Source organism: Sciurus vulgaris (assembly GCF_902686455.1).
Source record: "Sciurus vulgaris genome assembly, chromosome: 11".
In the NCBI taxonomy this organism is placed as follows: Eukaryota; Metazoa; Chordata; class Mammalia; order Rodentia; family Sciuridae; genus Sciurus; species Sciurus vulgaris.
This window is the reverse complement of record NC_136472.1, coordinates 20,955,267-21,099,445: the sequence shown is the minus strand read 5'-3', so window position 1 is coordinate 21,099,445 and position 144,179 is coordinate 20,955,267. Positions and strand designations below refer to the sequence as shown.

The 144,179-nt window shown below is 34.5% G+C and overlaps 6 protein-coding genes and 6 pseudogenes across 12 annotated transcripts; 11 read left to right on the top strand and 1 right to left on the bottom strand.

The window, feature by feature from the left end:
- Positions 1-1,348: 1,348 nt before the first annotated feature.
- On the top strand, positions 1,349-9,146 carry LOC306639757 (uncharacterized protein; the record flags this gene model as incomplete). The annotated part of the gene is given in 3 exon segments (XM_079103511.1): positions 1,349-2,281; positions 8,176-8,668; positions 8,671-9,146. Coding segments are annotated over 3 exon segments (1,902 nt in total).
- A 3,666-nt stretch (positions 9,147-12,812) lies between these two features.
- On the top strand, positions 12,813-13,743 carry LOC306639042 (olfactory receptor 8J3-like; annotated as a pseudogene). The gene has a single exon. The product of its transcript is annotated as an olfactory receptor 8J3-like (transcript).
- A 17,560-nt stretch (positions 13,744-31,303) lies between these two features.
- Positions 31,304-109,853, top strand: LOC306639755 (olfactory receptor 8K3; the record flags this gene model as incomplete). The annotated part of the gene is made up of 2 exons (XM_079103509.1): positions 31,304-31,375; positions 108,966-109,853. 2 exons carry the CDS (start codon positions 31,304-31,306, stop codon positions 109,851-109,853), a joined length of 960 nt encoding a protein of 319 aa, XP_078959635.1.
- On the top strand, positions 36,893-37,827 carry LOC306639002 (olfactory receptor 8K3-like; annotated as a pseudogene). Its single transcript has one exon. The product of its transcript is annotated as an olfactory receptor 8K3-like (transcript).
- LOC306638942 (olfactory receptor 8K5-like) lies at positions 46,238-47,183 on the top strand (annotated as a pseudogene). Its single transcript has one exon. The product of its transcript is annotated as an olfactory receptor 8K5-like (transcript).
- LOC306638982 (olfactory receptor 5J3-like) lies at positions 55,258-56,196 on the bottom strand (the record flags this gene model as incomplete). Its single annotated transcript, XM_079102431.1, has 1 exon — positions 55,258-56,196. The coding sequence occupies one exon, from the start codon at positions 56,194-56,196 to the stop codon at positions 55,258-55,260; it is 939 nt and encodes a 312-aa protein (XP_078958557.1).
- Positions 68,824-82,742, top strand: LOC306638444 (olfactory receptor 8K5-like; annotated as a pseudogene). Its single transcript has 2 exons — positions 68,824-68,999; positions 81,796-82,742. The product of its transcript is annotated as an olfactory receptor 8K5-like (transcript).
- On the top strand, positions 91,216-93,211 carry LOC306638443 (olfactory receptor 8K5-like; annotated as a pseudogene). The gene is made up of 2 exons: positions 91,216-92,105; positions 93,171-93,211. The product of its transcript is annotated as an olfactory receptor 8K5-like (transcript).
- LOC306639220 (olfactory receptor 8J3-like) lies at positions 93,341-94,301 on the top strand (annotated as a pseudogene). Its single transcript has one exon. The product of its transcript is annotated as an olfactory receptor 8J3-like (transcript).
- Positions 109,854-121,262: 11,409 nt separating the features above from the next.
- LOC306638917 (olfactory receptor 8K1-like) lies at positions 121,263-122,219 on the top strand (the record flags this gene model as incomplete). The annotated part of the gene is made up of 1 exon (XM_079102372.1): positions 121,263-122,219. One exon carries the CDS (start codon positions 121,263-121,265, stop codon positions 122,217-122,219), a length of 957 nt encoding a protein of 318 aa, XP_078958498.1.
- An 8,584-nt stretch (positions 122,220-130,803) lies between these two features.
- LOC306639754 (olfactory receptor 8J1-like) lies at positions 130,804-131,766 on the top strand (the record flags this gene model as incomplete). The annotated part of the gene is made up of 1 exon (XM_079103508.1): positions 130,804-131,766. One exon carries the CDS (start codon positions 130,804-130,806, stop codon positions 131,764-131,766), a length of 963 nt encoding a protein of 320 aa, XP_078959634.1.
- A 6,342-nt stretch (positions 131,767-138,108) lies between these two features.
- LOC306639753 (olfactory receptor 8J1-like) lies at positions 138,109-139,065 on the top strand (the record flags this gene model as incomplete). Its single annotated transcript, XM_079103507.1, has 1 exon — positions 138,109-139,065. The coding sequence occupies one exon, from the start codon at positions 138,109-138,111 to the stop codon at positions 139,063-139,065; it is 957 nt and encodes a 318-aa protein (XP_078959633.1).
- Positions 139,066-144,179: the final 5,114 nt, after the last annotated feature.

Here is a 144,179-nt window from a genome sequence, read left to right as displayed (position 1 = left end):
TTAATTCCCTGAGAAGCAGGGGTGCAGCTGTATAAGGGAGCCACAGTGTAATGGGATCCAGTTGAACATACTGGAAAGAGCATGCACTCCTGAAGGAGAGCTGGGATTGCCTTTTAACTCTGGAAAACATTACCTAGAAAATTTGCTATTAGTAAAACAATGTAATGTTCATGAAAGTTCATGCAGCAAATGGCTTTTATGATTTATCCCCTTTATTGCAAATATAGTGCTTCTTCATGGAGCTCAAGATATGTGGGCTTTACCTTCAATTTAAATTGGATTTATGAACACTAATTTTATAACTTGATCATAGTTATCTTCTCTTTAGCTCTCTTAAGTCTTTGAATATGTGTCATTATTGACTTATGTGTGCAGAATAACTTTCTTTTAACATCTAATAGGAATGCCTGTCCCAAGAAGAATTTATCTGAAACATCTTATATATTCAAAGCAAAAGTAAGCCCATATAATGTAGAAAAGGGAACTGTAATAATTTTCACATGTCTTGCTTTTGCCAAATCACTCAATTCACAGAATTTACTACTCTCTAAAGAGTAATTGAGAAATATAAAATGTATTCATTTGAAAAATTCATATATCAAAATGTGTTTCATTGAATTTAATCCTAATAAATTACCCTGTGAATGAACTAATTTAGCACATTCTATAATTAAAGCCATTCAGAAGATTTAAATATAACATAATGTCACTGAGTATTAACTGTAATGTTGAAATTAAATATTAAATTTAACATTGTACAGGTAAGTAGATTATAGCAAATCATTCTTCATAGTTGATGACCAATATAAAATTCTGATTCTATTCTAATACTATGTCCCTGACATAAAAGCTAATTTTAAAAATATTTTTAGTTGTAGATGGATACAATGAATAAATTTATTTATTTCTGTTTCTATGTGGTGTTGAGAATCCAACCCAGTGCCTCACACCTGCTAGGCAAGCACTCTACCACTGAGCCAAACCCCAGCCAAAAGCCAAAAGCTCATGTTTTTAGACATCAGGAGGAATTTTTTCTCCCACTTACCTTGTGTTTCAATTTGAATAATTTTGAAATAAGCTAATAGAATCTAATGGTATATTAATCAGTTTACCTGATGACTTAAGAAATGACATGGGTATAGTCACTGTGTAAACAGCCTTGTGTTCTACGTGACTCTCCAGGGAATGCTGGGAGCTGGCCATTCACCATCATGGCTGTCTTCTGATCTACTGCTTGGAAATTATGCAGACAAATAAGCACACATACACACACACACGTGCATGTCCATGCTCCTTAGGTTCACTGTGCTTGCTGTTCATTCTTTCCCAGTTATGTCGGTGTGATTTTATGATCATCTTTAAGTGTGCTCCATGGGATTTCAGCATGAAGAATGTCACTGAAGTAACTGTGTTTGTGCTGAAGGGCTTCACTGATAATCCTGAACTGCAGATCTTCTTCTTCTTCCTGTTTCTAGCACTTTACCTGTTTACTCTCATGGGAAATTTAGGACTGATTGTCTTAGTCATTGAGGATTCCCGGCTGCACAACCCGATGTACTATTTTCTGGGTGTATTGTCTTCAATAGATGCCTGCTATTCCTCTGCTATCACTCCAAATATGTTGGTGGACTTTCTGTCAAGGGAGAAAGCCATTTCATTTGGTGCATGTGCAGCCCAGATGTTCCTTGCTGTCACCTGTGGAACCACAGAGTGCTTTCTCTTGGCAGCCATGGCTTATGATTGCTATGTGGCCATCTACAACCCACTTCTCTATTCAGTGAGCATGCCACCCAGGGTCTGTGTGCCACTCATAGTGGCTTCCTGTGTTGGTGGTATTCTGCATGCTATAACACACACAACTGCCACTTTCAGCCTGTCTTTCTGTGGATCCAATGTAATCAAACACGTCTTCTGTGACATCCCTCCTCTCCTTGCCATTTCTTGTTCTGATACCCACCCCAACCAGCTTCTGCTCTTCTACTTTGCTGGCTCCATTGAGATATGCACTATCCTAATTGTCCTGATCTCCTATGGTTTCATTCTGTTGGCAATTCTGAGGATCCGCTCTGTTGAAGGGAAGAGGAAAGTCTTTTCCACCTGTGGCTCTCATCTAACTGCAGTTTCTCATGGTACTGCTGTATTCATGTATGTGAGACCAACATCCAACTATGCTTTGGAGCACAACATGGTAGTGTCGATATTTTACACCATTGTTATTCCCATGCTGAATCCTCTCATCTACAGTTTGAGGAACAAGGATGTAAAAGAAGCAATGCAGAGCGTTTGGGCAAAATTAGTTTATCATTAAAGTATATCTTTCACTTTAAAATTATATTGAAATATTTTGTGTGATAGGTATGTCAGTGTCAAGGGGATGTAATGAAAGTGTGTATTTTAATGTGTTAGTGTATTTCTTGTTTGAGGACATTTGAAAATAAAGTTCATTGATGATCTCTACTATGTTGTTTTACATGCAGAAAAAATTTTAACATCCTTTTGCTTTTAACAATGTTCATACTGATATATGAATATGCATACATACCTATGAGCATCTACGCTGGTACTAAGTGAAATGCTAAAAGATCTACACATGCTGGTGAATACTTACATAATATTTGTTTTAAAATTCTGGGTATGTTACTTTAACTTCTATCTAGATCATATTTTAGGTTCTTATAGTTGGAATTACAAATTATTGTTTAGTAATATCTGTCTGCCTTGACCCAACACCATTTAATACAAGGAAAATAATTTTGTGTTCATAATCCTAGGGTGTTTTGCATAGTCATTTGTAACTGATTCTAGTTCAAAGTAATCTGCTACATCTTTATGTCTATGCAGCACACTACTCAGCTTGTGGTTCAGACACCACAAGCAATTGGATCAAATTCCAGAGTGTCATCACTGGGCCCAGTTTTGAGTGTGATTTTTTTTTCTCTCTATTGTTATCTTCGACAACACTGTTTTAAGACTATTCTCTTAAAACACCTCACCAACTGCAGTTAATTATACATCTGCATTTTTCAAATTTACACTTTCATAAGAATAACTGAAGGAAAACAATTCAGAGTCCTCTGGCTAACAGATTTTGCTTTACCTAGGACTAAGCCCACATCCACCATTAGGAGACTCCCCACAGGTCTGGCCTCTGCTCAGTTTTGACGTGTTTTCTTTTGACGACTAATACTCTGTGAGACTGTTGCAAATTCAACTCTTCCTTATTGTCATGTTCCTGGAAGAAAAGAACAGAAAAGAACTCTGGTAAATTCATATTTAACCCTGCTTCCAATACACCTCATTTTACTTGAAAATATAGGCCTCAAATTTCAGTTTATATGATAGTGTTTCCTTCCAATATCACTACTTCTAATTATTTTGTGAATTAATTTCTCTCTCAAGACCACATTTATTCATTAATTTTAGCAGAACAAAATCTTTATTATAATAGATTATATATTATAATCTAATATAATAGATTATATATTATAATCTTTATAATAAGAATGATATTTTCTAACTATGCAAGTAATAAATTTAAATGATAACACAATGGTAAAACTACAGAGCATCTCATGTACAATGTATTCCTACTTAATGCATTTGAATTTGTTTTCATCTCTTAGAGGGTTCTCCTTTGTTATACCACATAACTTATTCCTTCAAATGTCAAATCCAAATTATGGATATTGATATCTATTATCTCCACATATCTAAATCATACAATTTTTATTGAACCTGCATATACATGTTTTAAAATTAAGTATGGGAGAGTTCCTTAAACACAATTCAAAATTCAAAAGATAAATATTATGCTTTAAAGATTTCATCTGGAATATAGTAATCAATTACAAATATACTAAAAGAACAAACCACTATTTAAGAAAATAAATACATCTGTTGATTAAATACATAACTGACCAAGGAAATAACAAACAAGCATCCATATAGACAACTCACAGAAGAAGAAATTTTTTGTGTACAGTGTATGCATTTTAATAATGATTTGGAATTGTTAATGTAAAATCAAATTAGATACTCTTATATGTGCTTAAAATTTACAGTAATTAGAAAGGTGAAAACTTCAAAGTAATTACAAAAAGTTGAACTAAAGGAACATTTCCTCTCTGCTTATGGAATATAAGAGTAAGTTGTTTTGAAAACAGTCTATTAATTTCTAGTATTTATATATTCTGGAATGGCAGAGAATATGATCCTGCGAGAAGGATTAAGATAGATGAATCCAAAATCAAATGACCAAGTTTAAAAAAAATAAATTTATAGAATAAGAATTTCAGTAGCCTATTATACAACTTCACTTAAAATATCTATAATGTTAAAGTATGTTTTATAAATACACTAATTTATGGCTCAACGATGGTAAATGCACGAGAATGACAAATGGTAGACAGTGCTCACCTCAGACCACAGAAAGAAATTGATAGGTTAAAAATTATGATTAATAGGAAGAGGAAATATGTCCAACAGTTTCAATTTTGAAAACAATGTGATTTTTATGGTAAAAACGAAGACTGATTAAGGTAAGCCAGGTATGGTGGCCCATGCATATTATCCCAGGAATGTAGGAGGCTGAGGCAAGATTGAGTTTAATGTCAGCCTAGGCAACTTAGGGAGATCCTGCCTCCAAAGAAATGAAATAAAATAAGATAAAAATCAGTCATGGATATAGCTCAGTTGGATTCAATCATATATACTGGTGAAAGAAGAAAAAGGAAGGAAGGAAGGAAGAGGGAGTGGGGAAGGGGAAGGGATGATGAAAAAGGGAGGGAGAAGGAGGAAGAAAGGAAGAAAAAAGACAAAGATGAATATATAAGGTAGGTTTTGTTCTGCTGTAATATCATTAAGAAATCATGTTTCGACTTAAGAAAAATGTATACTAATATTGTTAATATTTGTCAGTAATTTAAGGTTCCTATGATCCTGGTAGTTAATTATGTACATTTTTAAGTTATGAAATTTGCAAATACAAACACTTTTTGGTACTCCAAATTGAAATCTTCAGTAAAGCAAAATCTATGGCAAACTGAAAAGACATTCATTGTATTGATAAAATATACACAATTTATTATTGAGAATGCATACAGGGCTGGGGTTGTGGCTCAGTGGTAGAGCACTTGCCTAGCATGTGTGAGGCACTGGGTTTGATTCTCAGCACCGCATATAAATAGATGAATAAAATAAAGGTGTAAAAAATAAGCATTTAAAACATATTAAAAGAAAAAAAGAATGCATACAAATATATGGGCAAAATACAAAATTAGGCATGTTACTAAATAAGATACAAATAACAAAAGTGTAAAATTATATGCAATTAATAAAGATCTAATCATGATAAATTTCACAGGCCACGAAATTAGTTATTTTAAAGAACCAGTTTACTGGCAATTCTTACATTTACAGTGCTGTGCAACCACCACCTCTATCTAGTGCACCAAGGATTCCATCACTACAACATTCCCACTAAGCAATTGCCTCATCCTCACTTCTTTCCACCCCACTAATATTTTTTCCATCTCACTGAATCATACATTTCATGTGAAGGATTCACAGTAAAGATGATCATCGTTGCCCACATACTTTGAATTGTACATGATCATCAAGATTCTTATCTTTAGTAGTATGTATTGACACTTAATGACTTTTATAAAAAAAGTTTGGTGTGCTTAACATGAGTGACACCCTCTCAATATTTTCAACTCTGTCATACAATACTGTTAATTACAGCAATGATGTTTTTCATCAGATCTCTAGAACCCTTCTATTATACGTAATTGACTTTGAAGTCTACCTATTAGCAACCGTTCATTTTTCCCAGGCTTTCATTCTTTGCAACCAATTATAGATTGTCTGATTTAGTAAGGTTGACTATTTTAGACATCTCATGTAAGCCGGATCATGCAGTGTTTCAGTGAGTGACTTATTTAATTTATATAATGTTCTCCAGGCTCACCCCTGTTGTCATAGATTACAAAGTGTAATTCTTAAGGTTGAAATAATATTACCTCTTTTCTATATACTATACTCAATTTATTCATTTAACAATGAAAGGATATTTAAGTTGCTTGCATATATTGGTTATTTAGAAAAATGGTGCAATGAAAATGAGAAACTAAAGTTTCTTTGAGATCTTATTACCAACACTTTTGATAAAACCTATGAGACTGAAGTGTAAAATAAATATGTAAGTAAATAATTAAAAGAATACAGAAGTAAGGTCATAGTTGATTATAAATTGTTTCTGATGATTAGTAAATAACCTCCAGGCATTTCATTAAGCTCTCAAATGCCCTAAATATAACGAGCAAATTACTTTGGCATATCCTCAGGGAGAGTATAAGAAATTAAAAATAAAATAAAATAAAAAAGCACAAATTGCTCTCAAAACCCCATGTTCAGAAACACATTTGAACATCAAGAGAGAGGTTTCATTACAGGTAATAAAGACAGAGGTATAGGTGGCACCATGTGTCACCAGAACCTACAGGAATTGTCATATTTTGCTATGGATTTGCCATGTAATATAAGTGACCATTTTTGATTCTGTGCTTTCTACAACTGCTTAACAGCTGCAGAGATAGGACCTGTCTTTTTCCTTCATATTAATTTGTGAATATTTTATCTATACCCTCATAAGCATTTTTGAAATACACATAATGTGCATTTTCTCAAAAAAATTGACTTCATATAAATATAATTTTATATTTAGTGGAGATCAAAACTCAGAGGAGATACAGATTAAATAAAGGGGCATAACCTCTTTCTTTGCAAAAGTTGAGACTCAGTGGTGTCTTTGCAAATAGTAAGCCTAGACTCCTTTGGTGACACCACAGAAAATAGTTTAACATTTAGTGATTGTGCAGATAAATGTATAAATGTGATCCATTCCGGATGTCCTGATGAGGAAATGAAGTGTCCTCCTCACACTGAGGTGTGCACAGCATTATTTAAGTATCAGTATGCTTTATGTATCTGCTGTTAAAGTGATGATAAAATGTTATTTGTTTTGCAGTGGGATCTGACTAAATTTTTCTCAAAACTATAGTGTCAAAAATGAAAATTCAAATACACAGCAAAGATAATAAACTAGGATAAAGCAATTTGTTACTTTAAAAAAGTTCCTACACTATTGAAAAGAAACATTTTATCTTTCTACAGTTATAAAAATTTATAATTCCCATAACCTATGTAATTCATTTTTAAATTTTCTATTGAAATATTTAATCCTTCTTTATTCTTCCCCAAAAGCCTGCAAGGACACCTGGGTTTGTTTATGCAAATGACGAGTTTTAGATAAATTATTTGCCAAAACCTACTTTGTTATATACACTAAGTTCAAGTGTAACTGAGACTGTATGTACATACATATATTCTGTTTTTATTTCTTGGCATAAAGATAATTTGCAATGTGATTCATTATGATTTTCTTATTCTGACATCTATGTAATATCTATCAAGGTTTTATCACATTCTGTTCTAATACCTGTAGGTACAAGGATTGAAAAACCAATATTTGAATTAGAGTTGTATGCATATTTATCATTAAAAATTCTTATTATAGAATTGGTATTTTTTTGTACCATATTACCGAACATAACTAATAAATGTTAATATTTGATTAAAATTACATAAGTGGTAAATACAAAACTTAAAGAAGTGCTATAATTTCTGATATACCTATCATGCAAAGTTACTCTGTGTTTATTCTGTTATAATATTCACATCTGCTATCTATCATCTCCAAATTATTCTCTCTCTCTCTCTCTCTTTCTCTCTTTCTCTCTCTCAAATCTTTACATTTGGAGCTATTGATATTGGGGGTGGATATTGAATATAGTGGGATGTTTGGCGGCTTAAGTGGCCTCTGATTAGATGCCAAAAGCCTGTCACCTCCCAGCTGGCGCAAATTATCTCCAGCAGTGAATAGTACTGTGAGTAAACAACCCTAAATAGCACCACTGATCCACCTCTGTCTCTAACACTATTTATATTTATCTTTCTCTTTTAAGGAAGGTGAGTTTATTTTCAAAGATTTTAAATGGAAAAATTTCCAGCTATCTTATTTACATCAACCTTGCTTAATAGAAGTGCCAGGTGATAATATTTGAAATCTATTGATTCTGATGATGTCTCTGTCCAGAACAGGTTTTGTGATAAACTTGGATGAAGAAACCCAACCTCACAGTGGTATGTGAGTTCATTCTGAAGGGCATCACATCATGCCCTGAGCAGCAGGCTGCACTGTTTGGGCTCTTCCTCATCATCTACATGAGCACACTGGTGGGAAACTTGGGCATGATCGTCCTCACCAAGGTGGACCACAGCCTGCAAACACCCATGTACTTTTTCTTGAGGCACCTGGCTATTACAGATCTTGGTTATTCTACAGCTGTGGGCCCCAAAATGTTAGCAAATTTTGTGGTGGATCAAAATACAATCTCCTATTATTTTTGTGCTGCACAGCTAGCTTGCTTTCTTGTGTTCATTGCTTGTGAGCTATTTATTCTCTCTGCAATGGCCTATGACCGCTATGTGGCCATCTGTAACCCTCTCCTCTACACTGTCATCATGTCACAGAAGGTATGTTGGGTTCTCGTGGCAATGCCCTATCTCTACTGCACAATTGTGTCACTTCTAATCACAATAAAGATTTTTCTTTGCCCTTCTGTGTCTACAATGTCATCAATCATTTCTACTGTGACAGTCTCCCCTTGTCTTTGCTCTGCTCAAACACACATGAGATTGAAGTGATGAATCTGTTTTTAGCAGCTTTTAATTTGATTTCCTCTCTTCTGGTCATTGTTGTGTCCTACCTGCTCAACCTCAAAGCCATTCTCAGGATGAAGTCAGGTGAGGGCAGGCACAAGGCTTTCTCCACCTATGGATCCCACCTGACAGTGGTCACTGTGTTCTATGGGACTTTGATATTTATGTATGTGCAGCACAAGTCCAGTCACTCCTTGGACACTGATAAAGTGGCTTCCATATTTTACACTATGGTCATCCCCATGTTGAATCCCTTGATCTACAGCCTGAGAAACAAAGATGTGAAGTATGCCCTTCAGAGGACATGGAAAAAAATACGTAATTTTTTTACTAAAGTTCATAAACCATATAACCCATACAAATAAGATTTGAATGTTAACATGTTGTTTCCTCTAGAATCTGTAGCAAGTACAAATTTGAAAGGTTGTTTTCTTTAGGGACAAAAACTGAATCTTTTTTTTTTTACCAGTTGGAAGTTTTTTTAAATTTTCTTTTTCTTGTAGTACCCATATTTTTATTCTAGTTTTATCATAGAATTACATGCTGCTACATTTTATGCCTTATATTTTTAATTATTTTATTTATTTATTTATTCATTTTTTTACAGACAGGCATTTTGATTCATTGTACACAAATGTGGTACATCATTTCATTTCTATGGTTCTACACGATGTAGATTCATACCATTCGCATAGTCATACATGTACATAGGGTTGAATGTGAAGTTTGAACAAAGGTACCATAGTATGGTCTTCAAATTTAAAGACAAAAAGGGCATTTACAGAGTTGTTTGCTGAATGGGAGTGAGGAAGAAGAGTAGGCACTGCTGGGCAGCTCAGTGGTTTCTGCAACATTCTCAACTATTACAGTAAAATTTGCAGAGTCTCCATGTGTATTTGGCTTTTATTTTTTGGGTAAGCACATTCCATGTGTTTTATGCTTCATACATTTCTATGGATTATGTTAAAATCAGGGTTGGTTGCAGAACTGGGAGGTCCAACATAACATGATTATTTGTTGAAATCAGTCATATGAATGTGCTCAAATGTCCATAATTCACAGGAGCATCTTAGGGTCTTACTCTTTTCTCTTCAGTTTCTTTACTTTCGTCTAAATCCAACACAGCCTTTTTAATGCTATGTATTTGGATATCAATAACTCATGACTTCAGTACAGCATCTGATTCTGTCTATTCCAGTGCAAGTGTATATGTGAGTGAATACTCACATTGAGAGAGATTTCTTGAATTCTGACGAAGAAGTTTCCAGACTTTTGCCCTTTGACTTTCCTTGCTGAGTTGATACTGGTTTCTGATGGCAAATAATTTCTAATGCCTAGTTGCTCTTCCTTACCTCTGTAAAGTGAAATAAAAATTCTTGTTGAAAAGTCACACTTGTATTTTTCTTTCATTATATGCTTACTCTTATGACAAACTAAGACTGCTGCTGTTTCTTGTGACTGACATTCCTCACATTTGATCCATGTCACTTAGGATCCATCCTTTGAGTTGATTTGATTTTCTGCCTGGGAAAAATCAAACAGGTAATCCTACAATTTGCCCTATGCTTTATTGCTTTTCTTTTCTTTTTTTCTTTTGTCCTATTTAGTTATACATAACAGTAGAATGCATTTTGACAGTTCAAAAATAAATGGAGTATACCTTCTCATTCTTCTGATGGTACATGATGTAGAATCACACAGGTCATGTAATCATATATGTGCACTGGGTAATAATATTTGGTTCATTCTACTATCCTTTCTAACCCCATGCCCCCTCACCTCCCTTCACTACCCCAGCCTAATCCAAAGTACCTCTATTTTCCCTAACCCACCAATTACTTTTAATAAGAGTGTATTATGCTCTGTATTAATAGTAGTACTGGTCATTTTCAGTACATACTTCATTGCAAACCTCTCTAAAATCTGGCACACTTTTTCATTATTTTCATTGATTTGTTTTCATGGCACTTTATGCTATGTATGGACTGATTGTTTCCTCAAATTAATGTTCACTGTATTTTAAATTATTTTATATTTCAAAAATTAATTCAGTGAAAAAAATGTATGAGAATGATTAATATTTCTAATAGCTATGCTTGTAAAAACACTCCAAATTAATTTAAAACAATATTTCACTTGTATTACAAACCTTTGTTGACTTTGTTTTTTGTTTTTTGTTTTCTGTACTGGGGGTCAAACCCAGGTCTTCTTGAATGTTTGGCAAGCACTCTATCACTGAGTTGAATCCCCAGACCTTAGTGTAACTTTTCTTAATCCCTCAAATGATAAATCAAAAACAGAACAAAATGTATTGAGGTTTAAATTTTGGTAAAATGTCTTATTCATTCTGAAAGTTACTCTGCTTTTCATGGTAAGTAGATGTATAAGATATATCAGTTACATATTTTTCCATAAAATATAGTTTTAAAAACCAGGAATTTTAATCTGGTAAAACCTTTACTAAGGTAGTTTGTGTCAACAATATTCAATCATTTGTACAATAATGATTCAGGAGCTCAATGCAATTTAGAATAAGAAGTATACAAAAATTGTCATGATATTTAGAATGTCTTTATAAAAGCAATCTGTACTTGAAGTTAAAATAATAAAAATCAGTGTATTGTATTTTTCATTTATATGGATACCAAAAGATAAATGAGAAAAAAAATTAATTAAGACTCTCAAAATGGAAATTTATACTGAAAATAACTCTACCACCACCAGTTGGCCTGAATGGTGAGCTCTACCAATTACTAAGGGGGAAAGGAATAACTAATAACTAATTCTACAGATTCTTCCAGAATCCTGAAGAAATGTCTTATTTTCAAACTTTTGGAGACATATTCCTTGGCTATTAAAGATGAATGAAGAAATAATACGTGTGAAAATTTTAAATAAAATGTTAGCTGATAACTCTAGTAATGTATAAAAACAGTAAAAAAAAATAAGCAAATAATTTATATTGCTTTAACATTCAAATATCATAATGTCATTCACCTTAATAAGAGACTAAAAAAGAATGCCTGTCTATCACATTTCAATAGATGTGGAAGTTTTTTAAGTTCCAGTATACATAAACTTTGACCAAACTAATGCTGAAATGAAAGTTTCTAAGACTGTTAGTATCTCCCTTCTTTCCTTCTTTTTTATTTATTATTTTAATTTTTTTAAGTTCTATTTTCTTCCTGAAGAGGAAACATTATTCTTTAATTTGAACAGGAAAATCCCCCTATGAAACAGTTTTATCAAGAATATTCATAAAATATTATTATGTTCAAATAACACACAAAAAAAAATACGTAAGCAGAACATTGCTTCTTATCATGGATTCCTTCCACAGTATCTCTGCTTTTGTTTGGCCAGTTCCTATTCAGAACATCTCACACAGTTCCCTCTTCAAATGTCAGAATTAAATCATGGTTACTGATACATGTTATCCATGCTTATCCAGGACATGCAAACAAGGACAAACAAATTGTGCTTCTCTCTCTCTCACTCTTTTCTCTCTGTCGTGTGTGTGTGTGTGTGTGTGTGTGTGTGTGTGTGTGTATGATTCAGAGCATGGAAAAGATCCTTAAATGCAAATGAAAATCACAAAGATTGATACATTTTAAAATTTAAAGTTTCTGAAGTTGGGACTTCATTACGTGTGCAATTTCAGTTAACAGTGCTCTGTGCATAGTGGAGCAGTTCTCATGTGGAACACCTTCCACATATATATATGTATTTTGGTGCTTAAGCATCCCTGGGCTCAATCCATGGTGTGTGTATATATATATATACACACACACAATGAACAAATACATTTATTATCCAAACACATCTAAAAACTCAATTTTCTCTGGTGGGTTTCTGTTTCCATGATTTGTGAAAAGAAGAGGAGAAAAGCAATTAAGTATTGAAACATTTAAAGGTTTGTCAATCAAAATAAACTGATTTTAAATGATGCACTTAAAAACCTAGCATGTAACAGAGAAAGTGACTTTGATATCTTTCCATTTTCCTCATTAAAGACAAACCCAACAATATAAATGGTTTCTGGGAATCTCACCCACGTGAGTGAGTTTGTTCTCATGGGAGTCTCAGACCGCCCAGAGCTGCAGATCCCCCTATTCCTGCTCTTCCTGCTCATCTATGGGCTGACTGTGACAGGGAACCTGGGCATCATCACCCTCACCAGTGTCAACTCTAGGCTTCAGACCCCATGTGCTTTTCCTTGGACACCTGGCTGTCATCAATCTTGGCAACTCGACTGTCATTGCCCCTAAAATGCTGGTCAACTTCTTAGTAAGTAAGAAAACCACCTCCTACTATGAATGCGCCACGCAACTGGGAGGATTCCTGGTTTTCATTGTGGCTGAGATCTTCATGCTGGCGGTGATGGCCTATGACCGCTATGTGGCCATTTGCAACACCCTGCTCTACATGGTGGTGGTATCTCGGAGTATCTGCCTTCTGCTGGTGTCCCTCACCTACCTCGATGGCTTTTGTACAGCTACTGTGGTTACACCTTGTGTGTTCTCTGTGTCTTACTGCTCGTCCAACAAAATCAACCATTTTTACTGTGACAACGTCCCTTTGTTAGCCCTGTCCTGCTCTGATACCTACATACTAGAAACAGTGGTGTTTATCTTCTCAGGGACAAATTTGTTTTTCTCCATGATTATCTTTCTCATATCCTACTTCAACATTGTCCTTGCCATTTTGAGATTACGTTCCTCCGAGGGACGACAAAAAGCCTTTTCCACCTGTGCTTCCCATATGGTGGCTGTCACTGTGTTCTATGGGATGCTCCTTTTCATGTATTTGCAACCAAGGACCAACCACTCATTAAGCATGGACAAAACGGCTTCTGTGTTCTACACCCTAGTGGTACCCATGCTAAACCCTGTAATTTATAGTCTAAGGAATAAAGATGTAAAAGACATTTTGAAGGGATTCCTGCATAGTCCATGCAAATAGTTCAAACCAATGTAAATTTAAAACTACAACTATCTTACTGGTTTTTGTTTCCTCCTTAAATCTCTTCTCTTTTCCAAAATGGCAGTAAGTGATTAGAAACTCCATTTATTTCAGTAGGACAAATTTAAATTGTCCTCATTCCAACTTTAATTACTGAAACCAGAGAAAATCCTATGCATGTAATAGATAATAATTATAAGAGAATCACAGTCTCTGGAACAAAAGTCTGCCGTGCTTCTCCTTTGCTAGCAAAGCAATAAAACTTCTTTTCCCTTTTCTTCAAAAAAAAAAAAAAAAAAAAAACAAAAAAACAAAACAACAAAAAAAAAACTAGATAATAATCATAAAAGGACATATTAAATTAAAATGTGAGATATCAAAGAGTTCTTAAGATTTCTAAGTAAGTAAGAGATGGCTTATAACAGGGGACTAGAAGGTCTGTGACAATAATTTCTTGGAAAAGGGTCCAATCTGAGATTACCCTCTTTGCCACTGACATCTTTGTTCAATTACTAAAGATGATATATTTTATTTTTGCAGCAGTTTCTTCATCAAGTTCTCAACTTTTGAGGTATCATTTTATCTTGTTTTTAGTAATAAATGTGTATCAAAGAAAAAGTAAATTTTTAGCAAAAGATATATACTAAACAAAATGTATTTAGTACACATAGGAAAGAACACATAGAAAAATAAACCAAAACAAGTCAACATGAGCATTTTCTTCTTTCATCTCTCTCATTGGGTGCATGTACAAAAAACAAAATTCTGTCATTCACCCAAAAAAAAGTATGACCAATTTTTCTACCTCATGCTAACATTATTGTTTAAAGTTGATTTTCTTTTTGTTGAAGCCATAACACTCAATATCAATTCTTTTAGTACTTTCATTTAATGTAATTGAGAGTGAAATAAAATTATACCCTCCCTCCTATAGACATTGTCCTATTGTTCTGCAAGTGTCACATATTCTGAAGAGCTCCCCTGAACAACAACAAAAGAGGTGAATATGGCCATAGGCCAAATCTCTGTATGAGTAAAATGTTACCAATATACAATGGAGTAAAGGAGAAAGAACCAGAAACCTGATGTAAATGTAGTATCTGGAAAGAAACTGCATTTATGAGAATTTAGGGTAATTAGAAATAAACAAAATCTAGGAGCTCTGAGACTCAGATCAATGAGTCATCATCTACATCTAATCTTAAAGGAAAAGAAGTGAAAGAAAAAAATATACACAACTAATGACTATTTCTGGTCTCAAGGGACAACAGTAGAAATAGCTTAATGGTTTTAGCTGTGGACATTTTTGTTTATTTATTTTGCATATGTGTTTCTAGTTTACAGAAGTCTCTTCCTGCAGAAAATTCAAGGGGATTGTTTCCATGGTTTTTCGGCTTCTTGAGGTTTCCCTTTGACATGTGCTCTACTTCCAACCAGCTATTTTGTTGCCGTTTCTGTGGTCACAGGTCCTCTGACCCTCATGTCTTTTTATGATTGACCCAGGTAGGTGATCCATGAGAACCCTCCCAGTCTCAAGATCCTTAGTATAATCACATCATCAAATTTCTTTTTCCATTCAAGGTTACATGTTCAAAGGTTCGGGAAATCAGAACATGGACTTTTTGGAAGGGAGTATTATTCTCCCAAGAACATCTCTTTTGGCATGTTTTATGAAATTAGACATCCTAAAATTTTATAGCTATCTTATCAACCAGTGTTCAATATTTTAGCTCACAAATGTTTACATACAGCTACACTTTCTGTATTGTTTAGCTATAAAACTTTTGCCAAAAAAAAAAAAACCATACACAGAACCTTGCTTAAATAAAAATAAACAAAAAATCATTTAATTCAAAGGTCCTGCTTGCATACACAAGCATAGGTACACACTCACATATTTGTGAAACTTTTCATTCAGATATGATGAATTCAACTCCATCGACCCAAGCAGGTACACTTGCCAATCACAAATATTTAATGAAGCAAGATAAGAAAGTAGTTGGTCAGCTCTGATTTCCCTATTGGTCAAGGGGAGATTATACCCTTAACTCCCCTGATCTTTGAGGTTGTGCCTGGTGCCCAGAAGGTTCTATGGCATATCCTGTGTGGGCTCTAGTGTTTTGGGGGACTAGAGGAGATAGGAGATATAACATACTTTCGTGAAGTGAGGTACTTTCTGAGCATACTTGTGATAGTTCCGGAAGACTTGAAAAGGAATTCATAGAGGTTCTTCACAGTATATCTGTAGCAGAGTAGTAGCTCTGACTTAATACCATTATATGAGGATGCTCTGTACATAAAGCATCACAAGCATAAAAATCTCAGGTGGAGCAAACATCAAAGCCTCTCAGGAACTTAAGTATAACACAAGCCATCAAATGTCTCCAAATTCAGAAGTCCAGTAAATTCCATTTTACAAATTTAAACCTAAACATTGGCTAGAGGGACACAATATTTTTTTAAGGAATTTATTTTGTTTTGAAGGTCTATGAACATATATCTCAATACTTTAATGCTTAAATACCAAGACTCTCTAGGTTTAATAGCTTCTCCACTATACTAATAATCCTGCAAATATGATTTTAATTGACATACATCAGAATTTTCACAATTCAAAAAAGTTGAGGAATTTGAACATTTCCAATAAGATTTTCTTGCCTTTTACGTTTGATTCCTCTTTCCCTGGAAATCCTCAGGCTTTCCCTCATGTTGTCTACATTTGGTAAGCCACACCATTATCAGAAAAATGCATAGGGGAGATACTTCAGGACACTGTAATGGGTAAAGGTGTTTTGGACATGACTTCAAAGGAACAGACAATAAAACTACACCTGACAAATGAGACTACGTCGAACTGAAAAGCTCTGTGGAGCAAAGGAAACAATACATAGAGAAAGAAAACAACCTATAGAATGGGAAAAATATTTGCAAGATATTCTTCTGCAAGGGTTAATACCCTGAATATATAGGAACTCAACCAATTAAAAGCAGAAACATGAATAACCCAATGAAAAAGTTGGCTAAAGATCTGCACAGACATTTCTCAGAAGAAATACAAGTGACCAATAGATACATGAAAAGATGCTCAATGCCATTAATTATTAGGAAAATCCAAATCCAAATCACAATGAGATACCACCACATCTTAGTGGGAATGGTTATTATCAAAAGGACAAACATATTTATCAACTGCTGGTGAACCTGTTGAGAAAGACTGTTGCCATACAGTGTTGATGGTAATGCAAATTAGTTCAGTCTTTGTGGAAAACAGTGTTGAAACTGCTCATGAAATTAAAAACAAACTATCATGCAATCCAAAAATCCTACTACCCGTTGCATATAGAGGGGAAAGTAAACCAAACTGTTGAAAAGACAGCTGTACTCCTTTGTTTATTGAAGTCCAAGTCATAATTACCTAGATATGGAATCTACTGAAATGTTCATCAATAATTGAATGGATAGAGAAAATGTAGTTACATGAGGAAATACTATTTAGCCATAACAAAGCTTGAAATCCTATCATTTGTGGCAATGTGATCAGTCCTGGGACATTATATTAGGTGAAAGAAGTCAGGCACCAATAATAAACAGTGTATGCTAACACTCATAAGAGGAGTCTAAAAATATGATTTCACAGGGGTTTTGTGTCGGAGTACTGACTGAATTATGACCCTTGAGCTGTCCGGCTACAGAAGAGATGCCTCTTCTGGAAACTTTCAGTACCAAGCTGCTGATAAGAATGCCCAGTTGCTATGGTGGAGCCCTGTTCAAAAGGAGGTTCCATGCCTGCCATGGAATTATCAGTTCTGGAACTCAAGTTCAGACGCCAGATGCTGAGGGTGTAGAGAATTATGGGTGCAAGCAGATAATTATATTTGGGCTGCACAGAAATTTGTCCTTCACTCTGAGTGCTTTGAAGAAATTTCCTCACAATTCCTTTTAATAATGAAACCTGTATAATAAAGTGCTGAGCTGCTCTTGGTCACTATCTCCTACCAGGGTTTAGTGATCCACCAAGACAGCTTTTTTACTCTTGGTGTGTCTGTTTGTCTTTACTTCATCCCTTTACTACCTCTCCTCTGGTTAACTGGATTAATGGCCTTGCAGGTCATGGCAGTTGGCTCCTGAACAGAGACTGGACCCAGGGAAACTTCTTCAAATTGTCAGATAATTGGAATGCTCCTGAAGATGAGTGTTGGATAAAAGAAGATGAGGGGTGACTTTATAGCTTGGTGTAAAACATGGGACAGCTAGGATCTGAAGAAAGAGACCTGCACGTTGCTTTGCTGAGATTATACTTCAAAGAGGACACAGTTGTCATGATTTTTAGAATTTGTCACCAAAACTTGCCCCTGGTACCCAAGTTTCTGGGAGAACTTGGTAAACAACACCATGCTAAGTATGCATCTGAGGGTCCTGACAAAATCCCTGTGAGGACTTTCGCTTTGTTGTCATTAGTATGTGATTGTCTGCACTCATCTCATGAAGGTGTCAAATGGTGGACTTCTGACAAGATTTCTGACCTTAAAAACACCATTAAAGTTGTAAACAGTTAACAACAAGTTCTCCATCAACAACACTCTTCCTCCCTCACCAGAGGCCTCCTGACAGTAAACAGAAATTGGAGGTGGAGAGGTCTAATGGGGGCAAAATTAGAATTATGAGTACCCGGGTTAGTAATGTTATCACTGCTGAACAGGGTCTCCAGAAGAAACACGCACTATCACAACACATCTTAAGAAAATAATTTTACAGAAGAAAAAAATTGTTATAAAACAACAGACCTCTTTGCTTTTTAGTTTCAATAGATCTCTGGCTCTTCTACATTTGCATTAAAATGTAAATTATGAAGGCCTACAAAACCTACAAGAAACAAAAGTCTTCAGAGAATTGGTCAAGTCAAAAGGAAAAAGTGTCACATTAAATCCAAGTCACTTCTGGCCTGGCTGGCTATCTTTTCCACTCCATTTTATTAACAGGCTCCTCTCTAATGCTACAGCACTGGAAGGAAAAGTGCATAGATCCCAAATGTACAAGATACGATGGTGTTGGGGACAAATCTGTTAGTCCTCAGCACAGGTGGCCACCTGAAACAATGCTTTCAATGTTCTTCCTGGATGTTAGGTTTTACACCTGGCATTTCCAACTGTAGGCCTGCTTTATATTTAAATCATAATGTAAAAATCTGACGGATTTTTCTATTTTAATTTCTAACAGATAAATCTAATAGAGACTTTAATAAACATCTGTAACATTGCTTCCTAACTGAGGAGCACCACTTACAAAAAGTCACAAAATTTTGTTTCTTGTCTGTTTTGTGTATGTGTGTACACCGATTTATTTTTTATCATTTTTTTACAGATTGCATTTTGATTCATTTTACACGAATGAGGTACGACTTTTTGTTTCTATGGTTCTACACGACATAGATTCACACCATTTGTGTAATCATACATGTACATAGGGTAATGATGTCTGTCTCTTTCCACCACCTTTCATGTCCCTCTATGTAATCCAAAGTTCCTGCATTCTTACCGCCCATGCAATCCCACTTATGTATCATCATTCACTTATCAGGGAAAGCATTCAGCCTCTGGTTTTTGGGGATTGACTTCTTTCCCTTAGCATGATAGTCTACAATTCCATCCACTTACCTGCAAAAGCCATAATTTTATTCTTCTTTATGGCTGAATAATATTTAATTGTTATATATACCACAGTTTCTTTATCCATTCATCTGTTGAAGGGCATCTAGGTTCCACAATCTGGCTATTGTGAATAGAGCTGCTATACACATTGATGTGACTATATCCCTGTAGTATGGTGATTTAAAGTCCTTTGTGTACAGGCCATGGAGTGGGAGAGCTGAGTCAAATGGTGGTTCCATTCCAAATTTTCTAAGGAATCTCCATACTGTTTTCCAGATTGGTTGCACCAATTTAATCCCACCAGCAATGTATGAGTGTACCTTTTTCCCAACATCCTCACCAACACCTATTGTTCCTGGTATTCTTGATAATAGTCATTCTAATTGGGATGAGGTGAAATCTTAGGATAGTTTTGATTTGAATTTCTCTTATTACAATAGAGATATTGAACATTTTTTTTTTCATATATCTGTTGATTGCTTGTAAAATCTTCTGTGAAATGTCTGCTCATTTCCTTAACCCATTTATTGCCTGGGTTTTCTGTAATCTTGCTGTAAAGCTTTTTGAGTTCTTCATAAATTCTGGAGATTAGTGCTCTATCTGAAGTGGATGTGGTAAAGATTTTCCCCCCACTTTGTAGGCTCTCTCTTCACATTATTAATTGTTTTGTTCCTTTGCTGAGAAAAAGCTTTTTAGTTTTCATCTATACCATTTATTGATTCCTGTGTTGATTTCTTGTTCTTTGGGAATCGTCTTAAGGAAGTCTGGTCCTAGATGCAAAAATTCTTAACAGAATTCTGGCAAGTTGTATACAAAAACATATTAAAAAGATAGTGCACCATGATCAAGTGGGTTTCATCTGAGGGATGCATGGTTGGTTCAACATCTGGAAATCAATAAATCTAATACACCACATCAACACACTTAAAGAATCATGTCATTTCAATAGATGCAGAAAAAGCATTTGATAAAATACAGCACCTCTTCATACTGAAAACACTAGAAAAAATAGGGATAGTAGGAACATATCTCAATGTAATTCTAAATGGACAAAAACTGAAAACATTCCTTCTAAAAACTGGAACAAAATAGAGATGCCCTCTTTCATCACTTCTATTCTACATTGTCCTTGAAACTGTAGCCAGAGCAATTAGACAGATGAAAGAAATTGAAGGGTTACAAATAGGAAAAGAAGAACACGAACTGTCACTACTTGCTGAGAACATACTCTAAATTTAGAAGATCCAAAAAATTCCACCAGAAAACTTCTAGAACTAGTAAATGAATACAGCAAAGTAGCAGGATATAAAATAAATGCTCATAAATCTAATGCATTTGTATTCATATGTGATGAATCCTCTGAAAAAGAAATTAGAAAAACTACCCCATTCACAATAGCCCCAAGAAAATAAAATATTTGTGAATCAACAAATATTTGTGAATAAATCTAACAAAAGAGGTGAGAAAGATCTACAATGAAACTACAGAACACTAAAGAAAGAAATTAAAGAAAACCTTAGAAGATCAAAAGTTCTCCCATGTTCTTGGGTTGGCAGAATTAATATTGTCAAAATGGCTGTACTACCAAAATTGCTATACAGATTCAATGCAATTCCAATTAAAATCCCAATGATGTAACCTCATAGAAACAGAGAAAGAAATCATGAAATTCACTCAGAAGTATAAGGGACAAAGAGTAGCAAAAACAATCCTTAGCAGGAAGAGTGAAGCAGGAGGTATCACAACACCAGACCATCAACTATACTTCAGAGAAATAGTTAAAAAAAGGTATGGTATTGGTACCAAAATAAACAGGTAAACCTAGGGTACAGAATAGAAGACACAGAGACAAACCCACATAAATACAGTTATCTCATACTACACAATGGTACCAAAAATACACAATGGAGAAATGATAGCCTTTTCAACAAATGGTGCTGGGAAAACTGGAAATCCATATGCAGCAAAATAAATTAAACCCCCATCTCTCACCCTGTACAAAACTCAATTCAAAAATGCATCAAGGACTTAAGAATTAGACCAAAGACCATGCACCTATAGAAGAAAGGTAGAACCAAATCTTTGCAATAATCATTTTAATAATAAAATCTGTATAATAAACCCGTTGAGCTGCTCTTGGTCACTATCTGCTACCAGGATTTCTTGATCCACCAGGCCCAAACTTTTTCTCTGCTTATATGTCTGTTAATCTTTTCTTTATCCCTTCCTCACCCCTCATCTCGTTACCTGAATTAACAGCCATGCAGGCTGCAGCAGTTGGGAGTATGATAGTGATTACCAGTCTGGGGAGATTATGAGAAGGAAGGAGGTGCAGAAGTCCATCAATGCATAAATGACATTGCTTCATAGGATGATTGATTCTGGTATTCTATGGCACGTAAAGGTGAATATAATTAATATAATTTTATACTATTTTAATATCATGTATTAAATATCTCAAAATTGTTATGAGAGAGAAATTGGAATGTCACTACCAAAAACAAGTGATGAAATATAGGTGATATATATGCTAATTGCCATGAGTTGATTATGACCTGATGTGTACCTGAATTGAAACACCACATCATACTTGATTCACGTGTATTACATGATAATCTGAATGAGTAAATACTATTTAATGTCGTACCTATAATCTGTACTTTCCAAAGGCCTATTTACACAACACACCTTCAAAGACAAGAAAACATTCTTTCAACTGAATCATTTAGAATAGGAACGTACTTTGAAGAAAATCATAGCTATTGATGGTAAGAGAAAAATAAGGTTTGTATTGTAACCTCAAGCCTTCTTATTCCTGGAGTGACTGAGCAAAATTCCCACTACCCTTCTTGCACCTTCTTCCAGTTTAAGTCATTATACAGGCTCCTTTCTTGCTCTTCCTCTCCACTTCCTTTCTTTTCCTTCTGCATCTGAAATTTTCCAATCATTTATTCCACAAAGAGATTCCATTATGAAGCTCAAGGTCCTTTCTCGAGTTATTCCTCCAGGTATCACCTTTCGCTCCATGTTACCATCCAGCATTGGTGGTGACACACTAATATTTATTTATTTATTTTTGTACCATGGACTGAACTAAGAGGGAATCAACTACTGAACCACTTCCCCAGCCCTACTTTTAATTTTTATATTTTATAGCCAGGTTCTTGCTGAGTTGCTTAAGGCCTCACCAAGTTGCTGAGACTGACTTTGAACTTGATATCCTCCTGCCTCATCTTCCTAAGCCCCTGAGGTTACAGGAGTGCACCTCCACACCCTACTGCTGACTGTAATTCTTAAGATACTTTTTAAAACAACAACCAAGTGACTGAATTGGAATAGTTTTACTGCTGTGGTAGTTGTGTTAGAAAATTCTTTACTTCCTCTCAAAAATGTAGATGAACTTGGGTTAACTATGGAAATTTCAAAAATCTACTTATTTAAAAGAAATTCTAGCCACAAAAGCATTTTGATCTATAGTAATCTGAATAGGTTACTGATGATTAAAAATAATTTAGACCATATTGCTTAAAGATGTGATAGATTATAATACTAAATGATAAGGTTATTGATGTTTGCACAACCATAAGAACAATTGATTCAAGGTATGGACTCACAAGTTTGTATAGTGTTAAGTAAAATGTTTTTCAGGTAATAGAAGTACTTCATATAGAGCACTTATCTCCAAAATTTATAAAGAACTTACACAACTTTACACCAAAAATACAAAGAACACAACCAATAAATGGGCCAAGGAACTGAACAGACACTTTACAGAAGAAGACATACAGGCAATTAATAAATACATGAAAAAGTATTCAACATCTCTAGTAATTAGAGAAATGCAAATTTAAAACAACTCTAAGATTTCATTTTACTCCAATTAGAATGGCTATTATCAAGAACACAAACAATAATAGATGTTGGAGAGGATGTGGGGAAAAGACACACTTTTACATTGCTGGTGGAATTGTAAATTGGTGCAGCCACTCTGGAAAGTAGTATGGAGATTCTTCAGAAAACTTGGAATGGACCCACCTTTTGACCCAGTTATCCCACTCCTAGGTTTATAGCCAAAGGACTTAAAATTAGCATACTACAGTAACTCAGCCACATCAATGATTATAGCAGCTCAGTTCACGATAGCTACATTATGGAACTAACCTACATGTCCTTCAACAGATGAATGGATAAAGGAATGGTGGTAAATATACACAATGGAATATTACTCAGATTTTGTGGCAGGCGAGATCCGGGGCCTAGGGTTACGCCACATGCATCTAAAGATGGCGACTGGCAGAGAGCAAATGGCGTCCTGATTATGCCTGGAAAAAGGCAGGAAGCATTTACAATTGGCTGTATGATAATCAGTTCAGCTGCCTAGCACGTGGACAGATATACTTTACATGTATGCTTGAGCGAGTGATCGCTTGATCTTTAACAGGATTGGGTGGACATATCTGGTTACGATTGCTTATGCATGAGACTGCTTATATATTGAGGGTGTTATCTGAATAAACGGGAAGCTGCTTCATGAACTTCTGAAGAGTACGTGTCTTTTGTCCCACTGGTTGGGCCTTAAGAGCAAGAAGTGGCGCAAGCCACTTGGAGCAACCCGGGCTGGAAGCAGCGGTTATCCATAAGTTGTGGCCCATACGGGGATCAGACAAGGATCGGACTGGGAATGAGTGAGCGCTCAGGTAAATAAAAGACAGTTTTGCTAGCATAATTAATGAGAAGGTTTCCCTATTTGAGGAAACAGTTAGCTTAAGGTTTTTACGGACGATTCTCCTAGAGAGGGAATATTAACAGAAGATTCTTCTAGAGAGAGAATATATTGAAAGGCTGTCACAAGAGACAGTGAAGGATGTCCCATAACAAATATGTGTAAGTTGTTAGTTGTGTTACCTTTTCTTGTTTGGTTTCTGTTTGTTGTTGTTGTAGCGATGTGTACATTAGTTCATTTCTGTCTGACTTCCAAAAAACCAAAATTTCAAAAATAGTTAAGAGAAGGGGAAAGGATATTAGAAAATGCAATAGAAGAACAATCAAGTCAAGCTTCTGAAAGAGAAAGTAGATGTTCAGACCTCTGTGCCTCCGCCAGAGCAGTATTAACTCCACAGATGGGAGTACAACCAATACCTACTTCAGCTGTCAGCCCATTACCTAAAGGAACAGTGGTACTAGTTCTGGGGAAGAGTTCTTCTGCTTTAAAAGGATTAAATATTGTCCCTGGAGTTATAGACCCTGATTTTACAGGAGAAATAAAAATCCTTGCTTCTTCACCAAGAGGTGTAGCAATAATAGCTCAGGGTGATCACATAGCACAATTGTTGGTCTTACCCAGTTGCTATGATAAATATCCATCAAAAAATATTGTTAGGGGAAATAAAGGATTAGGTTCTACTGGCCAAAATACAGTCATGTTAACATGGGGTTTCAAAGATAGGCCTATGACAAAGTTAGTGATAGAAGGCAAAAGTTTTGAAGGCTTATTAGATATTGGGGCTGACAAAAGTATTATCAAAATTACAGAATGGCCCAAAGCCTGGCCACTTCAATAGGCAGATCACACTTTAAGGGGATTGGGTATGGCTTCCAATCCTAACAAAAGCTCAGACATATGAAAATGGAAGGTGGCTAACCAGGAGTTATGTTCTGATTCTGCCCGATGTAATGCAGTTGAGGGCAATCCTCAATGGAATCTAAACATGCTGACAGGCCAAGGACCATATGAAGGGCAAGGTAATCAGATTAATTTCCACCCTGGTGTGTATCAACAAAAACTTAACCCTCAACTTTTAATCTATCATTATGTGGATGATATTTTGCTAGCTCATAAGGAAAAACCTGTCTTAGAGCAATGTTATAATTCCTTCCTAAAGTCACTGGAAAGATGGGGCTTACACATTGCCATTAATAAAGTACAAATCACAGACACCAAAAACTTCCTGGGGTCTATCATAAATGCAACTATGGTTAAACCTGTAAAAATTGCCGTTTGGGTGGACAAACTAAGAACTTTAAATGATTTTCAAAAACTTTTGGGTGATATTAATTGGATTAGACCTTACCTTCATTTACCTACCTCAAGTTTGGGTCCCCTGTTTGATAACCTTAAAGGTGATTCTGACCCTCTTTCTAAGCGAGTGCTTACCCCTAAGGTTCGAACAGCTCTCAAGCTTGTTGAAACAACTATGGAAAAGGCTCATCTTGATAGTATTGACCTAACTAAGCCTTTATCATTCATTGTCTTGGCCACAAATAAGTTACCCACAGGAGTGTTTTGGCAAAAGGGTCCTATTCTATGGGTATAAATTTCTCCTGCATTGATGGTAGAATGTATATTAATTAATGTAATCTTAAAACAAATCCATCCTTATCTAAGTTAATTGCATTTGTATTGCCTGAATGAAGGATCCATTCAAGGAGGTGTCTGTTCATGGGTCAGTGTGAAGACCTACAAAATTGTTAAATATGATAACATATAGAGACATCAAGAATCATTAACAAACTAATTCCTTTACTACAAAAACACATGTATATAAAAGAGAGGTAGACAGATTATAGTAATTTTACTCCAGGGAATTCATCAAAGTTCTAATGCCATGCATATTAAAATGGATATAGTTCTAAAACATAGAGTAAAAACCTTAGGTATTAAAAAGAAATATAAATACAAAGCAACATGGGTGCATATTGAATGTACACTATACTTACCTTAATTTTTAGGGACACATAGCAACACTTGCAGAGGAGAACTGAAGTGGGAATGGGAAGTGAGGACTGATACCGAATTAAAGTCACATTATTTTTATTTACTAAAGTTTAAAAAGTTGAGTGATACACATAGTATGAAGACTTTCTGAGTTTTTAAGAATTACTTTAGGAGCTGATCAAAGAGTTATCAGTCCACAGACATAAAACCTGGTGTAAACCACTTTGGGAAATGTCAAATGGTGACATTATGGGTGAGTAAATCATGCATCCAATAAATAGCCTACTTAAATCAGATATGTGAGTAGTGGCCAACAAAATTAATAATGAAGGAAAGAAGCTGAATCATGGCAACAGAATTCCTCAATAGGGAGTTCAGTGGAACTCGGGATAATTAACATGCACCCAAGTGGCATTGGTGTCATTCCCATAGACTTTGGGAATAACCAAGAACTTTATTTCAAGTCCCCAGAAAGTTACAAAAGCAGAGTTACTTATCAGTTTTTCTTACTGCAGTTAAGTTAGCAATCAAACAGGAGAATTAGAACCTGTTTCTTATTTTAGGTGAGTAGTTGGAACTGGTCATCATGGTTATCAGATTAGCTCCAGTGATTGACACTGGTCTTCAATTTCAACTACAGTCACAATTATGGTCAGCAATGTGAGACAGTATACTTTGTCATACTCAATAATCTACTTGCCATGACTATGTTTTCTGGAATAATGAGGTGGTTTTATCACTATGGTTGTGTTTTTTGAAAGTGATAAGGGAATCTGTTTCTATTTGTTATTATGTCTTCACTATACTATTCTAATCAATGAGCATTGTAAAGAAGAATGTAGGGTGTGGATGCTGAGTGTAAGTGGCTCAATTACAAACAGCTTTCTGATAGGGCTTCCAGCTATTCAGTAAACTAATATTATTATTTTCTCTTTCTCTTATGCATCAATAGAGTTGAATATGTGCCACAGCTAAATGTGGTCTACTTTCAGTAACATCATGTAAAACTGGATTGGTCACAGTGTAAATTCTCCCAAGAGCAGCTTCTTAAGAAAATATCTAAGTATACAATTTAATTTGTTAGTTCATTCTACTGCACCAGCACTACATGTTCATAAAACATTTTAAAGGTATAAGGAAATATCAATGCTGACTACCCTTTATTGACCATTATTAATTGTAAACATGCATCAAATTTTCATGCTGAATAATACAAAAAAATTTTAAAAGTATTGTTTAAATAGATGAACATATTGATGTTAAAATCAGAAAAACAATTGTATATTTTTGTGTATGAGGGTGTGGTAGTAGTTCATTTTGGAAAGGAAAATAAAGTATTCTTCTGGATCTGAAAATGTTTTATTATTATTATTTTTGTTGCTGCTGTCTTATATGGATTCTTTTTAACTAAATGTGCTAAGCTTGTAAAAATTTATTTCTGAAATTTGCATTTGTTTACATGTACATTCTATTGAATAATAAATTTAGAACACCGGAAAACAAATGAAAACAGCTAATCATGCATGTTCCTTATGATTATTTAAGACACTATGATTATCTGTGTTTAAACATTTCTCCATTGTGTCCTCAGTCACTAAATTACAAAAACAAAATATTTAAAAAGAACTATCAAGATGTCCTTCAGGCACAACGTTTTCACTTTGGAACTCCAGGTTGCAGTAGAGACAACCTAGAGGAGGTGCGGAGAGGGCTCTAACATGACCTCAGTGACATGGGAACCCCACGTGCACTCTGCAATCAGCTGATATCCCACTGGTTTTGTGTGAACTTTCCGGTGCTCAGGAATCATTAACAAATTGCATAGCCTCTCCTCAGGGAGACTCTCAAAGGAACAAAGATGCTCCATAAATTAGCAGGTTATGTTAGGATCACATGGAGAGCCTGGAAACAATCCTCCTTGGAGGTGAGTAGCTGACCTATTTCTGTGACTTCCCGAGTCCCAGTGACTCTTCATTGACGCAGCCACAGCTTTCGCAGTGTGCTTTGATAACCACAGTTTCTGGGCTAGTCCAGTATTTCTGACACCTGTGTTATACTTCTTGGTAAATGTTAGGTGTTTATACGCAAATGGTTATTTGATATGTTGTAAACAGTAAAAAGAGAAACCAAAAATGAACTTCTGATAGTATTTAACAAATTAGGCAGATAGTATTTAAGAAATTTCAACCTCAGGTTTCTAAGATTTTTATTTTCTTTCATTCAGATGCTCAATCAAGATGTCAAATATGATTTTATCATTTGTAATTAATCATATTTTTCCATAAAGTTTTCCAGTTGCCTCTTAATTAAAAGAACTATAACAATATTTTTATTATACTTGCATTTTCTGTTTCAAACAGGCCATGCATATCACAGACTCACTGATGTCATGAAACCATCAATGTCATTCACAAGGTGCCACTTTTAGTTGTAGTGAAGCCAAAGCAAGATAATGAAGCACCTATGTTTCTACAGAGAATCTCCATCACACCATAACATCTGATTTTTTGAAATAACATCAAATCAATCATGGAATGAAGAAATGCCTGTCTAATGAATCAGTCCTTTCAAAAATGCAAAGCAGGAAAATATATTTTGCTTACTATCAAGGTGTCTTTTCCACTTATTTATTTGGGGGCTTCTTATACCAATATGTCCCACTCCTTTTTGAGGAACACATGAATGTGTATAAATGCACATTTTCATCTCTCATTTTACAATAATTGTCAATTATTTTTGAGTTGAAACCTATATTTGCTAGCCTGTAGGAGGCCAACATGGTTCACAAATGATTGGACCTCTTTAACTCTTTACACTGCCTAATTTTATAAAACAGGTGCTTGGGGAAGAAAAAAAAAAAAAAAAAAAAACACTTTACAACATCAGAACAAGCCATTAAATAAAATAATTTAAATGTAAATAAAATTAAATAAAAAGTAACCCTGTGAAAACTCTCAACATTTTTAGAGAAACAACTAATATATTTTTTTCCTTAAAAATAGGAACACTAGCATTTATTAGCATGGATTTAAAAAAGCAACCCTGTCTTTAAACGCTCAATTTTTAGTTGGAAATGGTTGATACTGATTTTCATAGTCACTAAAGTATGTGTCTGAAGGCATTGTCACTGGAAAATTAATTCAGAGTTCCTCTATAGGCCAAGATGTGACCCTAGTGAACAGGAAAGGACATCAGAGAGCCACTGTTTCGTAAGCCTTAATTGATGTGACATAATGAGAGCTGGCTGTTTACTTTCATAAATTTCTCACTGAATTAGAACAAGATGTATTCCATACTTGTATAATTGTGTCAAAATACATTCTTCTGTTATGTATAACTATAAAGAACTCATAAAATTTTCTATAAAAATATATATAAAAATATTTCAGTGTAATCAATCCAAGGATGCCCTGGCTTTTGTAATGCAACAGCATTAAGTCACATTTTATTAGATGGAATGAATAAATTAATGAGGCAAAGTAAATTTATTTTATTTTAAATTAGTCAAAGACATATTTGAATAGTAATGATAACCAGTAATTTTTAAATGCTGAAATCCAATATACGCAAATTATATTTACAATGAACTGATCATAAAGTGTGCTACCAAGTTTGATAGCATGAAAGTAAATGTAAGCAGTAGCCTCAATTTGAATGGATATTTTAAATTTTAGTAAAATATGCATTAGCTCTAGGTCAATATTTTAACCATTTTAAAGTTTACGGTTCATTGCCAAAGCATTGCGCTGTTGGGTTTGATTTTCTGTTACTCAACTGAGGACTTTTCAATGATATTAATAAGGGATAAGCATTTGTAACTCTCCTGCTTTACGATGGCTCTGTCAGTCATTGTTCAATATCAAGGTGGTGAAGTCTTCAGAGATGAGGAAAGCTGTGTGCAATTCTTTTTTATGATCTGGAAGCATTGTAGAAAAATGGGTTTTAGTTATCTTCTAAATGTTTTACCGAATTCATTCCAGTTACATTTTTCATGTTTCTATATAACTTGTGTTGTCCATAAACTGGAAGTCATATCTAAAGTGCTGATTATATTCAGGATAAACACATTTACTAAGACTACTTCACAAGGTTCAGTGCAATTCACACCTCACCCCATCCGGTTGTTCATTGTTAGTGATGCTAAATTAATTCTCAGATGACATGCTAGGAATAGATCTCCTTACAGATATGGTGACTGTTTTCTAATTAATAGGTCACAGATACACACACACACACACACACACACACACACACACACACTCACACAATAAGTTTCAGCAGGCACAGAAAGACAAATATAACTTTCATTTGTGGATCTCATATAAGCAGAGAACAGTTGTCACGAGAAGCTAGGAAGATAGGAGGAACTGGTTCTGGCATTCTGTAGCATTGTAGGGTAACTGTAGTAGACAACAACTTAATGTGTATTTCAAAATAACTAGAGAGTCTGAAGATTCCCACACATGAGAAAGGAAAAATGTTTGAACAGAGGAAAATGCTGATTACTATGAATCGATCACTACACATTTTGTACATTTCTCAAAATATCATATTGTGCCACATAAATATGTTAAAATATGTATCAACTCGAGGCACTTGCCTAACACGTGTGAGGTACTGGGTTTGATTCTCAGCACCATGTATAAAGAAATGAATAAAATAAAAGTCTATCAACATCTAAAAATACATTTAAAATATGCACCAATCAAAACACCAAAAATAAATAATAGGAGAAATAGGAGGTAGGCAGAGTATGAATATCATTTTCTAAATAAAATGTCCCCCTTGATAATAAAATTAATTCAGTGAATTTTATGCTATTTTCCCAGTTATGTTTTGACCTTAGTTTATATTATACTAACGATGAACAATGCTGTGGTATTTTAGGGAATGGTGTGCAATTGTTTTCTCTGGATGGCCATGTTCTCAATTAACTTTTTTTTTCCATTTTCTCAATGTTCAAGATTGTGTAAAAGTCCGTAAGTAGGGAATATGGAATGATCGTATGATTTTTGTGTGTATATGTGTGTGTGTATGTTTGTATACACATATGCAGAGTACCTATGCATAAGGCATAAACATGTATATAATACAGCTGTCATATGTAAATACATAAAGTACATGTAAACATCATCATATCTCATGGGAATCAATTATTTTATATTTGTCCCCAGTATAGGTGCCCAGAGTGGCCTCAATGGACAAACACAACCTAATATTGCTGAATGAATTCATCCTAATGGGAATCACAGACCTCCCTGAACTGCAGGTGCCGTTATTGGTGCTTTTCCTCATTATATACATGATCTCAGTGGTTGGTAACTTGGGCTTGATTTTCCTCACCAAAATAGATGCCCAGCTGCACACACCCATGCACTTCTTCCTCAGACACTTGTCTTTCACAGATTTTGGTTATTCAACAGCCGTGGGACCCAAAATGTTAGTAAATCTTGTTGCCGAGCGACCCACCATCTCCTACTCTTGGTGTGCTACCCAACTCACCTTCTTCAGCGTGTTCATCAGTAGTGAAGTTTTTATCCTGTCAGCAATGGCCTGTGACCGCTACGTGGCCATCTGTGAGCCCTTGCTCTACACAGTTATCATGTCACAGGCATTGTGTCATGTGCTGGTGGCAATACCTTATCTCTACAGTGTCTTTTTATCTTTGCTGACTGTCATAAAAATTTTTGTTTCTTCATTTTGTGGACATAAAGTCATCAAGCATTTTTACTGTGATAGTCTGCCTTTGATATCATTGCTGTGCTCAGACACACATGAAATTAGACTAATAATTCTAATATTTTCAACTTTCAATTTGGTTTCATCTCTCCTGATAGTCCTTGTCTCCTACGTTCTGATCCTTGCCACCATCCTCAGGATGAACTCTGCAGAAGGCAGGTACAAGGCCTTCTTCACGTGTGGGTCTCACCTGACAGTGATAGTGGTGTTCTATGGGACTCTCTTCTTTATGTATGTGCAGCCTAAGTCTGGCCATTCCTTTGACACTGATAAAATGGCTTCTGTATTTTACACTCTTGTGATACCCATGCTGAATCCCATGATCTACAGCTTCAGGAATAAAGAAGTAAAAAATGCCCTAGATAGAACCTGGAAAATGTGTGCACATATTCTCTTTAAAACTTAATATTATAGGATATGGTGACAATAAATTATATAATAGCCAATGTACACTGTAACTTGCATTGCTTTAACCTTGTACTGCTGCCTCTATGGGACAGTAAGAATCAATGTGCAGTTGTCACAGAACAAAGAAGCATTAATAATAATTTTCAAACCAAAAGTTTTCTGTAGTAAATGACTAATTGTGGCTTATACTTCAGCTATTAATTTGTATTTATTTTAAAATCTAACTTAGATGCCGTTCCCAGAAATTCTCAAGATAGCCTAAATTCTCCTCCTCTCTTTGGGTACATTTTATTTTAAAGTCAAAGACTTTCTTTGTTCACTATTTGTAGGTTGATCTACTACAAACCAAATACCTTATACACAAAGATTGATGTGTTCAGGAAGCATGCATTACTAACTCGCTTTATAAAGCTTAGAGGTAATTTAATGGGAAGTGACTGATACAGTGTTTTAGATGGTGCTGAACAAAATGAAAATAGAATTGAGAACTAGCAGGATGACACTGTTTGTTAGGGAAGCCGGTTGATCAGTTGACTTTCAAAGGCAGAGTTGAGTGAGTGGGATGTATTCATAGCCAAGGGCAGACTGCTGCAGGGTGAGAGCTCTATTAAGGCAGAATTCTTAACACTGAGATGATTGTTTCATTCAGGAACATCAGCAAAAAGGTGGCTGGAGTATATAATATGATTAAGAAAAGGGAAACAATGATAGATATATGATGTAGAACTGACCAAGTGATACCATCTAGGCTATTGTAAAATTCGTCCTTTATTCTGGTGGATGCAATCTACCTTTGGATAATGGATAGCTGGACTACTGTTAAATAACAGACCAGGGAATACTGAGGACGGAAAATAGAAAATCCTGTTGGAATTTATTTATAACAGTTTCAGAAGTGGATACAGTCTTAGGCCAAGTTTGGAACAGGAATGAAAAGGGATGAGAATCTTGACCTTAAAAAAAAACAAAAAACAAAAAAAAAACTCAGTAACATTTGCACACCTTGATGTGGGTGTGAGAGTATTGGCAAAGAAGACTATTTTTAAAAGAATATTTTTATGGTGCACCTTGATATATGTTGAGTATTTCTTTCTGCTACCAATCAATACTGAGAAATGGAAACTTAGTTTAGCCTCCCAACAAAACAAGAAAAACAAAGACAAAGCAGAACGAAACAAATGAACAACATATATCGTACATTTATTTTTAAAAGCTGACACCAGTCAATTAAAGGCAGTTTCTTCAAATGGTAAAAAACAAATGAAATGAGTACTGTTATTTCTTGGCTTAAGAATGTCTGAGGGATGCCTAGAAAAATATTGAGCTGAAGATACAAAGTGGAGAGCCTGTTAAGAACAAGCCAGTTATAGTTCACAAAATAATAATAATAATAATAATAATAATACATAATGCATCAGAGAGAGAGGGAAAGGGCATGCCATTTTGGGATAATCATCTTCAATTACTCATCAGGTGACTGATTATCACATGCATATGGCAACCACCCAAGATTGAAGAGAACTAATCTAAACATTGAAGAGAGCAGTGTCCACCTCATAGGCAATATGAAAGGGGGAGTTACATATAGCACTCAAAAAGATTTACTCCGTTAGAGCAGTGTACTTTGCCCTAGACCCTAGAATAATCACTGCTCTAGACTCATTTAAGAAATCATGAAAGCAATATCCAAAAGGATTAACTTGTTTCCAACTGACTGTATCCCTGAACAAAGCTCAATTATATTTATAAAATATAGAATTATTCAACATACACAATTAATAACCACAAAGTGTTGGACATATTTTATTATTTTCAAGCATATGAAGAAACTGGAAAATATAAAGCATGCTGAGCCAAATAATGAAACAGAACTGACCAAGGGAGCTTGGGATGCAGCTCAATATACAGCACTTCCCTAGCTTGTATGAAGACCTCACCTAACACACACACACACACACACACACACACACACACACACACACACACATTTTCTCACTAGACCATGTGAGAAACATTTGATAGAGCCAAGATAGAGATTTCATTAGAGGTAAAACACAAAATGTTTCACCTGATGCCATGTTTTGGAGATATTCACAAGTTTTCAATAACATTTGCAAATTTTAACTTTAATTTGATGTCAAAACCATAGCAAAATACTATTGTTCATTTTAAACTCTGTGATTTCCACCATTGAGTAGTGCCTTAGTAGAAATAAGTCCTTTCCTTTTCTATTATATTAATATGTTCATGTTATCATGAAGGTGATGAGCTAAATGCTCATAAGCAAACTTGAAAAATCATCATGGTACTACTTAAAACTGTTTAAGTTTCATTTGAATAATTTTATCTCTAACTGAGAGATAATGAAACATAGAGTCCAAACTGAGACCAAATGAAACATAACTAGGGTGTTTTATTTTACTTTATTTTTTTAAGGTCAGGTTTATAAACCTGAAGGGATTCATTTGGATATCCTTCCCAATAGTTATCAATTACTCTAGGATTTTTTTTGTGAGACTTTTAAAATATTATCGCATTTAACGATTATTTAAGTAGATATGTGGATCTGCTTCTATCTTCACATCTTGAATAGTATAGAGGGAGTGTCTATCTCTCATTCAGCTGTGAAACACAACTGGGAGGAGTCTTTTAAGTATTCAATTATATTTTAATGGGAAATACTCAGAATATTCTGAAATTTGCATAGTGATGTGACAAAAAGGAAATAGAATATTTTAGAGTGTAATTTTAAAAATAGCAGTGATCAGTAATCATAGGAGATAATAATATATGGAAAAGTAGTTTCTTTCATTTCATTGAAGTCCACAATCAGTAAGAAATAGCACTTTGTGCAATCTACTATTTTTTTTTTTTTTTACTTTTCTTGCTTGCAAAACAAAAACAAAGAAAAGCAAGCAAAACTTAGATTTATATGTTATTTGGTTGTACATACTGCAGATATTTCTCTAATAATATAATCTGACACAAATTCCCAATTTATTTATTTATTTATTTGTTTATTTATTTATTTATTTTTCACAGGGGGAGGTGTTGTTGCTGGTGATCAAATCAGGGCCACATGCAGGCTAGGCACTCTCCCACTGGGCCTTGTCCCCAGCCCCCCTGATTTCTGATATAGGAAAGGTGTATTCATTAAGGATGGATAGGATAGCAAGAGGTCTTGGGCAATATTTTAATTGATTTAGTTCAAGTAACATTTAATGAGCTCTATATTTAAGGTGATAAATTTGTGAATTATTTTTGCTTATAGTTAACTACAAGATTTCTGTTACTGCAACTTTCATTATGTAAGTATAATTTCTATTTCTTTCTCTACCTTCTTTTGTCTCTTTGGAATTCTTTATACATTGACTCATTTTATTTCCATTTCTTCCTCTCAAAAATTATATATATATGTGTGTGTGTGTGTGTGTGTGTGTGTGTGTGTGTGTATGCATACCTATATACATACATATATACATATAAGCACATACATATGTATATGGACAAGTATTTACACATGTATTTGTATAGATATATTTATATGTGCCTATTGATATGTGTGAATGAATAATAAGTTCTAGGTAACTTATGTTACTTGCCCAATTATTAATCGGTATATAAATAAAATATAGCATCAATGCTATCTGCATACTCATATATATTCTGACATGTTTTTCCATATAAAGTCAAATAATCCACACTGTGATGTCTTCTTATTAAGACACCTATGTGATATCTATCAAGCATATTGAAGCTAAAAAACTTGTGGGCCTAAAGGTTTTCACAGGCCTGTCTTGGAGGAGAGGTTTCTATACATTTTTGCAATACATGTTTGATAATATTTTATATCATCAAATTGAATATCTCATATTATCATAGATAATGCATAAATGTCACTGAGATAGAAATTATATAATTGACAAATACAGAACAATAAATAGTTTACCTTTACGCATATCCATAATGAACTAATTTGAAAAGCAATTAACAAGCCAAAAAAGAATTACTAATTGCACTTTAAATTATTTGAAGAAATTTAATCAAATTTATAGTCAATAACTAAATTGCCACAGATTGTTTTTGTCCCAATATTTATTGAAATATGTGTATTTGATGTATTAAGCATGGAGTAAAAGGAATCATTACACCAAAAAAATAGTGAGATGATAATATAATAAACTCAAAATCTAATTTTGTGTCAACTTTTAAAATATATACATATATCTCCATTTCATCTAACTATTCTTCTACCTATCTGTATAAGTGGGGTTTCTCAACAGTAGTCCTAATGATGTTTTGGGCTACATATTGGATATATTAAAATGTTTAACAGTTCAACTGCCCTCTAACCTTTGGGTACCAATTGCAGACCACTACAGAGGTGGAACAAGGAATATGCCTAGAATATATTCCTAGATATTGGAAATAAAATCAGAAACAGAACCACCAATCTGTCTGTGTGTATCTATAGTACCATGTAGATACATTTTTAATTATTTTCAAATATCATAAATTGGGGAGTTAGGGTGTGAATTATTTACACAAGCTTACATACCAAAAATCTCCCAAGTCATAATTCAGAGAAGTTATTGACTGTGCTGATGTCTGTATCCAAATAGGTTCTGGATAATCTTTGATGGAAAAGGAAAATCTCGCGGTGGTGAGTGAATTCATTCTGAAGGGTATAACATTGCTCTCTGAGCTGCAGGCTCCACTGTTTGGGCTCTTCCTCATCATCTTTGTGGTCACTGTGCTGGGCAACTTGGGCATGATCATCCTCATCAAGGTGGACCACGGCCTACAAACACCCATGTACTTTTTTCTTAGACACTTGTCTGTTACAGATCTTGGTTATTCTACAGTTGTGGGCCCCAAAATGTTAGTAAATTTTGATGTGGATAAGAATACAACATCCTATTTTTTGTGTGCCATGCAGCTAACTTTCTTTCTTGTGTTCATTTGTAAACTTTTTATTCTGTCTGCGTTGGCCTATGATCGCTACGTGGCCACCTGCAACCCTCTGCTCTACACAGTCATCATGTCTCAAAGACTATGTCAAGTGTTGGTTGCAATTCCTTACCTCTACAGTATATTTGTTTCTCTTCTAATCACCATAAAAATTTTTAATTTACCCTTTTGTGGCAACAAGATTATAAGTCATTTCTGTGACAGTCTCCCTTGTTATCTTTGCTGTGCTCAAATACACATGAAATTGAGTTAATCATTTTGATTTCAGCAGGGTTTAATCTGGTTTCATGTCTTGTGATACTCCTGTTCTCTTACCTACTCATCATTGTAGCCATTTTCAGGATGAACTCTGCTGAAGGATGGCACAAAGCTTTCTCCACCTGTGGATCCCACCTGACTGTGGTCACTGTGTTCTATGGGACTTTGATATTTATGTATGTGCAGCCCAAGTCCAGTCACTCCTTGGACACTGATAAAGTGGCTTCCATATTTTACACTCTGATCATCCGCATGTTGAATCCCTTAATCTACAGCTTGAGGAACAAAGATGTAAAGTGTGCCCTAGAAAGGATGTGGAAAAATTTATGTAATATTGTTTCTTAATATTCTCAATATGATTCTTATCAATTTGATTATGGACATAAAATTTTAGTCTGTGTGCATCCAGAGTCATTGGCAAGAACAAATGCATTCAACCATGTATCCATGTGTGGTCATATATTCTAGATTCTTTTACCTACTCTAAAATGATTGCTTTTAAAAAACAGCAGTAAAAGGACTGAGGATATACCTCAGTGGTAGAGCATTCTCCTATCATGCATGAAGTCCTGATTCAATCCCCAGTACTTCAAAAATGAATGAATGAATGAATGAATGGATGAATGAATAAAATGGTAACATATATTTACCTTCCCTGAAAGAGGTCAATGAATGCATAATATATATAATATGTCAGTATGTAAGTCAACATTATAGCACAATGGAATGTTCCTTGTGAAGAAAGCAAGCAAGGGAAGTGAGCAGGCTGAGTGGGCATACTGGACAGTAGGAGGTGCAGAGAGAAGTGGCAAGAGTTTCTGTGCATTTCTTACCCATCTTAATAAAATCCAGGGTTGCAATTCTACCTGTGTTGTATGTGTTGGTATACATATAACTCCTTTCTCTTTGTTTCAGTCTTTGCCAGTTTTACTGGGGTATTTTGGAATTGCACTTGATGCAAGATGTTTACCTGTTGTGAAGAGTTCAAGTATTCATAGGAATTTGCTCAAATGCAACTATTCTGGATGTTGCAATTCCATTCTGTAATTGAAGTTCTCATTTCCACATATAAATCTATTCACTGGATACATTTTGTTTACCAGTAATCTGTGTGTCCTCATAGGCACCTGAATTTGTTTCAATCAGTCCACTTGGTTGGCATCAGTGGATGTACCATTAAGGAAATATTTTTCAGCCATTCATAGAAGCCCTTGGGTTGTCACTTTTTTCTAAAGTGATTGTTTCTCATTGATTTATGACTGTTTGTTTCATGGATTGTAATAATTTCTTATTTTTGTAAAGCAAAAGTAATTATCATTGTTTTAATGTAAAGTTCCAGTTTTTATCAGATTTTGAATTGAAAAGATGATTACATGATATTGTATTGTTTCCCTTTCATTGGGTTGCTATTTCTCTATGGGGAGCAGTATCCTTCATGCACTACATTTTCATGCGCATTCACAATTTTTCTGCATCATTTGATCATTTCACTTGTAAGAAGCTCAAGAAAATAATCCCATACATAGATGGCACTGGAGGATATTTCCAATAAAAGTAAGGTTATGTACATAAGAGAGGATAAAGATTTTTCCATCCAGAGTTGCTCCATACCATTGTCCATGTTTCCCCAGAGACGTTTCTCCTGATTTCATTTTGTGTAATAGTTCTAGGACTTTATTGAATTTATCAGTTTGAATATTTGTTTACATCTCCATAATGAAATAAAAGTTTTGTGTAGCCAATAAAATTCAATAAAATATTCCTTTGGAATAACATTTACAGGTGTGTAGTACCTGGTTATGTGAGCATAATATTTTGAAATGGTTGATGCAGTTAAAATTAATTTCCAAAGTGGAGGTCAATACAATCATGTAATAGTAATGAATCATGTCTTAATTAATTTAGCCTTCACATTAGCTTCACATTAGTAGATATGTCCTAATAAAAGTTCTATTTTTCATGAGGTTAAAATAGAGACTGAGAGTAGGGTGAGAAAATTGCCAGAGTTCACCAAGCTATTAGGGATTAAAACCAGCTTTCAAGGTCATTTTATCTCTCTCCACCTTATATTCTCTTAACCATCACTCGGCACTGTCTCTTAATTTGCTTCACTGTTGTCACTTGGAGATAACAGAAACTAAGATCTGACTTTTTCGGTGTCAGGTCAGGAGGAGAAAAGGCAAAAGGGTGAGTAATGAGTACCACTGGTGACTACAGTATATCATATAATCATTCCCATTTAGTTCAAAGTCTATGATTTAGCCAAATATGAAACAAACAATAAAAATAACAGCACAATAATAAAAACCACACCAATAGAAAAAGATACAGTACAACATACATACAATTATTGGTGCGATATGTACATTGTATTAGGCATTGCAAGTAATCCAGGATGATTTAAATATACAAGAGGATATGCAAAGCTTATACAATCATATAGGTTGGTGACAAGTTATCAATATTTTTTGTTTACTTGAATTAAAAGTTTGTGTCCTTACCATATGCACACATACTCAAAAAAATTAAAATAGTACACATAGTCACAATCATTAGAAGTCACTCATTCTATTCTATACAGAAAATAATGATATTCAAAAACTTTCAATAAAAGATTTATTATCTGTGTAAGCAATATAGGACAAAACAGTAGACCATTAGTCACTCTGGGTATTGATTGACCATTGGTGTAGTTAATTTGATATTCCTTGAGTTGGATGTAAGAAAGTGGAGCCCACTATTACATATTATTTTTATAAATATAAATAAATAAAAATAAATTTTAGAAAGTTGGACAAAGGAACTGAACAAGCATAAATCATATTGGCATAAATGGTCAATAATATGTGAAAAATACTCAGCATCAGTAATTACTATGAAATGCAATGAGAGAGTACCTCATACCTATCAGAATGGCTATTCCCAAGAAATGAAAGGTAACAAATGTTATAAGGACTTGGACAATACAAAATTCATATATTGTTGGTAGAAATGTAAATTATTACAACCATTATCAAAATGGTGAGGAGGTTCCTCCAAAAATCAGTGATAGAAATATCATATGACCCAGTAACCCACTTCATATATATCCAAAGAACTGGAATCAATATGTGAAAGTGACATTCTACTCCTGTGGTGACTGCTGCTTTATTCACGATAGTCAAACAATGGAAACCACTGTGTTTATCAGTACACAAATGAATAAAGAAAATGTGGTATATAAACATGAGGGAATACTACATAGCTCTAAAAGCAGGAATTCCTGTCATTTGGGGCAATATGAATACATCTGAAGGATAATATGCTAACTGAAATAAGCCAGGCACAAGAAGACAAATAACACATGATCTTACTTAAACTTGTCATCTAAAGAAGTTGAACTTGAACTCACAGAAGTACAGAGTAGAAGAATGGTCATCGTTTTTATCACATTGTTTCACCTTTCTGTACCCCATAAATATGCAATTATAATTTTTCAATAAAATAATAGTAATAAACATTTCATTAAAACACATGAAAATGAAGATTCATTTTAACAATACTGGAGAATGAATAAACACTTATATCAAAATATCCAGACATTAATTATAAAAATAAGAAATATGTTTTAAAATGTACATTATAAATCACTGGAAACACGTATTATCACACAGGAAAAAATGAGAAGGATACTCAAAATTATACTGAAATTTTGAAATCAGTGGTATGTATTTCCTAAGAAATTTTGTCAATGTCAGTAACTAGATTCTTGGGTTTTCCCCAATTACTTTGGAAAATAACAGGAAACTGGAAAAAAAGATATAACATTTGTTCACAGATACCTGACACTTTGTGCATGGGACAATGATCTGTGAGAGAAAGGGTACTTAACTGGTTCCTGACATGGGTTAGTGACAGGACATAAAGAGACATCGACGATTGTATTTGGATGAGGACACAAAGTCAGAACCAGCCAGACTGAAGTGCCTGGAGCTGAGAATGGAGTGGGGTCAGAAAAGGGAGTAGGAAATCAGTACTGAGTCTCTTTGAGATTTTGGATGACCACTAAAATACACATTATAGTGTAATTTCATAAAGCAAATTTTGGAAGAATTATCAGGAAGAGAGAAATTTCCAGAATCTTTGTGATGAAAATTACCAGGTCACATAGGATTAGAATGTATTAACATTCTGGCAACTGGTAGTGATGCAGTTTAATAGTAACTTAGGACATTCCCGAGACTGCTGCAGACTGAGGAATTCACCCAGAGGAAAGCAGTCACTAAACCCTATGTTAACAGAGTTTAGCATTAATCCTCGAAGTATGTATAAACTGACATGCTAATAAATAAACTGCCTGCCAAAAGAAAACTCTACATCTTCTAAAGTAAGATTTGACACTAAGGTAATGAATGACTTCCGTTTTACAATTTATATTTTGAGGGAACGTATCGCTCAAGACCATTAGATAGAAATTTCACACGGCACCCATATCTTGTAAAGAACCAAAAGGCAAAGTGTGTGACAATCACAGCCACAGGAAAATTAAGAATGAATTCCAGACAGGATACAGAAAGAAAAAAGTAATATATATTATTATATAAGTTCTGTCCAATTCCATGCCCCTGAACCATGTATCACATAGGAGGAAAGTACTAGAAGCCTAGAATAGAAGAAAATATCAAGTGATATTTGCATTTACAATCATAGTTATTATTTATTTATCTTGCAGTACTGGGGACTAAACAGTTCTTTGTGCATGTAAGGCAACTTCTCTGCCACTGAGCTACTTAAGGAGAGTTTGCAATCTCAGGCACACCATGTTAATTTCCTTCTCAAATAAAAATTATAAAATGATCAAATAAAATTGACACTCTTAAAGAGGATAATTAAAAATACCCAACGTTGGGAGAAGTTCTAGTTCTTGGCTGGCAGCAGTGAACATCTCAAGTGTGTAAACTTGCAGGGAGGAGCCTTTTGCTTCTCCTACCTAGGAAAGTAAACAACTGCCCCAAGTTGACTCAGTGTTACCAAGGGAACCTGTATAGGAACCTGGTGGTCTGATTCCGCGTGGCACACCATGATTGGGTAAGAAACCTACAATATGTATAGCTGTTCCTGCAATAAAGGAGTTTGCAGGCTGCTCACCACAAGCCTGCTTCCACCCAACTCCCAGAGTCCGGGTCGTGACTCGGCACCCTTACCAGCATCTGAGCTAGCCTGGCACAGTAGACAAACTACAACCCACATCTCAATAGCATATCGTATGTCCAGTATAACATTAAAAAATTTTTGATATATAAACATACAGGAAAATTAGAACAAGGTTTTCTGTGCAAACAAAAGCTGGCTCTACATTCTCTTCCTCCTTTCTAGCAGTGTTCAGTGACCCTAGACCCTTAGCTGAGGCTATGTGAGCTTTCTGGGCCCTGTAGTCCATTTATGCCCTGCATCAAAATCTATTTTGCACATGTGAAAGTTTGGGGTGGTGGAGAACTTTCTGCCACCTCTAGTGGAAACAAACTTCTCTTTTACATCCCTGAGAGATCTGTGTCAAAGAAACAAAAATGAAAGTTGAAACAAAAATGAAAGTCAATACAATACGACTTCTAGAAGAAAATCTGAAAAAAAAAAAACTAGTTTTAATTACAGTGCATGTAAAAATTTAAAGAGAAAAAAAATAACAACATTCAATGGGCAAAAGTTCAGTAATTTCATAAAAGACCACAAATTAATGAACAAGTATCTGGAAGACTATCACCATTGTTTGTTGTTAGTTATAAGACAAATAAAAATTCAAATCACAGTGAGATATTCCCTTGCATTATATCCCATTTCAAGTTTAAAATCCAAGAATACACTTCCTCTATCAAATATTTGCAAGAACACTGAGAAAATCAGAACTTGATACTTCATATTTGTTGGTAATGCAAAACTGAACTTTTTGAAACTGAGGGTTTCTTCTAAAATTGACTTTAACATAATCTAAATTCAGTGATCCTACTTTTAGACTCATAAACATAAACATTATTACACATATCAACAAATATACTTGTGTAGGAGAGTTCCCTAATAACCCAAAACTCAAACACTCATCAATAAGAGAACAGTTACAGAAATATGGTACATTAGTGCAATGGAAAAATCACGTAGCAAAACAAACTTGTGGATGAATTTCAAAAGCAATATACTGAATTAAAGATGCCAAATCAGTAGTAAGTTTTGTGAGATTTTACATGTATGAATTTGAGAAGAGTTAAAAACTATTTTGGGGGAAGGATCAAAATGTTTGGAGGGATTAAGATATTAGGAAACTGTCCTTAGGTTGGAGGCAGTGTTGGGCATGGAGGGCATAAAATATGAGGGAACTTTTTCCTTGGTGTTAAAAATTGTCTTTCTCTTGATTTAGGTGTCAGGCAGTAGGCACAAATGAAGTGCATTTTTAAAGACTTCGACTCGTGCAATTTAGATTCATTTCCAATTGCATGGAAAATTCCTCTCAGTTCTTCTACAAATGAAAATCATAGCAGATTTTATGTTTGATAAATTGGTACTGGACATTATCCAAAAGAAGTGAAACCTTTTCTCTGGCAATATGCCATTATGGTATCATGATCATTACGGGTTTGCCTTCTGACAGAAAAGTCATATATGTTATTCATGAAGTATGAGGCTCTAATTCCAAATAGTCTAGTCATCATCATTTCTCATTGAGGAATGGGTAGAGTGTCCCAGACCATCAGTGGGAAAATCAAGGCAATGTTCTGAATCTCTCAGATGATTTAGGCACAGGAATCTGCAAAGTGTATAATTTGTGGGAGAGGAATGTAATAGAAAAGGAGAACTTTAATGAATGTAGAAGCATTGGGTGGTTTCATTTGGTTAAAAAGGATGGAATTGGCTCATCAATCATCAATTTTGCTCTTTCCTTTGCCCCCTGCTCTGTATCAGAAAGGCAGAACTGGCATACAGAGAACTTAGATTCCTAGAACTGTCACTCACTGGCACGAAGTACCTCCAGGATCCATAGGCTCCAAATTGTGGGACTGTCTCTTGTGGTGGTCTTCCAGGAGTTTCTACCTGGTAGTCCTTCACACTAACACTGATAATAATTCAGGCTATAATATGATGTTAATTCTATCCCAAATGTTTTTTGACTGAGTATTTTAGATTCTGAACAGTATTCTAATTAAAAATCATGCTTATGCAATACAGGTGTTCATTGAGGAGAAGGTGAGTGTGAAGGTACCTTAGGCAAAGCAACCTCCCCACCCTTGATTAGTGCAGGTCCACTTTGTTGTTCTGACTGCCTGCATAGATTTGTAAATGACAAGGGAGTAGGTATCACAGAAATAAAGTGACAGTAAGATGTAATAAAATAAATGCTCAAATAAATCTTGTGTAAATTCATACATATCCAATCATCTCTACCTTATTGTACTTTAGTGGAAATTTTATAAAAAGTACATAAATTTAAATAATCAAAATGTCTGATTATTTGAAATATTGGCATGTTTTGGCAGAATTTGTTCCAGATCTTTATGTCTAGAGCTTATATAATGGAGGGGTATTTTAACAAAGGAAAAACAAAATTATATATGTAAATTGAGACAAGAATGAATATAAGAGATGAAAAAAAGAATTTTTAAAATTTCAAGTAATTTTATAAGTGTTATAAACTTTTAATACAAAATACATTTTATTTATGATATTTCAGACAAACTTTAGCCTATAGTGTAGGAGTGTTCTTAGGGGACATATTTATGCCAGAAGAGAAATTCAATGATAAATTCCATTGATTTTGAACTAAATCTAATATGTGTATATTATTATTTATTATATATAATATGTAATTATTATTATACATTATATATTGTATATGCAATAAACATCAAAATGTATTATCAATTAGGTATTCTTACATGAACCGCACAAATGCTTGTTGACCCAACCATTTGATCCTATATTAGTTGAGGGTGATGGAGTGGAAATTGGCAAACAAAAGAAGGTGGACTTCACCAATCATGACCAACATACATTATATTTGCCTCTTTTACAAAGATATGGGAATTAGTGAGTGCATTTTTAAGCACTCAGTCATGAACTACGAGTGTAAATAAGGGACTCTAAAACTTGAGATTCATTAACATCTGGTATCTTTGCCTGCCTCTGTGACAGCATCAAAATCCCAGTCAGGTGGCACAACTGTAATCTCAGTGGACAACTATAATCTCAGTGACTCAAGCTGGATGTAGTAATAGGATTGAAAATATTAGAGAAAGTTTCAGAAAATTGGTAAGACCCTACCTCAAAATAAAATTGAAAAAGAGGGGAGCACAACTGAATTCCATCCCCAATACTAATAATAAATAAATAAATATTGCACAAGAAATCTCTGACAAAGATAGAAGTACACAAAAGAAAACCTGGACTTTTTGTGTAATTGAAGTAATCTACTATTTCTATATTAATATCTACATGGATTTGTTATCAATGCATATTGTTCAAAATAATGTTGGTATTATTTAGACTTTATAATATATCAGTGTATGTCTTTCATAAAAATCCCTGATAGGTTAAAATTGAAGCCGTAGAATCTTCCACCCTTTATTTTAGTTTCAAAATGAGATGCAACAATAATTTTTCAATAAACTATTACGAAGAAAATTTACCACTGATCACAAATATTATATAAGTTTTTCAGCAACATGATATAAAACCTTATGACAACATCCCCCCCGCCCTTTTTTTTTTCCAGAAAACGGGACTGGAATTAATGGCAAAACAGAACCTTACAGTGCCAATGGAATTCATTCTGATGCGAGTCTCAAGGTGGCCTGAGCTGCAGCTTCCCCTCTTTGGGGTCTTCCTCATCATCTACACAGTCACAGTGGTGGGCAACTGGGCATGATCATTCTGGCCAAGGTGGGCTCCGCCTGCACACACCTATGTATTATTTTTTTTTTTTTTCATCAGTCATCTGGCTTTCATTGACCCTGGAGATTCCACTGTCATTTGTCCTAAGATGATGGTAAATTTTGTTGTGGAACAAAATACCATTTCCTTTTATGCATGTGCCACCCAGTTGGCTTGCTTTATTATGTTCATCATCAGTGAACTTTCCATTTTGTCTGTCATGGCCTATGACTGCTATGTGGCCATCTGCAACCCTCTGCTCTACAATGTCATCATGTCTCAGAGACTCTGCCATGTGCTGGTGGGCATTCCATACCTCTACAGCACCTTTCAGGCTCTCTTGTTCCCTATTAAGTATTTCACATCAAACTTCTGTGGCTCTAAGGTCATCAGTCATTTCGACTGTGATGTTGTTCTCTTGTTACCTATGCTTTGCTCAGATGCACAGGAAATACAGTTGTTGATCATACTATTTTTGGCATTTAATTTGATTTCCTCCCTCCTGGTAATCCTGGTATCCTATATTCTGATTCTGCTAGCCATATGTCAAATGCATTCTACAGAAGTCAGGAAAAAGGCTTTCTCCACATGTGGGTCTCATCTGGCAGGGGTGGTGTTATTCTATGGGTCTCTATTGTTTATGTATGTGCAGCCTAAATCCACTCACATCTATGAACCTGATAAACTGGCTTCTGTATTTTACACTTTTGCAATCCCCATGCTTAACCCCTTGATGCATTAGGAACAAAGATGTAAAAAATGCCTTCCACAGGGTCTTTAAAAATCAATACAAGCATTATGTTTAGTGTTCATTATGGACTCGTGTCAAAATAAAATATGATGAAGGAAATGTGATTTATAATATTCCTTTAATGTATCAAGGATACATAACATGATTTTTGTAACTATACATAATGAAGTGATTAATATATTCATGGCCATTAAGATGATCATCATCTCATGTAGTCATAGTATCTCCACTTCAACTAATTTGAATCATTTTTTTTTCTTAGCCTACTTAAGTGTTTGTCAATTTTGTTTATTTCCTTAAAAATTCAACTCCTAATTCTATTGATTTAATTTAAACACACTAAGAGATTTTTGTGTCCTATCAGCTGATCTAATCTTGAATCTGTTCTCTGCACTAGGAAAGAATATGCATTGTGCTTCTCACAGATGGAAAGTTCTATATATGTCTGTTAGAGCTGTCTGATCTGAAGTACAGGTTCAGGGAACTCAGAAGTCTCCAACTAAATTCAATACAAGAAGAAGTTCTAAAAGACCAATTAAAATCAATCAGACATAGAAGATGAAGAATTCTGAAAGCATCAGGAAAAATAACTGTTAAAAATATCCCGGGAGGTCAATAAGTCTATTGTCCCATTTCTAATCAAAAATATGCCAGTCAAGAAGATAGTGGAATAATATATTTGAAGTGTTGAAGGGAAAGGAATAGCCAAAAAATACCTTTTCTGGTAATGCTGCCCTTCATTAATTAGGGAAAACCCATAGCTAACATCATACTCTTGGAAAAGATTTGAAAGCTTTTCCTCTCAGGTCAGAAATAAGAAACCTTAGCCAAAGGAATTATGTAATAAAAAGGAATGTATAGTACCTAAAAAGGAAGGAAAAAAGGGAATGAAGGGAAGGAAGGAGTAAAAGTTTCTCTCTTTGCAGATCTTATAACTAAGATCTTATAACTAAAAATCTACAAATATTTCTATTACATACACAAAGAAATTATTAGAGCTGATAAACAAATTTATGAAGTTGAAAGTCAAGAATTTCACATATATAATTAACAATAATGTGATATATATTTCATCAAGCTTGGAGGAAAGGGTTTGAATGTTTTCTCCATAAAGAAATAATAAATGAGAAGACAGAATTGTTGAATCTAATTTAAATACTATGCAATGTGTATGTGTACACAAACTTCAAATGACACCTCCTTAATATCCACATTCTCTGTTTTTGTGCATCAGGTAAAAATTTTGCCTTAATAAATTCACAAATAAAAATAAAAAATGCTTGTACAAACTATCAATTAACTAATTGAACATGATTTTCTTTAAAAGTCCTATATACAATGCATAATAACTATTTATGAGTAAACTCAACCAAGGAAGTGAAATATATGTACACTGAAAAATATAAAACATTGGTGAAAGAAATTGAAAACAACATGAACAAATGGAAATATATCCTATGTTCATGGACTTGAAGAACTAAATATCATTAAAACGTCCATTACTTTTTATTTTATAAATGAATGTTATTATTCCAACTACCTAATTAATTAATTATAAATGAGGAAGAAATAAAACTTCCCCATCAAACAATTCTGAGGAAATTCATCACTGCTAGAACTGATATACAGAAAATTATAACGGGAAATATTCAAGCTGAAATGAAATGCTCCAAATCTATAACATGAGAACATATAAATGTGTAAAAATTACTGGTTAAGTCAGACATATAATTAAACTTGGAAAGTTTTTACACAGTAATGGTGATGTACATGTTATATAACCTACATCATTACATTATTCAAAACTGAGGCCTAAGGTTAAAAGAGAAAACTTAAAAATAAGTATAACTACATTAAACTTTGCTGGATGTATAATATGAAAAGATGTTAACTGTGACATCAAAAACATAAAATGAGTGCATTGGAAGACGAGTGAAAATGCAGAACTTTTTATATGTGAGAAAACTTAGGTTGTTGTCAACTAAATAGAGACTAGTATAACATGTTTAATGTAAGTCCTATGGTAACCACAAAGCAAAAACTTCTAGTAGACACATAAGGAATCAAGTGATAGAAATCAGAACACCACTACACAATGCCATCAAACAACAAAGGAAAAGAGCAAGAGAGAAAGAAAGGAACAAAGTTTCCACAAAATAACCAGAAAACAATGAATACAACTGATTATTAAACACTTATCCATTAAAAAGCAAGAGTGATTAAAAGATCAAGAACCTCACTTCATTTTCAAGGATGCACACAGACTGGAAGTGGAGGGAGAGAGAAAAAGTATTCTCTGCAAATAAAAAAAAAATAAATAAATAAAAATAAAAAAGAGCAGAAGTAGAAATGCTTATGTTATCGGAGTTCTTAGCCAGAGGCATGATTCTGAGGCCTGACTGGAGATTCCAACAGACTAGCTTTGATAGCTTTGGACTCCTGCCACCTGGAGAGTCCAAAAAGGGACTAATAGTGGTAAGACAGGAAAGGAATTCATTATTCAGTGTGACCACACGGGGAAGTAACACGACCCCAGTGTCCTAAGCTCTGTCTTCAGGATAGTGACGAGTACTACCAGGTTATATATGGAATAGTCGGAAATTAGGGGCAAGGACTGTGCATAGTCAGTCTGTTTTGGTCAAAAATAATAATTTTTTCAACTGTGGTTCTTCCAGATCCAACGGGCTCTGAGGAAATAGTTATTGCTTGAGTGGGTTCATCTGGTCTTGAAATGATTACTCCAACTTAGGTGGGCAGCCTCAGTTTCTAGATCTTGAAAATAATAATAATAATAATCTTAGTTCTCTTATCTTGGTGTCTTTAGTCTTGAAAAGGAATGGGAGTCATTCGGTAAATTTAGGCCCAGTTTTGACATTCCTTATATTATTAGCATGCCTATGTTAAGAACTGAGTAGAAATTTGACTCAAAATTTAAGGTAGCTAAGAGAAAATTGAATGCCTAAGTGAGAGTCAGTGTTTTGATCCTTTAAGTCCTTTTCCCACTTATAGATTAGGCATTGCTTAAAGATAAAACAATAAACTGAGAAATGTGTCATTGGGAGATTCCATCATCATGTGAACATGGCATATTTACACACACCTAGATGGTAAAGTATACTACATACCCAGCCATATACATGGCCCATTGCTCCTAGGTTACAAAACTCCTGAACAAGTAATGGTACTGCATATTTTATGGAATTATCACACAAAGGTAAACATTGTACATCTGAACTTAACTAAATGGCTTCGTTTACACCAACTTTTCCAGAGAGATGTGAGTAAGGTGTTGTGCAATGACATTATGAAGGGTCTGACTTCACTAAATAAAGCCTTCACATGTTTATAATCCTATGGGACCACCATATGTGTATATGTGACTGAAATGTTATGCAGTGCTTGGCTTATCTGACAAAACAGACTATAAGCCAAAAATAGTCAGAAGCAACAACAAAATGTTATTACATACTGAGGGAGGAATAATATAATCAAGAAGGTATAACTATTTTGAATATGTATACATTAAGCATTGGGAACCTAAATATATAAAGCAAATATTAGCAGAATGAAAAGAGTAATGGGAGAGCAATATAATAATAGTATGAAATTAAAATATCTCACGTTCATGGATGGAGAGATCAGAGAGAATTTTAATAAGCAAATATTAGATTTTTTAATACTCTAATACATATAATTATATTTTGTTTCCAAATCAAAACAGATTATAATGCATACACACATAAATTGTACCCTCATATTCAGTTAAATGAAATTTATTTTTACTTAGAATAAATGTGATTCATTCCCAAATATTCCTTTAATTATTTCCTTTACCTCTTTAGCTTTTGCATTATTAATGCCATAGAACCTTACATATTTCCCAATGGGAATACTTATTAAAATCTGCAGCAAGAGACTACTTATTTCTGTAACAGTTTTAAAACTGATATATACCCACACTTTCCACATGTGTGTGTGTGTATATATATATATGTATATATAAATATATATGTATATATAAATGTATATATGTATATAAAAATGTATATATGTATATAAATACTCAATTTTTTTATATTGTATTTTGTAAACCTAAAACAATAGTGTAAACAATTAGATTATTTTGAGGCAGCCTAAATTAGAGATATATATTACCCATTCCCAACTCCAAGTAAATTTCTAAAACTCATAAAAAATTTCAGCAAATTATGTGTAGAAGGACACATAATTAACACTTGTAATCAATTGTAGTCATATACTCAGTTGAGATTAGAAAAACCCTCCCATTCACAATAGCCTCAAAAAAAAAAAAAAAAAAAAAACCCCAGACTGTGGAGATAGCTCAGTTGGTAAAGTGCTTGCTTTACAAGCACAAGGCCATGGGTTCAATTCCCAGCACCACAAACACACACACACACACACACACACACACACACACACTTATAAATTAATCTAACAAAAGAAGTGAAGGATATACACAATGAAAACTACAGAACAATAAAGAAAGAAATTGGGGAAGACCTTAGAAGAAGGAAAGACCCAGTGTTCTTGGGTAGGTAGAATCAATATTATCAAAATGGCCATACTATCAAAAGTACTATCCAAGTTCAATGCAATTCCCACCAAAATTCCAATGATATTCTTCATAGAAATAAAAAATGCAGTCATGAAATTCATTTGGAAAAATAAGAGATCCAGAATAACTAAAACAACCCTCAGCAAGAAATATGAAAAAGGAGGCAACACAATACCAGATTTTAAATTCTACTACAGAGCTATAGTAACAAAATGGCATGGTATTGGCACTAAAATAGACAAAAAGACCAATGGAACAGAATATAAGACACAGATAACTCACATAAATACAGCCAATTCATACTAGATAAGGCATCAAAAACTCACACTGGAGGAAACCTCTTCAACAAATCTTTGATTTTAAATCTTTAAGTTTAATGTATATACATTTAAAGTAACTATGGAGAATGAAACACTCTGATATACAGAAACTTGCAATGTCTTACAATTTTTATTTTTACTCATTCTTTCCTCCTTTACAGGTCCTTTAGAATAGCACCTGTATGATAATTTTTTTTCATTCCTACAGTGAAAATCCACTGGATATTAAATAATGGATGAGGGAATTGTAACCCAAACAAGACAAAGAGATCAGACAGGACTGGATGGCATTAGAGTTCCAAAAGCCAGAGTTTAGAGTCAGTACTTGTTCCATATTTGATCATGCAGTAGATCAAATAGAGACATTAGACTTAAAATCTATTTTAGCCTGTTACACATCTGCCTTGAAAACAAATCTCAAAAGGACCCAATTGATTAGTTTTAAATATATAACATTCTTTCAAAGGAGAAAAAAGTGCAGTACTCATTAATTCAAATATTCAGCATCCAATCAATCATACATCCTAAACATAAGAAAAAGCAAAAACTTATGACTCTAACCAACAGACATTTAAAATAGAACCCAAGACTACTCCAAGCAGGATAAATAGAATTAAACCACCCCCAAATCAAAACACAATAAAATATCGGAAATCAATGATAAAGAGAAATTCTAAAACAGTTAGATAAAAAAGATAATTGCAAGCAGATAAATAAAAGATTTACCACCGATTTCCTGGAAGAAATAATACAAGTCATAATATATTGCCTTACATTCACCTATATCTATGTATCCTGCAGAAATATACTCGGTTAATGGACGTTTTAATACAGAATATTGCATAATCTTTTTTCTAGGAAATTTTTCTTTCATGTATTCCTGTATCATTGTGTTAGACTGTTTTCCATTACTATAATGAGACATCTGAAATAATCAACCTATAAAGATAAGACATATATTTGAGTTCATATGTTTAGAGATCCCAGTTCAAGATGAGACAGTCCCATTGTTTGGGTCCCCATTGTTTGGCTCCCTGATGGTGGAGCTGGGTGGCAATGGCAGGAGAACATGACAGAGCAAATTGCTCACCATGTCACCCTGTGGCCTGGAAGCAAAGAGCAAGAGGAAGCATAAAGAAGGAGTTTCACTCCATCAAAGTCATGCCCCCAGTAACCTAAGGTCCTCCCACCAGGCCCCACCTCCCAATGATTCCACTACTTCCCAATATCACCAAGCTGGAGACATAAGCCTTTAACACAAAGACCTTGGGAAGCATTCAATACAAAAACTATAGTGAACATGTCCATACACACGTGTGTGACTGTGTGTGTGTCCACATGCCACACAGCTTACCTGAGACAATGATCCAAATTCAAACCTCAAAATGCTAAATAATATCTCAAAGTCCTTTCTTAAATCATCCCTGATCCAGCAAAACAATTGATTTTACATGAACTATTATAAACATACATACAATTTTGGAAAACACTAATGAATGTTCTATTATTTTACCCCTACGAGTATTTGCCTATTCTGAGACAGGTCATTAGATCAAAATTGCCTAGGTAGAAAGTCTTTTGTGGGGAAAAGGAAACCTACAAAGCTTTAATGATTCGTACCAGTATGACAAATTTGAAATTAGAAAAGACAAATGTGTGGCATTTTCTTCCTATAAAATATTTTTGGTATTAAAGGATCAGAGAGCTAAACCAGATGTCTAAGGGATGGGTGATATGTGTTCCAGTTACACAAATATGTTTCAAAAGAAAAACATTCAGTAAGATTAACTGCATACACAATGAAAAGAATGAAAATATAAGGTATTAAGAATAGCTAGTGACATGCTGTGGCACACACCTGTAATCCCAGCTCTTTGGGAGACGAGGCCAGAGCATCCCAGGTTAAAGGCTAGCACCAGCATCTTAACAAGGCCCTAAGTAACTTAGAGAGACTCTACCCCCGTATCAAATTAAAAAATAAAAAGGCCTCAGGATGTGTCTCTGTGGTTAAACTGGATTTATTCTTCGTGCAAAAAAAAAAATAAAAATAAAAAAAAATAGCTGAAACCATTGGAAAGAAGGTGGAAGGAAAATAACAACTCCAAAGTACCAAGACATATTAGAGTATTTAATATATTGTAATATTGGTACAGAAGTCAAAAATAATGAAAAGCTGAGATAGCACTGAATCAGAGTAATATTCTATAAATCAAACAGTTTACTTACATTAAACACATTATCAGTATTATTTATTATTAGCATTACAATAGTGAATATGGCTATTCTCTATGGAAGGACAATTTACAGAATTTTACTTATATCACACAGAAATGAAAATCACAATTGCTTAATATCAACATATTTCCACGTGCAATAATGTAATCTGCAATAAAGTAGCTGCTTTTGCATGCACATTTTGCGATAAATTTTGTATATTCTTTAGTAGAAAGATAAAAATTGCTTTAGATTTTAAAACTAAGGTTTCCTGCATATTGATTGTGTCTGCATTGCCAGCATGAACAAAAAATTGTAAACTTCTCTAATTCTTTGAAAAAAATTCACTAGTTTTAAGTACCTGAGTTTTTCTATGATATCAGTAGCTAACTGAGGCTCTAAAACACAGACAACAATGGAAAATATGGTTTATTTTAATTTCCAAAATTAAAATAACATTATTTGTAGCAATTTTAATAATATGTGGTCTTAATTCAATGAGAATTTGTGAAGTTTTCCAATCAAATAACCCATCATTACAGAACTGGAATGTGTAGGCAGACATTAAAGATAGACATTAAATCCATTAAATGATTTGAATTTCTTAAAAAATGTTTGATCTAGAAAGAATATGAAGGAAATTCTTATACAGATGTTTGAAAATGGTGAAAATAAACATTAAAATTTCACAGAATTAGATATCTAAAAGTACATCTACATTAATAAATTTACACAGTTTTCTAAATGTTAAAACACATATGTAGTTATTGAATTGCTTCGTCAATTTAAAGCTCAGTGCCCTAATATCCCAGGAGAGCAGGATTTTAAGTTAATATTTCTCAAACTAAATTGTGCTCTAGGTCACTTCTACTTTCTAGCTATCTTTCCTCATATGAACAAAAAATATTCAGAGCACAATGAAGTATGGAATCAAAAGATCAAGTGAACATCGTATTCATGGGAACCTGGGCCAGTGAAACCGGCTGGTAGAATGTCATGGATTCAAGAGTGCCTTGAAATTAACAAGAGCAGTATCTCTTTTCTGTGGCCCTTTTCACAGCATCTTTTACCTCCTTGTTCCTGAGACTGTAAATCAATGGGTTTAACATGGGAATGACTAGTGTGTAGAACACAGATACCACCTTCTCTTGATCCACAGAATACTGGGAGCTGGGCTGGATGTAATTAAAACTTAAGGTCCCATAAAATATGGTCACAGCAGTGAGGTGAGAGGCACAGGTGGAGAAGGCTTTCTGTCTGCCTGAGACTGAGCGGATTTTCAGAATGGCAGTGGCAATGAGTATGTAGGAGATGATCACAATGAAGAAAGTACCCATGGCAATGACTCCAGAGAAGATCAAAAGCAAAAACTCATTCATGGAGGTATCAGAACATGACAGCTTTAACAATGGCGGAATGTCACAGTAGAAGTGGTTCACCACATTGGGCCCACAAAAGGACAGTCTGGTCAAGCTTACCGTGTGTGTGGATGAATTAATTATTCCACCTGTACATGACCCAATAACCAGCACTATGCACTTTCTCTGAGACATGGCTGCAGCGTAAAGCAAAGGGTTGACAATGGCCTCATAGCGATCATATGCCATCACTGAGAGCAAGAAGCCTTCAGTGGTAATGAGCACCCCAAAAAATAAGTGTTGTGTCATGCAGGCTGAGACGGAGATGGTTTCCTTCAGGACCAAGAAGCTGATCAGCAGTTTCGGTGCGATGACTGAAGAATAGCAGGCATCCACTAGTGAAAGGCAGCTAAGGAAAAAGTACATAGGTGTGTGGAGCTTTGGGGTGATTTGGATTAAGAAGATCATGCCCAGATTCCCCACCAAAGTAATTGCATAAATCACCACGAACAACACAAAAAGTACACCTTTTAGTTCAACACGGTCTGTCAATCCCCAAAGAATAAACTCAGTAACAACTGTAAAATTCTCTTCAGCCATTCCTTTTCTCGAAATCTGAGATGTAAAAGGTAAAGGATTAGAACATATCCAGAAGAATCTGGTGCTTTTAAAATGAAACAGAATTATTCACAGACTTGTACCCTTGGATGATTAAGTTTTATTTTTGCTGAATATAAATCTCATTTATAATATTGAAAACCTTATTCTATCATCTCAATTTTGTTTTAGTGTTAGTTATTATTTAATTCTATGAGAATATACACAAAAAGCATCTTGGCTCTCAAAAATTTCAATTTCTCCCTCACGGATCTGCCTCTTTAGGAAGATGATACCTATAAAGGACAATGATTCTAATTAAAAGGTGGTTGCAAATTGACTTGAAATTCTCTTAATCTGCATTTTGAATATAAAAAGAGTCAATGACAAATAGATTTAAAAACAGCTGTACTACTGTCTATATAGTTAATTCACAAATGTACCATGATATAATGAGTGAATTAACAAAGGTTATGAGGCAAGGGGATTGGCTCCAAAGATGATGGATGGCATGATACTTTTTAAATACCATAAATGACATGTTTTTCTACATTCCCCTCATGAGTATAACACACAGAGACTCTCAGTGGAATCATCTAGTCCTGAGCACAAAATTCCCTGTCTTTAAATGCAGCAGTTTTAGAAGACTTCATAGGTTATATGATGCTTGGAATACATACATTTTATGCTATTATTGTCACATAGTATTCATTGTATAAATGTCTGTGTATAATATATATTATATATATATATATATATTTCATTACTTTTATAAACACTTGCATAATCTGTCCACACATAGATAGTCAATAAAAATTTAAATGTTCCAGCCACTGGTCTGGAACAGTTTTTCATGTCATTCCTATAATGTTAAATATTTATGACCATTATATTTCTCAATTCAGTTTCTGTGAAAGTTCAGTTATTCACAACTTTTTATTCAAATGTCTTCTATTGTATAATAATAAGCCAACAGTAGAATACAACTTTCTTCTCTTCTTTTCTACCTCTCTACCTCCATCCTTCTCAATCCACCATATTCTATAGTTAAAAGAAGATACATGTTTAGAAATAAAGATATAAAGACAATACTATGATTTTGGTTACCAATATCAGTTTTATTAATTAAATTTAACTCATACATTTTAATTAACAAAACAGTAATTGGTTGGCATTAGCTCATCCTGGAATTAAAATATGTTGGTGTCACTTATCAACTTAATTACTCTGGGATTACATTAACCACTTTTGGTATAATTATATATACATCACAATATTTTTTTAAAAAAATAGGAAATGCTACACACAAAGAGCAAAGAGTTTATTAAGTATGTAATAAGCACTTAAAGTGTAGATAGATTAGGTAGGTAAGCAATATAATGATATATAAAAGCTAGATGGTTTGGGGAGTAGGTAGTGGTATGCATATGTATAAATCATATGGAAGCATTTTAGTCAATCAATTTCCCCAATTTTAAATATATGTTATTTCATTTGAATTTTTAATTAAATGGAAATGAAAATTGGTGGTTTAAAATTTTCACATTCAATTTCAGCCTATGTGTTTTAATGATTTCCCCTGGACTATTAGTTTATTTACCAAAATACAAGTCCCTTCAACATAAGTTAAACCTTGACATTCAAATTGGACCTATTTGTCTACCATATCTGATCTGTCCACTATAATAACCACCTGTGAATATTAAACAGAAACTTAAACTAACTAAAATTACATAAAACCTAATTTCCCACGATTGATAACCCCTGTTCAAGTTATCAGTAAGCATATGTAACTAGTGGCCTGTGTTTCCTGCAGAACTAGTTATAATACATTTTCACCATTGTAGAAAGCCTTGCAAATTAGATATCCTCATCCTTTACCAATTAAATAACATTTTCTCAAGGAAGGTTTATATAAGTAGTTTTCATTTCCAAGCAGAATTAAGTATGTGGAGTTTCCCATTAGAATTTTGAAATTAAATTTTATTTCTTATTCTGGTTATGGTTATCCTTAACAAAATTGAAGGTTATATTGGAAACAGAATTGAATGAGGTGATGTACAATTTAATTTAATTACTTGCAATTTTCTTAATAAACCTTCAATTCTATCACATACAAGTTTCTGACTAGCATATCAAATAAAACATAATTCAAATAGAGAAATTACTTTCACAAAATAAACTTACCCAAAGAAAAATATTTTAAATGTTCACACTTAAAGGCTTCATGCTTTCTCCATGATTTCTTATCTTTACTAAAAATTCATTTCAATTAATAATGATATGTCCTGCAAAGATATGAAATATTGTTAAAGTATCTAATGGAAGATAATTCCAGGTACATAATTAAAAGAAAATTTAAGCAATTAATAATAAACACAAGAAACAACAAATAAGTCAAACCTTAAGATATTTTTTTCTAAAGAAGAAGGAATTAGATGTCTCCCTCTGTCTATCTCTGTCTCTCTGTCTCTGTCTCTGTCTCTCTCTGTCTCTCTCTCTCTCTCTTTCTCTCTCTGTCTCTTTGTGTCTCTGACTCTCTCTCTCCATATATATTTTCAATCTCTAATGGGCCTTATCATAGATTGAGCATCATACGATGTAGCAGATGAAACTTTGGGAAACATTCTCTTTCTCAAGGGATTTTGGAATTCCCCATGAGTTATATCTATCCCTACAGTGTATAATTAACTAAAAGGCTTACAGACTTTAAACAAAAATGAAGCAAAATGGAGGGTTCTCAAATTTAGTAAATATTATAGCAACATTTATGGAAAATAATTGAGTCAGTTAGACTTAACTCTAAGGGATAATGACTGAATATGACCAGATTAAGTACAAGCTATGTTTTATGAAGGTGAGGAAGATAGGGAACCTGAACCTACTATTAATAAGGGCTTTTAGAAGCAAGACACAAAATTAAACTCACACACACTTGAACACATGAGCAATTTTATGATTTATGGGTTACCCATTGCCCAACTGAGATGCCAGTCTACTTCTTTAGCTTAGCATGCTGAGTGTTGAAGAATTGCGTCCATCAAACTAATAGTTACAAGTGGATAGTATACAGTAGATACCATATTGCACATTAGAAATTAAGGGGGTATCAAAATGATTGAACATTGATTTAACAACGAGAATTAACACATTCCCCAAAACACTTGTATTAAAATATCTAGAAATGTGAAATGAATAAAAAGGAAATATGAATGAAAATTAATATTGGAAACATGAGGAAAATGAGTAACAACCACAGGGAAAATGAGGAGAAGGCTAAACATTAGATCGATAGTGGAAATCAACCTGCAGTTCCGAGGGCTGGGATCAACGCTGTAACTGGAATCATGAATTTAACAACTCTGCTGCCAAAAACAACTGAAAAGTGAGAGAAAATATTTGTAATATGTGTTTTGAGACATTTGATGATTGTTAGCACAGTGCTACTCCATGTCAGAAAAGGAACACGTTTAAAAGATTCTGATGATAGATGGTGGTGGCAAAGAAGAACACAGCAGTCGTGTTTACATGAAAATAAAAAATCAGATACACACGTGTGGAAGTGCCCAGAGTATATGGAACTGAACGCTTCAGTGGAGTGACCTAGGCTAGGAAATTTATTAAGAAATCAACATAGGACCTGCTTAAGACTTTGTATGACCCCAAGATGCACTTTTAACATGAGACTCTACAAGTCCAAAGTAACATCAACTTCAGGGAAAGAAAAATTACCAAGGACCTGAATGATGGGAACTACCAAACTCTAGTGAAAAGACTCAATGATGACTAAGTGCATTCAATGAGGACAGCAGAATTGAAAAGAAATGGCCTCAGAGGAGACAGTAAACTAAGTCCCACTCTTGTAGATCTCAACACTAAACCTCAACAGGGTTACTTTTATTGCATGTAAATAATCTCATTGCTAAACAAGAACAAAAAATTATGAGTCTTAACAGCCAAAGGTTTATAATGCCCAGCATCTGAATAAATATGTATTTGCATGAGGAAAAATAGGAAAATATTATCCATAACTGTAAGGAAAATCAATTACCAGAAATAAAGTCATCATATTAGAGATGTTGAATTTAGAGTAAAACATTTTGAAACACCTATAGAATCATTTGCTAGAGCTTCAGTATAACGATAGACATTGAACAGAGACAAAAGTTATAAGAAAGAAACAAAAACTATTAGAGCAGAAAGTGATATTGGCAATAAACATTTCATTGTTCATCTGTTAAGAGTGGATTTGACATTGTAGGGAAAATTAGTGAATTCAAGCACAAGAAAATAGAAACCATCCAAACTTTAAGAACAAAGAGGAAAAAAGGAATCTTTTAAGAATTTCAAAATTTTACAGATATATGTAAAATATATTTCAGAAAAAAAATTAGAATTAACTCAGACTTCAATAAAACACTGTAACCCAGAATATGAAACCACATATTTAGGGGAAATAGTGCAGGTAGGGAAACAGGAAAGGAAGTTCCCTCCTTGGGGCCCATTGTTCATATCCTTCACCCTGGAGTTTATTGATCATTGGCAATCTGGGAGTCATCTTGCAACTGTGGCATTGTGGAACCCATTGAAACTGAAACTCAGATCTGTGCTATTAATATTGACCTCCCCTCATTTGAAGGCAGGTACTGGAAACCTTCAGGTAAATCTACAAAGTAGAAACTGTACTGCCTTAGATCTACATAGCTAGGTGGGAAGACACACAAACAACATGAAAACACAAGGGAATAAAGCACTCCAAACAAACCAACACACTCCAATAATAGAATCCACTGACAACACAGTAGAAGAAATGTCAGAGAAGTGGTTCAGAATTTACTTTGTAAAATTTGCTCCACAACTTAAAGGAGGGTATAAGGAGTGAAATCAGGTGTGTATTTCAGGAGGTGAAAGATCACTTCAATAAAGAGATAGAGATCCTGAAAATAAATCTAGAAGAAAACCTTGAAATAAAGGAATCAATAAACCAAACTGAAAATTCAATGGAAAGCATCACCAACAGACAAGACCACTTGGAAGACCGAACCTCAGGCAATGAAGACAAAATATAAAATCTTGAAAATAAAGTTGACCACACAGAGAAAATGATAAATTGTGTGCCATTTCTTCACCCAGACACAATGCCTGAATAGCAACTGCTAAATCCAACTGAGTGAAGCTACTTTGACTACTTCTTGGCTGAAAAGAAGGACCCCCAAAGCAATGGCACCATGACTGGGTTCAAACTGATGATCCAAAATCAACTTAAAGGCAGACAGATGCAGAAAGAAATGTCCAAATTCATCTGAGAGAGGATAAAGATTGAAGAAGAACATGCTAAGAACTTGGCTAAGCTCTATCAGAACTCCGTGGCTGTACAGGAGGAAGGCTCCCTGTGAGAAGCATGGGCCTATGTGAAGAAAACCCTGGCAGATGAAGCAGAAGTTCATCTCAAAATCACAGTGAGATAGAAAAGTCCCTAATGAACTTCCGTGAGAATTTCAAGAAAGACATGAAAAAGTGTGACCACCATATCACTGACCTCCACAAGCAACTTACCAGTTGATATGGAGAAGGCCCAGAAAACCCTCACAGAGTGACAGAGACCTACAGATGAAGACCCAGCAGTTGGAGATCAAGCTGAGCAAAAAGATGGAGGAGAACATCAAGAAGCAGGGAGGAAGTCCACACAGGAGGGCAATGACTTCATGCCCTGTGTGGACCTATACAATAGGGCCCAGTCCACAAGGTTTGAAGAGATGGTGACCACCAGTTTGGAGCTGGAGTGGCTGGAAGTAGAGAGGGTGGAGATGATCTGGCAACATCTATGCCGATACACACAATTGCGGCATGAGAGGGACATGTTCAACCAAAGCACAGTGGAGCCTGTGGACCAACTGCTTCGAAAAGTGGACCTAGCCACAGACAGAGAGCTGTAGGTCAGAGAGCACAAAACAGGAAACATCCTATGGCCATGGAGATCTAGACACGCCTGTGTGGCCCTGGGGGAGTCCGTCCCAGGAGAGGGGTTGGGAGTCCATGGAAAGGAGGTGGTGGCTCCCATTGGGTGAAGCTGCCCTCCCATCCACTGTCCTGTCCACAGAGGAGAGAGGAGAGAGCTATTGGTTCCAGAAGGGTGATCTGATGACCCAACTGGGGGATCCAAAATATTTCCAGGCCAAGAAGACAGATCTGAAACCCTGCCCTTGTCTCCAAGACTGAAGTCCCCCAGACCCCATGCCTTGTTGTTCCTCTGAGAATAAACTGAGGCTGGAACATGTGGTCCCTGTTGAGTTCCATAGGGGTAGCTTTCACACACTTGTGCCCTTGGATGCCTCAAGATCTATCCTCCAGCTGGTCCCTTTATCTCTGGGGCTTTAGAAGATCAGGGGAGGGCTATGTCTGCCTCCAAGTCAATACCAGAATCAGAAACATGGAAAGAAGGTGACATTAGCTCAGTATGCACATAGAATCCAATAAAGTCCTCTCTCTGTTTTTCTCATTATATACTGGGAGCCAAATTTGGCTTTTCTTGGCCACTTTTCATCCCCATGAGTCTTGGGAAGGTCTGTTTTCTGTCTTCCCAGACCAACCCTGCCAAAGGAGGTCAGGATGGAATTACCTCATTTAGCAAATTAGCCCCATGGCAAACTAGCCCCAAATCAGAGCATTGAATCATGGTTCCTTTCAAACCAGTTATCATCTCTGATGTCTGTGGAAATCCCAATCCACTCATTTTTCAGCTGCTTTCTCAAGGCAGTCTCCACCTCTACCCTGCCACCCCTGCCCAGTCTTACTAGAAGGAGCTTTCCAAAGTTCTCAGTCAGCAAGACCTCCTTCAGCTGTGTGCATGTTTAAAAGCTTTGAGAGATGGAGATAAACCAATTCACCTCAGAAACCAGATGGGGGTCAGTCTACCATGGTGTCCTGTCCAAAACTGGGCTATGCTGACCACCACTCTCCCGGGCTGCCCACCATGGCTTTAAGGGGGCTAGGTCAGTCCCATATGAGAGACAGGTTAGGGCAAGTTTTTGTCATCCCCCATATGGCTCCATCTGCTTATGCATGATGGAGTTTGGACTGCTGTCCCTTGTATGGTCACTATAGACACTATCCAGGTGTGTCCTGCCACCTAGGTCTCTAGCTACTCTGAACTTCCCAGAGCCATGTGCCAAGCCCTCCCTTGGTGCCAGCACCCCCTGTCCCTCTGTCCACCTTCCCTGGAGAAGTCTGGGCCAAGTGAGACTTGGGAAGTATTTCAACACTGCCACTGGGTTCAGCCCATCACTTTCTTTACTAAGCAAATGTGATCTCCAACATCTCAACCTAGAGAATCAGTCTGAGGGGACTGGGATAAAACATTGGCATAGTGAGCAAGGAACAGATTCTAGCCAGAAATTCACACTGTGAGAGTCCATCTTTCTTCATCTTTCCCTTTGATGACTTTGGACTTGACCCTTACATCTCCCATGGAGGCAGAATTCTACCAGCACAATTAACTGATATTTCCCTCAGTTTTACATGCTAATAATGGATGACATTAATCTTGACTCTCTTGCCATCTCTTCCATTGAATCAGAATTGCTTATATTAGAAAGATGTCCAATATACTAAAGCAAACCAGAAAAAGAAAGAAAATGCAAAACAATGTATTTTAAAAAATAGGAATGACCCAAAGTATGATTTTTATCATTCAAATAAGAAATTTAAAAATGAAAAGAAAGATATGACTCCCTGATGATACTGGTGACTATCAAATAATTGATGATAATACCCCAAAACATTGCAGAGATAGAGATAAGGAACAATTTTTGAGGAAAAAATAAGAAATTACTGCAGAGAAATAACAATCAGGCAGATTCTGAAATGCATTTCCCACTGAAGGAATGAGTAATTTTCTCAGTTTTACTACTTATACTTTGAGGGAACATCTAGTCTAGACAACTTGAGAGCAATCTCATATAAAATTCAGTCTTTCTGAATTAATTAATGAGAAGCAGAGTTTGTAACAACCACACCACAAGGAAAATTTGGAAGAATCCATAAAATATACCAACAGACAAAGAGAAATACATATTCCGTATTCAAACCCTAATTTGTTGACGAGAAAACATGTAGGTGTGGGTAAACCCTGCAGCCCAGAGAAGGCTAAATATGAAGGAATATTTATATTGACACTTACAGGTGAGAATTTGCATTCTGAGTCAAATCATACTAATTTTATCCTAAAGTTGAATAAATAAATGAACTGAAAACAAAAACAAACTAAAAGCTTTTTAGAGTAATACATCAAAATTCAGACTTCTCCACAAAAAGGCTCACATATCCAAGATAGAATCCCTAATTTCTTAACACCCAAATGTACAGGACAATTAAATCAAAGCTTTATGTGAGAGCAGAGCCTGGTTTTTATTTCTCCAGAATCCTATTCTTGGGAGTGTTCTGTGACTCTAGACCTTGGCACATGGCTTCATTTTCTTCCTGATTTCTCCTACCTGCCCCATCCCAAGCATCCAAATCAATTTTCTATATGAAGAAGTCTTGGATGGGAGGCCGTTTTCTCTTGACACCAGTGATACAACATCTCTGCTATGTAGCACTGAAGGATACTGGAAAAGAGAACTAAATATGAACAGAAAAATGGCTTCTAGAATAAAATTCAAAGACTTAGATTGATCTAGATAACTTATAAATATTCCAAAGATCAATAAAAATAACACCCTTATTTAAAAATAGGTTAAAGTTTAGAAATTTTAGAAGTACAGACGAATGACCAACAAGTATGTGGAAAAGTGTTCACTTTTCACTGTTTCTATGTATACAAATTTTTAATACAGAAATCATAAAGAGAAATGTCATTGTTACAAAGTAATTAGAGCCGGTGTCCACTAACAGAGGATTTTACGCTTGTTATGGTTATACTGAGCATTATTCAACAATGTTTGGATATATAGTGTATTACATATGTATATAATACAGATCATTGCATTGCAATTGATTTAATGAGGTATAGTATTACAACGATTGCCCAACTTAATATGATCAGCTGCTAATTGAACTGTTGACTCATCATGAGTGAACTCAGTGCCACCATATCTTGTAGGCCTCCATGGAACTGGATAGATCAGTTTTGCTAGCTTGTTCCTTTGTTTGAGTTTTCCCATACTTTTTCCCACTGGGAAAATGTAGGGATTCCTAGTTAATTATCAGACATTTAAAGCATATTTTTAAATCTCTCAGAAGATTTGGCCATAATTATCTGCAAGAATTACATGCTACTTCCTCAGGGAGCATCCCAGAGAAGGAGGAAAAACATAAATTCTTCCAACCCAGAGAAAAGGGATGCATAAACTGAGATGATTTTTGATTCTTCCATAAGGTCAGTGGATAAGAAATGTCTTTGATCTTGATTACATGGGCAATGGTAATTTCTCATAGACCATAGAAACTCTTGGAAAGTGACAAATTATTGCTCAAATAAACCACAAAACATTATGAGCTTTGTTAACTAGGGTTCCCTGGAGTACTCTGGTGTTTTAGAACACTAAGTCCTATGAATCAAACAGGTGTCCTAGACCTATTTGATTTGTACTAGTATTTGGAAATTGGAAGTGCAAAGTAAGTTAGAAATATTTAAAAAACTGATCACTAATCTCAATTATTAAAATCTATTAATAGATTAAATTAGATCTATCTACTAATTAGATCCATCAAAAGGATTTGCAGGTAAAGTATGGGATGCCCAGTTGCTTTTGGATTTCACATAAACAACAAACTGTAACATATAACCTACAAAATATTCTTTTTTTGGGACATTACTAAAGATTGAACTCAGGGGCACTTGACCACTAAGCCACATTCCCAGTCCTATTTTGTATTTTATTTAGAGATATGGTCTCACTGAGTTGCTTAGTGCCTCACTTTTGCTGAGACTGGCTTTGAACTCTTGATTCTCCTGCCTCAGTCTCCAGAGCCACTGGATTACAGGCCTGTACCACCTTGCCCAGACTACATAATCTTTGATGAGGGAAAAATATTGTTTTAGGATAAATATAACTGATGAAATATTTGAAAAGCAATAGTTCAAGTATTTTCCAGGAAATAGTTTACAAATTTCAATGAGTCTTATAAAGTTGTATGCATAGAATTGTAGATTTTTAGTTGTTTATATTTTCCTAATGGATTGCTTACCACTGATCACTTGGAGAAAAATCATTACACATGGAAAATACTATAACAATTTCAAGAGTTATAGAGTTGTGCAGAAACCACCAAACTTCACATAATTCCTGATGTTACCATGTCCCAAAGTGAAAATACCACTTATTTTCATGACAAAAGAATGAGCAGAGTAAGATTCTAGACATTTTCAGAGTGGGAGATAATAGCAGATATGTATAGGCAAGAGAATAATTCTTAGTAAAATACTGAAGACTTGAGGGTGGCAGAATTGATAACAGGAGTTCTTAAACCTTTCTCCATCCACTGCATCCCTCCTTCTATCTTAATACTCTGACAAGTCTTGCAAGACATTGATTTTTAAATAAAGGTGTCTAGGTGTATAATTCATATTAGTGGACAAGGAGTAGACCTGAAACAACAGTGGAACTCCATGGAGACAACAGCAGACCACTTCATCCTGGAAGAAGGAGTGGACTCAGTTCAGCAATCTCCAGGATCACCCTCTTCTCTAGTTCTCAGTCCTTGAATAAGAAAGGCAAATAGTCACCCAAAGTGAGCAATTCCTAGAACTGCTACAACCGCTGCACTGTGGCTCTAGACTGTAGCTGCCTGCACCAGGCTGTGGTTTGGGGCATTGTGGTGAACTCCTAGAAGTTAATACCTGATTGCTGAAAGAGTTAAAGTTGGCATTTCACAACATAATAACTTCTTTCCTGCATTTTATGACTGATTTATTTTTAACGGCAGTCATTCCTCCAATTAAAAATTATGCTAGTCAGGTATGGTGACACAGGCCTGCACTCCAAGCCACTCAGGAGGCTGAGGTAGGAGTGGGGTAGGAGGATTCCAAGTTTGAGGTCAGGCTCAGCAATTTAGCAAGGCCCTAAGCAATTTAGCAAACCCTGTCTCAAAAAAAAAAAAAAAAAAAAAAAAAAAAAAAGATAAGAAAATCTGGGAAGGTGGCTCAGAGGTTAAGCAACCCTGAGTTCAAACCCTGGTATGTATAAATAAATAAATATATATAAATGCTTATAGCATTTCAGCATTTCAGAGTTTCACTGAAGAAAAAGTAATCATGTCAGCAATCCAAGAGAATTAGGCTAAATCATCTGCATTATTTTAATCAGAGTGGTTCTACTATGTTTTACTGACTTTTCATGTCAATTTATTAAATGAATGTGGGGTATTATTCTTTGAAATATTTGAAGACCACAGTGGTACACTTTATACAATCTTCATTAGGAAATTCCAGGAAATTTGACATTTAGTAATAACTGTTGAAATAAATGCTCAAGTAGTATAGTGCTTTATGAAATCTACAATGACCACACTATGGTATTAAAGGAAATATAGTATATAGAACTGAAAGTTCAAAGTCCTTGAATAATCTAAATCATATATTACTGTATTTCTACAATGTTACAATTAAAGGAAATAAAGTGTATATTGAATTAAATACTCCAAATCCTTGAATAATATATACCACATATCTTTGCAGGAAGAGATTCAGATCATTTGTTTTTATAAGTTTACACTAATTTGAGGCTTTCCTTTTCAACAATGAAAAAAATCATGTGTGCAATTTAAGAAATGATTGTGATTATTTATACAAAGTAGTAAAAGAATTTTAAAATATCAATTATAAATGAACTAATGGTCAAAAAGATCATGAGATATATCAAAACAATTTTATTAATTAAAATCCTGGTACTTTTCAGACACCGGATAGTAGGCATGTCCTTTGATGTTACCACTACATCACAATGGAAATAATTATTCAATGGTAAATGTAATTGACTTTGAACAATATGACTAGAGTCAGTAACCCTCAAATGCAATGCAATTAACACAATCTCCTTTAGCTGGACCCCACAAATGCTCTGCCATATTAATTGAAGAGCCATGAAGAAGACATTCGAATTTAGAGAAAGTAGGATGGACTTTTCATGGATTTCTCTGTTATATTCACATTTACAAAGAAATAACATTTTGGGAGTGCATTGATAAGTGTTCTCCAGAACATTTGAATTGCATATGAGGAACCCTAATACTAATACCTCTTTCTTAAGAATATACAAATTCCAAAGAACACTCACACAAAAATGAATGTTTAGTAAAGAAAAACTGTAAAGTCATTTTCTAGATAAAAAAAAAAATTGAATCTTTCTTCATCAAAACCTATATGGTCTTGTTTCAAAGAATATGTTCCAAACATTGAAGAATCTGTTGTTTATACAGTATAAAAATATGTGTTCTCGTAGGAATTAGAAGGTTCTACTGTTGATTCTTTTTTAAGTGTCAGATATATAAACTATTTTTCTCTCCCATGTTATGATTAAAATTTTCTTACAGCCTATAAATATTATTATTATTTTAGAGGACATTAAAAGAAAGTGGACAAAGCTCTCTCTTTCCTCCCAGGAAAGAGAAGTACAGAGAAAACAGAACTTAATGGGCCAACAGAACCAAACCCTGCTGACTGAGTTCATTCTGACTGGAGTCTCAAGGCGGCCTGAGCTGCAGCTTCCCCTCTTTGGGGTCTTCCTCATCATCTACACAGTCACAGAGGTGGGCAACCTGGGCATGATCATTCTGACCAAGCTGGACTCCCACCTGCACACACCTATGTATTTTTTATCAGATATCTGGCTTTCATTGACCTTGGCAATTCCACTGTCATTTGTCCCAAGATGCTGGTAAATTTTGTTGTGGATCAAAATACCATTTCTTATAGTTGAAATAGCTCCATTTCTGATTTTATTTGACTTTTTTTGTTAGTCTAGCTAAGGATGTGTCAATTTTGTTTACTTTCTTAAAAATTCATCTCTGAATTTTATTGATTTAACTTAAACTTTTAAAAATATTTTGTGTCCTATGATATCATCTAATGTGGAGACTGTTCCCTATGCACTAGAGAAGAATATGGATGCAAAATTCTCTACATGACTGTTAGTACTATTTGGTCTAAATTGTAAGCTCAAAAATGAGTTCAAAAGGACACATTATAATCAGACAACCAGAAACAAGAGCAGACTACAGTAACACAGCCATATAGATATTTATACCAGCACAATTAATAATAGTCAAGATATAGTGCAAACCTAGGTGCCCTTCAACAGATGAATGGATAAAGAAAATGTGGAAAATATACACCAAGGAATAGTACACAGTCATACAGAAGAATGACCTTAAGATATTTTCTGGTAAATGAATGGAACTTGAGATTATCATGCTAAGAGAAAGAATTCAATTCCAAAATTAGAATTGTTAGAATGTTTCTCTGACATGTGGAAGCTAATTCAAAACAAGCTGTGGGACAGATCTTTTAAAAAGTGAAAGAGAGAGAAAAAGGGGGGTGGGGAGTGAGGGAATTTCATCAAAGTAGAGGAAATATCAAAAGAGTAGATGAAGGGGATTTGAGAAGGAAAAACAGGTACGGAAAAAGAGAAGAGCAGGAGAATGAATCTGACTGAACTCTCCTCGTATGTGCATGTGTGGATGTGGTGCGGTGGGCTTGGACTCAGTGTATCCACAGGACTCAATGTTTTAATAAAATAAACTGTAAATGGATTGAAGTGATGTAGTGGAATGAGGGGGAGGGAAAGGGGGTGGGAGCCATGTTTGGGACTGAATTGGGGTGGGTTGTGTTCTCTGCTTTCTTAATTATGTCAGGGTGGATCCTGGAGTTTTATATAACTAAAGAGAATTTTTTTAACAAAAGGAGTAGAAGATGAAAAATTCAGTATCAGAAAAAAGAATTGTATAACAAAAATAAACAAACAAACTGAGGAAGATCAATAAGGCTAAATTAGCAAATTTCTCAACCAAAACCCAGAAGTCCAGGAGGTAGTGGGATTGTAAATTCAACGTGTTGAAGGAAATACCACCAAAAACCATGAATCCCCTGTGTGGTAATTCTTCCTTCAAAAATGAGGAACGACCATAGCTAACATCATTCTCTTGGAGAAAAGTTGAAAGCTTTCCCTCTAAGGTCAGAAAAAAGAAAAGGAAGCCTACTCTCACCACTTCCATTCAAAAGGACACTTGAAAATAAAGCCAGAGAAATTATGTGACCAAAAGGACTAAAGAAAGTAGTGTAGAGAGCTGGGCACCGTGGTGTGTGCCTGTAATCCCAGCAGCACGGGAGGTTGAGGCAGGAAGATAGATAGTTCAAAGCCAGCCGCAGTGACTTAGCAAGGCCCTAAGCAGATCCAGGAGACCCTGTCTCTAAATAAAATATTTAAAAAGGGCTGGGGATGTGGTTCAGTGGTTAAGCAGCCCTGGGTTCAATTCTCAGTACCAAAAAACAAAATACGAAAACAAAAAAAAAAAAGAAAGAAGGAAAAAGAAAAGAAAGGAGTGCAGAGAAGGAGGGTGGAAATTTTATATATTTGCAGATTTTATGATGTTGTAACTAAAAGCCATAAATTGCACGCGCGCACACACACACACACACACACACACACAAATTATTAGAACTGTTAAACAAATTAAGGTTGCAAGTCAAAAAATTCACGTACATAAAGATAATGATGATGTAACCTATGTTTCAATGAACTAGGAAGAATGGCTTTATAAGTTTTCTCTATAAAAAATAGTAAGTAACAAGATAAATATGTTTAACCTAATTTGACTATTACACAATGTATATGTGCATCAAACCTTTAAATGGTATCTCATTATATGTACATTTTTTCTGTTTTTATGCATCAGTTAAAATTTATGCTGTTAATAAATTCATACATAAATTCAAAAACATTTGTAGAAGCTAATAAAATATTCAAACAACTTTTTCTTTAAAAATCCCATGTAAAATAGCATAAAAAATCTACTGATAAGTAAATTCAACCAAGGAAGTAAAATACATGTACAAGGCAAACTATAAAACATTGATGAAAGAAATTGAAGATAACATAAATAAATGTGTTCATGGAGTGAAGTACTAAATGTAGTTAAATATGTTTATGTTCATTAAACTTCATAAATAAATGTAATCCTTATGTCTAGTAATAAATAGAAAATAAATGTTGGAGAAACAATGATTTCCCCATCAAAAATTTCTGAGTGATATCATCACCACTAGAACCCATTTACAGAAAATGCTAAGAGAATCAATCTGAAATGAAAGGTTCCTATTCAGTAATGTGACAGCAGACCAATGTATAAAAGTCACTGGTAAAGGCAAATATATGATTGAATTTTGAATGTTTTTACACAAAGCAGTGTTGGATAAGTTATATAACCTACATCACTACGTAACTCATAACGAGGCATAAGGTTAAAAGAGAAAACTATTAAAAACAATGATAGCTACATTAACATTTTTTATTATTTTTTTTTTATTTTTTACAGACTGCATTTTAATTCATTGTACACAAATGGGGTACATCATTTCATTTCTATAGTTATACAGGATGTAGATTCATACCATTCGTGTAATCATACATGTATATAGGGTAATGATGTCTGTCTCATTCCACCATTTTTCGTACCCACCCTCCCTCTCATTTCCTTCCACATAGTCTAAAGTTCCTCCATTCTTCTCTCATTCTCCACCTCCCACTCCCATTATATATCATCCTCCACTTATCAGGGAAAACATTCAACCTTTGGTTTTGGGGGATTGGCTTATTTCACTTAGCATGATATTCTCCGATTCCATCCATTTATTTGCAAATGCCATAATTAGAATGACTTTTATCAAGAACACAAACAATAATAGATGTTGGCATGGATGTGGGGAAAAAGGCACACTTGTACATTTCTGGTGGAGTTGCAAATTGGTGCAGCCACCCTGGGAAGCAGTGTGGAGAATCCTCAGAAAACTTGAAATGGACCTGCCTTTTGACCCAGTTATCCCACTCCTAGTTTATACCCTAAGGACTTAAACTAGCATACTACAGTAACACAGCCACATTGATGTTTACAGCAGCTCAATTCACAATAGCTAGAGTGTGGAACCAACCTAGATGCCCTTCAACAGATGAATGGATAAAGGAACTGTGGTATATACACAATGGAATATTATACCTTAACTTTAACTTTCTACTGGATGGAAAGATGTTAACAGTGACATCAAAAACATGAGACATGCATTGTGGGTGGAAGATGAGTGGAACTGCAGAGTTTTATATGAGAGATAAGTTAGTTTGTTGTAGCTGAATAGAAAAGAGTTTCTACAAAATAAGCAGAAAACAATGAACACAACTCAATATTAAACACCCATCCATAACGACTTCTTAAAAGTAAACTATCTTAATTATCCAGTCAATAGCGATAGGGTCGCTGAGTGGATTAACTTATTTGTTTAGATTACCCCCTAGAATACACTTCTTAGGAAACTGTCCAAAAGTTATGATTGAATTTGGTTCATCAGGGATGTATTTTGAATATAGATCTCTAGTCTGTGTTTCTAACATTGGTAATCTTAACATAATGATTGAAGTAGCATCTACAAGTTTTTATAAGGCAATTTTACTCGAGCTTAATAAGTAGTGTTTTTACATCAAATCAGGTCATACATTTTATTTTATTTTTTTTCATCTTGAACCACGTTGTATCCATAGGCAGCTTGAAAGGTGTTATGCATGGTTTGGATGTGAAATGTCCCCTAAACACTTAGTGTCAAAGATTTTGTCCTGAGATCAGCAATGTTCCAAGAAGAGGCTTTTGGAAGAAATCGTATCATGAGGGCTCTGATCTCATCAGTGTAGACTAATTCTTACATAGATTATATAGATGAATGGGCGAGTGGGAGCTGGGCCTTGAGGTAGAAAGTCGTCACTGGCATGCTCTTAATGCTCTTAGTGAATGTCTCTTGTCCCTGGTGCTTTCTCTCTCTCTCTCTCTCTCTCTCTCTCTCTCTCTCTCTCTCACACACACACACACACACACACACACACTCTCTCTCTCTCTCTTTTTCTTTCTCTGTCTCTCTCTTTCTCTTTCTCTCTGCCTCCTGGCTGCCATAAGCTTACAGCTATCTTCTATTATTCTTCTCCATCGAGAAGTTCTGCCGAGCAATGCAGTCAGCTGACCGTGGACTGAAACCTCGGAAGCCATGAGGCAAAATAAACCTTTCCTTCTTTAAATGGTTGATGACACACATTTTGGTTACAACAATTAAAGCTACCACAAACTGTATTTCTAATATGCAAGTAGGCTTAACTTTTACGTAACCACAGATTGTGGTTAATGGGCCACTGAAAAAATACTTTTTATTGTTGCAATTTTATTTCCAGACTCACAGAGCACGTTCTTACCCTTTTATATGTGTATATACAAATTATATATACATATATAGACACTTTTTCAGTGGTGAATGACACTTTTATATAGATTTTATGTTCTTTTTGATGTTTACTTTCTATTTCTGTGCATGATTTTTAGAAAGTGTTCCTGTGTTAAAGAACTTTTAAATTAACAAATATTATATTTTTCTTTCACTTTTTTTATTTCCAAAAAGTTCTTTTGGCAAAATTCAAAATAAAGCCTTTTTATCACAATTTTTGTTCTTTTTAGGTATATATGACAGTAGAATGTATTTTAGCAAATTATACATACATAAAGTATACCTTATTCTATTTAGGACTTCATTCTTGTGGTTATACATAATGCAGAGTTACCCTGGTCTTGTATTCAAATGCAAAGATAGGAAAGATCTGTATGATTAATTCCACTATTCTTTCTATAACTCTCTCCCCTCCCTTACCTTTGTTCCCCTTTGTCTAATCAAATGGATTTCTATGCTCCCTCTCCAGACCTTCTCTTGTTTTGGGTTAGCATCCACATATCAGAGAGAACATTTGGCCTTTGATTTTTTGGGATTGGCTTATTTCACTTAGTATGGTATTCTCCAATTTCATCCATTTACCAGCAAATGCCATGATTTCATTCTTCTTTATGGCTAAGTAATAATCCATTGTATATATATACTACATTTTCTTTATCCATTCCTCATTTGAAGGATACCTATGTTATTTCCATAGCTTGGCTTTTATGAATTGAGCTGCTAAAATATTGATGTGGCTGTGTCACTATAGTAGGCCAACTTTAAATTCTGTGAGTATAATCTGAGGAGTGGAACAGGTGCACACAACTCAACTTAAGTGGATCAAGGACCTAGGCATTAGACTAGAGATCCTGTCCTTACTAGAAGAAAAAGTAGGCCCAAATCTACATCATGTCTACTTAGGAACCAAATTCCTCAGTTAGACTCCTAAAGTGCAAAAATTAAAATCAAGAATCAATAAATGGGATGGTATTAAACTAAAAGCTTTTGTCACAGCATAGGAAACAATCAAGCATTTGAATAGTGAACCCACATAATGGGAGAAAATCTTCGCCTCCTGCACCTTGGATAGAGCATTAATATCCAGGTTATACAAAGAACACAAAGAATTTAACACCAAGTAACAATTAACCCAATTGATAAATGAGCAAAGGAATTGAATAAACACTTCATGGTAGAAGAAATACAAATGGTCAAAAAATATATGAAAAAATGTTCAACATCTCTGGCAATTAGAGAAATGCAAATTAAAACTGAGATTTCAAAATAAAGTCCTAATAAAAAGAAGAAGAAGAAGAAGAAAACCTGATTAAAATTCAAGAGGTTAACTTTCAAGAACACAGAAGACTGGAAGTGGAGAGAGAGATTCATGCAAATGGAAAACAAAAATAAGTAAGAGTATATGTTATCACACTTCTTAGAGACTTGACTCTGGGGATCCAAATAGACCATATTGGGCCACCTGCCACCTGGAGAGTTCAATCGGGGACATACAGTGCTGAGACAGAAAAGGAATTCATTATTCAGTGTGACCATATGGGGAAGAAACAGGGCCTCAGTGTCCTAAGCCCTGTCTTTGGATAGTAACAAGGGCTACCAGGAAATATAGGGCATAGACATAAACCTGGGACAAGAATTTTGCATAGTCAGGCAGTCTTGATCAAAAGTGACCTGATTGATCATTACCAGCAAGTCTGGCTCTGCAAGATCCAGCTGGCTCTGAGGAAATATTCATTGTTCAAGTGGGCCAGTTCCTATCATAAGATGATGACTTCTACTTAGGGGACAGCCTCAGTTCCCACCATGGAGGAATTGACCAGCAAGACTCTCTCATTCAAGAACCCTGAAAATATCTTAGTCACTCTTCTCTTGGTGTCTTCAGTCTTGAAAGGAAGAGGACAATACAATCCCCAAAACAATTGTATTAGAATATCTAGAAATGTGAACTAAAAATAAAAATATGCATTAAACTGATATCGTAAAACAAGAGGGGAAGGAAATAAGAATATCCGCTGGTGAAAATAAGAGAAAATTGGGAGAATATATATGTAACATACATTTTGAGATGTTTGATGATTGTCGGCACGTTGCTATGCCATGGTAGAGAAGGAACACCTTTACTTGATCCTGATAAGGATGGTGGTGGCACAGAAATGTGCAACATCATGTTGAGATGAAAACACAAAAATCAGGTATATGTGTGCTAAAGTACCCAGAATATATAGAACTGACCGCTTCAATGGAGAGATGTAGGCTATGAAAGTGATTAAGAAATCAACATAGAACCTGTTTAAGACTTTATATGACTCCAAACTGCACTTATTAATATGAGACTCATAAGGTCAAAGTAACATCAACTCTAAGGAAAGAAAAATTGCCAAGAACCTATACGATGAGAATTACCAAACTCTAATAAAGAGACTCACTGTGTTCTAAGTGCATTTAATAAGACAGCAGGAGGGAGAAGAAATTACCTCAGAGGAAACAGTTTATTAAACCTCACTCTCATAGATCTCAACACTAAACATGAAAAGAAGTAACATGACTAAGTAAATCAACCATCTGCTCAACACTGGAACAAAATGATTCTGAGACTTAAAAATAAAATGTTTTTGAGGTCTAACATCTAAATAAATATTTATTTCAATTTATGTTGGAAAAGTAGGAAAATATTATACATAACTATAAGAGAAATCAATTATCAGAAGTAAAACTGTCATATTAGGAATGGTAGATTCAGCAGAAAAGAACTTTAAAACACTGACTTGCAAGGACTTCAAGGTAACATGGATATAAGAAAGAAACATAGAAATTATAGGGAAAACATGAATTGTTAGGGCTAAATGTACTATTGGTAAAAACCATTCCATTGTCAGTTTTTTCTAAGAGTAGATTTGACATTCAGAGGGAAAGTAATAAATTTGAACACAAGACAATATAAACCATTGAAGTCAGGGGACAAAAAGTAGTCAATTCAGATAATAAACAATTGGGTCAGATCTGGAAGGTGAGGCTGGTTGGAGAGAAAATCAAATGCTGTCCTTTCCCTTTTCTCCTAAAGCTCTTCCCCTCCTCTTGCTCCAACCTGTTGCTAAAGTAACCTGCCCCAGGAATTGTTCCTCCCTGCAGAGATTTGTAAGGGTTGTTCATTGATAGGTACATACTGGTTATTACCTTATGACCTAGATCACTACCCTATTTGACCTTCCACTTGCCCATTTGCTTCCCACCTCTTGGTTCACCTTTGCCACTGGTCGTGTATACGGGATGGGGAGAGATAAAGGGGAAGGAGGGCACGAGAACAAAGAAAATATAAACATTACAAAAGGGGCAGGTATCAGATATGGAAATGAAAAATCCCCATGACAATGTGGACTGGGGAAAGGGAATGAAAAAGAAGGCTGTGCACTGACTGTCTTCATCTCCCAGGAAAAAAAAAAAAAATTCCGTATGCTGACTGTGGACAGGGAGAAAGGTTTTATTACCCCTAAAGTGACAGTCTCTAAAAGGTAATAATCCCCTTCAGAAACAGATCCTCTGTCTGCAGACTCTCAATCCAGAAGGTTAAATTCCTAAACCCTCAAACTGAAACTTTCATTGATTGATTGAACAGGCCCCCAAATCCTGACTGCCCAAGAAAAACTGAAATGCTCACTAGACCACCTCACACTATAACCTGGGTAAACCCAGTCCTTTTCTTTGTTCAGTGACTCATTTCCACCTGGAAAGTGGGTTCACTGACTCCATTTCATCCATACATCCCCTTTTCCCATGCGAAACTTCGTTCCTGAATAAATAGCTGAGATAATTCATGAGGTTCGTATCCATCCTGACTTTTTCTGCTAACATCAGGACACACTCACGTCTTTGGATACCGACTCTGGGTCCCCTTCTCTGTGGACTAGTCTGTGTTATTATTCTTTTATATAAAGCTTCCTTGTTTCTCCAACATTCAAACTTCAGCACCTGAGGAAACAGAACTCATCCTCATTGGTAATGGTAGTAACAATACCACAGGTCAAGTACAGAGAAAAAAATGGATTAAAAATTTCAAAATTCATAAGGTGTATGTGAAATAAATCAATTAAGAAAAATGATATAAAATACTTTGTAATAAAACTTGGTAAGGCAGAAGAACATGGAACAATATATTTACAACAGTGAAAATATACCAAATTAAAGTTTTTTTAATCATGTTAACAAAAAAGTTAGAAATAAAAAGAAAGATGATTTTCTGATCTTTCTGGTGATTATCAAATAAGTGATGATAAGATAAACTACCTCATTATCAAAGAATGCCTTAGAAAAAAACTTGAAGTTACTAAAGAGAGAGAAAAACCAGGCAGATTCTGAACTGCATTTAACAGTAAAGGAATGAGTGATTTTCTCAGTTTTACTTTGACTTTGAGTGAATGCCCAATCTTGACAACTTGATTGCAATCTCATATAAACTCTAGTCTTTCAGAACTAATGAATCAGAAGCAGAGTGTGTATCAACCACATCCCAAGGAAAATTAGAATAAATCCCAGAAAAGATAGTCAGGAAGATGGAAATACATAGTCTGTGTTCAAACTCTAATTTGTTAACTGTGAAATGTGCAGATGTGGGTAGACTCAAAAGCAAGGAGAAGGTTAAATATGAAGGTTTATTCATATTGCTACCAACAGGTCAAAGTTTATATTTTAAGTCAAATCATGCTAATATCTTTTAATGAACAAAAACAACAACAACAACAAAAAAGCCTCTTAGAGTAATATAGTACAACTCAGTCTTTTCAAAAAAATGCTCATAATATCCGTGATAGAATGCATAATTTCTTAATACACAAATGTACAGGAAAATTAAATCAAAATGTTATGTGAGAGCAGAGCCTGGTCCTTATTTCTCCAGAATCCTTCTATTCTTGGGAGAGTTCTGTGGACCTGGACCTTGGCATATGACTTCATTAACTTTCTCGCTTCTCATACCCATCCCAAACATCAAAATCCATTTTCTGTATGAGAAAGTCATGGATAGGAGGCTGTTTTCTCTTGAAACTAGTGATTGATATCTCTGCTATGTAGCACTGAGCGATACTGGAAAAGAGGGCTAAATATGAACAGCAAAATGACTTGTAGAATAAAATCCAAAGAACTACTTTAATCTATAATACATATATGCAGTCCAAAGATTAAAAAGGGAAATACAACCCTATTAAAAATGGGCTAAAGTTTAGAAATTTCACAAGTACAGATAAATGACTAACCAACAAGTATATGGAAAAATGTTCATTTATTATTAGGTATCACATAAGTAAAAAGTAAGATCATAATGAGATACCATTTTGTGCCAATTCTACTTCTAGTTTTAAAATTAAACATTAAAATTAAACATCTTTCAACACTTAGTATTGATGATGATGGGGAAAATAACCCCTTCATACATAGATGTTGGTAAAGCAAGTTCTAAAATAAGTGAAAATCTCACACTTTCTTCTGAAGATCTTAAGATCTGGTAATTCAATTCTTAGATCTATAGTCAATTAATTTGTACTCTTGTGTCAACAAAAATACTTGCATAGGAGCTTTTATAGTAGACTTTTTCATAAAGATCCAAAACTCAAATATCCACCAGTAGAAGACTGGTTAAGCAATGGCAGGATCTGCATGCAGTAAAATGAATACAATATGGATGGATTTCAAAAGCAATGTGCTGAGTGAAAGAAGTCAGATCAAGACTACTATTTCACTCTCATGATATTCAAGAACAGAAGAAAACAAGTCTAAAGATCAGTAGCCTAGAATTGAGAAATGTTGTTTCAAGCTTAGGGCATGAGGAAAATTTTCTAATGATAGATGTGAACTAGCCACATTCAAAGCATGAAAGAACTTCCTCTGGTATTGACAATGTTCTCTATCTTGTAAGCATTAGTTTATAGGCACAAATGAAAATCTTTTTTAAAAAGATTCAGTAATTTGTGCAATTTAGTTCCCTGTTCACATATGTAATATTTTTCTTAATACAGAAATCATAAAAAAAGGACATTAACACAAAGTAATTGGAGAAGGTGTTCGTTAACAGTAGATTGTACTCTTGCTAAGGTTATATTGAATATTATCCAACAGTGGCTTCATATTACAATTGTATTGCAATTGCTTTAAAGCAGTGTGTTATAACAATCACTATCCAACTATAGTTATTTTCTGAGCCTGTGATCTGCTACCTTAACTGTTGACTCATTGTGTATAATCTGGGGCCATTAGATCTTGTAGACCTCTATAGAACTGTACAGATCATTTTTGTTGTTTTGTTCCTTTCTTTGAGTTGTCCCATACCTTTTCTCACTAGGGAAAATGTAGGGATTCCTGAATAATCATCAGGCATATCAAGGTAGATTTTTAAGTCTTTCCAAAGATTTGGGCATAATGATCTGAGTGAATTAGATGCTACTTCCTCAGGGAGCATCCCAGGGAGGGAGGAAAACCATAAATTTCTCCCACCCAGGGAAAAGGGATGCATAATATGAGAACAAGACAAATTGGTTCTTCAGTAAAGGTGAGTGGATAAGAATTGCCTTTGATCTTGGTCACATTGGTGATATCTCATAGACATAGACACACTCTTATGGCAACTGACAGACGATTACTTCAAATACATAACAAAAATCATTATTATTATCTTTGTTAATTGGGGTTGCCTGGAGTACTATGGTGTTTTAGGGTGCTAAATCCCTGACCTATCCTAAATTTTAGACCTATGCTAGTTCTTAGAAAAACACTGAAAATTTCAAGTACAACTGATAAAAGTAATTTCAAATCCTTTCTCCATCCACTACAACACATCTTGTATCTTAAAACCCTATGACAAGTCTTGCAATTTTTGCATTCAGAATAAATTCATCTAGGTGTATAATTCATATAAATGGACAAGAACTGGACCTGATACAAGAGTAGGACTCAATGGAGACGAAAGCATACCTCTTCATCCTGGAAGAAGGAATGGACTCAGTTCCCCAATCTCTAGTATCACCCACATCCCCAGTTCTCAGTCCTTGAATCAGAAAGTCAAATGGGCACCTACAGGGAGTGAGCAATACCTAGAACTGCTACAGCAGCTGCAAGTTGGCTCTAGACTGTTGCTGCTCCAAGCATTGGTTTTGGACATTGTGATGAGCTCCCAGAAGTTACTACCTGAAAGTTAAAAAAAAAAAAAAAAAAAAAAAAAAAAAAAAAAAAAAAAAAGGTTAAGGTGACATGTCATTATATAATATCTCTTTTCCTGAATTTTATTTCACTGATTTATTTTTAACTTCAGTCACTCCTCCAATTTAAAATATGCTTACTGAGTTCCAGGTTTTCTCTGAGGAAAAAGTAAAGGTGGTAAGAAGGGAATCTAAGAGAATCAGGCTAAATCAATCATTCAGGCATTATCTTTAAGTAGAGCATATTTTACTGACTCTTCATGTAAATTTTTAAAATGAATGGTGAGATAATTATCACTGAAATATTTGTAAAGCACAGCATTGTGTTCAATAAATAATCCTCTATTAAATTCCAGAAATTTGACAGTAATAAATACTGAATAAATGCTCAAGTAAATATTCCATGTGTGTGTGCAATCAATGATCTCCAATATTATTTTTAAAGGAAACAAACTATATGGAAGACTTAGTGAATAATATGAATCAAAAATGAAATAAAAACATACCTGCAAGTTGAGAAATGAAAGTGAATATTTATGTAGAGTAGAAAGAAGAATTTTAAAATATCAATTGTAAATGAACTAGTGGTCAAAATAACCTGAGAAATATAATCATTTCTAATTATTAGTGAAAGTCCAGATAGTTTTCAGATACTGGGCAGGAGGTGTGTTCTTTGAAGCCATTATTGTACCATGATGGGAAAGATTCTTCAATGATAAATATTATTGACTTAACCATATAACTATACCCAGTGAGTCTCAAATACACTATAATTAACTCAATCTCCCCTTAGCTCTGCCAGTCAATGTTCTGCCATATTAATGGAAGAGCCATGAAGAAGATGTTAGAATTTAAAGAAAATGTGGGTTGAACTGGTGAGAGCTAACTTCCTTATGTTTACAACATTCATACAGAAATAAAATTCTGTTTCCACAAGGGAAACCTGGACTAAATGGGCCAACAAAATCTTACAGTGCTGACTGAGTTCATTCTGACTGGAGTCTCAAGGCGGCCTGAGCTGCAGCTCCCCCTCTTTGGGGTCTTCCTCATCATCTACACAGTCACAGTGGTGGGCAAGCTGGGCATGATCATTCTGATCAAGCTGGACTCCCGCCTGCACATACCTAATGTATTTTTTTTTTTTTATCAGACATCTGGCTTTCATTGACCTTGGAGATTCCACTGCCTTTTATCCCAAGATGATGGTGAATTTTTTTATTGATCAAAATACCATTTCCTTTTATGCATGTGCCACCCAGTTGGCTTGCTTTATTATGTTCATCATCAGTGAACTTTCCATTTTGTCTGTCATGGCCTATGACTGCTATGTGGCCATCTGCAACCCTCTGCTCTACGATTTCATCATGTCTCAGAGACTCTGCCATGTGCTGGTGGGCATTCCATACCTCTACAGCACCTTTCAGGCTCTCTTGTTCCCTATTATTTCACATCAAACTTCTGTGGCTCTAAGGTCATCAGTCATTTCGACTGTGATGTTGTTCCCTTGTTACCTATGATCTGCTCAGATGCACAAAAAACAGAATTGCCAACAGTCCTATTTTCAGCATTTAATTTGATCTCCTCCCTCCTGGTAGTACTGGTAATCCTACATTCTGATTCTGCTTGCCTTATGTCAAATGCATGGTGCAGAAGGCAGGAAAAAGGCTTTCTCCACATGTGGGTCTCATCTGACAGGGGTGGTGGTGTTCTTTGGGTCTCTACTTTTTATGTATGTGCAGCCTAAATCCACCCACTCCTATGAAACTGATAAGCTGGCCTCTGTATTTTACACATTAGTGATCCCCATGCTTAACCTCTTGATCTATAGCCTAAGGAAAAAAGAGGTGAAAAATGCCTTCCACAGGGTCCTTAAAAATCACTGCAAGGTTTGTATTTAATATTCAGTATGGATATCTTTGTAAAAAAACATGAAAAAGGCACCTGTCACATGATAATACTTCTCAAAATAATTGCATTTCTTTTAGCTCTGTAGCAAAATCTAGTCTACTTGGTTGCTAAAATAGGAGAATATCATAATAAAATGACATTTTATACATGTATTTTGTATATGACACACAGAAAATATTTACCAATTCTTATATTAGTTCTCGAAGTTTTCATATTGTAAAAGCTCTTTTATTTGCTTCATATATATATATTATATATCTGCCTTTCTATCATCCTCTCTTCAAGATTACTCACCTTAGTTCCATTGACAATTTGGGTTGAATATTATCTTCTGGGTATTAGGATGTCTAACAGCATAGCTAGCTTCTAAATATTATATAGCAACAAAGCAGAAGTTACACTATTGGTATAAAATCACCAAGGTAAATTTTATTGTTATATTTATGCTTTAATCTCTTTTTGTATTGATGCATCTTTTCTGAGAGATGGTATTATTTTCAAATATCATACATTGGAAACCACATGTATTTTATTTATAATATGTGTTAAAACAATCTGCAAGGTAATATTACATGAAATCTATTGCCTATGCTGATGTCTATCCAGATAGGATTGCAGATAAACCATATGCAATTTCACCATTTAACAATGGAGATAATATTCACTCTAATGGTCCTCATTCATTGCCCTGACTTATAGACTTCTTTTTTTCTGTTTGTTTAGTTCTGGACAACTCAGGCAGGATCATCCTCACCAAGGTGAACTCTGGGCTAAAAATATGCACTTGCATATTTTCTCAGACACCTGTTTTTCATTGAGCTTTGTTAATCTATAACTTGGTAATGATGCTAATTTTTTATGAATAGAAATAAATTACAATATTTTTGACTTCTCAGCAAGATTTCTTTCTTGTGCTCATTATTAGTGAACATTTTAGTCTGAAGCATATCCTATGTGACCGTCTTTAACATTCTTCTCTACAGAGCCATTTTGACACTGAGGTTTCTTAGGTGCTGATGACAATTCCCTAGCTCTACTGCACATTTGTGTCTCTTCTGGTCACCATAAAGGCTTTTACTTTATCCTTCTGTGGCTACAATGTCATTGGTCATTTCTACTGTGACAGTCTTCCCCTTTTATCTTTGCTCAAATAGAAATTAGTCACAAAGTAGAGGAAAGTGGGTGATAGATTGAACAAATCTGAAATAAATTATTGTGGCTAGGAAGTAGGTTAACATGCTAAAAAAGAAATAAAGGGGACGATTCCATTTTATTAATAGGTGTCCCAAGAAGTTCATCAATCTTTGAGAAAATAAAAAACAGCAGAATTCTTATGAAAATGGCAAATTGCTAATGATTTGTAGTTGGGAGTCTATAAGGATGATGTACAAGGTAGAATCTTCTCAGAAGAAGCAAAGTCCTTGAAGACATTTATTCCCATAAACTTCTGCTTCTTTGAGTGATACCATTTTGTGCTAGCTTCATCAATTTGTAATATTAATTCAAGCACAAGACAATGTCCAACAAAATATACTGACTCTAATATTGTCAAGCTACTGAACTAATGAAAACAGAAACTATCACAACCCCAAATCATATTTTTTTTTGTCAAATTAAGACATCTTCCTGAAGCCAGCATTTGAGAAATGGCCCATTGCCTGCATAAATAAAGCACTCCTAAATGCTACTATGGGGGAAGACAAAAACAGCACATGGAATTGTGAATGTTGGGCACCATGTTATTCTGGAATGTGCCATTCACATAGAACAAAATGACAGATTCATTCTTCTCAGATTACATTATCAGAAGGAAAACATAGTGGAAAAGTTTCTTGACATTGACATTGTCATTCATTTTTGGATGCCACACCATTAGCTCAGGCTACAATGGCAAAAATAGATAGCATTACAGAAAACTAAAATAAAACATCTTCTCAGCCAAAGAAACAATCAGCAAATGAAAAAAAAAAAAAAAAAGCCCATGAATTAGGAAAAATTATTTGCAAACCAAATATCTGATAAAGGATTAACAGTCAAAATATACAAGAAACTCACAAAACTCAAAGTGAGAAAAACAAATAGCCATTTTTTTAAATAGGTAAAGGATCTGAATATTTATTTCTCCAAAATATACATAGAGTCACCAACATATATAAGAAAGGTGTTCAATATCACTAATCATGATAGAAAAGCAAATGTAAATCAGTGAGATGTCCCCTCACACCTACTAGAATGGTCTTATCTAAAACACTAATGGTAACAATTGCTGGCAATGTTATGGAGCAAAGGAAATCCTTGTACACCATTGCAAGGTGTAGCAATTGCATAAACCAGTAGAGAGGTGTCTAAATACAAAAGTGATGTATAAAACTCACTGTCTTTCTGACTGCAAAACCACAAAGAATCAGGACATCCACAGACACAGGAAATTTGGATGAATCCTAGGAATGATATAGCCAATGAGAGAAGACCTATAATGAAATATGAATTCTACAAATTCACTGACACTATTTAAGTGTAGGGTAAATTCCAGTAGCACAGACAAGGTTAAACTCATCCTGATGTTTGTATGATCTCCCCCAAGATAGTTTGCAATCTGAGTCAAACCATGTTAATTACCTCCATAACAACAACAAAAAACTCTTCCACAAAACTATAACAAAATTCAAATATCTCCAGAGCTTAACTCACAATGTCCAAGAAAGAATCCATGATTTCTTGACACTTAATAATTCAAGAAAATCAAAATGAAACTTAAAATGGGAACAGAATCTGATTCTTACTTCTGCTGCTGTCTATGGAAGATCCTGTACACCTGAACTTGCATCATGACTTTATTAGTTTTTTACTTGTCTTGCCTTTTCCATGCCACACATCCAAAACTGCATTCTGCCTGAAGTGGTCTGGGGTGGGAGAGAGTTTTATGTCCTCCTTAGTGGTCTCACAGATCATCTTTGTATATTTGGACAAAGACCTAAACATAAGGTCAATACAAAAATGTTTCTAGAAGAAAATCTGAAAAAGTAGTTTTATCTAAAATACATATAAAAATTCAAAAACTGAATCTAGAAAACCCAAATTAAAATGGGCATAAATTCAGACACTTTGAAAAGGAAAATTTGTAAACAACCAACAGGGATGGGGAAAAGTGTTCATTATCATTTTCATAAGGTGAATACAATTAAAATCACAATGACATACTATTTTCTGCTAATTCTCATTTCTGAATTTAATATTTAGAAAACTTTACTAAATACTGACAAGGATATGGAGAAAAAAATGGAACTCCAACATAGTTGTTAGTTATGCAAAATGTTACAATGGATTTGAAAACTTGTCAATTGCTTCTGAATTTTATATATATATATATGTAAATATATATACACATACATATATATTTATATACCTTATAATCTAGAAATTCCATACTTAAATGTATAACCAAGAGAAGTTAATGTATTTGTCAACAAGTAAGCTTATATAAAAGTATGTATACTAGATTTACCATAATAATCAAAAACTACTATTGTAAGGTGCTGGATTAAAAATTCTTTCGATATTTATACAATGGGATATCATTCAGCAATACAAATGCAACATGAATGAATGTCAAAGCAAATATGCTGAATGAATTCAGCAAAATTGAAAGCAGATACTGTGTGATTTCAAGTATATGAAAGTGAAAGCAGAGAAAACAATCTAGGAATAAAATTCAGAGAAACTGCTGCCTGAGGATGGGAGAATATTGTTTGATGGTTAAGGTACGTGTAAACTTCCCTGTGATGGAAGGTCTATGGTGTGGGTGTTAAAAAGCACAAGAGAAAACTATTTAGCATTAAAAATAATCTATTGGGCTGGGGAGATAGCTCAGTTGGTAGAGTGCTTGCCTTGTAAGCACAAGGCCCTGGGTTCGATCCCCAGCACCCCCCCCCCCCAAAAAAGATCACAAACAAAAATAATCTTGGTGCCAGTATTAATATATCTAATCTTATTTTGTGAAATCATAATTTAGTTCAAAAAAGTTCCAAGGTTCACTATGTATAAATTTTCCCCAATTCTTACACATATGCAAGTCAATAAGGAGAAACCATGCATAAATGTGAGAGATAAGCGATGTTATTCTGCAGATTTCACTCTCAACATGACTGTACTGAACTTTTTCCAACAGTTGTGGAATTACAGCTCAGAAAATACCATTGTTGGGTAGACATCAAGTTAAAACCCATTGCATGACGACAACTGTTACAGAAAGAAAATAAAAGGTACCATTTAGAAATTAATTAAGCTTTATTTTCAAACCTTTTAGTCTTCATTTATGTAACTTAAAGAAAATTATATAGTTTGTTTTCCTTTAGGTGTCTTTTCTATAAGGTAATGGCAATCTCTAGCTCACATGAATCAGCTAAATTACACATTTTTAATTCAGTGCCTACTACCTATTTTATTTGAAAAATAAGTTGAAGAGAAAAATTCTAGAAGACAGCGATAATTTCAAGATGGTTTTAGAATTGTTCCATTTTGCATGGATAAAGCTGGTGTCAAAAGTATTTTCTATGATTATGCTCATGTTTTCCTCCAAGTAAGCAGGTGAATGAATGCCTTCAAGTCAGTCAAGTCTTCAGGGAACCATTCAGATCATTATGTTGTTTTGCTCCTTTCTGTGAGTTTGTCCCTTACATTTTATCACTGGGGAACATGTAGGGGTGTCATCAAAGCTCTTTTTATTTTTTTTTTTTAAGTCACTTAGATAATTTCTTTTCTTTTTTTTTTTTTTTTTTTTTTTTGGTTCTTTGTGATTGGTTTATTTTGCTTAGCATGATATTCTCCAGTTCCATCCATTTACTGGCAAATGCCATAATTTCATTCTTCTTTTTTTTTTTTTTTTTTTTTTTTTAGTGAGTGTGTAGAGTATTTTATTATGGCTTAAAATGTATTTCCCTAATGAGTATTTCTTTTTTTTTCTTTTTTTTTATTGTAAACAAATGGGATACATGTTGTTTCTCTGTTTGTACATGGCGTAAAGGCATACCATTTGTGTAATCATAAATTTACATAGAGTAATGTTGTTTGATTCATTCTGTTATTTTTTCCCTTCCTCCCACCCCTCCCACCCCTCTTTACCCTCTATACAGTACTTCCTTCCTAAATACTTGCACCCCTCCCTAACCCTAACTTAACCCTAACACTAACCCTTCCCTCCCCCCCATTATGTGTCATCCTCCACTTATTAGGGATATCATTCGTCCTCTGGCTTTTTGAGATTGGCTTATCTCACTTAGCATGATATTCTCCAATTTCATCCATTTGCCTACAATTTCATATAATAAATGGAAAGCATTACATGCTATTTCCTCAGGGAACATCACAGATAAGGAAGAAACCCATAAATCCTTCTCATACAAAGAAAAAGTAAGAGTTATTTAGGAGAAGGAAATCTGATTTTTCATTGGAGGTGAGTGGATAAGAATTGTTATCCAATTGCATAATCACTTGGGTTTGGTATTTTCCTATTACTCCCAGATTCTAACTGTATGATCAATGACATACAGTTGACATGAATTCATTCAATTCACTACAAAAATTCACTATCTCCCTTGTTAGCTGCTGTTCATTGGATGAATTTTTTGTTTTCAGGGCACAAAATTCTAGGGACTGAACAAATGTCTTAGAAGTATTTTACTTGTGAGAGTCGGATGTGTCATTTAGATATTACAAGTGAAAAGTAAGTTAGGGAATCTATTAAAAAAAATCCAACACTGATTTCATCAACTGGAATCTTTCTAAGATTAGGATATCCTGATGAAATGCCAGTTGTCCAATTTCATCTGATTTTGAGATAAATGAAAAATAACATTTACTGTATATATTATGAAATATTTGATAAATAAATCATTTTAATATGAATACATAAAAATACACTTTTTAAAAAGAACCTTTTAAGATGAGATGTTCTATGCCAATATTTCATCAAAAGTGCAAAAATACATGATGAAAATAAATAGAATGATTTTTAAGAGTTATGAAGTTATGGAGAAACTCCTGAATCCCAGATAATTACTGGTACAAGCATGAATTAAAAACTGGAAGACCAGTCCTTCCTCTGCATAACTTTTGCATCTCTCTGTCCTAATGGTTAGCCTAATGTGGAAATACTGAATATATATCAAGATACTCAGAGGAGACTAGAGATGTTCTTGCCAGGAAGAAATGCAAGGTAAAGGAATCCAGACATTTTTGGAGGGATGTAATAATCGGCACTGAAAATGGAGACAGATTTTTTTAAAAAAGCAAAATATTGACTAGTTTAAAGTAACTCAATTTTTCCCTAGCATCCTCCCAATCCTTATTTTGAATTAATATCCAGGTATCAGAAAAAGCATTCTGACTTTGGCTTTTTGAGTTTGGATTTATTGCTTAGCATGTTTTCTTCAAGTTGGAAATATTTGTAAAATAATAATAATAATAATAATTCAACTTTTTTCATTTTCTATCCCCCAAAATAATAATAATGATAACTGGCAAAATTTAATCCTTCAAAGTCCTAACTGGTACTGGAAATCTGAATTTCTTCACTCAATCCACTGTATTTTCTATTCCATAGTAAACAACTAAAATAGTAGACTCTGTGACCCTGTAAATTCAAAATGACCTTTTCAAGGGCTGGGGATATAGCTCAGCAGCACAAGGCCCTGGGTTCAATCCCCAGCACTGCAAAAAAAAAAAACCAAAAAACAAAAAACAAAACAAAAAAAAAAAAAAACGACCTTTTCAAAAGGAGGCAAGCTTATGATTCTTGTTCTTGGGTGAGGAAGGGATCTGAAACCAGAGGATACGCAGTGCAGAAAGAGCAGAACCTCATCCTGGAATATGGAATGGAAATGACTCGGCAATCTCCAGAGTCACCCTCCAGCCCAACCCCAACATAAACAGATTCTAGCGCTGCTGCCAAGGCCACCAGGTGGATCTGGATTGCAGCTGCTCCAGTCTACAGGCCTGAACCTTTTGGTAGTTCCCAGAAGTTTCTACCCGACAGTTGACAGTTGTGCAGGCTGACCTTGGCATCTTGCTAAATACTCACTCTCTTCTGCATTTTATCTGAGTCTGCTGATATTCAATTTATTCTCTAGTGGAAACTCATAGCTACACAGTTCTGTTTTCATTGAGAAGACTCTGAATGTGATAGGAAGAGAATTCAAGATATTAGTCTAGAATAGGCTCATTATGTTTAATCAGATCAGTTGTATATTCTTTTATTGACTTTTCATATTAATTTTGTCAATACTGAAATAGCTAAAAGTTGGGAGTTATAATCTCAAAATATTCCATTATAAAATTCCAAAAATAATTAAATGCTCAAATATATATATCTTAAATTACCCATAGACCCTGTCATCTTAATAGTGTTAAGTAAAATGAAATAAAGCACATAAACCTTAATACTCAAAATCCATATATATAGACCTAAGTGATATATTTTAGCAGCAATATATCAATGTGTTGTGTGTCTTAAAACCTGTACTAATCAATTAAGGATTTTTTTTTTTCAAAGAAAAAGTAAAATTACACATGACCTGAGAAAAAAAAAATAACTGTGATTTTGAATAGAAAAAGAATGTTTAAGTTTCAGTATGAATAAACCATGGCTTAAAAACCACATAAATATGTAAATATATTAACTTTATTAATAAAATTATAAGGACATTCAAATGAGTGTTTTTAATAACAATTTGTACATTCTGATGTACAAATAGCATTGATTAATGTCATTAATTTTGAACCTTTATATATACTCACAATTCCCAATATACACTAGTATCCTTATCACAATTCCCTGTTAATTGGACCCCATAAATGCCTGGAGACATGTTACTGCATCATGTTATTTGTTAAACTGTCATGGAGTGGAAGTCAGAATGGAAAGAGATAGTGAGTTTAATTGATTGTGGCTAACATATCTTGCCTTTAGAAGTTTGAAAAAAATATATCTTTGTGCATTTGTTGATAAAAGCCCATACAGGTCTTCAAGTAGAAATGAGGTATCCAATGTTTAAATTTAATTTGTTTCATGTTTCTGCTCCTCTATTTTTAAGAGTACCAAAACTCCACAAAAATTGTCTAACAAAATGGAATTATATGAAGAAAAGTTTGAGTCCATTGTATAGATGATATGAAGACTGATGTTTCTATATTAATACCTACATGGTTTTGTGACCAATAATTGTACTCCAAATATTGCTGACTCTATTAAGAGTTTGTGACATAACAGAGGATAACAAGGATCCCTGCTTTTCAAAATTTTATCTTTCATTTAACTTTTAGAATCAGATGTTGAAATATTTATTCTATCCTATATAGACATAAAAATTTCTATCCTGTTTACAAATATTATAATTTGTTTCGATGATTATAAATGATGTTGACAACAACACCTCTGTTTTGTCCAAGGGAGGAGAACAGGACTAAATGGGCCAACGGAACCAAACCCTGCTGACTGAATTCATTCTGACTGGAGTCTCAAGGTGGCCTGAGCTGCAGCTTCCCTTCTTTGGGGTCTTCCTCATCACCTACAGGGTCACAGTGGTGGCAACCTGGGCATGATCATTCTGACCAAGCTGGACTCCCGCCTGCACACACCTATGTATTTTTTTATCAGACATCTGGTTTTCATTGACCTTGGAGATTCCACTGTCATTTATCCCAAGATGATGGTGAATTTTTTTGTTGATCAAAATACCATTTTTTTTATGCATATGCCACCCAGATGGCTTTCTTCATTACTTTTATTATTAGTGAACTTTTCATCTTGTCCACCATGGCCTATGACCACTATGTGGCCATCTGCAACCCTCTGCTCTACAATGTCATCATGTCTCAGAGACTCTGCCATGTGCTGATGGGCATTCCATACCTCTACAGCATCTTTCAGGCTCTGATGATCACTGTTAAGATTTTCATACTGACCTTCTGTGGCTCCAAGGTCATCAGTCATTTCTACTGTGATGATGTACCCTTGTTACTTATGCTTTGCTCAGATGCACCAGATATAGAATTATTGATCATACTGTTTTCAGCATTTAATTTGTTCTCATCTCTCCTGGTCATCTTGGTATCCTACATTCTGATTCTTCTAGCCATATGTCGAATGAATTCTGCAGAAAGCAGGAAAAAAGCTTTCTCCACATGTGGGTCTCATCTGACAGGGGTGGTGGTGTTCTATGGGTCTCTACTTTTTATGTATGTGCAGCCTAAATCCACCCACTCCTTTGAAACTGATAAACTGGCCTCTGTATTTTATACTTTAGTGATCCCCATGCTTAACCCTTTGATCTACAGCATTTGGTGTTATTTCTCTGGTTCTTATTACATCATCATTTCATTATTTTTCTTATTTAAGAATAATTTTCTCTTTTTCAACCTATTTCATTTTTTTTAAAAGAAGAGTACATGTTAATAGCTCTGGGTTTTTACTGTTTCAATATTTATGATGATACAGTCATAACATAAGTTTAATTTGAAGTTTTTTGATAAGGAACTACCATAGGACTTGCTGCTGTAAGTGCCCACCACTGGAACTATCAATTGTGAATGCAAAGAGATCCCATTGTTTCAACTAGGGGTAGGTGGCCATCATTAAAATAAATAATTCTAAGAAAATATTGGCCATATTTAAATAGCAAGTAATTCTATGGTAAATCTATCCAATATAATTATCTGTATAAAATAAGGATAATTATTATAAGAGTAAAATATCAGCAAGAAAAATATAATAGATCGACTAAAGACCCCATGTATTTTTATTTTATAAATAATATTAAATTTTATAAATAAAAATAGTGACAAAAATAAATGCATGGAAATAATTTGAAGAATACATACAGTCAAGAACAAGAAAAGAGAGGGGTGGAATTAAAAGCAGAATCTAGTAAACATGTCAATGATTTACAAAAAAATGATGCAAATTACACTGATTTTATCTATTAGAGGCCAATGAGAGAATCAGAAAATTGAAAAAAGATCTGAGAATGCACCTTCATGTATTTTTGTCTCACTTAATTAAAATGGCAAAAAAAAAAAACAGCTTACGTACATGGGTGGTATAATTTGTAAGTTCATTTATCTCTTATACATACATGTAAGAAAAAGATGGAATAAAGAAACTGGGGCAGGCTGTACCCAGAATACTCTTGATAGAGAGCAAGACATCCCAGATTAAGCAATCACAAGGAAACCTTGGTTCACTTGAGGACATAACACTTACTCAAGCCTTTTATTGCAAAATACATAGGATAGTAATCGAAAAGTTTGCAAGGTAGAAACATATTCAGAATTCAATTAGATTGCAAGGGAGTTGCTCTTCAAACTCTTACATGATGTTGGACCTTGGCTTAATGTATCCTATTTGCTTTTTCTCTCCACAGGCAATGGGAAAGTCTACTTATTTGACAAACTTTTAGTGTAATAACTGAGCTAGGAGAGTATATGATTCAAGAAAATCTCACTCTAGGATTTGCCCTTGCTCTCTAATAACAGTTCTATAAAAGGATTCTTTAAATTCATGACTACTTCTTTTTCTCCCGATATAGATGAATTTCCAATACCTTCATGGCTCCTGGAAATCTCTCCCAGGTGACTGAGTTCATTCTCATAGGAGTCTCTGATCTTCCAGAGCTGCAAATTCCTCTCTTCCTGCTCTTCCTGGTCATCTATGGGCTGACCGTGATGGGAAACCTGGGCATCATCGCCCTCACCAGTGTTGACTCTCGGCTTCAGACCCCCATGTACTTTTTCCTCCGACATCTGGCCATTGTAAATTTTAGCAACTCGACTGTCATTGCCCCTAAAATGCTGGTCAATTTTTTGCTAAGTAAGAAAACCTCCTAGTACTTTGAATGTGCCACCCAACTGGGAGGATTCCTGGTTTTCATTGTGGCTGAGGTTTTCATGCTGGCGGTGATGGCCTATGACCGCTATGTGGCCATTTGCAATCCCCTGCTCTACATGGTGGTGGTATCTCGGAGGATCTGCAATCTGCTGGTGTCCCTCACCTACCTCTATGGCTTTTGTACAGCTATTGTGATTACACCTTGTGTGTTTTCTGTGTCTTACTGTGCTTCCAATGTCATCAATCATTTTTGTTGTGATATTATGCCTCTGTTAGCATTGTCTTGCTCTGATACTTACATTCCAGAAACAGTAGTCCTTATATCTGCAGCTTCAAATATTGTTTTTTCTATGACTATAGTTCTAGTATCATATTTCAACATTGTTTTGTCTATTCTAAGGATGCATTCATCAGAGGGAAGAAAAAAAGCCTTTTCCACCTGTGCTTCACATATGACGGCAGTCAGGGTTTTCTATGGAACTGTGCTGTTCATGTATTTGCAGCCTCGAACTAACTACTCATTAGACACTGATAAAATGACATCCATGTTTTACACCCTGGTCATCCCCATGCTGAACCCCATGATCTACAGCCTGAGAAACAAGGATGTGAAGGCTGCCTTAAAGAGATTCATGATGAATCCAGGCTGTCCTTTAGGTCAATGTAATTTGAGAACTTTTTGGATAAACAAATAGAAGTTTTATGCAATACAGAAACAAAGTTGTTGTTTAATAACTTTGCCCAGGAATGAACAGATAGCAAGCAACTTTGGAAGAAGTCTTTGTCAGAGTCAGGAAAAAAAAAAAATCATGATGTGCATTTGAACAGAACAACAAAACATTGACGAGAGGAATAAGTCAATCATTCTCATTCTTTGACGTCTTTCGTTACCTCCTATTATAAACAGCATGGTTGAATGTAGAGTATCACTCTTTCCTGAAAATCTGCAATTATTCAAACCTAAAACAATTTCCACAACTATGTTATCAGAGTAAAACTGACCCTTATATTTAAACTAAACTCTCTCTTTCTTAATATTATTTAAATATCTTAATATTATTTAAATATTATTTAATTAATTATTAATATTATTTAATATCCCACCTATGAATTTATATTCTGACTGCTAACTAGAATATAATTGAACTTATTTTACTCCACTTTATACAATTTGCACAATTTATGAATAAAAGATGCAGAAATCAATCACTGATTTCTCTTTCAGGTAAGGTAAAATTTTACTTTTTCTTTACTCTGAGTTTCATTGTACAAGTTTGTGCAGGAGTACCAGGCTATATCTTGGCACTATTAAAAAACTCAAGTGGAAGATATAATGGAAGATTAAATGAACATCAAGTATATATGTCCATTGTACCTATGAATAGGTTCTGCATTACAGAGTTCCTTCAGGTATAGGTACTAGATTTTCAGGCATGGTAGTTAGGGTATAATGAAAAAAAAAACCATAATCCTACAAAATAAAGTTAGACTCAGAGACATGGAAATGTTGTAGTTGGGATATCATCAAAGTTTCCTTAATGTTTCTATTTTTATTTTGGATTGTATTTCTATTTTAATACAAATGTTGGCACAAATGTGTATAAATTTAGTTTTCTGGAATATATTAAAAATTCTTTCCAATAAGTACCTTTTCTTGTTGCTCCTATCAAACTATTTTCTAGTTAGGTTTTCTACTGAAGTGTGGTATAGTGTGGCCCCAAGTTAAATAGCCAAGCATGATCCACTACACTTACTATTTTATAAACTATTAAGAGGGTTCCCAATTGATAATTTTTTGCATATCAGAAGAGGTGTGGGATGTCCATATAACTGTATCTATATAACTATGTACATAAAACTATATATTAGCCAAGTATGACAAATAAAAAGGGTTGGATTTAATGAGATTTATTATGCATTGTTGCTTTTTAATTGAATTTTCAAGTCAAATCAGTTAAATATGCTACCTATTTCTCAATTTAAAAATTACTGTTTACCTATACATGATAACAAATTAATATAGTATTTTCACATTGGTGCATGGAGTCATATTGGGCATTTCCAATACAAGAGAACAGGTATCTTTCTTTGAAATTAATTCGCTAATTAGTCAGGTATTTTATTTTATTTGAAGTCTAAAGCCCAGAGATATATTAATACTATGTGTAACAGGAGGTGATATTATATATAGTGATAAGGTTTTATTACACAAATTTTTGGTACTACAGGAACATCTTTATAAGGATAAAAATTTCTGATAATCTTAATTTCAGAAGTGTCCTCAAAAGAGCCCTGAGTAAATATTCCCATATCTGCCTCTTTTGCACTTCTTCTCTTTTGCATATAGTCACTTGGATTTTATCCTTCACTTTCATGTATTACTCATTTCAAAAAATGTCACTTGCAAGAAATGAAAAGAAAAACCAATACTAATTAAATGATGCACTGTGAATTTACCAAAGCTATAAATATGCTGACACTACCATCTCCTGTTAAGTAGAAAGGGTGGTGTGCAAAAATTATGATTTATTAAAGAGAATGTTAATGTAGGCCTTGAAAGGATCATCTCTGTCAGAGAGAATGATGAGAGTGTGGCCAAAGGGGGCATCAGAGATGAAAACGTAGCCAGGTGTGGTGGCACATGCCTTGTAGTCCCAGCTGGTAGGGAGGCTGGGACAGGAAGATTCCTTGCTTCCACAGGTTCAAGACCAGCCTAGAAAACAGCTAGACCCAGTCTGAAAATAAATAAATAAGTAAATAAGCTGAAAATTCAGTGTGAGATCAAAGACCAAAAGAGAATGAGGTCGAAAGGAAAGATGAACTGCTTAATGCTATTATAGTATAATTCACACTGTGCAGTCTCTTACAAGCATTTATTTTTATCTCTGGAGGAACACAGAGAATCAGGAGGATGTAAGGTGAGAGCATCTAATTACAGGGGCAAGTAGTAAGGCAAGAGGTGTGTGGTTAACATGCTTCTGGGCATGTTAAAAAGAGGTGTGTGGTTATATATTATATATATAATATATATATACATTATATATATATATATATATATAGAAAAAAATCCACTCTCTTTTATATAAGCCGACATGTCTACAACTTCCAGTGTGCTTTAGTTTTTTCTGGGAGTAATATATCCACGTAGAACGACTTCCTTTCTTCTATAGGAGGACCTGCAGTATTTCTGGTAGGGAAGATTTGCTAGCAATCAATTATCTTGGTTTCTTTAACAAAACCAATTTTATAGCACATTTATATTTGAAATATGACATACTACCCTTGGTTGGAAAATTGGATCTTTCAACACTTCCATTTCTTCTCTTGAGAACTCATCTGCCAAGGTTATTTGTGGTTCTCCTCTGTTGATCTTACCACAGTAAAAATTCTACCATCTCCTTCAGCAACAGTGTGACTAGGATGTGTCTCTGTAAAATTCTCTTGGTGTTTATTCTTCTTGGGTATGACTGCATCTCTTAGAAATGCATATCACTGATTATCCATAATTGGATAAATTTCCAGTCATTAATTATCAAACATCCCCCTCCCCCACTCTTTCTCCCTTAATTTCCACTGGGACTCACTAAATCTATCGCTAAATGTGATAGTTGTCAAGTTGTCTCTAAATTTCCTGATTTTTTATATAATCTTTTTCTTTTTTTAATTTTTATTAGGGCATAGTACTTTTGCCTTATTGTGGGGTTCATTTGGACATGTTTATAAATGCATATAACATAATTTGCTCTATTTCAATTCTAATACTCCTACCTTCCTCTCACCCTCATCCTCTACATTTGTGATCTTCCTTCTATTAATTTAGTTTTAAGTTGTTCATTATATAAAAGTGGAATGCATTGTGATATTCTTATGTATGCACACACCATATTTTGTTGAATTTTATTCTGCAGTCCTTCCCTCTCCATTTCCTCTTCACTTCCCCTTTGTGCTCTTTCTACTCTACTGTTCTCCCTTCTATTTTCATTTTTTTAAATCAATTATTTCTCTCTATCTTCTGCAAATGAGATAAATAAGCATTCTTCCTTTATCAATCTGGCTTATTTTACTTTATATATTCTCCAATTCCATACATTTATGAGAAAATGTCATAATTTCACTCTTCATTATGACTGAGTAAAACTTCATTGTGTGTGTGTGTGTGTGTGTGTATGTGTGTGTGTGTGTGTGTGTGTATATATATATATACCACATTTTATTTATCCATTCATCTACATCTTTGTAGATGAATGGATACCTATCCTGGTTCCATACCTTGGTTCTTATGAATTGCACTGCTATACACATATACATGATAGGATATGTTGCTTTTAGTTCTTTGGGGAAAACACAAAGGAGTGGGATAGCTGGGTCATCTGGTGGTTCCATTCTTATTCTTTTGAGGAATCTCTATACTTATTTCAAAAGCATCAATATTAATTTATGTTCCCCCAACAATGCATGAGTGTACCTTTTCTCCACAATTTAACAGCATTTATTATTATTTATATTCACAATGATTGTAATGTCCTGTGAAGATTATCTTCATGCTTTTAATTGTTTCCTTGGCTGCTCAGAAGCTTTTCATGTGAAGCCATATCACTTATTATTTCTTGAGTTTTAGGATTCTTCTTAGGAAGTCAATGACTGCAGTGAAATGTTGAAGTATGTACCATATTTTTTTTTCTAGCAGTTGCAATATTTCTGGTCTAATTCCTAGCTAGATTACTCATTTGGAGTTGATTTTTATAGAGAATGAGAGTTAGATATCTAGTCTTATTTTTCCACTTATGGATATTCAGTTTCAATGGCAACCTTTCTTTAAAAGTGGTATTTTCCCCAAATGTATTTGGCACATTTATCAAGGATCAGATGATTGTATTTATGTGGATTCATTTCTGTGTCTTCTACAATATTCCACTGGTTCTCATGCCCGGTTTTATTCTAACACCATGCTATTTGTTACAATAGCTAAGAAGTATAATTTGACATCACATATTATGAAACCTCCAGCATCACTCTTATTGCTCAGTAGTGTTTTGACTATTCTGAATCTTTTATTCTTCCATATGGATTAGGACTGCTTTTTCTTGTTCTTCAGAAAAATGTTGTTGATATTTTGATAGGATCTGGGGTTCACACTGATTCTGCATATTGATTTTGGTAATATAGCCAATTTTAACAATATTAATTATTCCTATCCAAGAACATGGGAGGTCTTTCCTTCTTCTATATTCTTCAATTTCTTTATACAGTGTTCTTTACAGAGGTCATTCACCTTGGTTGTATTTACAAGAACATTTTTCTCTTTGCTTGATGCTATTGTGAATGGAATCATTTTTATTGTTTCTTTTCCAACAGATTCATCATTGGAGTTTAAGAAAGCTATTGCTTTTGTATGTTTTTTTTTAATTTTCTTCTTTTTTTATTTGTTGTTTCAGATATACATGACATAGGGTACAACCCATTCCAATTAGGATTCCATTCTTGTGGTCGTACATAATGTGGAGTTACACTGGTCATGTACTCATGTACGAGCAAAGGAAAGTTATGACCAATTCATTCTATTGTCTTCCTATTCCCATTCCCTCTCCCTTCCCTTCATTCTCCTTTATCTAATTCAATGTACTTCTATTCTTACCCTCCCTATCCTCCCTTGATGTATGTTAGCATCCACATATCAGTGAAAACATTCGGCCTCTGGTTTTGGGTGACTGGCTTATTTCACTTTGCATGATATTTTCCAGTTCTATCCATTTAGCAGCAAATGCCACAATTTCATTCTTCTATACGGTTGAGTAATATTTCATTGTGTATATATACCACATTTTCTTTATTCATTCATCTGTTGAAGGGCACCTAGTTTGGTTCCTTAACTTGGCTTTGTGAATTAAGCTGCTATAAACATTGATGTGACTGCATCAGTGTAGTATGCTGATTTTAAATCCTCTGGGTACAAACCAAGGAGTGGGATAACTGGGTCAAATGCTGTTCCATTTCAAATTTTCTAAGGGATCGCCATACTGTTTTCCATATTGGTTGTGCCAATTTGCAGTCCCACCAGCATTTTTGTGTGCTGCTACATTGCTGAAATTGTTTATCAGCTCTAGAAGTCCACTAGTGCACTCTTTTTTATGCGGATTTTGTATTTTATATTCAAGATCATCATCAAATGGTAATAATTTGATTCATTCTGTTTCCAATTGTATCCCTTTAATTAACCTCTCTTGTCTGTTTGCTCTGGTTATATTTTCAAGGACTACATTAAATAGGAGTGGTGAAAGTGGAAATTCTTTTTCCTGATTTTAGAGGAACTGCATCCAGGTTTCTGCATTCTGTATGACATTGGTTTTGTGTTTGTAATATGCAGACTTTATGATGATTAGATAAGTTCCTTCTATACCAAGTTTGTTCAGTGATTTTTGTCATGAATAAGTACTTAATTTTTTCAAAGTCTTTTTGTGCACCTATTGATTGAGGTTATCCTTTGGTTTTTTGCCCTTCTGTATATTTATTGGATAAATCACATTTATTGATTTGTGTATGTTAAATCAATCTTGAATCCTGAGATAAAGTCAACTTGATCACAGTGTAGTGCTTGTGAAAACAGATTTATAATATTTTATTTAGGACATTTGTATGTATGTTCATCAGGAATATTGATTTATAGTTTTCTTTCCTGATGTATCTTTATCTGATTTTCCTATCCGGGTGTTATTGGCTTCTTAGAATGATTTTGGAAGTGTAACCTCCTTTCATATTTTATGGAATAATTAAGGTAGATTGATATTAGCTTGTTTCTAAAGCTCTGTTAGAATTTAACTGAGAATCCGTGTGTTCCTGTGATTTGTTGTTGTTGTTGTTGTTGTTGTTGGATGACTTTTGGTTTGCTCCTTCAATCTTATCACTTGCTTCCAGTCTAAGTTTTCTATATTCTATTGATTCAATTTCAGTATGTCGTATATGCACTAGAAATTTGTCAATATTTTCTGGAATTTCTAATTTATTAGAATATGAGTTCTTATAATAGTTCATAATGATTTTATTAATTTAATTCATGTCTCTACTATCTCCTTTTTCATCTGCAATTTTGTTGATTAGATCCTCTCTTTTTCCTTTGGTTAGTTTCTTTAGGAGTTAATCCACTTATTTATCTTTTCAAGGAACCAACCTTTTGTTGCAATGATTCTTTGCATTATTTTACTTGCAACTTTCTTAATTTAGCCATAGATCATAATTAATCCAGGTGTCCTACTAGTTCTGAAATTTGTTTGTTCTTGCTTTATTAGGGTCTTAAAATGCAGCCATAGGGTAATTATTTGGACTCTTTTTTATGAACTCAAATGCTATAAATGCTTTTTTCTCAGGACTGCCTACTTACGGTTTTTGACATTTTGATATGTTGTACCTCTGTTCTAATTTTTTCTAAGATTTTTTTTCTTTGTTTCTCTCTAATTTCTGTCTTTCTGTTAGTGCTAATGAAGAACGAATCCAGGACTTCATATATGATAGGCAAATATTCCACCACTGGGCTATATCTCCAGTCCTTGTCATGATTTCTTCAATGATGCATTTCTCATTTAAAAAGCATTATTCAATCTCTCTGTGTTAAAATAATTTCTGGGGCTGGAGAGATAGCTCAGTTGGTAGAGTGCTTGCCTTGCAAGCACAAGGCCGTGGGTTTGATCTCCAGCACCATAAAAAAATAAATAAATAAATAAATAAATAATTTCTGTTTAGATCTCTTCTGCTTATATTGGAAAGTTTTAGTTAGTTATGGAAGATAGTCTTACTGAATATAACAATCTTATTTGGCAACCATTATATTTTGTTATATTTTTCCAAACTCCCCTACCTTTTAGGGTATGTGTTAAGAGATCAGAGAAAGTTTAACTGACTTACCTCTATATGTTACCTGCCATTTTTCTCTTGTGGCTTTTAAAATTCTGTCCTTGTTTTGTATATCAAACATTTCAATTATATTGTGTCTTGGAGAGAATCTTTTTGATTTTGTCTATTTAGGGATCTAAATGCATCCTGTATTTTGATTCCCAATATTTGGAAAATTGTCTGATATTATTTCACTAAAATCTTTGACCATTCCTGAAGTTGGTAATTTGATGCCTTCTTCTAATGCAATGATTCTCTTAATGGTATCTCAATGGTCTCTTAATATTATACCAGATTCTTGAATATTCTGGTCATGATCTCCTATTATCTTTTCTTCACTGCTTACTCTGTTTTCAAGGATACATACCTTTCCTTTGAGACTTGAAAATCTGTCCTCTAGGTGGTCTATTGTGTTTCCTATATTTTCAAACAATTTTTTATTTAAATCATGGAGTATTTCTTTTCCACAGTTTCCATTTTATTATTTTTCAGAATCTCAATCTCCTTATAGAAACATTCTTATTTCCTGTATTTTCTTCCTTATTTCTTCTTTTAGATTCCTTTAGGTTCATTGATAATTTTAGCCATAATCTTTCTAAATTTTTTTGTTCTTTTCCTTCACTGTAGCTTCAATGGAATCAGTCACTGATTATTTGGGGTGATTCATCCTTGCTTTTCCTTATTTTTTGTATTTCAACCCATGTACTAGGATGATTACCTCTTCTACTTTTATGTAAGATACAATGTAGTCAGTCTTTCCCTTAAGACTGATGAATACCTAAGTACTAATAAGCCTCAGAAAAGATTGTTGAAAAATGTTTCCCCCATGTCTAAGTGAAAATCGGAGTAATGTTCTTGAACAGGTTGAGCAATGGGTTTTAAATGTAATAACTTTACTACTAAAGTATATAGGAGTTGTAAAGGGGATAGAGGAAAAACATTGACAAAGAATAAAAACAGAAAAGAGAGGAAACATAATACAAACCAAGATAAAAGAAGAAAAATTGGGGTAGGGATTTGAGATAGCAGAAGGTACTACAAGTGGAAAAATAAAGAATAATAAGAAGAAATAAAAATCTGAGCTGCTCCTTCACTGTTATTATTCTGGGCTACAGAGGGGTAGAGATTTCTGCCTAGATCCCTTCCACCATCTTCAATCCATTTTTTCTCTCTTGTTTCTTCTTTTCTTCTTTAAATTAAATAACTTCAACTTGACTATTATCAAATTTACTGATTCTTTATTCTGCCATCTCAATCTTCTGTTGAATTTATTTATTCAATTTTTCTTTTCAGTTATTGTGGTTTATTTTTTATTTTTTGTTTAACTCCAGAGTGTCTTTGCGGTTTTGTTAGAAAAAAAAAATTATTGCTTTAAATTTTTTTTCTTTTTTAGTAAAACATTGTGTTCATATTTTCCATTTATTCTTTATAATGGTATCTTTTATTTTGGAAAAGATGTGCATTAAAAATTTAAATAGTTTTGTCTATTAATATCAACTTCCAGATTCCCTCCTCAATCTTTCCTATTTGTTTGTTTTGTTTTTTTTTTTCCCCTTTCTCTTTTATGCATGGGACTTACCACTTACTTTCCAGTTTCTTTGTCTTGAAATGTTGGTTGAAAATTGTACATTTGCAGCATATAATGTGGTAACTATAAAAAGTAATCCCAAACACACTCCCTTTCCCCCACATCTGTGTATACATATTCTCCAATATTTGTTGAATTACCCCTGGCCTTCACATTTTTGTTATTGTTGTTGCTGTTTAGTGAAACTTTAGACTCATTTTGTGAGGTCTATATTTCCTCCAATGTGTGGTACAGGGAATATAAGTATAATTATATAATTATATAATATAATTATAAGAATATAATCCAATGATTGGAAAATAATTTTCTCACATGCTTTCAACCAAAATAAGTTGAGTCTTCTATTGTTTGCTTACTTAGAATCTGTGGGCATATGTGTAGGATGCAACTACAGTCTGAATATATCCTCCTAAGTGTATGTGTTTATGCTAGCACGATAGTATTAAGAGGTGGAACCTTTAGAGAGTGATTAAGTTCTGAAGGAAAACTCTAATGTGTGAAATTAGGGCCCCTAAAAAGACCCGAAGGAATGGATTTGTATCCTACTTTTAGGACAAGTGAGTTCACCTAGTCGGATTCACTTAGAAGGGCTGTATTTTCACTAGACCTGCAGGAAACCTGATCTTGGACTTCCTGCCTCTTGTATTGTGACAAAATAAATGTATGACCCTTATAAATTATACAGTGTCAGGTGTTACCTAATAACAACACAAATAAAGATATGTGCTTAAACATCTGGCAACTCTGCCTAAGCCTTCATTTCCTGCACCTGCAGATCCTTAAATCAGTCAGGCTGAAAGAACAGAACCCATTCAGCTCAGGCCCAGCCAGATACTCACTCCTGCACATGAACGTTACTTACTATCTCCCTATTCATACGACAGATCTTTCAAGATCTTCTGTGAACATCTCATTCACAAATCTTCCTTTTAAGTTTTTGTTAAGACCTCATGTACCCCCATAACCTTTCTTAATTCAATCAATTGCCAATTTTTTTTTTCCAAGGATGAAAATATTTTCATAGAATGAACTGTCATGTCAAAGGAAGGCAATGACCCATGGAAAGACTTTCCCAAGAAGTCAAAAGACAAATTACTGAGGAGTAGGAGAGGACTTTTTTTTTAAATTCACTTTCATTATAAAACAAATGGGATACATCTTGTTTCTCTGTTTGTACATGAAGTAGAGGCATAACATTTATGTAATCATACATTTACCTAGGGTAATCGTTTTTTATTGATTCGGTTATTTTTTTTCTCCCCCTCACCCTCCCACCCCTCTTATCCCTCTATAGAGCCCCTCCTTCCTCCATTCTTGCCCCCTTCCCACCCCCTATATTTGTCATCACCCACTTATCAGTGAGATCATTTGTCCTTTGGTTTTTTGAAATTGACTTATCTCCCTTAGCATGATATTCTCCAGTTTCATCCATTTGCCTGCAAATGCCATAATTTTATTATTCTTTATGGCTAAGTAATATTCCACTGTATATATATATATATATATATATATATATATATATATATACACCACAGTTTCTTTATCCACTCATCAATTCAGGGGCATCTAGGTTAGTTCCACAATCTGGCTATTGTGAATTGAGCAGCTATGAACATTGATGTGGCTGCTTCTCTGTAGTATGCTGATTTTAAGTCCTTTGGGTGTAGGCCAAGGAGTGGGATAGCTGGGTCAAATGGTGGTTCCCTTCCAAGTTTTCTAAGGAATCTCCACACTGCTTTCCAGAGTGGCTGCCCTAATTTGCAGCCCCACCAGCAATGTATGAGTGTATCTTTTTCCCCACATCCTCTCCAACACCTATTGTTGCTTGTATTCTTGATAATCACCATTCTAATTGGGGTGAGATGGAATCTTAGGGTAGTTTTGATATGCACTGGGAGAGGACTTCTTAAGGAGTGCAAATCGTTGCACCTTTTCTGAGTTTCAAAGCTGCTGTTATCAAGTTTCTGTTTTTTGAGACTTTGTATATTATAGAGGGTGAATGGGAATAGTTTATGTTACAATCCCTAAATATGTTTTTAACAAGGTTCAGCAGTTTTTTCTGAATATATAAATGCTCTGGATTGTTGCTAAGGTTTAAATGATTCCCAGAGTCCTATAAAATTGATTTTTAAAATAATTTCCAGGGATTTTGTAGTTTTTATAGAGGGATGCATCCATTTAAGTCTTCATTCCACTATTGCATATAAGTTCCTCCTGTTTCTGTTTTCCTTGACCAAAAACAATAGAATTATTTATAATCCTTCAGTTAATTAAGATCTTTTATGATTACATAAATCCACATATATTCATTATAAAGTCAGCAAGACAACTCAAGCAATTACGAGTGGAAATATTTCAATATTTATATTGTTAGGAAATATGACTTCCGATACGACTATCCGGTGATGAAGTTTTAAAAGGACTTAGTTTTGTGAGCCAGTTCCTCCTAGTGCATCCCTTTCTATGCACAGGCTACTGACTGTCTCTGGAATACTAATACACTAGTGAATACAAACCATCCTTGACTACAGCACAGTCTCTAGACATTTTGTTATGTTCTCAAATGCTTTAGGGATAATTAACAAAATGGTTGGCATCTCCTTAGGGGGATCCTCAAAAGGTTAAAAAAATGTATAAATTGTTCTCACTACACCATGTAAGAAACACATGAGGGAGTCAGGACAGAGGCTTCATTACAGGTAAGAAGAAAAAGTGCTTCATGTGTAGGTCTATGTTACAGATAGTCAAAACATATCAGTGACATTTTCAAAGTTCCACAGAAAAAAAAAAATGGGGCCATTCTGACTTACTGCTATTCTTTCTACCTTTCTATAATGTCCAAACAGAAATAGGACTCCTCTCCATTTGACTTCATTTAATAATATTTAATAATATTTTACATTTTTTTTTAATTGGAGATTTCACTGAGGGGTGCTTTACCCCTGAGCTACATCCCCAGTCCTTTTTGTTTTTTGTTTTGAGACAGTCTTGCTAAGTTTCTTAGGGTCTCACTGAGTTGCTGAGGCTGGTCTCAAAATTGGGATCCTCCTTCCTCAGTTTCCCAACAGATGGAATTACAGGTGTGTGCCACCATGCCCAGCTACAGGTTTTCCTAGGTATTCATCTTCAAAATAGCCATCATGGGACTGTTTATGAAACATTCATTTCATTTAAGTAACTTTATCTTCAATTGAGGTCAAAGCTAAGAGTGAGTAAGACGCCAGTAGATAAGAATATTTTAAAAGGCATAATGAAGTAACTGATGGTAGTTGTATGTTTATGTCTTTCCACATGAAGTTAATATCTCTAGGTTCTTGTGCTATATAAATAATTTGATACTCAGTAATTATATCTATACATATACAGATATAATTTCTTATTTACTGATGTGAAAAAAAGAAATTGCTATCTCATATTTGGAGATGAAAATCATTAATTAAAAATTAGGAGAGTATGAAGAAGCCAAGTTTAAGGTAAAATAGAGTGTCCAGAATGTACTCTGCATACCATTGAAATCTGAAAAAAGGAAGGTATAATTTTTTTCAAAGAGGTTATAATTTTCAAACACTGCAGTTGCTACTCAATATCAACAATAAAAATTGAAAACACTATCTGATTCTTGCCATAAACTCCAAAGCTGCCGAGTGGAAGCTCATTTACCTTTTCTGACTTAACAAGAAAATAGACAACCACAAGGGTGATTTTTGTTGTTTGTAACTGCAAAAACAAAACAAAGAAAATAGTCTAAATGCAAAATTCATATTGTTTCCTATTACATTTAACTGAAGATATTTTCTAATGGCACCATCTTTTTTTAGTGTAACTCCATATCAGTAATGTAGGAAAAACGTACCCATGGGGACAGTGTGGGGAAACAAGAGAGTACAACTTTTGAGCAATGTTATAAATGAGTTCAATGCAAATTATGGTAATCACCTTGATAATTAATGTAAAAATATACCTTTTATTTTGTTTGTGGCTCACAGATAGTTCACTAAAATTTTCATTGTAAAATCTTTTTTTTTCTTTTCATATGCATTATAACTGATTATAAAATCAGTAACTCTTTTTCATTAATATGCATTCCAACTCATAATATATATACATATATATATTTTCAATATGTAGAATATTTCAATATATATCTATTTAATCATATACATATTGATCTCTGTTATATAGTATAACAAAATTTGAAGCTTTTTTAGGCTTAATTTATAAAAGTATTTCAAATCACATCCTAATAGTGTCTAAACTATGGTGTATCTGATTTTGTCCCATTAGTATTGTATAACATAGTGGTATACAAGTCTTTCTTTAAATCTTCAATAAATACTTTTAAGGAATTTTCATGAAGTTCCTCAATATAAAACCAATGGTAGTGACCTCTTTCTCCTAGTTGACTCATACTTCCTTCTACTGCCCTAGGACTTTGCATGATATAATGCATTTGCTTTTACAGATATGTTTTTATTCCTCAATTACAATTAAATTTTCTTTTGAGGGAGATTAATATTTCAAGTAAATGTACGTCAAAATAATTTATATTAAAATGTCATTAGAATAGTTATGAAAAATATAAGAAACCAAAAAAGAACATGGCTTGCCCAATTTCACCAGGGAATGGGTGAGAGGGTGGGGCAATGACTGGGAGAAGTTATATGAATTACATCCTAGCTGACCTGTTCCTCATCCGGGAATCCAAAAGCATTTACACATACTTTACACATGCATACGTGCGTTAAGGCACTGTCATAATTTGTAAAACAAACAAAAAAAAAAGCAACATTATGTACATGACATTCAGAGTCAATTTTCTAAAGCATTAAATCTTTACTCATCCTTTTCAAAAAAAACTTGTCAAGGACGTGTTGGTTTTTGACATGAGAAGAATTCTAGATAACTTATATTCTAAAGAAACCCTTCAAATCTACTATACATTAGGATATAGTGTAAAATATATCTTCATACATACACCTCCTGTATTTTTCCACTTGCATACAAACAATTATTACTATGATCAGCTCCAGTGTTTTTATTCATACAAATGATATTCAATATCTATCCAGTGTATTGGAGTTGTAGTTCACCAGCTCTAGAGAAAAGGGTTTTGGAAGAACTATTTTTGAAGTAGGTAGTCTTATGTATTTTTGAATTGTAGTTAGAAAAAATGTTTATATGCCTGTGATAATCTAATCTAATTTATAAGTTATACATGTATATTTCAATGCAATTTGTAAATATGACAAGGTGGTTACAATTATATTTGGAACTGTTAGGAGTACTAGAGTAATCATCCATGTATTGATACCCAGAGTTTTAGCTTACGAATTTTGGCTTTATAAATTCATAGCTTTATATCTGTACATCTACCAATTTATCTATTTTCTAAGGGTTTCTTGACCTTAGTACTATTGACAGTTTGCACTGGACTTAATTAGAAATGCATGTTTGATACATTATGAAGCTAAATGACTTACCTGATCTACAATTACTAGACACTAAGAGCAGCCTATCTACTGATTGTGACAAAGAAAATGTATCTAGACAGTGAAAAATATTGTTTGGTGAGTGAAAAATTGACTTATCCCTGTTTCTATCTCTAATTCTATATATCCATATTTTTGGGAGAAATAGGTTTATTTCCAGATATCGTTAAGTCATAAAGTTTGTATGTACTTTGTTTGTACTTACTTTATACTAAAAAATAATCTCTCAGCCATAAAACATGACAGTTTTTGACTGTGATAATGTCTCTATGCAGAAGAGATTTTTCAATGAACCTGGATGGAGGAAAGCAATTTGACAGTGGTGCATGAGTTCATTCTGAAGGGTATCACGTCGCGCCCTGAGCTGCAGGCTCCACTGTTTGGACTCTTCCTCATCATCTACCTGGTCACAGTGCTGGGCAACTTGGGCATGATCATCCTCACCAAGGTGGACCACAGCCTGCAAACACCCATGTACTTTTTCCTGAGACACTTGGCTGTTACAGATCTTGGTTATTCTACAGCTGTGGGTCCCAAGATGTTAGTAAATTTTGTTGTAGACCAAAATACAATCTCCTATCACTTTTGTGCTACACAGCTGGCTTTCTTTCTTCTGTTTATTGTTAGTGAACTCTTTATTCTGTCCGCCATGTCCTATGACCGCTATGTGGCCATCTGTAACCCTCTCCTCTACACTATCATCATGTCACAGAGGGTATGTCATGTATTAGTGGCAATCCCATATCTCTACTGCTCATTTGTGTCTCTTCTAGTTACCATAAAGATTTTTACCTTATCCTTCTGTGGCTACAATGTTATCAGTCATTTCTACTGTGACTGTGTCCCCTTGATTTCTCTGCTATGTTCAGATACTCATGATATTGAACTAATAATTATGACCTTTGCAGCTTTTGATTTGATTTCCTCTCTTCTGTTTGTCCTGGTGTCCTACCTGCTCATCTTCATAGCCATTCTCAGGATGAAGTCAGCTAAGGGCAGGCGCAAGGCTTTCTCTACCTGCGGATCCCACCTGACTGTGGTCATAGTGTTCTATGGGACTTTGATATTTATGTACGTACAGCCCAAGTCCAGTCACTCCTTGGACACTGACAAAGTGGCTTCCATATTTTACACTCTGGTTATCCCCATGTTAAATCCCTTGATCTACAGTTTGAGGAACAAAGACGTAAAATACGCCCTGCGAAGGACATGGAATAAATTGTGCAATATTTTTTCTTTAAGTTTGTGTAAAATATGATGCCTGTAAATTGAGTTATGGGCATGCATCTTTGCTCTGTATACACCCAGAAGAAATAACAAGCAAAAAATGGGTTTAACATGTATTTACACATTGTATTCTATGTGTCAGTTTCTTTTCATTCTTACACTTAGGTTAGTAAAGAAAGCAAAGAAGATATTTTCCTTCTTTGAGGGGGACAAGTGAAACTTACTCATAATTAGTCAACTTGTAGAAGAGGAGATATGCTAGATGCATATAGTCCAAATATAAATAGAACAGGGAATGGAAATGTTGAGGCAGAGCAGGGACTGGGGGGAGTTAGGGAAGGAAATGGCGAGGGCTCTTGTGTTTTTTATCACCTTCAGAATAAAACCTGTAATTCCTTTCTCATGTCTGTCTTTTTTTGTGTGTAAATAGTCTCTTTTCCTTCTGTCTTAACCCTCAATTTTCCCTGTTTTATTTTGCAATTGTCTTCAGTACTGGTCATTTACAAGTGATTTGAAGTTTAATGAATAGACTAAAATAATAACTATTACAACTATTGGTATCCTACGATGCCTCTATTTCCTCATATGAGTCTGTTAACTAGAACTCAGCAATCCATGGATTCCTACTGGCTGTTATTTTTCCCTCAGTCATCTCATTTTCTTGTCACTCATGAACATGACATTCAAGGTACATTCGGAGAGTACACAGGTATGCTCAAGTTTGTGCTTTTACACCGCTTGTTGACCTAACTTGGTAACTGACCATTGGGTTTTATAGATTGTTATTTTTTGTTTAATCTAAAAAGAAGCAATTGCCTATGTTTAAAATTTTTGTTCCAGTTGTTTTCACATCTTTTGTGTTATATGATCATCCAGTTAAGAATTAATTTTGTTGCCTTTTTTGACTATGGTGGACATTTTTCTCTTTTGATCAGTATTGAAAATGTATAATATTCAATGATTTTTATTTCTTGGCTGTATTAATTGGTTGTTCTACTTCGGCATAGCAAAAGAAAATAATCACATACATTGCCAGGTATCATATTTATATTCCAGTTTTTATAGGTTATCATTGCTGGTGATAAACCTTTTTTATTATAAGTGAGATCCAATATGTAGACAAGAATATAATTATGTTGGCTTTTGGACAGAGTTTTTTAGATTGTTCCCCACATTATAGCATAAACATATAGTTACTTAAATTTTTAAAATAATCCTGGTATTCCTCATTATTTTAGCATTATGTAATAAAATTCTATGTGTATTCTATATAAAGTCAAATGAATATATTTCATTGAAATAAATTTTAAGGTGCCTAGTATACTATCACATGAGGCTAAATATTGCCATGGAGTCAATGCAGTTAAAATCAGTCTTTTAAGTGGTCCTATAAACCACAAAACTATCATATAACAATATTATTGAGTACTGTATGACACATGTTATTCAAGCCCCATTCAATTTAGTCATCTCAACAGCTCTGTGAGATAAGTTCTACTAACTTGCAATTGTCAGATGATAGTCTTACACAGGGTTAGTAACTTGGCAGAAGTCTCCAAGGTATTAGACTTTAGAACCAAGTTTTTAGACCAAGTAATCTATCTCTAGATTACTTGCTCACAAATACCCTACATTGTCTCTAAATGTCATTTTTCTGTTTCATTAATGTCACCCTGAGAAGACAGACAGTAAAATCTCACATTAGCATATTCCAGATTAGAAGAGGCCAAAAGAATAAAAGTCAATGATAAGAGACATAAATACTTGATGGTGACAAAATTTATATCACTGCATTGTTTACTTGAAATTTGATGAAATGACAAATTTCAAGTGTTCTCAACATACACACACACACACACATACACACAGAGTAATATTGTGTCTGCAAGATCATCCATATAAAGTCATCAGTTTATGTATTCTGAAAACACATAATTCTACAAATTAAATATTTAAAGCAAAATAAAGAGCAGTGCATAACTAGAATTATGTTAAACACACAAAATGAATTCAAGAAAGTCAATAAATTAGCTTAGAAATATAAGCTAATCAACCCATTTTAGGTGAGAGAATTTGCTCAAATATAAAGTCATCATACTGTTGTTGAATCACATAGTTTGGGAAAATGTTTAATAAATTATAGAGCAGCAAGATATTAGCAGAATTTAGTATTAAGCAGTCAGAATTATATTGAAAAGAATTTTAAAAAAAAACAGGTTTATTTGATTGCTGTCCTATGAAATTCAATCACCTCTGGCAAATAAAGACTGAGGAGGAGAATTTTATTCTTTTTTAAATATGTATAGCTCATGGTTTGTAAGTGGAATTCTATCAAAGAGAAAACAAGAGTTTTCCCCAAAACAAAAGTTTTTCCCCAAAAAAGGGAGGTTAGTGAGAGCAATAGCTATTTACCATCATTTTGTTCTTCTCAAATGAAACTTCTTTCGTGAGCTTCAGATGATTGAGTTCTTAATAAAGAAAAATGGCAACCACACTGGCCTTGATATTGTTAAGCTACCAAATTAATAAAGAGCAAAACCATCAGGCTTCAATATTAGAACCTATTTTTTTAAAGTAAACTATCTTCATTGAGCAAGCATTTGTTGAGCACATGAGTAAATGTACAGAAAAAGCATTTTTAAAGGATAAAATGGGGAAAGGAAGAATCCCACATGAAATTATAAGGTTGAGAGTTATGTTATTAATCTAGACTGGACCATTCATACATACTAAGGTGAAAAAAATTCCTGGAAATATGGAGTATGTTTAGTATTGTCATGATTAATGTCATTTTCCCAAATTGTCCACCATAGTGGTTAAAAAGAAAAAAAGGAAACTATAACTCTGAAATATATATTAACCACAAGAAAATGAACTTCAGAAATTAACACAATGGAATTTGTCATTGAAGGAGTTTCTAAAAATAAGAGTAAAATAAATATTAATTGAGGAATTTGAGTATGAAAGTTAAATATTATTAGGTCTTAAACAAGAAATCGATTATTTGAAAAATATTTTAGGATCCATAACAATCTTTGCATATCCATCAATTTGCATCTTCACATATTTCTTAATTGAGGAAAGGTACCACCTGGAAGGAGAGGATTAGGGGAAATTACAACTTAGAAAATCCCTGGATTTCCTAGCCAAAGAGTAAACCACTAGAAAACTGAAGAGGATTGTCTAGGAGATTACAACAGAAAATCAAGTTTTACTAGGTTATCAGAAAAAATGAAATTATGGCAATTTCTCATAAATGGATGAGTTTGGAAAACATCATGCTAAGTGAAATAAGCCAGACTCAGAAAGTCCAAAGCCGGATGTTTTCTTTTATTTGCAGAAAGTAGACAGAAATAAGTATGATTTCCTAAGAGGGGCAGCCCATGAAAGTATAAAGTAGATGAGTGGAGTAGAGGAAGGGGATAGAAGGAGGAGGGAGGAAGGATGGGAAAAAAGGAGGAATTGCAAAATGAAATTTACTGAACTATGCCATGTATGTATAGGAATGTGCCACAGAGAATTCCACCTTTATGTGTATTTATAAATCTCCAATTTAAAAACTGATAAATAAATAGAAGGAAGACCAGTAGAGCAGAGGAAGGGCAGCAGGGAGAAGGAGTAGGGGTGGGAAAGAGAAAGCAGTGGAGCACGTTGCATTCCATGCATGATTATATCACAATGAACCCCACTATTATGGATATCTATAGTGCACTGTGGGAAGCCGTACTTATTTAACAGAGTCAGACTAGGTTGAGCCATGTGATGCAGAGACCTGGCTTCTAGGAACTATGGGGAAGTATGTGGCACTGCATTGGAGTGATTCCCTGTCTTCTTCTGGAATTTTCTCCCTAAGAGGATGGCTCCCCTAAGTCCACCCTATCCTGTCCATCACAGAAGCAGCTCTTCTCAGTCCTGGCCCCCTTTATCTGTCTGTCTATAAATAAGAGAGTTGGGTGACTAGTTGTTGTAAAGAGGCCAGAGTTGGTATTGCCCCTCTCATAAAAAGAGTATTGGCTCTTGTGTGTTTATTGAGTAGATAAATTTTTTGGGTAACAGATCGAAAAACAGTCAACATACTCCTCTGGCAGTTAACCCTTTCCTCCACCACAGGGGACATGGGCAGAAAGGACCCTGACAGTACACTAATAACAACATTTTAATAAAGAAATGTCATAAGTTATATTTTAATCTCTGCCCTATGTGAGAGACATACCCAGAAACAATGAGAGAAACCCTTCACCAGGATATGTGGTGTTCTTACACTCCCCACTGGGTCCATTATTGCAGATGCTCATGTTGTCTTCAGCTAATCTTACCGATATAAGCTCAATGATGATAGTAGTAAAACATTTCATATGACATTCTTTAAATTCCAACAAATGTACATGAGATAACACATAAAATAATAATAAAATGTGAAATCGGATCTATTCTTATGATTGGCAACTCAACACTTCAATTTACCTTTCAGAGAAACAGAAACTAGAATCAACAAGTTCATAAAATGAAATTTCAGTTATTCTCCATAATGAAAATTAAATCTCATCTTTTCATGAATTTTTTTCATTAGTCATAACAACCATTATCAACTCTATGGATTTTCAGACTTATTTTTGTATTTTTACTCAAGGCATTAAATTTTCATGTACTTTCTCTCTCTCTCTCTCTCTCTCTCTCTCTCTCTCCCTTTTTTTTTTTTTTTTTTTTTTTCCCTTTTTGGTGCAGGGATTGAACTCAGGAGCTCTTGACCACTGAGCCACATCCCCATTCCCAATTTTTTGTTTTATCGAGAGACAGGGTCTCACTGAGTTGCTTAGCACCTCACCATCACTGAGGCTGGCTTTGAACTCATGATTCTCCTGCCTCGGCCTCCTGAGTCACTGGGATTACAGTCCTGCACCAGGGTGCCTGACTTCATGTACTTTTTCTGGCTACAGAGAGATTTAATACCTACTGAAGAAACACACTTTCCACCATTTTCAGAGTGAATTTTATGTAGATGGATCTCTAATTTCAAATCAGCATTCTTAAGATAATTGTTTTTTCTGTCACTACTCTTAGTATAGCCATTTTTTTTGTGATGTAATTATAGAGTACATAATTCACTTATTTAAAGTTTAGAATTCAATGGTTTTGGTTCTTCCATGGAGTGTGGAAGCATCACATCAAACAATCTTAAGACATTTTCATCATTCCAAAATGAAAGTGGTCTATTAATAGTTCTCCTTTTCCCCCAACACTCTTTACTCAGTCCTATACAATCGACAATTTATATTTTGTCTATAGAATTACTCGTGCTTGGCATGTCAAGTAAATGTTATAATTTTTTTTCGTAATCTGTTTTTTTTTCTCTTTGTAGAGAACTAGATGTTTTTGTGTTATGTTGTGGGACCATGAGTTTTACTTATTTCAATTGGCTTTCTCTGGCATGGAAAGAGAAAGTTCCTCATTACTGCAGGGTAGAAGTCCAGATGCCATAATTAATCATCATCATGAAGTTGGAAGTTAGATGGAAGTAATGATGCCAGCACCTCCCAGGGTCATAGTGGTTAACCCTGAAGTGGGATGGACATTATACCACTGGGCACTGCCATTATCTGACTCTACTTCAGCAGTCATGGAGAAGGGTCCCCCATTACTATCTCAGGATGGACTTCCAGGCTCTATATCCAGTCTCCATTGACATTGAGTAATGAGAGAAGGGTTTATTACCAGAAAGCAGAAATATGTGGTTCCTACTTGGTGTTCTTGGACATCACATAAATAGAAATGTTAAAACTTATTCTTGAAGTTCACTAAAAACCTTTAGGCCTTTATGCTGTTGGGAAAGGAGGTACCTTTTTTTTTGTTCGTTTGTGTTTGGTTTTTTTCTTTTTTTCCTTTCTTTTCTTTTCTTTTTTTTTTTTTCTTTTTTTTTTTTTTTTTTTTTTTTTTGTTGTTCTTGTTTTTTCCTTTCTTCCCATGGTATTAGTCATACTAAGAAGCCCTTGTTGGGTATTTTGATAACTAAATTTTTGTTGCTTTTCTTTCTTTCTCTTGAATCTGTTGGCATTTCTAGTTTTGTTTGTTTGTTTGTTTGTTTGTTTCTCGCTTCTTCAGTTTTGACTCTGGGATATATAAGACAAAAAATAAAGACAAAAAAAATCCTGTGGAATCTCACACTGTGTTGTTCCTTAAGTCTCATGGTCTTTGGCTGACCTCTCTTTTTTTAATCTAGCTTTTAATTTCTTTGTAAGTTGCTTTGTATGTTACAACAGGATATTTGATAGTAGAATAGGGGAGAAAGACAGCTACTCCATCTTCCTGGAAACCATAGTTCTCTAGCACTGAGTTGTAAACATCAAATATGGGTCAATACTTTCCACCTATTTCTTACCATCCCACCCACTTCACTACCCATCTTATAAAACCAATGTTTCCAGAGCACTCGTTGACCTAGCTTTTCATTAACTTAGCAATAGGAATCAGACACAAAGTTGGCTTATTTTGAATTCCAATTTGACGTGTTCCATTATTAATTATTTAACCTTGAATAAATTATTTAATCATTTCTTCTGTTCTGTTTATTGAAATCTTTTGCTGCACATATAAATTATTATGAATATACATGACACTTCAAGTTGCATGGTAACTCCTTAAAGATGTAAAACAAAACAAAACAAAACAAAAAAACCTAAGCAAATCAAAATAACTCAACAATGGGATTATGCTGTCTTATCTTTGTGGTCCATTTGCAATACTCCCCTGGACCACAGGATGATTGAATTAGCAGCTCATGTGAAATATCCCCTGCTTAGTCAAGGACATTATTTATTTACCCCAACTCAATGGTATATTTATATTGAAATATTCTAAAATACAGCATAACTAACTTCTACAAAGTAAAATATAAACAGAACCTCTTGTAACTATGACTATATATTGTTAAAAAGTAAAGAGACTTATGTCTTCAACAGTAGACACTTGAAAATTAATTATTGACCTTTCCATAGTTAATCCATCATCATGAATGCCAGATGGGTGAATGTAAAAAGACTGATTAAAAAGCAGGTGAGCATGAAAATCTTGCCCACCATCCAAATCATTGGATATCAAATTAAATACACTGAGGCCAGCTCAGTATCCTCAAGTAGTATTTTGTTGAGAATTTTTACATCAGTGTTAAATGGTTATAAGTTTATAGTTTTTCTTTAAGTAATCTCATTTAGTTTCAGTATCAGGGTAATATAAAGTGGATAATGGTTTATTTTTTTTTTCTTTTACATTATGTGTTAACCATTATTTTTCTTTCTTTGTCCTTTTTTCTTTTTTTGCTTTGTAGAACAGAATGGGTTCTATTGCACAGTAGGGTGATTATAGATAACAATGACATAAACTCCAAAAAGGTAAAAGAAATAATTCTAAACTTTTTCACAAAAACAAATGATAAATGTTTAAGGAATAAATATGTTGAACCTGACTTAACAAGTTTTTTAAAACAAAGTATATATGCATCAAAATATAACATGGTCATGAATTAACACATAATTTTAATATTTTTATTTGTCAGGTAAATTAAATAAATTATCTGATTAAATAAAAAACCATTTCCTTTTACCTGTGTGCCACACAGATGGCTCTCATCATTACCGTCACTTTCCCTGAGCTTTTCTCTTACCTGTCTGGCCTCTGACCACCACATGGCCATCTGCAACCTTCTGCATTAAGGTGCAATCCATGGAAACTGCTGACATTTCTCCCCATGAGAAAAATTATTAAACTTGATGTCAGAAAAGGATCTGCTTGTTTCTTTCTGTTCTTCTCAATAATACTTATGTTCTCAATCTTCTTTTCATTGTATTTTCTGAAATAAAAAAGACACTAAAGTGAAAAGAGGGTGTGTGTTTGAAGGGGTTTCCTCTGTCCACCACTGCCTTTGAATTGCAGAATTTAATATTTAGAGAAATTACAGATAATGCAGGATACATTTCTGGCATTTGTTATCTTTTGTCTCTTCTAGCTTTTTGTTATCTTTTATTCTTTCCTCCATCAGAAGTTCCCCTTGAGTTGGACTGAGCTCTTCTTGGGGTGCTTACTTTGAATATCCACAAGCTCTTAAAAGAATAAGCTAAAATTATAAACTGAGCAATGATCAGAAATCACAGAACAGGAAGACCCTTGGATTCTACAGAACCAGAGAATAAAGACCTTGAATACCTGGGCATCCAGTGTAGCTCCTGGTGAACCTATCAAGAGCTGGAAAGTCTCAAGTAGAACCAATATTTTTTTATCAAAAATTTTAACATCTTTTCAGGAAAGTAACAACAAAACAAGCTCTGTTAAAATTCACAATATTAGTCATCCAATCACAAATATAGACATGAGAACTCTGGAACATGTGACACTATTCAGGAGATAAATAAAATGCATCCAGGTAGAATTAGCAAGAAAAAAGCTGAGTTATGGCTCAGCAGTGGAACGCTTCTCTATCATGTGTGAGGCACTGAATTCCATTGTCTGCACTGCACATGAATAAATACAATGAACATACATTGAAAACTAAAAATTATTAACAAAAACTATTATAAGCAAGTTCAATACACTGAATGAATAAACCAAACATTAACACTGTGAAGAAAGACTATTAAACAAATAGCCAAAGTTGTTTTGTATAGATGAAAAAAAAATTAAATGAGAACAAATATTTACTCAATGAAAATTATAGTTTATACACTGACAAAGAATAGATGACTTGCTGGGCATGGTGGCATACAACTGAAATCCCAGTAACTCAGGAGGCTGGGGCAAGAGGATGGCAAAGTTCAAAGCCAGCCTCAGTGACTCAGGGAGGCCCTGGATAAAAACAAAAAATAAAATATAAAAAGACTAGATGTGCAACTCTGTGGTAAAGCACCCTGGGCTTAATTCCTGAAAAAAGAAGGAAGAAGGAAGGAAGGCAGAGATACCTTGACAGATATCACAGATCACAGATCACTCAAAATGAAATTAGAGAGAAAACAAAATACTGAATATAAAGCTTGAAAATAATCTTTGTTATCTGTACAACAATAGCAAGTTGCCAAACATATGTGTACTTGTAGGTCCAAGTTAAAAGATGGCACTATATTGAACAGAAGAAGAAAAAATAATGAAGACATGCTTGCCAGAATATTTTCCAAATTTATTTCAAAGAAAAATATACATTCATAGGTAAAACAAGCTAAATAACTACAAGAGAGTAAGCAAAAAGAAAATAAATCAAGTCCATCAAAATCAATTTTCTGAAAAATATTTGTAATATTTGATCTTAAAAACAGCCAGAGAGCTGGGCACAGTGGCACATGCCTGTAATCCAACAGCTCAGGAGGCTGAGGCAGGAGGATCACCAATTCAAAGCCAACCTTACAAAAAGTGAGGCACTAAGCAACTCAGTGTGACCCTGTCTGTAAATAAGATACAAAATAGGGGTCTGGGGATGTGACTCAGTTGTTGAATGCCCCTGAGTTCAATCTCCTGCACTAGGGGAAAAAAAAAAAAAAAAAATCAGCCAGAGAATAAAGCATAAACATGAAGAAATGATTTACCACTGCTTAATTTGTAGAAATATTATGCTATTTATATTGTTTTATGTGAATTTATAATTCTACTCATCTTAAAAATTTATTCCTGGTCAATGGATTTATTACAATAATATTGTTCTGAGAATCATTCTTCCATATACTCAAGGCACTGTGGAAGAGCAGTATGTCAATAATTGCATGATGCTACATAAATGAGATGGTGACAAAGGTATATTTGTGATTTTAAGTGTTTACCACTATTGCACAGTTTATTCTGTCATGCCAAAATAAGAAATACTTTTTATTTTTCCTAATGGAATATTCTGAGAATAATGAACAGATATTAAAGGAACTCTCCCTCAGGTGATTAATTATGTGCAATTAGTTTATCTTTGAATTAGTTGAAATCTTCAGCAAAATGAGTCTCAAGAGTGAAAAAGATAATTTAAATCCACTCTGCAAGGAGCTGTTAGGATTAAAACAGTAGGAAGTCAAAGCAGACCTCCAGGAAGGTAAGTAGTCTTTGACTTTCCTAAGGGAACATAGCTTAAACTGGGCCACCACCAAAAATCACAGAAGACTCTTTAATAGCAAAAGTATTTTTTTCCTTTTTAAAAAATATTGGTTTTTAGATGTTGATGAACCTTGATTTTATTCATTTATTTGTATATGATGTTGAGAATCAAACCCAGTGCTTCGCACATGCTAGGCAAGTGCTCTACCACTGAACCACAACCTCAGCCCCTTTTTATTCCTTTTGGAATATACTTTTTTGGCATAAAAATATTAGTAAGCAGCATAAACGTCCCCAAAACTCTGTATCATTCATTATTGGTAGCATGTTAGCTTCACATTAACTCCCTGCTTGAGTCATCTGTTTTAGCAAAGACCTCAGTCTATATCCTTTTCTTGGTGTTCCTTCTCTCCACTTCTTATTTGCTAGATAATCAGAGTACCTCTACTGGTGGATGTCATGTTACAGCATTTGTGAGAACATATTCATAGGCAGAAACATTTTAATAGAACCCTAACTCCTCCACTTATCATCTGAGTGAACTTTGCCACATATTTTAACCCCCCTGAACCTCTATTTCCTTGCCTTTGAAAGGGGAGATTATTACTATCTACTTCTAGAGTTTTATGAGTCAATATCTGCACAGGGTTTAGAAAACTATGGGCTCAAAATGAGTTCCTCTGGCTCTAGACATTCCTTGGCATTCTTCTCTTTGTTGGAACACTTCTCATGATTCTCCATTGCTGGCTGATGAACAAGAGTGGGCTCAGGTCCTGTTCCTTCATCACAGGGATGTATGATTGGGACACAATTAAGAGCAGTGTTTCACCTGTCAAAAAGGACAGGATGTGGCAGATGCAAAGGTATTAACAAAAATCTAAAATAAACATTTCATGGCATTAGATTTTATGTTTGGTAAACAAGCTGAGATGTACTAGAACAGGCTTAATAGTCAGAGGTTTACTAATTACTGTCTTGTTGATTAGCAATGGTCTGGAAGTTCTTTTTCTTCTTGTTTCTATGAACAATATGAGGATTGACTATAAGGTAAAGTCCACAGTTTATGTACAGATGCTTGTTTTTAAAATTTCATGAAAAAAAACAGAGTAAAATAACTCTTTTGACACATTTACAATAAGTCAAAAGAACTAGATCTTAATATCTACATTAAAACCAATTCTACATATCTTGCCCATTTAAACGATCCTTTACCAACGTTTCAATGACAACTGTTGTGGTCTCCACCTCATGGCAGAACTGTGAATTTGGTATTAGAGGTGAAGAGGATGCCCCTCCATATATTATATAGCATGCTCTAAGTTCTCACAGAAGGTATAATTTCAAATATAACTTGTACTGACTTCTGTGCCTTACACAGGTCTCCATGATGAACCATATGGAGAACAGCAATCATACTGCAGTGATGCAGATTACAGAATTTGTTCTCTTGGGGATCACCGACAGCCCTGTTCTGCAAGCACCACTCTTTGGAATCTTTCTGGTCATATACTTGGTCACAGTACTAGGAAATCTGGGCATGGTCATCTTGACCCATTTGGACTCCAAACTGCACACTCCCATGTACTTTTTCCTTAGACATTTGTCAATCACTGATCTTGGTTACTCCACTGTCATTGGTCCAAAAATGATGGTGAATTTCGTGGTACACAAAAATTCCATTTCCTACAGTGGGTGTGCCACCCAGCTGGCATTCTTCGAGATTTTCATCATCACTGAACTGTTCATCCTCTCAGCAATGGCCTACGATCGCTGTGTAGCCATCTGCAGACCACTTCTCTATGTGGTCCTCATGGCAGAGAAAGTGCGTTGGGGGCTGGTGCTTGCTCCCTATCTCTACAGCACATTTGTGTCCCTGTTTCTCACAGCTAAGTTGTTCACATTGTCCTTCTGTGGCTCTAATCTCATCAGGTATTTTTACTGTGACTGTCTGCCTCTGCTCTCCATGCTCTGTTCTGACACACACGAATTGGAACTGATCATTTTGATCTTCTCAGGCTGTAATTTGCTCTCCTCCCTCTTGATTGTTCTCATATCTTACATGTTTATTCTTGTGGTCATTCTCAGAATGAACTCAACCGAGGGGAGATACAAAGCGTTCTCTACCTGCAGCTCCCATCTGACAGTGGTGGTGGTGTTCTATGGAACATTATTGTTCATGTACCTACAACCCAAATCCAGCCATGCTTTTAATATTGATAAAATGGCCTCCGTATTTTACACCCTGGTGATCCCCATGCTAAATCCATTGATCTATACTCTGAGGAATAAAGATGTAAAAGATGCTTTAAAGAGAAGTTTAACTAGATTCAAAACCCCCACTTAATATCTTCATTGTCATCTGCAAATTGTGTCCAATAGTCTTAGTTTAATGCTGTGTCAAACCAAGTACATCATCAAAAAGTAGAAATGATTCACCAGCTTAAATTTTTCTCCTTTCTTGGATAAAACATTCTTACAGCAAACTGCACTCTTCTGCAAGACAACAGAATAAATATTTCAGATAATAAGTACCAAATGATGCTCAAGATCATATTGCAATCTATATATTTGTAAATAAGAAAAACCATACTAAATTTTCAGTTGAATTTAGACTTGTTAAAGTAAAACTGTCTTAATGAGTGAAAATACAGAAAAATAATTGGTAATGGATGTTTTATACCAGTTACTGGATGTTAAAGATATAATGTTTTCAGGGTGCATAATGCATCAACTAGACAAGAGGAAGAAACTAATTAAGAAGGTGATGATAACACAACATGAATTTTTTTCAGAATCTAGGCTAACTATAAAATATAGCATGTCGATTCAGAATGAAGTTTTCCATCCAATTAATATATTATATCTCAATATGGATTGAACATCTTTGAAGATTTTTTTAGAAGCCATGTAAAAAGTGTTCAATGATTCTAGATTCTCTTTGGCAGCTTCTCAAGCTCTACACACTGGTTTCACAAACCCCCCTGATAATATTTGTTTAGGATTGGAAGCCTCAAAATAAGTGAATTATCTAATTTTCTCGGGAACTTATATTAATATTTTTAAAATATAATTTAATTCACAAGTTAAAAGTAAGTAATACACTAAAAGGTTAAAGGTATTTTATTCCCAAGCCTCTTTTGTCTTCATCATGGGATTATATATATAATAAGGTGGACTCTGCTAACATAATATTTTCTTCACCTTTGTAAAAACTTTCAAAAATGATTTCCTGTATGATTTCTGTAATGCACATTTTCAATTCTTTTCTCAAGGCTTCTTTATTAAGGCAGCAACCAACTCATTCCTGCTAGAATTTTCTCAAAGACTTCAAATTTTGTGCATGACACAGGAAGACATCTGACTTAAAAATATTGAGGAGAGATGGCTATACAACTAAAATAGTTTTGTTTTTGTTTTTGTTTTGTTTCTTTCACCATTTTATCCAAGGATCCAATGTTGATCTCATTATTTAATATGGTAGGGCTGATATTAAGGTGCATTTTTAACAAGTCTGCTTTAAGTTATGCATCACATTTTATTGCTAAATGTAATAACTACTGCCAAAGATGACTGTTCTCTTAGGAGTCAGGCCTGGTCTTATTCTCATGACATGTAATCAGGGTCCCTCATATATGGTTGTTGACTTCTATATGGCAGAAGAAAGATCCAGAATAGCCAAAGCAATGGAGAAAATCAAAAGAGTTGGAAAGCTCACAATATATATTTCAAGATGGTATACCAGGTACAGTATACAAGAAGATGATGCAATGTTTGTAAAAATGGATAAATGGATGATGGAAACTAGTAGGTATTCCACCAAAACCCATGCTCACATATGTTCAACTGATTATCTTCAAAGAAGTTAAAGTAATTTGATGATGTCTAATGTGAACATATAGACCAATATAGATATAGGTATATGGACATAGATATAGATACAGATCTCCAGAGACAATCAAATAAAATAGTAGAGAACATGTGAAATAGTATTGATCAATAGGTATATGATAGAGGGTCAACATTCTTGGTCACCAGAGAAATGAAATTAAAACAGATAGCAACAAGAAACCATTTCCCCATATAACATTAGCAAGTAGAAAGAGGATTGCAAATATCAGTTGCAATTTTTCATTTCAATGTATGTAAAATGATCATACATTGCTGAATGGTCTATACAAGGTATTTTTTTTTCTTTTGGTACCAGGGACTAAACTCAGGGTCACTCAACCACTAAGTCACATCTCCAGCCCTATTTTGTATTTTATTTAGAGACAGGGTCTCACTGAGTTGCTTGGTGCCTTACTATAGCTGAGGCTAGCTTTGAACTCACAATCCTCCTGCCTCAGCCTCCCAAGCCACTGGCTTCTAGGCATGCACCACTGCGCTGGGCCTGTCCTAGGTTTTATAAAATCATTTCCTGAAAATAAATAAATAAATAAATAAGTTAATTAATTAATTAATTAATTAATTCATTTCCTCAATTTGGATTTTTATTTACAAAGAATGAAAACATGTCCAGAAAAATATGTGTTTGTTTAGTCTACTGATAGTTCTCATAGATAAAAATGAAGTTATCTCACTATTCATACACAAATAAAAGGATATGTTGTGGTGTGTGGATATGCAGATAGATGATAGATAGATAAATAGATAGAAAACAGATAAATCTCTTTTTTTGTTGTACCAAGATTGAACCCAGAGGTGTTTTACCACTGAGCTATATCTCCAGTTTTTTCTTTCTCTCTCTTTTTTTTTTTTTTTTTTGTCCTGAAGTAGGGTCTGACTAAGTTTCTAATGCTGTCTAGATCATGTGATCCTTTTGCCTCAGTCTCCTGAATCATTGGGATTACAATCTAAACCACTGTCTGGCAAATTGTAGTCTCATTTTTTAAAACAAAACTGTTCAACGATTGCATGAAATGAACTACGTATACATGTATGTAGCAATGTGAATGAATGTCAATATTATCAGCTAGACAAAAGCGTACCTTTTTCTCTTTATATGATGTTCTAGAACAGGCAAACTAATCTATCCTGTAAAAATTATAGCAACTGTGGACTGAGATATGAATGGTGGAATTCCTATAGAGACACTGGGAAACATTTTAGGGTGATAGAAACATCCTCTTAATTAGGAGCAGAAACAACATTTTTCAGATGTTATCCACATACACAGCATTGTTTTATGTAATCTCCTATTTTTTTAATGAAAACCAAATTGGTGTGACCCTATTTCTTATTTTTCTAGGATATTTTTAATTACAGCTGCTAAATAAAATTTGGTTGTAAAATGTACATGATACTGTGATATACCTATACTTTGTGAAATGTTTATTTTGATCAAACTAATTTACATGTCCATCACCTAAACTAATTACTTTTTATATGTGTGTGGTAAGAACATTTAATATTTACTATGTAAGAAAGATTTCAGTATTGTTAACTACAATACCATGCTAGAATTAGCTTCCACAAACTTATTCATTCTCTATAATTAAAACTTTGTATCCTTTGACCAGCCTCTCTATATAGCCCCCAACCCAGCACCTTGTAACTATCATTCTACTCTCTGATTCTATGAGTTTATCTTTAGAGTCCACCTAAAAGTTTGATCATGTAGCAAAATATGACCCTTTTAATATTATTTTCAGGTTTCCTCTCAGAAGCTTTCCTCATATTTCTATATAATCTATATAAAATTTTAAAAGAGTATGCAATAGCATACATATATATGTCAATGCTAAATTTAATAATGTTCAACTGTATATGTTATTTCCAGTATTTTGCTTTGTTAAATAATGATATCGATAATTTTATTTACATATTTTAACACTTGTATTTCATCTATAAAATAGATTTTCAGAAGCAGAGTTGTTAAACAAAGACATAATCTTGTCAACTGTTTGGAACCTTATTCTAAGGTTTAGAATAAATAGGTTGCGAGGCTTAGAATAATTATGTTCCTCACTTCATGGTATATTATCATGACATGGTCAGCCAATTTTCTCTTATTTTATTTTTCAGTGTAATAGTTTGAGTATTTCAGCACATAAAAATATGTTGACTTGTGCCCAACCCCAAATTTATATGTTTAAACCTTCATTCCTAGCATCTCAAAATGTAACTGCATTTGAAAATTGGGCCTTTAAAGAGGTAACTAAGCTAAAGTACACTCATCTGAATGGTCCCTAACCCATTTAAACTAGTCTTTATAAAAAGAGATTAGGATAGAGAGAGGGAGAAACACCCAGTACACAAATAGATCAGGGAAGGTCAGGTGAGGACACAGCGAAATAGTGGCCATGTGTAAGCCCAGGAAGGTGGACACCTTGATTCTGGACTTCAGGGCTCCAAAACTGTTAGAAAATTTTTGCTAAGCTACTCTGTCTATGACATTATGTTATGGCATTCCACAAAAATTAACAAATCTTTTATCTTTATTTCCTTATGCAATCACAACCAGCACTATCAAATAACCACATTAGACTATTTAATGTGCCTGTGTTTTCTTGTGTTCTTACAGATATGTATTACTGTGCAATGTGTTTGCATTTATACTTTATATATACATGTCACTATGCCACATGTCGTTACTTCCAGGTTTAAATTAAAGCCTGCAAGGGACAATATTTTTGTACAGGCAAAGTGAACTTTGCTTCCCAAACAGACAATCTACCCAAAGTATTTCTATTAGACAATACATGTATAAATTATGTGTAAATAAAATATCTGGTGTTTATAAATGCAGTTATGCATCAGGAAATCCATAGTCATCTTCCAATATGACATAGGCTTTGCTTTTAGGTACTGTGATTCTTCTTTAGCAGTTGTCTACTCTCTAGTCTCATCTGAAATGAAGCTTGAAGAGTAAAAGAATGACTTAATTACCTGAGTGTTTTTTTGGGAGACTGTACCCTTTTGAAATATTCACTTTATTCCATTTCTGAAAATAATTACTAAGTCTATTCTACTATTGAAGTAGAAAGGGGATACAGTGCCAACAGATGTTGGCATGATAAATATTTTCCTGATATGTATGGTTTGCTCCAGTTGGGATGCTAGACCATTGGCTGCTAATTCTTCCATATTTGATGTTGCCATCATGGATCTCTGCCTGGAAACATGGTGCTCTGATAGACTCACTTCACTCACTGTGAGCTTCAGCTGTCATGACTTGAACTCAGTTCAATAACAGAGGCTCAGACTGCCCCCAGAGAAAACTCAAGGAGCGTCTGAATTCCTAGAGGGTGACCTTGCTAAGCAGCCAGTCCCAGGTGGCCTCTTCCCCATGGATGTAACTGACATGGTGTGACTTCCAGAGTCACCTGTGCCTCAGAGGTAAGTCCTAACGTATATAGAGCCACAAACTCCCCCTGCTGCTGTCATGTAGAGACTCACACAGGAACCCGAAAAGATTCTCCTCTAGAGGTGGGTAGAAAATAGTTCACTGAATTTTTGCATAAGTGCCTTAAATACTTCCAAACCATGGCTTACAATGTGCCTCTCCACTTTGATTCTGGAAGATCATATAGATTACATAAAACCAACTAATACATTAATTAAACTATTTCTTTGTAATACTTAACTGCTTTGAATAACAGGTGTCAAATGCAATCCAATTTGTTCCCAAATCAGAATTATTGTAATGTCTCATATATTTAAGGAAATTATGTAACTAGAGAAACAATTCACTTTGCTCTTTGAAAAGGTATATATCATAATTTTATTGTTGCTACATTAGCTAAAATAAAAATTTTATCCTTATAATTGCAATTATGAAACGAAAGTGAATGTGTGACTACCCAAACTCAAAATCATGCCTCTTATCAAGAAGAAAGCCATGAATCAAAACTTTTCTTAGGAAAATTATCTATGAAATCTGATCACATACAGGCAAATGTAAAGAGCAGCAAACTTCATAATCAATGCAATAAGGCAAAGTGTTTGGATAAACCAGGTAGGTTTCTTACAGTAAAATAAACCTGTCAACACTTTAGTTCATAATCTATCAGAAAGGGGGCTTAAATTAGATGTCAAAAAATGTGGGGTTGCACTTGAGGAGAGGCATTTGTGTAAGCACTTGGAGAACTTCAGCTGTGGAAACCTAGATTCCTGGTTTGATGAGACAAAAACCTCCATGACACGTTCAAGGGGAAAATAAAACCCAGGAAGTCATTACAAACGTCCTGTTTTGCCCTTGATTCCACTGAGCATCAATGTGCTGTAGATTCTCCCGTTTGATTGCTAAATGTTTAACAGACCCTCCATAAACACGAGGCATAATATCTTGAAAATGTCACTTTGATTGTTCCATCTTAAACCATGATCTATAATATTTAAACATGCCACAGACACTTTCCCAGTTGCTTACACAAGTGCACCAAGGTCCATCCTTTGTATTGCTCATAGAAGTCGCCATATGAATTATTTTGGGGAACAGTTTGTTTCTATGTGCAGCAGTCAAATGTAGCAACTTATTTCAATGCCACGCTTCTCTTCTTTGGCCCACACAACATTCTTACCCAGAGTTTTGTATTTTTTTTTCTTTTTTAAATTTCCACTCATGCTCCACCTCTAGTCTTTCCCGATTGACATAATTGGTTACCCTCATAACAGCAAGGGTATTATTTTAAAACTCAAAGCTGATCGTTATCATTCACCTGTCTTGAAATTTCTCTACGGTTTCAAGAAAATACAAATAGCACCTCCGGGCTGTACTATCTGAGTCGACTAATTCTTTTGTCCTCCAATCCCAGTCACTTTCTCCTCCATTGTGCTTCACTTTCCACACAGAGAAACCCTAAGCAGCCTGTGCTACATATTCACTGTTGCCTGGAGTCATGGACTGTTCTCCCTATGATTCATTAAATAGTTGGTTCCTTCTGTTCTTTTAGATTTTATTTCTGTGTTTATCTCAGAAAAAGACTTCGCTGATATCCCATATGAAATGATTCTCCCAGGTTATGTTTATATATCTTCTTGTTCAATTTACTCATTCTACTTCATACACTGATTACACTTAACACACACTGCAATTATCTTGTTTATGTGTTTTTAGCAGACTTTGTCAGTTCCCTGCAATCAGAATAGCAGGTCTATGAGGTGAAGGACAGGCAATTTATGTGAAGCTTGAACATTGCTGGCCCAGAATAGAAATTCAATAACTATCTGATTAATGAATGAATATTATATGAATCAAAGAGTCTAAGAAGAAGGAATTATGTATGTTGTTAGAAGCAAACATATCACATAGATATTAAATTATATGGGCCTTCTATTGGTCTTATATCTCTACGTCATTTTACATTGTAATTGTATTTTTTTTTTTTTTTCGTTACTGAGTAAATTTTTCTATTCCATTATTTTCAGATGGAGAGGAAATGACAACAGTTCTGGGCAGGTACTGATCAGATATGTACGATGAAATAATCTTGACCCTCTGAAACATAACTCATAGGTTTAGATGAGGTACTTTGAAATAGATAGCATAGTTGGTCACAGTTGCACAGGACTGTGATTCAGGAGGCTGAGGCAGGAAGATTACAAGTTCAAAGGCAGCCTTAGCATCTTAGTGAGATCCCAACCAACTAAACAATACCCTCTCTCAAAAAATAAAAAGGACTGGGAGTATAACTTAGTGGTAAAACCCTTCTGGATTTAAAAAAAAAAAAAGAAAAGAAAGAAAGAAAGAAATGATGTAAAAGATAAAAAGACATGAGTAAACTGATATGAGTTTCTTGGTCCAGGTACTAATAATTGTGTCCAAAAAGAGTTTAATAGACCTAATTAAGTTCAAGTGATCATCTTTAAAATAAACAGCACATTTAACCATATTAAAATAGTGAGTAATTGTAGGGAAATATTTAACCACATTAAAATAGCATAGCTATTATATACATTAACATTACCAAAGAAGCTATACAAAGTGAATATATTTACTATTATTAACAAAGGTATTAAAATGTAAAACCAATGAGTTAAAAATACTAAAGTTAAAATTAAGTATATTTTATCTTACTATCCAAATAATATAAAAATTAATAATTAAAATTATGATAAAAATAAAAATACTGGTATAGAGGTAATTGGGTGGTAACTCAGTGATGCTTATGTAACAAGCATGAGGCACTGGGTTCAATTCTCAGCACATCAAAAATATAAATCAATAAAAATAAATATACAGTGAAAGAAAAATGTGAAGAACTATATAAGTTTGTGGAACAAAATGGAAAAGAGTAATGAGAATGAATGGGTAGGAAGAAATATTTAGTGAAGAATAATATCAAGGAATTTCAAGAATGATCCCGTGTTCACTGATAAAATATTAGAAAGACTGAAAGAGAATTTGCAGTCTGAAAGCTGTTGCTAAGAACATAACTCCATGTGTATTTGTCTGAGTTAATAAAATGAAAAAATAAGAACAAAATGGTTAAGAGACAAGGAATGGTAAAATATGCACGTCAACATATATTCAGCACAAGTTCCAAAAAAGGACAGAATATAGACAGTGGAGCATCAGGGTGTCTAGAATCATCTATACTTGAGGAAAACAAAGAGGTTTCAAAACAAGTAATTGCAGAGAAACATTGGATTATTTAAGATAAAACTATTCATTGATCCTATCTCAGATACCATAGACATGAGTTAAGAATCAAGACTTCAAATCCTCATAAGTCAATAACAGGAGACCAGACTACCTCTTTAACTCATTATACTTACTTTCCCTGACTCCAGGGACCTTAGAATAAATAAAACAATGTATAAAGGTTTACTTCCTGGACCTAGAACCTGAATGGAAGTAACTAAACAAGATCAATGCATGGTTGAAGGAAGGCTGGCTCCCACATTTAAGGGTAGTCACAGAAAATAATCTTTAATGTTGTAACCACTTGTTTTCTACCCCAAACAGACGCCTTTCTGACTCCCACATGGCTCCTGAATATATCACCCAGATCACTGAATTTGTTCTCATAGGTGTCTCCGATCTTCCAGAGTTGCAAATTCCTCTTTTCTGTGTTTTCCTGGTCATCTATGGGCTGACTGTGACAGGGAACCTGGGCATCATCACCCTCACCAGGGTTGACTCTCGGCTTCAGACCCCCATGTACTTTTTCCTCCGACATCTGGCCATTATAAATTTTAGCAACTCGACCGTCATTGCCCCTAAAATGCTGGTCAACTTCTTAGTAAGTAAGAAAACCACTTCATACTATGAATGTGCCACCCAACTGGGAGGATTCCTGGTTTTCATCGTAGCTGAGGTTTTCATGCTGGCGGTGATGGCCTATGACCGCTATGTGGCCATTTGCAACCCCCTGCTCTACATGGTGGTGGTATCTTGCAGGATCTGCCTTCTGCTGGTGTCCCTCACCTACCTGTATAGCTTTTCCACAGCTGTTGTGGTTTCGTCTTGTGTGTTCTCTGTGTCTTACTGTGCTTCCAATGTCATCAATCATTTTTACTGTGATAATGTCCCTCTGTTGGCACTGTCCTGCTCTGATACTTATTTTCCAGAAACTGTGGTCTTTATATCAGCTGCTACAAATATCTTGTTTTCTATGACTATAGTTCTCGTATCTTATTTCAACATTGTTTTGTCTATTCTAAGGATGCGTTCATCAGAGGGAAGGAAAAAAGCCTTTTCCACCTGTGCTTCGCACATGACGGCAGTCACAGTTTTCTATGGGACTCTGCTGTTCATGTATTTGCAGCCTCGATCCAGCCATTCCCTGGATACTGATAAAGTGGCATCTGTGTTTTACACCCTGGTCATCCCCATGCTGAACCCCATGATCTATAGCCTGAGGAACAAGGATGTGAAGGCTGCCTTAAGGAGATTCATGGGGAATCTATGTTGTTCCCTTAAGTCACTGCAGTTTTTAAAATTGTAGGTAAATAAAGAGATGGCTAAAGTTAAGTTATTCAAAGAAAAATTTATGTGAGTTACAAACTTTAAGGTATTCCTGGGAAAATAAAAGATCTATGATGTAAGGAGCACTAAATGGAGAAAGAAACAGGTTCATTGAGTTGTGAGGGTGACCTAAAACACATGTTGTTTGATAACTTCGCCTATGAGAGTTAGGGTCAATATGAAAGGAATTTTTACAGGAGTCCAGACAGATACCTGTTTTTAAAAGTTAAGTAAATTTGGAATGAGCAAAAGCATTTGGAAAAGAGAAATGAAGCGCATCATTTTTGTTCTTTGGCCTTTGTTGCTGTTTCTTTGGCTGAGCATAGTTGACATAATGAATTGCTGTGCTTTAACAATCTGTAATCACAGATAACTAATGTCACTTTTATAGCTAAGTAACCAAAATCGAGTTGATTATTAAATTTAAAACTCCCTGTCACTTTCTTAATATTGCTTGAATGAATATTGTATTCTACTCATGATTAGCATTCAAAATTACATGCTAAGATTGTATTGTGCTTCCAAATGATGTTATTTATGTGTATTTTTAAATGTAAACCACATTTTACAGTTTCACACCAATTTTATTCTGCAAAGACTTTTCTTTTTCTTTACCCTAGGTATCATTCTACTTTAATTCATGAAATAAACATTTACTGTGATATTACAAGACACTTATTTAGTTATGTTCATGTGCACGTTTTACATCAGTAGAGGAAAAATATGTGTTTATAAAAGTTTCGATGAGGCCAGCTCTGTGATCTGTGGCACTGGCCTGTGATCCCAGTGACTCTGGAGGCTGACGCAGGAGGATCACAAGTTCAATGCCAGCCTCAGCAACTTAGTGAAACCTTGTCTCAATATAAAAGTAAAATGAACTGGGGGTATGGCTCTGTGCTTAAGTGCCTCTCAGTTCAATCCCTGGCATCAAGAAATGAAAATAAAATATAAAGTTTTGTTGTTCTCTCTGTTACTTCTTGATCAGTAAGCATGCACCTAAATCAGATTCTATGAGTTTAAGTATTTTATACTCCATATAAAGTATGATCATTCAATAAAATGTGATGCTTTTAAAAGAATACACACTATATGTATATCTCAATTTACTACATAAAATCTCAAAGTATATATTTAGTTTGCAATGCTTTACCATATTAAATAATAACCTTGTGAAGATTTTTATTCCTGTCTTTTAATAACCTGCAATACTTCCTCAGAACAGAGTTGTAGAAGACACCTCCACAAGTCCTTTATTTCTGGATTTGTATTTGTTGTTGCTGCTGTTGTTGTTTTGTTTGTTTTGGGGCCTTAGATAATGGATTTATATTTACATTTCTCATTTCATCTCATGCTGGATATTTCAATTTACTTTTAATTCCTCCAGTTATAGGCAGAATTTTGTCTGCCCCCAAATTCATATATGATAACACTCCTAGTACTGAGAAGAAATGGTATTTGGAAATCAGTCTTTCTAGAGACAATTGAGTTAAAATGATTTCCTTAAACTGGGCCCTACTCCAATACAACTGGTTCCTTTATGAGAAAAGGAGATTAGGGTAGAAAGAGGGAGGTGCACCAGACACAAATATAGGCCAGGAGCAGCCACGCCAGGACACAGCTGAGGAAGCAGACATTTGCAGGCCAAAGGGGTGGTAGACAAAAAAAATCTAACCTGCTGGGCATGGTAGTTCTTGCTGGTAATCCCAGCAGCTCAGGAGGCTGAGGCAGGAGGATCTTTCAAAGTCAGCCTCAGCAACTTGGCAAGGCCGTAAGCAACTTAATGATACCCTATCTCTAAATAAAACATTTAAAAAGTTCTGAGAATGTGGCTCAGTGGTTAAGCACCTCCGCATTCATTCCCTAGTACCAAAGAATAAAGGAAATCAAGCCTGCAGACACCCGGATCTTGACCTTTGAGAATCCTAACTGTATGAAAATAAATTTACATTGTTCGATTCACTTATCATATTGTATTTTGTTATGGCAGCTCTCAAAAATTAATGAACCTTGTATTTTCATTTATTTACCCAATCCCAATCACCACCATCAGATAACCACCCCTGAGCATTTACTGTGAATGTGCCTGTTCCTTATTTTCTCAGAGTATGAATTATTGTGTAATGTGCATTTACAAAAAGCTCATCATGCCCTATATCCCCACTTGTAAGTTTAAAGTAAAGTCTAGAGGAGACAAGCCTGTGTAGTGTGTGCGTGTGCGAGTGCGTGTGTGTGTGTGTGTACAGTCAAATAAGATTAATCCACAAAGAAGACAATTTCCCCAATGCATATTGTCTTTCATATATTTTTATAGACATTATATGCAGGAAGTGCACATATTTAAGAATCATTTGTACATTAGGTCATTCTTAGTCATTTTCAACAGATCACTTTGCTCTTAAATGCTGTTTCACTCTGTTTCATTATTTGTCCACTCTTCTTTTATCACATGAACAGCAAGCATAAAGGAGAGACTAAAAGAATAATTTTATTAAATTAGAACTGCTTTTTAAAGGGAGTATCCTTCTTTTAATATCCACTTTATAACTTTCCAGGAAATATTTTCAATTCCAATTATATTGTTGAAGCAGACGGGATAAAAACCTAACAGAGATGGTGGCATATAAACATGTCCCTTATAGATACCGATTGTTCTGATTTGATGGATAGACAACTAGTTCCTAGCTCTTATATATCCCATATAATGAATAATGAATTTCTACCTGGAGATGAGATGTGACAGACACACTTCAATTACTGTATCCCTGAGATGTCATGGAATTGACAGTCTGTGGTTCAGACTGCTACATAGAATACAGAAGTGTTTATGGAGAATTCCTGGAGGAAGGCTCTGTTAAGGAACCAATCCTAGTTGGCATCTTCCCTGAGGATGTAACAGGAAATATGTGGATCCCAGAGCCACTTGTGCCTCAGAAGTAGGGTCCAAGGTATATAGGGCACATGGATTCTCATTGCTGCAGTTCAGAGACTCAAACCTGATGCAGATTCTCCATTAGAGGTGGGTAGAATATTCATCTTATTTTTCTTTAAGGACCTTAAAGACATCCAAACCATGACTCAAAATAACTCACTTCACTTTGATTTTGGAAGATACTGTTAATTCCTTAAAATCAAAAAATATAGTATTTACCCTAATTTGTTTGTGATATTTTTAACTTTTTTTCAGAAATACAGTGGTGTCAGATAGGAGACATTTATAGATGTTTCCAAATTCAAGCTGGCATCATGTCTCATTAAGAAAAGTAGATGCATAGCTACTCAAAGTCAAAATTAAATCCCTCTTTGAAAGCGTAACTATAGACAAAAAATTTCTTAAAGAAAATTATCAGTACATTCTGATGACACAAAGAAAATGTACATAGAAACAATACAGTACCAATGCAATAAAGTGACATATTTACATAAACCTTGTATCTGTCAGGAAAATAAATCCACTAACATTTTAGTGCAATTATATAAAAAATGATTTTGTTTAGATAGATTTTTTTAAAAAAAGACTTTCATTTGAGCAGTGGCAATTGGGAGAGAATTGCTCTTCAGTTGAAAAAGAGGCAGATTAAATGAGGAACGTGTTAAAATTTTCGATTACTATTTCAATAAAAACTTTGAAATAGAAGTAAAAAAAAATGCTTTCATGATTTAGACTGAAGTTTCTCAAATGCCTGTGAAATTAACTGCACTAATGTGCTCCAGACAGAAATATTAACATGCCCAAATGACTGTGACTATTTTATGAACATCTCGAAATACTGTATTGGAAGCATCACTTTGATAACTCCTTTGTTTCGTATGATCAATATTTACCCAATTGCCAAAATCATCTCACACATGTCTTCCTGACTACCTCTGTCTTTTGCTTATATATCTCCCACATAATTCTTTGTAAGATTTATATTGAGAGTAACTTGTTTCTGTTTCTAATTGTTCCAATTATTAACTTCTAGGTCCTGCTTCCCCTTCTTGGCTCAGTCAGCATCTGGAAAATCCCATAACTGCTGCTTAACTCTTTGTTTCTTTGAATTTCACTTCTTCTCCATCATTTGCTTTCAAATCACTACAATTCATTATCTTCATAACAGTCAGAGAAATAGTCTTAAAACTTAAAGCTGATCACTTTGTTCATCTATCTTAAAATTTCTCCAGTGTGTAAAATTCACTTAAAATCTTAAAATGTACTATTAAAATCTACTACCAGATTCTACTAATCCCCCTCTCCTTATTATATCCAGTTACACTCTCTTCCATTGACATCCTCCTCCTCACCACCACCAAGAAACTAAGTTCTGTAAGTTATTTTCTACCCCAAAGCCGGATTGTACATATTCACCATGGCCTGGATTCCTGAAAGTATTCCTCCTGTGTTTCACAGAAGAGCTGATTACTTCTGAGAGTTTAGGTCTTATTTTTCAATTCCAAGTTTACCTTGAAGAACCATTCCTTAATCTCTTATGAAATTGTCCAAGGTTATCTTTTTAATTTTTTTGCATGACTGGAGATCAAACCCAGGACATTATGCATTTTCTCATTACACTTATTACACTCTACAATTATCTTCTTTCAGTGATTGACTTTTTGGTCATTATTTTCCTTCCTTCTTTCTTTTTTTTCTTGGGCAGGGGTGGTTTTCCAGTGATTGAACACAGGGGCACTTAACCACTGAGCCATATCCCCAGCCCTGTTTTCACTTGCTATTTTGAGACAGGGTCTCACTAGGTTGCTCACACTCTTGCTAACTTGCTGACTCCAGGTTTGAACTTATGATCCTTCTGCCTCAGCCTCTTAATCTGCTGGGTACAAACCTGTGACACGGGGCCTGACTTATTTGACAATTTTTTTGTCTGTTCCCTGTAATTGGTATGGCAAGTTTATCAGGTGAAGAGCAAATAATTATCTGAGTCTTGAATGTTGTCTGGAACACAGTAGAAATTCATTCAATATTTGGTCAATAAATGAGAAAACAACACAAAGAACCTAGTGAGTGAGGGACAGTGGGTGTCAGAGACACACTTAGACAGTTGGCAATGCTGGGGTGCATTGTGGTTTTATTTTTCTGATTTTTTATGTCTTATCACTTTATTTATTTCAATGCTTAAAAATTTGCTCTTTTCCCCCTTTTTATTCCATATGTTTTAGAGGGAGAGAATATAGTCTTTGATTCTCATGAACTTAACTTCAAGATTTGAGGTAAGAATTCATGACAGGTCTTATTCTTTTACATTTCTCAACTGTCAATTGGAACTGTAAAGGGACTCTAATTGGTTTAATTTGGGGCAGGTTATCATCCTTAAGATAAACAAGTCTAGGAAAACATTTAATTATTGAAAATACCATGACATTCCATGGCAAACATATTCATTGTAAATATCAGAGTAAGTAGTTAGATAAAAATTTTCATTTTAATCACTATAAAGATTACTGTCAAATTGTGCAAAAGGCCAATTAGAGGGATTAACTAAAATTAAGAGCATATATATTTTCAAATTATAAAAGCAATATTTTAATTATATTATAAAAAAATGAAAATATAAAACTAGTACAATGGTAGGAATGTAAGGAATTATACAAGTTTCTGGAACAGGAAAACAAGAATAATGAGAAGGTAAAGGTAGGAAGAAGTATACAGTAAATCGTAATGTCAAGGTGTTACAAAATGATTAAATTTTCACTGTTATAATTTTTTAAAAGACTGAAAAAGGAAGCCAGTCATATAAAATTTAGGTTTTAGGTCATATCTCTCCATATTTTTTCTGAGTAAATAAAGTGGAAAATGAAAAGAAAACAGTTAACAGACTTAAATAGTTGAATATGCAAGAAATTTTATGTAATTCAAGTAATAGAAAATAGAATAGAGAGAATGGGAAAGGATAGGACCTGGAATCATATATTTTTAGAGAAAGGACAAAAAAATAAAAATAAAAAATAAAAGCCAGAAGTCTCAAATCAAGAGATCGTGAAGGATCCTTGGTCACTTGGTCCTCCAGGCTCTCCCACACTCAGTACGAAAGACATGACATGAATCGTGGCTTCCAATGTTCCCAAGTTAAGGACTCTGATAACTTCATTAGACGGCAAAGAAGTAAACCCTGAAAATGTTCCGTGATGCTGAAGCACCTTATAATCTACAGGACCTTCTCTCTCCAAATGGTTACAAATTTTTAACAGATGAGCAAGTTTAACACATAATTTAAGAAATCTCACCCAAGGAATTGGACTTGCCATAAAATGACAACCTTATAAAAAAAATTCCTGAAATCTGTAACTACTTTCCCTTTACTTCTGCAGACACATGAATTCCACCACCCTCATGGCTCCTGGAAATAACACCCGGGTGACTGAGTTTATTCTCATGGGAGTCTCCGATCTTCTAGAGCTGCAAATTCCTCTTTTCTGTGTTTTCCTGGTCATCTATGGGCTGACTGTGACAGGGAACCTGGGCATCATCACCCTCACCAGTGTTGACTCTCGGCTTCAGACCCCCATGTACTTTTTCCTCCGACATCTGGCCATTATAAATTTTAGCAACTCGACCGTCATTGCCCCTAAAATGCTGGTCAACTTCTTAGTAAGTAAGAAAACCACTTCATACTATGAATGTGCCACCCAACTGGGAGCATTCCTGGTTTTCATCGTAGCTGAGGTTTTCATGCTGGCGGTGATGGCCTATGACTGCTATGTGGCCATTTGCAACCCCCTGCTCTACATGGTGGTGGTATCTCGCAGGATCTGCCTTCTGCTGGTGTCCCTCACCTACCTGTATAGCTTTTCCACAGCTGTTGTGGTTTCGTCTTGTGTGTTCTCTGTGTCTTACTGTGCTTCCAATGTCATCAATCATTTTTACTGTGATAGTGTCCCTCTGTTGGCACTGTCCTGCTCGGATACTTACATTCCCGAAACAATAGTCTTTGTATCTGCAGGAACAAATATGTTTTTTTCTATGACTATAGTTCTTGTATCTTATTTCAACGTTGTTTTGTCTATTCTAAGGATGAGTTCATCAGAGGGAAGGAAAAAAGCCTTCTCCACCTGTGCTTCGCACATGACGGCAGTCACAGTTTTCTATGGGACTCTGCTGTTCATGTATTTGCAGCCTCGATCCAGCCATTCCCTGGATACTGATAAAGTGGCATCTGTGTTTTACACCCTGGTCATCCCCATGCTGAACCCCATGATCTATAGCCTGAGGAACAAGGATGTGAAGGCTGCCTTAAGGAGGTTCATGGGGAATCTATGCTGTTCCCTTAAAGCAATGCAGTTTTTATAATTTTAGGTGAAGAGATGACTGTGATTATCTTAGTAATCTTAGTTTTGTAATTGACTTAACAACTTAAATGTATTTCTAGGAATAAAAAAAGGAGGATCTAGGGTCCAGGAGTTTTTAAGTCTTATGACTAAGGATTTAGTCATAATAATTATGATATAAGAAAAGCAATGTAATGCTATAAGACAAATTAGACTCAGAGACATAAGAATGTTATAATTAGGATATATTCAGAGTTGTATTAAAGTTGACATATTCAATATATTCTTTACAAAGTCTTTCTTCCTCTTGCTTAGAGAAAAAACAGCAAGAGAAATCTGTTGTGTGAGGTGTCATTGTGAGTTAATTGATTTATCTTCTTTAGTTCCACATTCGCTTTCATTTTATTTTATATTAGATTTCCATCTTTTGTGTTTGCAAAATACATACATATATACTACATATTTAACATATGAATACACATATATGTCTTAAGCTTTCCCAGAATATTATTAAATGAAACACATATCTAATAAGAATGCTTTTTTTGTTTAACAGTGACAACACTGGGTTCCACCAGTTAAGTTTCCATTTGCAATGTGGAATAATATGGTCACAACCTAAAGAACAAAATGTGTTCCACCCTAGTAATCATTTTAGATGGATTTTTTTTTTTTTTTTGAGCAGCAGTGCTGGATGGCCCCCAAACCATGTGTATCCTAGTATGCAAATGAAATATATTCAACTTAATCAATACATTTTTAATGAGTTTTCAAGTCAAAATTAAAAAAAAAACTATTTCTCAATTTGAAAACAGTTTTTTAAAATTATTTTTTTTATTTTTTACATTCATTTTGATTCATTGTACATAAATGGGGTACATCATTTCGTTTCTGTGACTGTACATGATGCAGATTCATGCCATTCATGTAATCATACATGTACATAGGGTAATGATGTCTGTCTCACTCCACCATTTTTTATACTAAAAACTCTTTTTAACCCACTGTAATCATGGCTTCATATAATACTATCTTTCTTGTGTGTGAGACCAAATGTGGCATTTTTAACAAAGGAGAACAATTATCATTTTTAAAATTAATTAACTACAAAAAGTTTGGATTCTAGATTAGCCATGTTTCTATTACTAGAATTTTCCAGAAAATGTTTTGCTTTATGTGGATCCTAAAGTCAAAATACATTCAAAGACTACAAATATCTATTAAGAATTTTATGTATGTCAATGATAACAAGATATGTGTTTGTATATGCAAACATCTTGAATGTACAAACACACATATATATTTTAGCAACATATATATTTATCAACTATAATTCAATAACAAAAGTGATAATATCACAAAAATAGGAAAAACATTAAATATAAATCAAACTATAAATATAGTTTATCATTAAGCTCATGATAAAGAGTCTCAACTTCCTTAGTCATCTGGAAAATCAACTAACAATAACAATGAGAATCATTTTCCCAGACACATTTTTCAAGAGAAATAAAAAATGCCCCATTAACCAAGGACCTGGTTTGAAGCTGATACTGATTATCAGTTACTACCTCTGGTTCCTGAAGTTTTCTCAGTTTCCTGATTGACATGCACTGATACTCTTCTTTGGCAAACAGGTGGCTGGTTTAAAATAATGTTAAATATACAAATAACTTATGCTCCAGGGATTAACCTCATGGATTTTTATTTACAGGGAATCACAATATGTTTAGAAAAGTATACATACACTCATGTTACTAAAGTTGTACACAAAATAATCTGGAAGAAAAATATGTTAAATGCTCATCAACAAGTAAAAAATAAATTATGGTGTATGTAAAACAGCACACTACTCAGCAACTGAAGGAAATGAACTCCCACACAGGCAGCAACTGCAGGAGCCTCAATAGCATTAGTCACACACCAACTTTTCTTGTCATTCTTTTTAGATAATGTTCTAGAATAGCCAAATCAATCTCCAAAAATAAACATAAGCAATTTTGCCCTAACATATGCAACTGTGGAATGTATCACAAAAAGATTTTAGGAAATATTTAAGGGTGATAAAATACTCTAAATTAGGAACAGAAATAATATTTTTCAAATGTTACCCATGTATGTAAGTTATTACTGTGTTAATCATTTAGGTATGATCTATCAAAATGTATAAATGCATTTTACTGTCATGTACAACAAATTGGAACAAATTTTAAAAAAATTAAAAGCAATAGAATGGGTGTGGAGTGAAAGAAGAATGGCGGAACTTTAGATTACATAGAGGGAAATGAGAGGGAGGAGGGGTTAAGGTATGAAAAATGGTGGAATGAGACAGACATCATTACCCTATGTACATGTATGATTACACAAATGGTATGAATCTACATCATGCAAAACCATAGAAACGAAATGATGTACCCCATTTGTGTACAATGAATCAAAATGCAGTCTTTAAAAATTAAAAAATTAAAATAAACAAATAAATAAACATGCTATATAATTCACTTGCAAAATAAAAAAGCAATAGAATATGAAGCTTTTATTTAGTTTTCCAAAAGTTTAATTATTATTATCAAATTAAAATAGTATATGTGTAAAGCCTAAGTCATGTTTATGATGAGCAGTCTTTTTTACATATTCTTCATATCACATAGCAAACTGTTTCAGGGAGTATGACAAGGAGATTTAATATCTGCTATTAGCTTGATTTCAACTATAGGGTTGAGTAACATTAAGTATGGCCACCATGCTGAACATTAGCTCTACGGAACTTAATTGTCCCCCATAACTGAAGATTTTTCTCTTTTTTCAAAATCTCCAAAATGTCCCCAACCCCTACACCTTGAGACCACCATTCCACTCTTTATGAGTTTAATTTTTTTTTTTTTTTTTTTTTAGATTTTACCCAAAAATGAGATCATGTAGTAAAGCATGACCTTTTATAAAGAATATATGCTATACTACTATGCATGGCTACATTTTAAAATTTCCCAAAGTTATATACATAGTTTTCAGTATTTGGGCATATTGAATAATGGTATTATGAAGAATTTTTTTCTGTATTTTAATAACCTGTATAACCTGTAGTAGCTCTTCAGAAATGGGATGCAAGAGCAGGTTTTCTTTCCATCTTTACTTTTTTCTTTTCTTTTTTTTCTTTCTTTCTTTCTTTTTTTTTTTTTTTTTTTGACCTGAGATGATTTAAAACACTTAACAGTTCTCATTTCATCTGGCAGTATCGTCATTGGGCCAGTGAAGCACCTGCAATTTTAAATTATATGTTAATCCCTCTGATTATAGGAAGAATCTAGTCTTCCCCCAGATTTGCATAAATTATGTAAAACCCTAACTCCTAGTACTGAGAAGGTGAAAGCATTTGGAAATTGGTCTTTCAAGAGGCTATTGAGTTAAAGAGAGATCCTTAAATTGGGTCCTAATCCAAGAGAAAATGAGATGAGGGCAGAGAGGAAGATGCACCAGACACAAACAGACTAGCAGTATCCATGCCAGGATGCAGCTGAGGAGTCAGCCATCTGCAGGCAAAGGGGTGGCAGATGAGAACTCAAACCTGTGGACACGTGGATCTTGGACCTTGGAAATCTTAAATGTAAGAAAATAAATTTACATTATTTAATCCATTCATTGTGTGGTAATTTATTATGGCAGCTAATAAGCCAATCCCAAAAAACCAAAGGCTGAATATTTTCCCTGATAAGTAGAGAATGATATATAATGGGGGTGGGGGTTGTGGGGAGTGAGAAGAATGGAGGAACTTTAGATTATGTAGAAGGAAATGAGAGGGGGGTATGAAAGATGGTGGAATGAGACAGACATCATTACCCTATGTACATGCATGAGTACATGAATGGTATGAAACTACATCGTGTACAACCACAGAAATGAAATGATGTACCCCATTTGTGTACAATGAATCAAAAAGCAGTCTGTAAAAATAAAAAAATAAATAAATAATTTTAAAAAATAAATAAACTTAGTACCACCACCATCTGATAACCACCATGAGCATATAATGTGAATATTCCTCTTCCTTATGTTCTTACAAATTATGCATTATTGTGCAATGTGCATGCATTTACAAAAAAGGTCATCATGCCCTATATCTCCACTTGTAAGTTAAAATTAACATCTACAGGACAATCCTGTGTAACGTGTGTGTGTGCCTGCCTGTATTTTATGTGTCCAAAGGGAGATTAATCCCCAAAGAAGACAATTTCCCCAATGGATACCGGTTTCTAAATATTTATATTAGACATTACATGCATGAAATGCACATATTTGAGATACAAATTTTTTTTTAAAATCCATTCACGTATTAGGAAATTTGTAGTCATTTTCAAACAGGCCGCTTAGCTTTTAAATTCTGTGTTTGATTCTTCTCCAACATTTGTCCATTTTATCACCTGAAGTGTAAATATAAAGGAAATTTTAACAGAATAATTATATTAAATGAGAATCACTTTTGGGAATGGATGTCCTTCTTTAAATATAAACTTTATGATCTTCCAAGAAATAATTTTAATATCCATTCTGTTGTTGAAGTAGAAGGGATGAAAACCTAACAGAGATGGTAGTGTATAAACATGTTCCTTAGAGATACAGATTGTTCTGATTTGATGGATAGACAACTAGTTCCTAGCTCTTATATATCCCAATTTTGCAATGATGAATCTCTACCTGGAGATGAGATTTGACAGAAACACTTCAATCACCGTATCTGTGAGATGTCATGGAATTGACAGTCTGTTGTTCAGACTGCTACACAGAACACAGAAGTGTATATGGAGAATTCCCAGAGAAGGGGCTCTGTTAAGGAACCATCCTAGGTGGCATCTTCCCTGAGGATGTAACAGGAATATGTGGATCCCAGAGCCACCTGTGCCTCAGAGGTAGGGTCCAAGGTACATAGAGCACATGGATTCTCATTGTTGTACTTCAGAGATTCAAACCTGAAGTAGATTCTCCATTAGAGGTAGGTAAAAAATATTCATCTTATTTTTCCATAAAGACCTATAAAGACATCCAAACCATGGCTCAAACTATCCCACTTCACTTTGATTTTGGAAGATGCCATGAATTCCATAAAAATAATAAAAAAAATACCCTAATATTTGTTTTGTG